The following is a 121,896-nucleotide window of genomic DNA, read 5'->3' on the forward strand; positions in this document are numbered from 1 at the left end:
AGTCTCATTAGAAATCAGCTTTACAGTGATTCAGCACAGATGCCACAATTTGATAAAACATGATAATGAAAAAAACAATTTTTGAAACAACAAACGGCATCTATAAATGTCTGTGTCTGCTACCTGACTGTCATGTGTTCCTTTAGTGTGCTCTTGATGTCATGTTGCAGCTTTAATTGAGTCTGTATTGTCTGTATCGACAGTAGGAATCAACCATTTGACCCAATGTTACTTATCCATTCTGAGCATGGCATTCATTCGAGGAACAAAAAAAAGAAAAGTAATGATTTGCTCACTATAAGCCTCTCGGTATTATCTTAGAAAATAAGGGAAATCTGACTGTGGTATCCTTAAATTGCATCCCAACGCTGTTCTTGGGGAAAACAGACATTAGAGTGTAAATTACTTTGTGAAGTTTCTCACATTTCCCCGCTGGCGGAGGATTAGGCTGCAGTGACGAATTCAGAAAGGATCAGTGATGTCGTGGATGGAAATCTGAGACTCGTCTGCTCCCTCCGTCTCCAAAACTTTTCATGTCCTCACTCTCTAAGGCAATGATGGATATTTCTCTTTTAAAGGAAAAGCAATTTAAGCGGAGAAAAATGAAAATTAAGCTGAAGTTTGTGCAAGAACAATGTTGTTTTGCTGTGTCTCGGGTGTGAGCGGGCACTGATGTATGGGGTGAAGAATCCACTTATATAACTAACTTTGGATAAAACACTTCCATTGGTTGGAAACGTTTAAATTAGCGCTAAAAAAAAGGCACATGAGCTCCAACACACATGCAATGCTCCTTATCCAGTTTATCAACTCTCGGGCTCAGTGCCAATTAGTTTACACCAGAGGATATTAATCTCATCCGTAGCACAGTGGGAAATCATAGACAGCACTATTATTCACCCGTCATGCGTTAATGTTAACTTCCTGCTGGGATCATTAAGGTTTCATCATGTTATCCAGGGCTATTTGCGACCTGTTGATGAACTTGCAATCTAATAACTGCTGATATCTGACGGGTCACGTCATTCGTGAACAGATGAGATGTGATGATGAAAGAGTGGGTGTAGAAGTAGATGCTAAGCTAAGGTACTTAAGTAGCCTGGGAGTTATTACTATAGTCTGTATTAACACAAAAGTGACTGGCGCTGACAAAGCGTGCATTTGGAGCCAGAGACTGCACAGTCCGGAAGAGCCATGGTATTGATGACACATCGCTTTAATCGTTTAAAATAAACCACACATTTAAACTAGCCATAAAAAGATCCCTCAGGTTTGTACAGCAGAACACATTCCTCTCACCGTTCCTCCTCTTATATAGTTTGGAGCACACAGCAGCAGGAGTAGGAGCTCCATTCATCAACAGAGCTGTTCATTTGATTTATTTTTATAAAATCAAATAACTCAAATAAACACAAAAAATATATATTATTTGATGTGAAATTTGATTTTATAGTTGAACCTATGTCCCATCTGTTTACATGGAGGAGGCGGGGTTTATGACAAGAAGTATAAATCAACCAATAAAACACTTTTTTTTTGGCTGAGCTGAATATTTTGGCTTCACTTGAGGTGGTGTTACGTTGTCACAAATTTCCCCCACGGGGATCAATAAAGTTTATCTTTATCTTTATCTTGTCCATTCTTTATTTACCATCTATGGTAAATACACAGGTGGTTCAATGTGTAGCATGGGGTTAGGGTTAGCACTAATTTCAGTTATTATCTTTATGCCCAGAACATTTTATAATATCAAAATACACATTTTAACTACACATCTGGCTTTAAATATAGTCACATCTGCATGCATGCACATGCACAGCTGGACTCATCAATTACATCCCATCGGCTTTTAGAGGATTAGAAACAAAATGCACGAGTGATTCATCACACTGATTGATTTATGGACAGAAAGTCGGAGTAGAATCAAAAAAAGATCCTTCAGCAGCTGATTGACTGATGACAAAGTGACGTCCAGCAACAGCAGCTACTCGGTTAAAGTCTGTTTGTATTTGTTCATGAATTCTGTCTGAAGATTTGAGGGCCTTCAGGTTCATTTGTTGAAATCTTCAGAGTGTACATGTGAGGAAAAGATAGAGATGATTGTGGTACCATAGAGAGCTTCCAGACAAAAAATAAGTGGGACAAGTAAGGTTATTATAACCCAATTAAATGAAAATGAGAGTAACATGAATACGGAACAAAGTCGATGAAAAAGTTTGTTTGTGACTTAATTTAGTTTGATCTCAAATTCTCAGCTTGGTTACGGCTCCACTTCAGAGAATATTTCAAGCAGTTGGCGTTCACACCTCTCTGTTCCCTCCATATGAAAACTCCATGGCAACCGCTCTCTGTTCACAATGAAAAAATATGTGTCTGATACAATATTAAAGTTTGTTTGCTTTAACACTTTTCCAAGTGTGTGTGATACGTCAAAACTTGATGAGAAGATGAAGATGAGTCATTTCCAAAGTTTTTTTTTTTTTCTGTTTCTGAAACAGAGCAAAGAAGAAATAAAAAAAACATTTAAAAAATCAATGAATAGATGATTAGCTTATCAAGTCCCATAAATAGATTTGGACTCCACTGTTTTCCAAATAACAGCAATAACACCGCCTCCTCCATAAGCAGAGAAGGAAATCAACATGCCTGAGAGTCCAGCACAAGCAGCTCGGCCGTACTGCACAGTGGTGTTTGGAGATAAATGCTCATTTCAACATGTGCAAACATGATGCTAAGCAGGTTTGACATGTCATCTATATTTTATCATGTTGGTTTTGTCATGGCTCACTATCTTCGCACTGGTTTTCCTGCATAGTAGTCAGATTGGTATGGGTTTAATCATTTCTAATGCTGAACCTCACGTCTGCACATTCCCATTGCCTGCAGGGACATATGGTGTTAATATCTCCAAAAAACTAAGATTGTCCACAGTCACTCATCTGTTTTTTGTTGGCTCTCAGCTAAGTCTGTCTGCCTGTCTGCCACTGAATATTGTCAGTATCATAGCACATCATTTACAAGACAATGTGTTCGAAAGCATACACATTTCATTGTTTCAGAGAATCATGCCAAAGCACACACGCTTATTTACCAGAGCTGAGGCCAATTTACAAAACCCTGCAGCTGGATACTGAGAATTCCCTCCAAAAGGCCAGTGTTTGCAATCTCAAATGTTTGTGAGAGTGGAAAGTGATGGTTTGTGTACGTGTTGACGAAAGAAAAGACACAATTATACACACAAGATAGCACACACACGGCGCAGCATGTTGAAGTGGGAAACTGGTATCATTAGTTTAGCATATTGCTGCTGTGTTTGAAGTGGCGGACTGCAGCCCAGGTTTGCTATCCCTCAAAAAAAAAAAAATCCCTGCTTGTGCAACATTGATGAGACGCAAGAAATGAACCCCGAGGAGAGTCTGTCACTGCATTGTGCTGATGCTTTCAACAAAGAAAACCCCCCTAAAAAAACACTTCCCTAACTGGACCCCCACTGTGTTCAACCACACATATTTGTGACGGATAACGCCCACAATCTGTTCTCTCAGACTCCCCTTACAGGACAGAGGAGAGATCAAATTGTTTAATCCTCACAAAAAAAAACTTCTTTTCACACTTCAAGCCTGTTCAGCAAAAAAGTGTTAATCAATGCGGCCGTCTTAAACTCTAATCCCTGGCACCACTTCACATCAGATGAAGGCAGCCATGATTTGCTCTGAATCAGCAGTTAGCCTCCTGCACAACCTTGGGACAGCAGTGGACCTGTGACCTTTATATCTCGCCATCCAAAATCTTAAACTGTGCGTTAAATCAGCAGCGAAGTTTGCTCAAGGGAAACTCTTTTTAGTCATTACAAATATGGCAATACATTTTGTAAATTTTTCACTTTCTTCAGGTGTTTGACAAGGCAACAAAAAAGACAGCTCACTGCTAGATTTGCTCTCAGCCACAGCCGACATCTTAATAATGGGAGAAGGGGATCATCGTTTGTTCTATATACATTTCCAGGCATTAAGAATGATGCTTGTGACATCAAATGGCAAAAGACCATGCATAATATTAAGAGAAGGGAATTTAAAAAATTGCTGTTTGAATGAAACATGAAAGGAGAATAAAATTATTGTGTATTATTTGTGCTTTTCGATCTATAATGTAGAACTACTCATAAAACCTGTAATGCTATCTCATGTCCGGCAAAAAAAGTTTAAAGTTTACTCAGGGGTTTGAGTATATGTAGCTCTGTTTGTGTGTCTCGGTGTACATACTGAAAGTGTGCAAATCTGAGTGTGTGAGAGATGGGTACCCTGCATCTCATTCTTAAACAGTATCATATGCAACATTTAAATAATAATTTTGCAGATATCAAATGTATCCCCAGCTAAATGTATATTTGAGAAATGGCTTACCAAAAAGAGTCAAACTCCCTGGGTTTGTTGTTCCCAGATTTTGGTTCACATGGATGGGATAGTGCTTCCTTCAGCTTATGTTTAAGTTTATGTTTCAAACATGTTTTAATTCACATTAATTACTCCCAGTCTGACGGTCAGCCCTGTCACAAAGAGGAAGACACATTGAATGAAGTGATAACCTATCAGCTCCGCTGCTGTAACTGAGCAGAGACGGACCAAACACGCATCTGGTGGAAGTTGGCCGTAAAGTGCGGCTTAAGCTGGACCTGCACTCCTTACCACTACCTTTTAAATTACATTCCTTGATCCTCAGTTGAACCTAAAGTAGTTTGTGTTGCTCCGTCATCTTAAGGAGCATCACAAAGCTCTAATATAGTCCAGATAAGATGCTCGCAAATCCATTCATTGTCTATGTGTTGTGCAAGAGTGTATCTGAGCCTCGCCAAGCTGAGCAAGGTCGGGGTTACGCACTGTGCGGAAGTTACAAATTTCACAACAGAGATGCAGCGCTCCTTGACGACACCTTGGTGCGTCCAATGGGAGGGAAGATCAACAGTGTCCTACTATCCTGAGCCCAATAGACCAGCTTTAAGCTCTACTGGGACATTGGCAAGAAAGCTCTAGTTTGGAAATACATATCCAACAGTTTGGGCGTACCAGGTGTGTTAGATTTGCTGCTTGTGAAGCAGTCGTTAAAGAGCTACAGCTCCTGAAATAGCCTACACACACATCTCCTCCTCTGCAGCAGAGTAAAGACCAGGACTACGAGGCAGAAAACTGAATTGTTAATGTAAGGTATTCCCTAACCCCCCAGGGTGATTGTTTTAATGTGTATATCCATGTTTATTATGTCTGTGTATTTTTGTTTAATGCTGTAGCTTTAGCAGTGAAGAAAAAAATACAAAACAACTTGTGTCTCATGCATTATAATATTTATTTTTATTTTTTATTCAATTTCAAAACAACTTTTACAATCCAAATGCGAACTTTGGACAACCAGTCGATTGATGAGGTTTTTCATTTTCTACAGGTGCATTGGTGCACTGATGCACCTTTTCTCTTGCGTGGATTTGTTGGTGATGCTTCATTGAGTTAAAGTGACGGAAACTCTTCCCACATTGGTCACAGGAGTAAGGCTTTTCTCCAGTGTGGATACGCTTGTGAGATTTTAAGGTGCCTGATTGTCTGAAACTCTTCCCACATTGGTCACAGGTGTAAGGCTTTTCACCAGTATGGATACATTGGTGACACTGCAAGTGTTGCAATCGATAGAAACTCTTCTCACATTGGTCACAGGAGTAAGGCTTTTCTCCAGTGTGGATACGCTTGTGACATTTTAAGTTGCCTGAGTCAATGAAACTCTTACGACATTGGTCACAGGAGTAAGGCTTTTCTCCAGTGTGGATACGCTTGTGAGATTTTAAGGTGCCTGATTGTTTGAAACTCTTCCCACATTGGTCACAGGAGTAAGGCTTTTCTCCAGTGTGGATACGCTTGTGAGATTTTAAAGTGCCTAATTGTCTGAAACTCTTCCCACATTGGTCACAGGTGTAAGGCTTTTCACCAGTGTGGATACATTGGTGACACTGCAAGTGTTGCAATTGACAGAAACTCTTCCCACATAGGTCACAGGTGTAAGGCTTTTCATCAGTGTGGATAAGCTTATGACGTTTTAAGGTGCCTGATCCAATGAAACTCTTCCCACATAGGTCACAGGTGTAAGGCTTTTCTCCAGTGTGGATAAGCTTGTGAGATTTTAAGGTGCCTGATTGTCTGAAACTCTTCCCACATTGGTCACAGGTGTAAGGCTTTTCTCCAGTGTGGATAAGCTTGTGAGATTTTAAGGTGCCTGATTGTCTGAAACTCTTCCCACATTGGTCACAGGTGTAAGGCTTTTCACCAGTATGGATACATTGGTGACACTGCAAGTGTTGCAATTGATAGAAACTCTTTCCGCATTGGTTGCAGGGAAAATATTTTTCTCTAGTCTTAACCGTGGATTGGTGGAGGCCTTCTCCGGTGTCGGGGGCTGATCCACATTGATCCAACCTTGCTGAAGGGTTGCCTGGGTTTTTGCTGACCTGCTCCTACAAAGCAACAACAAATAGACAGAGAAAGAGACAATCATAAGATTGCAATAGGATATCGTACACATATACAAGATAAGAAAAGTTTTGTCAATCCAAGTGAACATTGGTGGGGGTTTTTGTAAGGCCTACAATTTCTACAAAAAGAATAATGGAAAAGCATTCAGGATCCTAAACCATGGTAGCCTGTGGATCATCCTTAAGGATCTGAAGGAATACAAAAGTGAGTCCATGAAAAGAGTCTAGATTGACCACCTTTCCATTGGTCAGTCCGTCACAGATGAACGAAAAACCTCAGTCCAATAATAGCTTTTTCTTGTCTGCTGTTAAAGCTTCTTTTGGATTTATCTATGGTGTTTGGAGCCTTCACCCTTTAAGAAAAAACATTATGGGTAAAGTTCATGCATGGAGCCTGGCAGGTTTGTTTCTAAAGTCAGATGTACACTGTATGCTCAGTCCAATTTAGACCAGACTTTTGAATCTGACAAATTTTGAAGCCAGTACGGCTCAGTGCATCCTCGTCCATCAGCACCCACAGGCTGCATTTTCAGAGTGAAGCAGAGAGCAGTACCATCGGGCAACTGGGGTTGTGAGACTAAGATGTTCCCACAGTAATTACAGAATCATGCACAACAGCGCAATATAATACAATGTATGTGGTATTAAACTGGTACAAACCCAACAACAACCACACATATGGTCATTGTTCACAACCAAAGGAGTTGAAGAAGAGTGGACTTGGATTTGTCTCTCTTTTTTTGTTGTTGAGCTTTTACCATGGTAACCATTATGACATTGTGTTGATGTAGTCAAGTGAACTACGATCTAGCATCAAAACAGAGTATTTTATCATGAAAATTAACCGGATCTTCTAATGTTATTTCGGTGTGCTGTGTGGCAAATGAAAGCGGCCTGCTCTGGCATCCATCCGGAAAACATAGAAGCCTTGCGTATCTGCTGCAGAGGGCTCCAGACTACCTGAGATGGGACGGAGCTGAGACGCAGTGATGCCAATGGAAGCACACACATCAACTAAAGTGAAACCTATCCAAACAAGCAACTGGTGGAAATGATCAGTAAGTATTTAGAGACAATTAGACATGAGAGGCAGTACTGTAACTAACACTGTATTGGACAATTATTTTAGCTGAATGGTCAAAAAGTTCCAATTTCCTTTCTGCATCATTATTTTATTTTTATTTTGGATGCTTCTCTCATTAAGGGAAGAATGTGCAGTTTCTTGATCCAGTAGATGTCACAATTGAATTAAGCTCAAAACTGAAACAAACTGCTGTTTTTCACCTCCCCTATACTGAAGCCTCCGCTCTTCTCCAGCAACACACCTCTACTTTACTTCGTAAAAACCCTCCTTTCAGCCTCAGCATGAAGCAGTTAGTTTCAGCTGCTGTCTCTTTAAGGCCCCCCCTCCCCCCGTGCTCACTTACCTCTGATTGGCCAGCTCCCTGGAAGCCCTCCATGGGGAGAGAACGCTGCAGGGTTGCTAGGGGAGGACTGCGCCTGCGCTTGAAGAACAGCAAAGAAAGATGTCTCCGCCTGTCTACGTAGAGACTTGAAGAATCTTCTCTTGAACTCATTTCGCTGCTCCTTCTTCTCTTCTGCCAGATATTATTCTTTTGGAGAATCCACTCTAACATCAAATAAGGACAGAAAATCAGTAAAAAGCCCAATAATCCCAATAAAAACACACTTATTATAGTCTCGGCACAAAAAATTTACCCTTTCTTGGCAGAAAATGTGCTTAGGAAAAAGCACAAGAGAGGTAGCATCATTCAAGTTAAACATCTGCAATGCTAATGATATTAGCACAGATAAACAGGCTTTGTAACTCCATGCACTTTCAGCTTTTTATTATTTTAAGTAACTGTAGCTTACAAGTCAACAAACCTTTATTACTAATACAAAAATAAAGAAATTAAGCCGTTAAGTTTGGCTAAGTGAGTTATTCTTGTACTCGGTCAACAGGGTGAAACTTAAAACAGAACCCAAGTTAATAGTTTTATGTGTTTTTCTCCTGAAGCTAAACACTACTGAAGCTTTTTACTAACAACTAGACAAGGAACAGGTAAAGAGCTACTGTTTTCTTACCTTCAATATTTGAATGAAGTATGAGTTTCTTCTGAGGGCTGATGGACTTTTTTATCTCTTTGAAAAACAAGTTTTAGAGATGCACAAATGGTTTCCATGGCGACAAAGGCAAAATCCCAAGATTCAGATTCTTTTAGTGTTTTAAATATACACAACCTTGGAGCATTCTGTGAGTTACAACAGAATCAGGTTTGTGTCCAACCTTTGACTCCTTTCCCCTGTGTTATTCTCCATTTTCTCTCTCCCTGGTATTGGCTCGGTCCACTATCTCTCCAGTACAGACTTAAAAAAGCCGGCGAAAAAACTCAATGACAGAAATGGCTTGTATGGCTCGAAGCAGGACACAGTACACATGAAAAACACACTGCAGGTTGTTCTTCATGTGCATGTGTTTGTTATCAGTAAACATAAAGGGTCAGCATGTATTTTATTAGAATTACAAAGTGCTTGTGTGCACACACAAACAGTGGTTATAGCCGGCTGATCCAGCAGTGATCAGCTGAAGCCATCATGTCAAACGGATGTCACATGATGCTTCAAATGAAAGGACATCTGGTGTCTCTTCATTCCTTCTCTCTTTGGCTTCCTTTCCTTGCCCCTCTTCATGCATATCTTCATGTAAGGCAATAATTGCCGAGGCAGGAAGTCTAGTTAAGTGCCTCGGCCTTGGGAAGAAGCCCACAGGAATCACTGGGTTGTCAACCTGCCAGGACCCAAGGGACCAACCGGTGCCCAGGAGGCTTTACTCACAGGCTGCAGGGAGAGAGGCTTTGATGATAGTCCTCTTACATGAGCAACAGTTTACTTACTGCCTACATTATTTGTGAATGTGACAACTGTGCATTGAATTCTTTAAACTGATGACAATATGTCTTAAAGGGTTATCCTTGTGGCTTGTTATTGTTTGATAGAAGCTAATGCTGGCTGCTTGGAGGTCTATGTATAAATCTTATACTGGTGTCTGTAAAAACTCTCATATCACTTGATATTTGCTAGATTAATATTCAGAGTAAACATGTAATATACCTTCAGTGTCATAGTTTGAAGCACACGGCTGCTGACCAAGCTGGTATGTTTGAAATGTTAGGGATGAGAATGGGCTCTTTCAACCATGCTGTTCTCAATTAGAGTATTACTGTAGTTTGGTCACTACTACTATTTACATCATGTTGAAGTTTACTCCCTCTCTTCACTCAGCTGCTTGGAGTTAATATGTTGATATTCTTTAGATTAAAGTTTGTCCGTAGTCTTGTGCTATGAGGATTGTGATTAAGAGACGAACGTCGATGTGTGGAAAATGAGTGTTAATACTACCTTAGGCCCACCATGATTCTTCTCGTTATTTTTTCCCATCATGCAAACTGTGATCACACCTGACTGTCAGGAGCAAATCCAACATATGCTGCTGTCTGCTGTTAAAAATGCATCAGCCTGCTGCTCAGCAGAGACCGAGCATTAGTCTGACACTCATCACAAACAAGCTGTGATATATACAATCTGATACCAGCCTCCAATAACCAATTTTACTCACACACACTGTCACACAGCATGTCCTGTATACACATACATACTGGTGGCATATCCCATCTCTGCATCTCAGCTGAACTACCTGGGGACCTTCATTGGCCGCCTCATATATCACCCAGATAACAAAATACTTTGGGGGGCTGCCTATTCCACCGCCTGACAATGTCAATAACAAATGGAGCGTCTTCCTGTATCCAATTATAAATAATGTGGCATCTTTACAAGAAGATAAAGCATCTGGTTGTTATCATGCGATAGAGATCAATCAGAAACCATATTTAATATCCATCTCATCTCTTTCAGCTTCCTTCCAGCTGGGGCTGTCCTTTCTGTAGCTGGAGGTGGAGAATGGTGGAGGATAATCTAACAGCAGGAAGCAGGTAAGATAACTGCTCTGACCTTGGACAGGTAATCCTATAGATAGAGGCCTGGCCGGTGTGACCATCACACTCTCCTTTCTGCACCAGCGTGTCTGTACATGTGAACAAACTCAGTCAAATGATGTGTAATGAGTTCATCAGGGCTAACATGAAGGTTAACTGGAAGAAGTTTTACCACTGTTGAAAATCTGACTGTTCATCAACACCTTGAGTCTGATTGACCCGCAGATGGATGGACTCACAAAAACAATGTACAAATAGTGTATCATTTTGAACTTTGGCACAATACTGCTAAAAAACAAAAAATCAAACGTTATGGATGCCTGTGTGATACCATGGCAACAGAAAATGACCTACTGGGTACCCAACACTGTTTTATATAGTTATTTCTATTTCACCACCTGCACAGTAAATGTTCACTGAGACATAATTCCACTAGCTATTAATGGAGATGAAAAGCTAAATAAAAACAGTTTTCCTCAAATAACATGTATGGAGATTTTATGGGTGCAGGGGTGTGAAGCTCGCAGTCAAACGTCCACAGGTCGACACTTATAGAAAACATTTAGAGACCAGGTGACATCACCATCTCTGTGCTTTACTCTCCACCTGTTTAGAACAGACACTTATGTTAACAAGTGCATATTAATAAGATGCCTAAGGGACTTAATAAAACATACTTTCTTACTGGTGATAAAACAGTTAGCAGGTTGGCTGTGATGAAGGGCGGAGCAGAGAGAGAGAGAGAGAGAGAGGGAGGAGAATGAGAGCCACTTTAGCAGGAATCAAACTAAATCCTTCATGTGTGTGTGAAGGCGCTGATAAGTTGATGATGCTTATTTGGTTATTATTTGGTTTTTCGTTTATTTGAGTTTCCAGAACTCACGGATAAGTGAGTAATTTAGTTTAATGCTTTTTCTGTTGCTATGAGAGACGCACACAGACATGCATGTGCATTCCTATAAGTTTTGAGTTTAATGTCAGTAATGTGTGTTACTATGTGTGTCTTTATGTGTGGGTTTAGTTTGTATCGGCAGTCTTTTTGCAGCAGGTATGTATGAGAGTAGAGCTGGAACAGATCTGATCTAATGAATAGGAACTGCAATGCCGGGTTACTCACAACAACAACAACAACCACCACCACACCAATACCACCAGCACCACCACCACCACAATCAGCACCACAGCAACCACAATATAAAAAAACATAAAAAAAATTCTTAATCAGTATTGGTACATACTGTATGTATCGGAATCAGATGGGAACTGTAAAAAAGTGGATCGGTGCCTCTCTATATGAGAGATAAGTATTTATAGGTACACGTGATGTACATGTGCTGCAGCACAGAGGCACAGCGCCCAGTATACAGTACTGTGATGCTATCAGGTTCAGTGTAATAAAACGTAGTATGCAGAGAGCCTTATCAGGGCGTCATGGTAATTAGACACATACAGAGGATCAGCACAGAGGCTGTGGACTGAGGGGAACAATGGAGGGGGAAACCCAGAGTGGAAGCAGGAGACACATTAGAGTGTAGTATTAAGTGAAAATCCTTTCCCAGAGAACCATCTGGCAGCGGCTCTTTACGGAAACCTCATCCAGCATGACTTGAATAGATCTGTAACTGTTTTATGGGCTTTTTTTTTCTTTACTGAAGGGACTTCTGTGCTGAAAAGAAGTGGAAAAAAAGTGGCTGCTTGAATTTAGTGTGTGGCTTTTTTAAGCCTTTATCAGAGAGACGGGACGGTGGATAGAGTCAGAAATCAGGGAGAGAGAGAGAGAGAGTAGAGAATGACGGGAAAGGAGCAACAGTTCGGGTTTGAACCAGGGCCGCCTGCTCGGAGGACCACAGCATGCGTACGTAAGGTGTGAGCACTAACCACTGGGCCATTGGAGCCACCCGACTTTTTTTTTTAACTCTTTTTTTTTTTTTAAACTAATTAAGCCTAACAGTATTCAATCAAATGAAAAGACCCACTATCAGAGCAGCAACACATTTACATAAATCATTTGTCAAATTAAATAAACACAAATAATTAAGTATGGCTGCTTTTTTTATAGCTTATCAGGCGCTTTGTGTTCTTAGATTTTCTCAAAAGTTGATCAAAGAAAAATGTGGCTGCAAGACATCAGCACACATCACAAGAGGAAAAATGTTCTGAAACTCCTGTTAAAATCTTAATCTATTAGCTTCAACAGTCTGTTCTTTTTTTTTCTTATTAAATACAAATAAAAAACACGACAATAAGCAAATCACAAGGGGAAACATTGTTTGCGACTTTGTTTCAAATGTACCTTCAAACTCTTTCATGTTTGATCCAGTGCAGAGCGTCTGGTGAGTCATACTATTTGCCTTCGTCATATTACACTCTGCCGACTCTCCGGCTCAGAACAAAAGAACGGGGCACCTCAATTCCCAGCTCATATTTTTTTAAAGCAAAGCAATCAATAGATTCATAAAAGAGAGAGAGTGTGTAAGTTGCTCAGCTGTAAGAATCATACAAGTCGTGCAGAGTCTCGGAGGGATTTCTAGTGAGAAGTTTGAAAATCAAAGAAGAAGAATTGGAGAATTTATCTGACTTTGCCCGGTCATTTCCTGAACGTTCACCTTGACCACCGCTTTGAAAAGATGTTTTTAGATCCTGAGGGGCAGAAAAACAACCCTCCCCCCACCACCACCCTTTCCAGCCTCAACGCATCCCACAAGGTCGAACAGCAAAGTGTATATTCTCTGTTTCACAAAGATGAAAATCCTCCAGAGGGCAGTTAATCCAAGACCCGGGTGATGCCCCCCCCTGACCTTGAGCCTCTATTAAAGACCCATGAGGCCTGCTTTGTTAGCGTGCAGCGCGGAGACGCTCCACACTCACAGACGATACGGCGACCACGCCAAGGCGCTAAGTAAACAACATTTCTGCCCGGCTTAATGAGCCGTGACAAGCCATTGATCTCATGTTGAGCAAAACATCAATATTAGCTCATAGTGCAGACGGAGTGCAAGTGACATGGGTGTTTTAAAAAAAATTAAAAAAAGAAGAAGATGATCAGCAGTGGAATTTATTGTGATGGCCTTTGATATAACGAGGCCGTGAAACAATGAGCTGACTGATTCGATTCATGCAGATCAGGAGGGCTCAGTGTGTGTGTGTGTGTGTGTGTGTGTGTGTGTGTGTGTGTGTGTGTGTGTGTGTGTGTGTGTGTGTGTTCACAATGACACAGCAACAACAGCACGAGCTAAGGCTGCATCACGAAAAAGAATGTCATTGACATTGATAAATATTCAAATCCAAATCTATATTATTTTGGCATTTAAGGTTTTTCACAAGATGATCTCAGTTGAAAACAGAAACCTTTTGTTGCATTTTAACATAACCCTAACCCTCTTTGCACAGATGCGCAACAACATTTCATCTCTTAGGAGGATAAAATAAACAAAACAGAGAACAACAGGTTAAAAAGGAGTAAAAAACCCGAGGTGACAGAGCTTTTGCTGTGGCTGCTCCCAATCTGTGGAACAGTCTAACTGTTAATATAGGAACTGCTCAGTCTATCGAAAACTTCAAATCTTTGCTTAAAACTCGCCTCTTTGCTCTGGTTTTTAATACAATTTGAGCTTGACATTTTGACATTTTTATTCATGCACCTATTTATTGTGTTTTTATTGTGTTTCATTCTATTTGTTGTTTTTAAATTGTGTTTTTGTACAGCACTTTGGTCAATCAAGGTTGTTTTAAATGTGCTATAGAAATCAGATTGATTGATTGATAATCCATAGAGACAGTTATATTGCACTGGGCCTACTGTATATTGATCACAGTCATCATGGGTCTAATGCTTAACATAACATGTCAGGTATTGTGATGCGACCATGGCACCGAGCACATCACAATTCTAACGGTAAACTACTGTAAATACAGCATCGTGTAGGCATAGTTTGAGGTACTGAATTTATGTTTTTTAAGAAAAGTACCTCCGAAAATGAACATGTTTAGAGTGACAGCCGTCCAACGAGTAAGTGAGAATGTCAAAGCATAAGAGTCGGTCGATATCTAAACTTTGATTAAAGATGTGAATTCATTTCGTAGCACTTTTGATCAGATGTTGATCCTTTAGCACTGCTGGTGTGACCATGAGAACTGAGCTAACACGGATCAAAGTGTCAGAATGTGGTCGAATAGTTCAGTCCTTGTATCCCTCTCTACAAACATTTGGCCATGAATGATAAAAAAATAAAAAATAAAAACATGCTGAAGGATTTCTATTTTATTCTGCAGCATTTTAGAGCTGCACATTTACAGAAAATGTGAGAGAGAGAGAGAAGTACAAGAAGAAGATTAAATGTGCAGACCAAACTAAACATACAATAAATGGAACTGTCATTGTGTTCCTCACTTGGTGCTGCTGTTTGTTATTTCCTTGCCTCGCTCTCCATTCATTTCATCTTTTTTTCTGGAACCTTCTCAAAAAGGTTTTTTTAAAGGAACGGTGAAAATGGTGTCTTTCTATTTCCTCTTTTAGTAGCAAGAGTGCATGGTTCTTCTTCAGAACAGTCCCTCTCTGTCATGGCGGACGCAGAGCCTCAAAGACGAGAGGACACTGAGCATTTGGTGAATTAGTTGTTAGTTTGATGTGGAATAAAACTTTTGTTGTACCTAAATGGTTTATTTAGGGGCTTTTATGGCTTTGTTCTAAATACAGGAGTGGATCGAGGCAAGGGTCGAGGAGAGAGAGAGAGAGAGAGAGCGTGGGGCATGAAATGAGGGAGAGGAGCAACATGTCTGGTGTTGTGTTAACCTTAGTTTAAACAGACATCTGGATTCCAGTGCAGCTAAAAGTCTGATCATACGTGTCATATCTCCACCTCTACTTTAATGTGTCTCAAGTTGTTGGACAACAATAACCAGGACACACAGAGAGTGGCGTTATGACGCTTTCATTCCTTTCCAAATACCGTTTACCAACCAGAAGAAAAAGTCGCTCTAATGATTGATGGCTTCTGAAATTCGCTGCCCTGTGTTTACAGTGCCAATGGTGAGTTTGGAAGCGACCATTGGGTCAGGATAAGGTGTCAGATGGAGTAATTGTCCCGCTCCGTCGTTAAGTGTCTTGGGAGCAACACTTGGCCTCAGATGGACTCTTCCTCTGTATTAACGCTGTGAGAGTTAAACTATTAAAGAGCATCATCAGCGCTGGTTTTTCCAGAATGCTAATATGTGCAGCATGCTACTGTGGTTATATCAGAGTTCACCTGCACAACACAGCTACCATTAAAGCTAGTATATATTAAGAAATGGTTAACTTACTTTGGGCATACTGAGTAAAAAGCGCTAATCCCCAGAGGTTACTTTTTTATCTCCTTTCCTTCTCTTCACTTCCTTTAATCTTCTTCCCTATTCCCTTCTACCTATCTTTCTTTTACCTAAATGAAGAGGAGACGCCTGCGTTTCCTTTATGCTCCTCTGTGATGGTGAATGCTCTTTGACTTTGAATACAAATGCCACCTTCCATGAAAGCCTCTGCCAGGGATTATAACGAGGCATTTCTTACATTCACGCCTAGCAAAGGTCTTATGATATAAGAATAAGAGAGCGAAGAAGAACATATCTGTCTTTATACACTCAGAGTATCTTCACAGCTCTGCTCATACATTTCTTTTTCCACTTATTTGCTGGCTTAACGTGTGACATTCATCGCCCTCTTTCGAGAAAGCAACAAAAGGTTGCAGGATTTAAATTTTTGACTTTGTTGGTTTTGTATAAAGTGACACCTGCCCTATAGTGGGACACTGCGCCCTCGATTCAAGATGGGATAATGTTCTCCTGCAGTCCTGTTATGGATTACACGCGGCAGACATGTTGCTCTATTGTTGTTACACATCAATACCTGACGATTTTAAAAGAGCAGGCTTCCTCTATCTGGGAGAATCAGCGCAGATGATTAGAGACAACACTGCTGTGGATGTGTCCCATTAAAGCAAGCACACAAAGCGAGCAAATATTACCAACTAACTAAAAAAAATAAGTGTTTTTCAGTGCCTTAGAGCGCCATATTTTCAATGATTAGTATGCAGTGACCCTGATCCTTGTCTTTACCATGACTTCCAGCCAAACTCCCATCCACCAGGAACAAGAATCTGTGAGAACCCGTCTGCTTTAAGCAGCTGTGTGTGCTGAAGAGCGCTCTGTGTCCTTGCTCAAAGACGCCTTAACCACACAGCATTAACATCGCTGCAAACGTACTGCACAACGACCTTGAAGTGAAGGTATGCCGCTGTTTGAATTGGCTCAACTTCTCAGAACCCAGAGCCGTTTCATCCAATTACTTTTCATGCTGAAATGTCAGCTTACAGTTCTCCTGTGTCGAAAAAAAAGTTTGATGGAATAAATGTGAATGAAGGAGAGTGCCGACAAAAGATGAAATATTCATGGGTTGTAAGAGCGGATCGATCACTTGTGGAAGTGCCAAGTGCTGAAAGGGAAATGACAACGAGAGTGTAGGAGAGTCTGTGGTGGAAAATAAAAAAAACAAGGTGTGAAACATTATCAATGACCCTACAGATGTGGTGATATTTCTCCTTATAACATCAAAAAGTAACATTTGGCTTATGGTGACTCATTATGATTCCGTTCCTGTTTTAGACCCAAAGCCCTGCGATAATGAATCAAGACTGGGGGCATCCTGAATATGCTTTAATATTTCAATAATTTAATCTGCTGCCTTTTGGCACCGAACCCTAATGGCCTGTCTCGTAAAAATCTACACCCACAATTAAAGTCATTTAAAGCTCCAAAAGCCACCTCTGACCTTCACTTCAGTTAAAGGTTGATGTTAAAGACATCAGATTTACACAGTGAATAAAAACTAAATTATCCTCAAACTGTTTCCAGTGAGTGGACGGGGAGGGAAAGGGATGACTGATGGACAGGGAGGGGATAAATGATGCTGACAAATACTGGCAGAGCATATTCATAAAATCATGGGGATTGTCATCCAAAATGGCCGTCTGCAATTAATCACATTTGATCTTTCCTCTTGTGAAATAAAACTAACTACCAAAGTTAGACAAGAAGACAAGAAGACAAGGTGTGACTGTCTTGTGTTAAATATAACGCTACAACTAGACGGGACGTGTACAGACTTTTTGAACGGGAGGTCTTAGTTGGTCACTGACTTGGATCTGTATCTGGAAGGTGCGGCAGCGGAGAGCAGCCATGAGCAGCTGTACACACATCACAGGAGAACTACCAGATCACGCGGGAATAAAGAAAAAAAAATGTGCAAACAACATGTTGCTTTGTCTTTCTGGAGTTACTTTGTTGTTTGTTTGGTCTCTGTTTCGGAGTAATGTTGATGAAGTGATGAAAAAAAATACAATTGTGAGTCTCTATATTGTGTTTTATTTTGAAATTGACCAGACGCTCTGTGTATTTCCTTGTCTGACTTCTTCAGCTTGACCCATGCTTACTCCGTCGAAAATAGACTGGCAGATTATTTGAAACAGAGAGCGTAGTGGCGCTGCTGGAACGCTCTGGAGGCACCGAGGAGTATGTGGAAATTGGGGGTTACTCCTCGAGGTCAACTCCTAAATTATCAGCCTAACATGGAGCGCTGATGTTTTAGGTTAGAAAGCAGTGCCTTTATGAGCCTTCAAAGGAAAAAGTATGATCAGATACGTTAATGTTGGAGTAATATTTAGTTCTCTAGCAGTGCTAAGATTTGCAAATTGACTGAATTAATTTTTACTTTCAAAGAATTGTGAAAATGAAAACTAAATCAAAATGCACGGCAAGCAGATTCTGTCTCACTGACTTGGACTTTATTGTGTTGCTCACTAGACTCTTGTGCGTGACCAATTCAGGAGTTCTAGTTTCCGTGAGCTAAGACAGACAATGAATTAGATTTATCTACAATCTCGTACACACACTAACACACACACACAGATCAGTGAGTCAGCGTTTCATGTGTCTGATTATCTAAAACGTTGCTGTGAGAAAATGCCTACTTGGCACACAGCCTCGGTTGGTAATAATACCTGCTGCACTGATAAAATCTCTTCAGATTTACTATTTGGTTACACCAAAACACTGCACCAGGCTGCATGCGGGGAACAAAAAGAACTCTGGTGGAGAGGGAGGATAAGGGATGGAAGAAAAACAAAGACGGAGACTAAAAAACGAAAGAGAATGAAACGACATCCTGTGCTGGTTAAAGCCTGACATTATTCTGCCGCTGACTTTTTTATACTGACACAGCTTCGCTCTGCTCCTTCCTCCTCAGTCTTTATTAGTTAGCTCTTAAGTCAGGCTCTTAAAGCAAGGGGGAATTCACTTTCATTTCAAAGAGCATTACTGCGAGAAGACAGCTGGCTACGAGTCCTACCCAGGAGTCCTGCCTCCACGTCGGAGCATTAAAACACAAAAGTCTTAACACTTGATCCAGGGATTCAGAGGAAATAAAGCGGCCTGTGCTGGTTATCCCTCTTGGCTGTGCTGTGGATGTGCTTCAGCGTGCTGGGCAGATAATGGAATGAGCTGAGAGAAGTTATTGTACTGCTTTAATGAGGGGACCCGGAGAAAAAGGGGATGTGCTGGAGCATTTCAATGATCACCTCTGGATGGGTTTTGAAACTTCACCTGAGCTAACAGAGGTGTGTCTTTCGGCTCTTTCTCCCAAAAACAAAATCACTTTCCCCACCATTTTCCAGCCTTATTGCAGCCTATTGTACGGAATAATTGGTGGTCAAAAAGGGAGACATTTCTAGTCAGAAAAGCTGGCCTTCAACTTCTTACCCCCCCCCCCCCACACACACACACACACACACACACTTTGAACTCTACATATGGAAGTGTATATGAATGTTGTTTTAGTTCCAGCTCAAGCATTGAGGTGTTCAGGTTTCCTGGTTGTGCAAGTTTTTAAATTGTAAAGCTGGCAAGAGGTATGGAGAGTCATAATGCGTTTAAATGTTGTGCAAGAAAAGCTCTGTTCTGTCTTCTTTTGTGTCTTTGCATAGTAAATGTCACATGATAAAACCGAGGCTCTTTTAAAATGAAGCACGGGATGTAAAATGTTCTCCTGCACAGTTAATCAGCCTGGACCTCAGGTGCTCCGTGACATTTTGCTAAGTGTTCTTAAGTGCGACTGATTTATAGGGGTCAGCTGCAAGAGCACAAAGTAAACTTTAACGAGAAGTTATTCAATGGAAGTGTATCTGAGGTGATACAGTAGAAGAAACACTGTCTTGTCAGGTTTAAGGTCCCTCAATCAAAATATCCAAGACTTCTTTTTTTTTTCTCCTTAAATAATCTTACTTAATAATCAGAGTCTACATAGAAATGTGGTTACGTTGCATGCTAATTCATCCCCCCCTGCTGGTCATAATGTGTACATGTTTACCTGTTAAGTCATGGTTGTTTTCTCTATTTGGGTGTGTTTGGTTGGGGTGATTAGTGCAAGTCAACATAAGGCGGGTCGTAACAAATGTTGAATGTGTACCCAGGCGGGGTCTGGATTTTCCTCTTGTAAGGTCTTGGATTTGTTTAAGATTCATTTTATTGTCCCTGTGGGAAATTTGTCTTGGAGTTCACAGAGCTCTGATGCAGTAGCAAAATAACAAAATATGTCGGTCATTCGTCGGTAAAACACGTCAGTTAAATAATCATTAAATTCCATACAAGTGAATTACTAAAACCATAAATATGTAATAGTTAAGAAAAGTGATAACAGTGCAGGTACATCTACACATCTTCACACACACACTCACACCACCTCATACATGCACACATATACACACACATTACAGCTTAGGTACTGTTGAGGGCTTTGATGGACAAGGGAACAAAGGTATTTCTGAAACGGTTGTTCTTACCTAGGCGCCTTTCTAGTCTTCTGACTACTCAAAGCGCCTTTACACACCACCGACGAAGCAGGAAAAAGGAAGTCATGTTTGAAAAGTTTTTACACGAACCGCTGGCTTCACCAAATTCAGAGACAGTCGCACCATTCCCAGAGGAAACACATCATCTATCAGACGATAGACTGCTGATTGCTGATGGGTTCAGAGGTTGACTTTTTAGAAACTGACCTCCAGTGTATAGGTGATACTGTTTAAATCAATCTGAAATTCAAACAGTAACAGCCTCATGGTTTTTGCAGATGTGGACTCTTAAGCACAAACACATTGTTAGCTCATTGATGGCATATTCACGTATAATAAGTAACAACACCCAGAAAGGCTGCAGGAGATTATTTGAGATAAAAAAATAAATAAAAAACGTGATAGCTTGATCAATAAACTCAACTTCAAGACTGCACAGATCCTACGAAAGCATTCAAAGATACTTAAAGTACAATAACCAAAAAATACCTCAAGTAATGCAGAGGTAAAAAAAAAAAAAGGAGACGAGGAATTATAATGATCCTAGTGACTCAGCTTCGTCAGGACACAAATAAGCAATGTTAACACTCTGAAAGGCAATAAAAGCAGCAGTCGGAGCGACAGGAGGGAAAATGTATCTGACTGATCAGCTCTGATGACTGATACAATTAAACTGCTGAGGTTGTGGTTGTCTAAAAAAACGCCTGCGTCAGTGTCTCCCCGAGTGCTGCCGTATGAAGGCTAAACATCCTGAGACAGTGGGTGGTAACTGCGATACAAAGAGGAGGGGAGGATTCACAACAAAAACAGCATTGAGTCTTTGTTTTTACGACTGATCTAGGGCAAACAACAGGCATATGCAGGCAACACATTTTAACACACACACACACACACACACACATACACACACACACATACACACACACACACACACACACACTCAGCCTGCACTTTATGAAGGCATATAACCCCTATGAGCCAATTCTGGTAAAAATGGCCCACACCTCACGCTGTGCCATCCAGACGCCCACAGTGGAACGGGGGGAGGGTGACGGGTGTGTGAGTCACAGACGGCGCTTGCAGAGCTGGGTCAGGTTGTCCCCCAGTGGAGAAGCAGGGTGGGTGAGAGCCATTAGCCAGTAACTAGATCCACTACTGAGGCGTAGGACAGGAGGGGGAAGAACAAACCACTACTGCGTAATGAGACACCTTCATCCAGAACTGACACAGAGAGAGAGAGAGATAGGCTGAAACACATCAACAGCATCACAGTACACACACTAGTCAACTGAGAAATGGATGCAGCTACAAAATGCATAAATATACACACACAGAAATACACACAGAGTATTTGATTTCACCACTGACTTTGAATCAATTCAGAGCAGGGCATCCAAATGTTATGCTAAAGAAATCTCTGATGCTGCAAGTCATACTTGACTCAATAAATTTCCTTTTTTTTTTTTTAGATCACTGTTTAAAGTGCATCATCTGTAGTCGGGCTTCTTTTTAATCTTCTGATACTGAATGAGGTCAATGTGTACTGCTGTTGATGTTAAATGCTCAGAACTGATCTGGAAGCTTTTTTGATCGCAAGTGTTTATGCACTAGAAAAAAGTTAAATGGTAAAGATAATGGCAGATCTTAAAGGCTTTATATGTGATTTTTCACACTTAAATGTAATAGAAATCAAGTATATCCTCTGAAAATAACTCTGTGAGTCATGACTGTCTACAATGGGTGTAACACCCGAGTCCCAATGTCTCTGATGTTTTCAGAGTCCTATCTTCAGTTTGTTTACATCGCCCGGACGGCCGGCTGACTCCTCCCCTCACGTATAAAAGTTGTTTAATTGAGGGACTAGAGAAAAGAAGAATAACATACTGTACTCACTGCTTAACTGTGTTTCTAGATCACGCTCATTTCAGGGAAATTTACATGCAGTGTGAAGATACGAGCATAATAAAGATTGCTAGCATTAGCATGCTAATACAACAATGCACCGCAAGTTGTTTTGGTTTCATGCTGGTGCTCAAGGGCGACATCTGCTGGATGAAAAAAATATACATATAAAGCCTTTAAGTCTAAGAAACAGGCTGGATACTTCCATTTGAATATGTTTTTATATTTGCATATAAAGCCTTTAAAGGGCCTTTCTGTACACACAGGTCAGCACGCCTGTTTTGGTTTGTTCCCCTGAGCAGAGCCCATGTTGTTTAGACTGAGCTGTACAAGGAACCAAAACATTTATCTATTAGCTCTTTGCACCCAAAGTTCAAGACTCAGACCCCCCCTGCAGATCACAGTGGTGGAGCTGATCCGTGTAGAACCAATTGTGTAACAGCAGGTGGTGGAAATGATAATGATCACACACGGCAGGAACTCGTAATCGACAGTCAGTCATGTTCAACCCCTCGAGTGAGCTTCAGGGCAATGTTTCCACACCATTTGGTGTTTCCGTAAGCTTGAGTGGATCTCCACCTCCCCACTCGCTCTCGTTGTTTGGGTGTACGGGCGAGAAGTGTGAGTGTCACGATGTGTGTAGGAGCAGTCGGGAGATGGGACTGTCATATGAGCCTGGTGTTGAGTAAGCGCGGTAGAGTGGTTTCATCTCAGGCTCTATGTGTGCGTGTGTGTATGTGTGTATGTGTGTGTGTGTGTGTGTGTGTGTGTGTGTGTGTGTGTGAGAGAGAACAAGAAGAGTGAGGATGCATCTAGTTTCACTGTGAAGAAGCCAATATGATAGTTTAGGTTTTTCAGTCTTTCCACAGTGAAGAGTTTAGGTGAGCTTAATTAGGTGTCAGTGGTGCTGAGGAGGAGAACTGACTGCAGCACCAGCTGTGTTTATTCTCCACACAGCTCCTACACTAACTGTATGATAACTTTAAAGAAGCTAGCAAAAGATGCACACACTGGGTGTCTCTATGTGGGAGTTTTAGACTCTCACTGATGTTAGAACAACTCACAACAAAGTCAAAATTATTTATTTTTCCTCTCCCTCTCACCTCCTGCATGATCATGACGTCGTCACCCACACAATTTTTTCAAAAGTTTCAGCTTTTTCAAAGCATAAAAAAAAATGCATCTTCATGTTTTTAATCTAACATTTGTGTAAAGTTGTGTCATAATAAGCGTATTACTTTTTGAGTGGTCAAAACTATTTTCATGAGTGTGACACAGAAGGAAATCAATCAACCAAATCTCATGGGCTTCACTAAAAGAGTGTTTTGCGAGTGTTAAATTTGCACTCCACAAACAGAATAAAAATACATGAATGAGTCACTTGAACCCGACCTGACCCACAGAGTGCACTCCAATCCAAGTTTAACTAAAACTTTTGCTAATGGCAGTTCATCCCCAGCTCCTCACCATGCCTCTGCTGCTCTGTTTGACCTCGTCAAGCGTCTGATTGAAAGCTATCTAAATGGTCTAAATTGAGCGTGCATGAGCCAGCCCCCTCGCTGCATGCTGTTTGCACACCATCCTGTCTCACTAATTTTTTCATATTCTGGCTCAACCCTCACAGTAAGACGCAAAACTGAACCAGGCTGCATCTTAAATCATGCAGAAATGGATGTGACTGATCATAGGATGAGAAATGATGTGTAGATCTGTTGACCCGGGCGATGTCTGCATTTCTGGTGATCAACATGACACCACTCTTGTAGTTGTTCCCGCTCCTGTAATACAGCCGGTTCCCAGCCTGTTTACATATACACGCAAAGCCTAAATCAATTATATAAGAATCCAGATGGAGTGAGATATTATGTCATGACATCATGAATAATCCTTCTAATGTTGTTAGAAACAAAGAGATAACCACTTCTTACTCCATCCTTGTAAAAAAAAAGAAAGAAAAAAAGGTTCTTGACTTTCTTGTATGAGTGTGCTGTATTATTTCAAAATAAGACTGAATAAAAAGAATAAAGAAGTTAATTACATAATATTGGAAAAGACTGGAGTTGGATTTTTTTTCTGCATTATATGTTGTGGTATGAAATAACACAGGAAATAATACCAGATGCAAGCCTAGTGGTCAGCACGCACGCCACATGTTCGGAGGCTGGAGTCCTCCAAGCGGGCGGCCCAGGTTCAAATCCGACCTGTGGCTCCTTTCCTGCCTGTCATTCCCCACTCTCTCTCTCCCTGATTTCTGACTCTATCCACTGTCCTGTCTCTAAATAAAAGCATAAAAAGCCCAAAAATAAACCTGTAAAAAAAAAAAAAACAGTACTCCATTGGTTTTGAAGTATCAAAAAGAAAGTCAACATACAACTTTCTGCATGAGACATGAACAACTATCCATATTACCACACACATCGCATGCATCAAAAACCAACTAGCAATGCTCAATGTTCTGGATCTTAAAGCTCATGTAAAGTCACATTTTCATTCTGGTGAAACACGTTGTTTTCTGTCTGTCTTCATACAGTCAGACAATCATCATTTGTCTTCCCACAGTGAAGAGCAGCCATCCCAAATGACACCGGTCCAAGTGGATGTCTAATGAAGACAAAAACACTTTATTTTTCGGGAAACAGCCTTGTCTGGAAGGAATTACACCCATGTGTTGGTGAGTGTGTGAAAGAAGCAGGCCGACGCGGGGATGATCCAGGGCTCAAAGCCGAGGAGCAGAAAGTGCTTCTGAGGAGAATGAATAGTGACTGGCGCTCAGCCCAGTGGCAGCTTAATGACTTGCGGTCAGTTGACTCTGTCTCAATTAATCAGACTGCTCTTTCCCCCCACCCCCTTGTTTCCTTTTCTTTCCTTCCCTCTCCTCTTGGCTTTAATTTCTCACTGTGTCTCCAAACCCTGAGCTTTGTTCTCACCCTCTGTCTCTCTCTTCCATCTCTGCATATTGTTCCCCATTTATTCCCCCCATTGCCTTCTCCCTCCCTTTCCTGTATCATGAAGCTCCCCAGACTGGACAGTTTTAACTTGCTCCTCATCTCTGCATTAGTTTGAGACTGAAAGAATGAGGCCATTTTTTACGATCACCCTCTCATCATCTACGTTGCTGCCTGTCTCAGTCCGAGGGAAAAGGAAAGGCTTCAGAGTCCCGGAGAATTTGTTTTTTTTTGTGCACAAACGGAGACAAACATCGGTTGCTGTGGAGTCTGAAACAGGCTGTGAACCAAGATGAGGGAACAAACTCAAACCTGGTAACACAACTCGCCCAGACATGTTCCCTCCTGGAACACAGAGTACTAGTGTGTGTGCGTTTTCAAGTGGCAGCCCGGCTCTCCCACGTCAGTTGTTATCTACTTTTCCCGGAGGTCCCAGGGGGGTCTTGCCGGCTACCCAGGGTGGTCCTGACTGGCCTGACATTTGGAGGACTGGTCCTTGATGGCCTTCAGGGTTGTTCTGTGCCGCAGCAGTCACAGCTACTGTCCATCTCTGTTCTCCTCGCTCCCTCTTTTTTCTCTCAAGATTCAGTCCCTGGTTGTTTCACCTTTTTATCCTCTCGGTCCTGTCCTTTTCATCCCTCTTTCCCTACTCTCCCTTTTCTCTCCATCCAGTATCTTTTGTTTTCAGCTGCTGCCTCTCTCTCTCTCACACACGTTCTCTTTTTCCCGCTACATCCGCTCTCTCCCTCCCTCTTTGTCGGTGGGGTTACTGTGCTGGGCAAGACCGACCCTGAGGAGCCCGTCTGCCACGGCTCTTACATGTCGAGGGGCGAGAAAGGGAGGCAATAAGACCCCCCCCCCCCCCCCCCCCCCCCCCTCCCCCCGAAGACTCCTATATGCAGTCATGGGCGGTGGGTGAAACCAGAGGTCAAACCCTCCAGGAAGACTTTCGATGTAGCCGTGATGCAGGGTGACAGCTTTAGAGTAAGAGCATGCATTTAGTTTTTATATTTGTTCATGTTCATCAGAGTGCATTTTTACTAGGGTAAAAAAATAACATAAATTCACCACTTCCCAGGTTTCCCCTGTATTTCAAGGCCAGCTCATGGCCCCCTCTTGTCTGTTATTTCTCAAAGGAAACTCCTGATTTTAATGGCAAGCTTATTAAAAATAATCCATATGAATGCATCCATACATTTTGTATGTTTGTCTGAGGATGCCAAAGTTTCCAGATCATCAGAGAATCACATGACAGCCAACAGGTTCCGACATTGCGTTTTTAATATTTATTTTGGGGCATTTTGTGCATTTATGAGAGATAGGACAGTGGATAGAGTTGGAAATCAGGGAGAGCGCTCTAACCACTGCGCCACCAGTGCCCCAGATTGCTTTGGTTTTCAACACAATTTTTGGGGAATAATCCATTTATTTCATTTTACATCATCTCCTTACTATCAAATACGATTTGAAACTAAAAGGATGACACACTAACTCAAAGAGAACAAAAACCTTAGCGTACTATCAGTGCAAATCAAGCAATCAGAAATAACACGATGAAAACACATAAAAGATGAATGAAAACATAACAGACGAGGGATGCATTATTCTAACATCGATCCCTATAAAGTCAAGGTTACATGTCCTCCGTCCTGAAACAGATGATGTGTGGTGTGAGATCCGGTTTAGAATTGGATTGTAGGGCTCTTATACTAACAGTAAGTGCACTTCAAATGATGCAGAGGAAGAGGTTGGGATGATGGATGGTGCAGCAGCAAAGCAGAGTGTGTCAGAAGAGTATATTGAAATGTTTGAGGTTGTAAAGTCAGCAAGTAGCCAATTAGTTTGTGAATGAGCCACAATGTAGCAGCTGATCATCTACAGCACACTCGTCTGACAACTTTACAGCCTCTTGATGAAGCCAGCAGTTTGGCAACAAAGGACTTCCAGCCAAGACTTTTCTGTGTGTGGACGTTTAGAGGCAACGTCTGAGAGGGAATGGTATGCTGATTCAGATATCTGTTCAAAGACATTAATTGAGTTCATTAGATGGCTGTCTGTTCCAGGATTGTTTTTTTGTGGATTGCATTCCACTCTTTATGTCCTCCTCATGGACCGTTTCCCTGCACACAGCCATGCCTGATAAAGCGCAATGGAAGACGCTATCCAGACGACTGACAGAGATCAGAAAACTTGAAATACCTTCAGGTGTCTCGTCTACAGATTCTGCATGTTGTTCAAGATATATAAAAAAAATATTCAAATGGAAGTATCCAGCCTGTTTCTTAGACTTAAAGGCTTTATATGTATATTTTTTCATACAGCAGATGTCGCCCTTGAGCACCAGCATGAAACCAAAACAACTCGCGCTGCATTGTTGTGCTAGCGATCTTTATTATGCTCGTATCTTCACACTGCATGTAAATTTACCTGAAATGAGCGTGATCTAGAAACACAGTTAAGCAGTGAGTACAGTATGTTATTCTTCTTTTCTCTAGTCCCTCAATTAAACAACTTTTATACACGAGGGGAGGAGTCAGCCGGCCGTCCCGGCGATATAAACAAACTGAAGATAGGACTCTGAAAACTCTGAAAACAACACAGACAGTGGGACTCGGGTGTTACACCCATTGTAGACAGTCATGACTCACAGAGTTATTTTCAGAGGATATACTTGATTTCTATTACATTTAAATGTGACAAATCGCATATAAAGCCTTTAAGGAGCAAAAAGGAGTGCAACATGTAGAGGTAAGAGTAAAAGTTATAAGAAGAAAAAAGACTTTAAAAAGTAGATGCATGAAAACTCAAACTGAGTTCAGCAAAGTTGTAATTTGTCATTCCCCACCTCAGGAAATGAGTAAGCAATTTCTTCAAATTTAAATTACCGAGCATTAAGATATGGCGCCTTAAGAAAACACACAACCACTCAGTTGCCACTGGGACAAACTTTAGAGCTTAAATTGATGGCCGTCATCTGGCATGTCAAAGAAAACTGCCAAATTGTCATCGACTTAAGTGCCAATACCAGCAGCTATGCCGGTGGGAACAAAAAAAGAAACTCAGGCACAAAGAAAACAACTTTCTAAAGTGTTTCCAGCACAGGTCCCGTCTGTGCCTTAACAAGCAAAGAGGAGAAAGTCTTTACAAACAACTCACCAGCCCGTTTCCTTACAGCTCTTTAGCCCTCCCAGTGGTGTTTCTATCTGTAATTACTGACTCTATCTGATTCTAATCAGCAGCCTGAAAAGACAGATACCACATCCCCTTTTTAAGTCCTCCCACAAAGACCCGGGAAAGGTGCGAAGCGATATTTCTCTCAATTATCTAGTCAGGATCGACTGGCTTAGCGTTGAACTTCTCAGAGTGTGTTTGCCAATTTGCTGTGTCAATTAGATTTTCTCCTAGGTAAGTAATCAGACTCTGGGAGATGGCGCGAGAGAGAGAAAGATGAAGGGGAAAAGTAATTACAGCTTTTTGGGAGGTTTGCAGCTGCTCAGCGGTGCCTCTGAACCACCCCTGTCTTTTTTAATCACTTTTATTGGACTTCGCGGGGAGCCCCTGCCTCAGTAAGAAAAGAGATTAGACACAAACACTGATAATTGATACACATATGAAGAAACATACACGAGCGGTCGGCCGTATGTTTGTGCGCACACAGGCACAAATGAGAGAAAGCCGAGAAGACTGAGATTGATGACATCGTGTTTTGCCTCCGGTGTATTTCTGCACATTGCTGGAACCTGTATGACAGTACTATTGTGTTAGGAATGTTATAAAGCATTGGATTTCTCCTCCAAGCATATAATGGTAATGACTTCAGAGTAAAGAGACTGGGAAAGTTTGAATCTGAAAATCAGTTTTAATCTGAATAAAAATGTGACGCCAAGCAGGTGAAGATGTCAAGAGGGGAGTTTTAAAAATGGGTGGTTAATGTTTGGATGGACTGTTTTTTCCACTGACCTGCCTTTGTGCACAATTTGATAATAAATATGGAGACAGAGGTAGACAAAGCGAGAGAGAGAGCGAGAGAGAGAGCGAGAGAGAACGAGAGCAAGAGAGAGAGAGCGAGAGAGAGAGAGAGTTTAGTAGTGATAGGCTCACTCTGACACTTGGCCGTCCTGTCTGCCCTTGTCAAAGCCTGACACCTCCGTAATCCCCCCCTGCAGATCCCCCCCCAACCCACCACCACAACAACCCCCACCTCAGCTGGCCAAGGTTGGCGAGCAGACGAGCCTGTCACCCAGTCGGAGATCTGGGACCTGTCCAAGCCCCGTCCAGATGTAAGCACCAGAATCCACACACACACACACACACACTCCTGCTGTCTCGCAGGCTCGGCTCCCTCCTGAGACAAATCCTCACACAACACTACACGACTCCTGTGTGTTAATACTCAAACCACCAGAGTTTTATATCTGCCAGAGTGGCTCTAGAATGGCAGTCGTTTCGGCTGCTCTTATACTAATTGCAGGTAATTTTTGGAGTCAATTTAAAATGATAGAATAAATACGTATGAAGGGAATAGGCCTCAGAAATACATCAGGAGGACACAGAACTCAATGTGGAAATGGAACGTCCAGTAAGATCTAAATGCACATTGCATTATGTTTATCTGTATGTTCTTCTCTGGTCTTTTGTAATTTTGTCAAACTTCAGGTAGCATTTACAGAAAGGCAAATATTCTCATTACAGAGTCGTATAGCAGACTCTGTTTCTTTCCTCTGTCACTTCTGCACCGCGTCTTTAACGGCATTCTTTGCCTCTTGAGAACACCACAACATCAAGTGCAAGTTTGAAAGCGCTATAAAATGCACAATTAGAAGAAGTCTGAGAACGGCAAATACTGTAAATTGGGGTTTCTTCCAACGGAGGTATTACACTGGGAAATTTAAAACCATTTCAAATGTCTTCAAAAGTGCTAATACCTGTGCTAAATGTATCCAGAACTCCATTTAAGTTCAAACAAAATTACCCTCAATTTCATCTCCTAAAGCTCCGTCAGCTACCAGTACATTTTATACAGCTTAAAAAACCCACACAGCTTAAAGTGCCCATTACATTTCTCCAACACAGGTGCTGAGTACCAGAAATGTTTTGTAGGAAAACAACAGCACTGTGAGAGCAATATTTACCTCATTATCTGCACCAGTATCTCTTTTTTTTGTGTGTGACGGCGTTCTGTACATGCAGTTCTGCTTTAAAAAAAGTGTTTTTCCTGCCTCACACTAAGCAGCCTTCAAACTTCAAAAGTTCTGACGTGAACTCTTCAAGTTCCTCCACAGCCATATGGGCAGATGGGAGTGGGTGGTGTGCCCTTTGGATTTCATTTATTCTAGACATGCACACAGTCATCAGATGGATGTATCAGCCGTTCTCTCAGGTACAGATACATTTCTTAATATATTCATAGGACAATATTGTGAAGATCAGGCTGGAAATCTCTAAAGTGTTGCAGCAATCTGCTGCTGGAAGATGTAGAAAATCTCCCTCTGATATTACTGTAGGTATAAAGTGAAAAGTGACATCACATGAAACACAACATAAATCCCACATCTTGTGAAACAATGAGTTACTTCATTTCAAATCTGCATCTGTTGAAACCCTCGATATTTCTCCAACAGTCAGTGAAGCGGGGTGAGGATAAGCTTTTATTGTTTCTTAGTTTTTCTGTTCTTTCAACATAGAGACTTTAGGCCTGGAAACGTTTTTGTGTTCATCGGTTCGGTGCATGCAGTCACACGACGAATCACATGTTAGTAGAGATTGTTTTTGATTGTCCCTCACAGGGAGTTCTTAACACTAATTGGAACAAACTGTGACTTTAATGACTGTCTTTACAAAATAACTTGAGAACCCTAGACATACGCATCCAGGACTTTTTGTTGCTTTTTTCCTGTTGAACCAGATTCATTCTGAACCGTTACACCCCTGATAGATACTAAACACTACAACGGTGCAACGCTGGATAAGCTAGCTTCAAGTTAGCCTGACTATTGGTCTGTAAACAGAATTCAACAACAATAATCATCTGTTTGTTACTAAAACAGCTACACAGTTGTTTTAATATCATATGACAACATGTAAAACTTTTTACTGTAAGGTTCATTTTATTTTTATGCCTCTAGTTAGCTGCCTGCCGAGCTCCACCACTGGATAGTCTGAGAGCTTCAATGTTTTTTTGGGGGGCGGTTTAGTACAACCAGTGTTCTCCTGTATTACACATCTGGGCATTTCTCACATACACAAATTGCATCAAATAAATCTGAAATTTAGCATGTGTAGATTGAAAGTATGCGGTTTTGGACACAGGCCGAGTGTTAGCTGGAGCAAATGATTAGCAGCGGACTAAGAGGTGCAACAGGCTCACTTATTTTCCAACTGTTTTTTTTTTTTTTTTTTCTCATTTTCAAACTTGAATCTCGACTCAAAACTAACATTGACTAAAAGGGCCATCAATGTCACCAACAGAGTGAGAGCAAGGTTTCAAAACTCTTTTCTTTTACGTCCAAAAATGATTTTTTTATGTAATTTGATTGAGTTGGGTCAGAATCACAAGCAGAGCAGGATTTTGGTTTTATTGTCTTGCAGTCCCATAAGTATTCAGTTATACTCACTGTGGAAAGTCTCTGATCCAACAATCATTTCCCTGAAATCATGGCGGGGCACTGAGCCTTTATTACTGTCAACAACACAGCAGACCATAATCCTCACTTTAAATGAGAAATAGAATAGATAGAATAATAGAAAACATAGAAATAATCTGCTCTTCTAAGAAGGATGATTTATTTACACAAATCTGGGCTTGACTTGTAATTACTCTCCAGCTTTCAACTTGATGGTGTTTTGCTTTTTCACTTGTTTACCTATTAATGAAAAAACATGAATTTTCTAAGGGTTGTATAAGGGCTTATGAGATACTGAGACCACCGACTCAGATCTCTTTCTGTATCTGTCACTGTTTGGGGAGATTTTTGGTACGAAAAAATCTGTGTTTTTTTTTTATCTCACAAAATGATCACGTTTTCCTCTTAAAACATGCTCTTATTTAAATATGTACATAATATAATAAACCTCTTCAAATGTGAATTAACAGCAAACAGTCAATGAAAACTAACACTGCACATGGTTAGAGAAACCTGCAACCTGAGATGTGTTTAAGCAAAGGAGTGTCTTATTGAATAGGTGGTCTTTGAGTGTGCAGCACATAAACAGGCATCATAAACCTGTGCAGACGCACACACACACGCACAAACACACACTGACACACACACAATTTCAGCCAACCTAGAACACCTTCTCCTTATCAGACATTTCTTAATTAAAAGCCCGGCAAAAGCTTTTCCATTTATTCCTCTCCACAAAAGTGAAACTTCCCAAAGTAATCACTCAATAGCAATCACTTAATATCTCAGTGAGGTGTGTGTGTGTCAGTGTGTGTCAGTATATGTGTGTGTGTGTGTGTATCTCTTATTATCCTTCTGCAGGTCAGACTGAGTCTATGCCAGCAGACATTGAGGCATAAGGAAAAGACTCAACACCAAGGACAGGTCACAAGTCTATTAAAGTCATGAGCAGACAAAAGTTAAAGGGTACAGTCATGCTATCAGCTGTCTGAGGATGTATTAAACAGAGTGGATAGGACAGCACATGATGAATGTAAGGCTCTTTATAGTTAGAAGCTAACAGTCAGTTCAGACAGCAGTCCAAACTGTGTACTGAGAGCACAGCAGTGAGACACAGAGTGTGTGAAATCTGCCCGTGAAGGTTAGGCCAATACATCAACACACACACACACACTCACTGGGGGTCTGACGGGTCTCTGAGCACTTTCCTTTCAGTTTATTTTCCTTCCATTTCATTCCTCTTTCATCACCTTCCTCGGCACCTCTGTTGGCTGATGTGTGACCTGGCCTGCAGGAGTTTGGAAGTGACAGACTACAAGCTTGTCCCGTGTCAAAGTACACTGTGATGAGGGGGAAATAATGGTCCCGGAGTGACCATACCACACATACCCGGAGAAAGGGACAGAGGTACATGGTGGAAGTCAGTGGGGTATTTATTTGCCTTTGGCTATTACACTATTCTCTTCTCAATTAAATCTGTACAAGTTTAAATCTCAACTCCCATCGGAAATGTTTGGGCAATTTGTAGCTAAAAATGTTTTTTCAAATCAAATTGATGTTTTTTCTCTTTGAGACCTACACTGTGCAAACTATAATTATTCACTATTGTGCACAGTGCACTAAAAATAGCTTCCTTTTATGAAGTAACTGTTTGGTTAAACAACACAGATTACCCATAATATATCTGACCCCGGTCCTGTGTGGGCCAATGACAAACCGTATATCAATTTAGGGCACATTTAATGTAAAGACTGTTCAGAGGAGCGTCACTGAACCATGTTAAATGGTAAACAACCAAAATGGCTGCAGTTGATATGGAATCCACTTTTGTGTCCATTTTAAACTGGTGGATAGTTCAATTTACATCGAAATAGTCGAGCTACTACAGTAGTTCATGTTCTGCCAAACTTCTGTTGGTGCTCTGCCATCAAGTCTTTTTTTCTGTCAGTGCACTTTGACCCTCGGAAAGCAAAAAAATACTTTGAGATTTTGAAGTTATACTTCTTTTGAAACTGATTAAAAGAGAAAATAGTTCTGAATCAAAAAACACAAAATTAAGTATCTAACTTCACTTCACACCGGCCCTTCTTAATACTTCCAGCAGTTGAATTCTGGTGACGTTTGTTTGACAGCTGAACTTCTATCAGTTTTATTTGGGGTACTACTACTGACTTAATTAGGATCGGAGAGTTAGGACTGGCTTGCAGCAAAAATGGATTGTCAGTAATAACCTTTACTAATGGCTTCAGCAGCTACAGGAACCAACAGGCAAGCAAAAAACAGTAGGCTAGAGTCATTAGAGTCCTTGGTCAGGTCTGGGGGAAGATGGAAGGCAGGTTGGGACCAGGTAGGGGGGGTCAGGGAGCTAGTAGGTAAGTGTATCACAGTCATGAATGTGGCGACACAGAGAGTCTCTGAGCCACAGGGATCCACAGGTAAATACACAGGGGAGCTCACACTGCAGTGTAGTCTCAGGGGAGACGCCAAACAACCAGCAGGCGAGGCAGACAGAAACCAGTAATGAGGAGGCAGAAGGTGTGGTGAGGGAAAGAAGGCTGAGGGAATATCGGGGATTAAAGCAAGTCGGGCAGGGTCGGAAATCAGGGAATCAAGCTAAGAATAAGTTGAATGTGTTGGCAAAGAACAATCTGGCAAAGGGTGAGTGAAAAGGGGAGGCTTATATACTGGCTTAATGGCAGATTAGAGGCAGCTGTGTGCACAGGTGAGCAGAGTTAGTTAATGGGGTGGGCGTGGCAGACTGGCAGAGAAGGAAGAAAGGCAGGGTGAGAGGGAAACTGCTGAGAGGAGGCAGGTGAGCAAGAGAGCAGAAAACTGTGACAAAAAAGGAAAGCAGAAGGCCTATTATTGCAGTTTTGGGGGAGGAGACCAATTTAAAGATCAAGTTCAAAGAGTGTAGTGACTAGTGAGTATGACTTGGAACAATATAAAAGGTAAAACTAGCACTATGCTCCTGCATGAGGCCCAGTGCTTTTGAAAATCTGAAAGCATATGGCTCCTCTTTAAGTGTGCTGAAAGGAACAGCAGGTGAAACATTGGGCTCTCTAGACTCCATCAGAGAGGAAGACAGTACGGGTTGAATATTCATGATCATATTCATGACAGCATAAGGTATCCACTGGGATGTCAGAGGGGCAGGTCATGGCTGCCATCGCACTTAACTCACTGAGGATTCTGTTAGAAAGCGAGCCACCAGAGATTTCTGTAAAGGAACAAAAACTCTCTGAGCCCCCCCCCCCGTGTTGTGCCAGAGGTCAAAAGCTCTGTCGACCTCTGGCAGGTGGGAGGCTGCCGGGAGCCAAAGGCCAATCAGATCAATTCCACCTGGGGCCAGACAGGGGGTCAGAGGTTCTGTTTGTATAAGTGTGTTCATTGGTCGGTGTCGATACCAGGTCCCACACGTCGAGGGGCAGCGACTCATTATAAACCGCTCACATCGGCCCATTAGCTGTTTTGTATTCGCTTGTTAGCTTTCGATCAAGTCGGCTGTTTGTACTCTTCATAAAAAGGTTACGATGAATTTGTTTTTGTCCCGATGAATCCACTCTACCCCTCTGCATGAGTCAACACAACAGACTAATTGGTGCATTAAAACAGCCTGAAGCTTGAAATGAAGCGAGGCAGGGAGTACAGTCTCCGAGGTACACCGAGACTGGGCGAGAGAACAGAGCTGAAAAAAAGAAAGAAAGGGACAGAAGCAGCGATGATGAAGAACGACAACAAAAAAAAGAGGAGAAGAAAGGGAAGACAAACAACATGATTGGAGAACAAACTAGCAGAGAAGCCGTATGAAAGGCACAGCCGGCCTCCTTGCTTGTACAGAGATTTGTGTGAGAGCGTGTGTTGAATTTTTATTCTAGCGGCGCAGAGCGAGCGTCTGAGCCGGGATCAGACACCACAGAGAGAGACGAGGGGGAGGACAGAGCAGCGGTCGCAAGCAGACCTGGCAGGAACCTCGTGTCTCTGGAATACCAGACTCTCACACTGAGTCTTGTTTTGTTTGTCTGCATTTCTATTTTCATCCTCTGTTCATCGTCACAACAACAACACCCCGCTCTCTTTTCTCCACGGCCAAAAGAAACCCGGGCAGTATCCAGTCCTCCTCGTCTCACACTCCCTCTGTGGCCAACAGGGACTCTTTTCTTCTTCGCTCTCTGCATGATGCTTTCAGTTACTTTGTGTTGCTGACAAGAGGACAGATTGTGTTTCATAATGAAGCAGATCACTTCCATAATAAAGGCAGATCAGATGCATCAGCTGAAGTTGTGAAGTGCTGTCCTGTAGTATTCAGACTGTACCTAAACCCTAAACCTAACATGAATCTACTTTAATCTATCTAAAATTGAACTATGATAACATGAGACATTATTATTTTTGCAAAGAGAAAGGTTACACTTCCATCTTTTGTGTCATGTTGCGGTCATCATTACTAACAATACATGTGCTTCCACATGGCTCCAAAGTGGCATCCACAAATCTTTTTTATACTTGATCCTCAGAATCAGAATCAGAATCGGGTTTTATTGCCAAGTACGTTTACACATACAAGGAATTTGACTTGGTGTATTGGTGCTAAACAATTAACAAGGAAATAAAGCAGAACTAGCAACAACTTAAATAATACAGTATAAGAAGCTATTACAATATATAAAATAGAATTAAAAAATGTAAAATATAAAAAACACAAAAGGTTCAATGTAGGAGTTGTGCAGTGGACTATGAGAAAAAAATCTTGCAGTGTATGTAAGCTTGTAAGCTGAATAAAGCTTTACAATAGAAACACTGTAGAAGTGAGAGTCGTCATTATTTGATTATAATCATAATGCACATTTGTTTATGACGTGATAGTGTTACTTGACATCAGTGTAAAATGGGAAGCGGACACAATCTGGCTGCTGCAGGTCAGTGTGTAAATGATCCGGTTTAAAATTATCCAAAATAAGAAAGACAATCATAAACTCCAAAACATGAAACCTCTTGGTGGCACCGATAAAGGAATGATGCATTTCAAGAGAAGAAGAAAAAAAAAAAAAGGTTCTTAGTTAGCAAACATACCAGTGTAGGAATTGAATTTCAAAGATTTTCTCTGACACCATCTTTCCGTTTTCATGAGCAAAGTTCAAATAATTCCTGGTGTGTTCACAATCGTTTCATGTTCCTACAGGTAGAATTATATTAGCTCATAACGTGTCTCACTTGTCACTGTGTTTTTAGCCTGAGATGGCCTTTAAGACTCAGTTGTTAAGATATGAATCCTTCGAAAATGCATTTTAAAAAGGACCAGGTTGCTATTCCGACTACAAACCAGACCACAGGAACAGCGTTCAGGACAGACAGTACCAGATGGGTACAGGGATTGAATCCTGCAAAACTAGTGTTCCTCCTATCAGCTGTAGGCTACTTGATGAGTTAGCATGCTAACAGGTCGAATGAAGATGTAGTCATTAGCTTCAAAGCATATTGAATGGCTACATTTGGTTTTATGCCTTTGTAACTTAAATAAGAAAATATGTTAGCCGTGGCAGACTCAATCCTCCAGATTACAAATAGTATAACTAAAGAACACAAATCCTAAAGAGAAGTGTTTGACGTCATCCAGCGTCCGTTGACGCTTCTTTTAATGTGTCTGTCAGCAAGTCAGAGACGCCACATTAAGACTACAGAGAAAACGACTGTCACACATCACAGTGTGCTGTCAGGAAGTCTGATTCCACTTCCACTGATTTTCTGCTTGCCGTAGTGTGCAATCAGTTTATTTTCGCCCAAAATTGCCCTCTTCCGCTGACTTGGTTTTATTGTAATCAGGAGACAGACAATTGATTGGAAACATGATTGAGCTGTTAAATGTCACACAGTTCTTTCTATGCAGCATGATTACAATCTAGCACATTTGAGACAAAATAATACAGATATACAGCTCACAGTCAATTACCAAATTACCTTGTGAATGTATATTTTCTTTCACACAAACTACTGTTTTTTTCTTTTCCCAAAGTCAGTCATAAACCTTTCTAAAGTAGATCCTGTGTGAGCCGAGCACACCGCCTGCTTACTTTTCAACAAAAAGGACCCCAAAATCAGACAAAGTTTAGGGTTTTACATCCAACGTTTCTCCAGAAAAGCAGGAAAACAAAGAATTTCAAGATTACATAGCAGCCTCTGCCATCAGTGTGTGAATATGTAGATGTGACCTGCAGTGCTTTGAGTAGTCAGAAGACTGGAAAAGCGCTTTACAAGCTCAAGTCCATTTACCATTAAACGTAAGAACCCAAAGCTGTCAGTGAAATCTACTTGAGTCAGATATGTACAGTACACAGACCCTCATCTCGGACCCCTGAGGATGTCTAAGATGCCCGTTTGCGGACATCCAAACAGCTGGCCTCTCTGCTGTCTTCCAGCGTCTGGCATTCATCCTGCCTGAAACAGCTGGAGGGGGGGGGGGGGGGGGGCAGGCTGACAGTCAGACAGCAGAGATCAAACGTAAGTAAAGATGGAGGGACAGAGCCCATCTGTCAGCCTGAGCAGTCACTGTCGGTTCATACTGCTGTACAGTGGACAGAGAAAGTATCCAGATGTGTTACTTCAATTAAGAAGTAAGAAGTTTGTTTGTAAAGAGAAATGGACCTGGTGAACCAAAAGTTAAAGAAAATGTCCTTTACATATGAACGATCATACATTATATGAATGGTTAATTACAGACACAGTTACATATTGCTCCTTTAAATGTTTTAGTTTGAACTCTGAATTTAGTTTTTCACTTTGAATTGTGTTCTCTGTATTGTGTTTTAATAACTCGCCTCTTGACCATGTTACTGGCAAGAGTCGTTTAGTAGCTGGGCTTAAAATCAACAAGTGTTTATCACTGCTTACATCCACTTATTACAACCCAACAGAGACTGATTACTTAACGTTTCTAGTCTTTGATTTGCAACAAACTGCAATTAAGACTTACTACCACTGGTGCAGGTGAGTTTATGTGTATGTGATAATAAAGCCAGGCAGCCCTGCAGACTGATGGTGTGAGCTTAGCACCCTTTGTAGACCGTCTTCTAAGAGTGTTTCAGTGATGTCTTAATTATGTTTTGAATATGTGATTGTGTGTTTGGTTTTATGTTGCAGCTTCGCCTTCATGTGCCTTCATGCCTGAAAATTACCTCGTTGTCGTTTTCACTTTTCATACTCTATTTCTTTTGATGGGAGGGGAGTACAATAATTCCACATGGATGAGCTGAATGCAATTTGCATGAGTGATCCGTCTAAGTTTTGGGTATGCGTGTGTGTGTGTGTGTGTGTGTGTGTGTGTGTGTGATCTCTCGTGCTTCTGCCTCGTTCTGTGTTGGTGTGTGAGCAGTGGTTCTGTGGTGATCGGTGACTAAGTCGTGTGCAGCGGGGCGAGCTCAGAGGTGCACTGAGAGCTTCTTCATAAACAAAAAACTCCAAGTCAAACAAACAAAGACAATATGTCAATATGTTTTATAACAACATTGAGGAACAATTTGTCAGTTTGATTTGAGCTTTGTGAAATATGTGGTCGAGTTTGTCGGTTTGTTTGTTTGTTCTGAGACTTCAGAAGTGAAAATTAAACCCATTAAGGAGTGTTTTATATTCATCTTTGGTGAAATTGTTCTTCTCCTTTGCCAGGTTTTATTATTGCAAAAACTTATTTCCCATGCTGCACAGTGCTTTAACGTGCAGATTTATATGCACTCAGTGTCCTTATCTTACAGCTAATTATGGAAGAAGACTTCATGCCTTGTAGATGTCCATGACATTTCACTATTATTACTGATATGAAAGAGAGGCATGCATATGTATCACAGCATTAATGCCATCTGAGTGTAACTTTCTACCTTCATGCATGAAACAGTCATGACTCATCTAATCCCTGGTGTCTAAACTTTGCCTTTTGGAGGCTCAAATAACCCGTGTACTTTCAGATGACTTCATAGATGTATCAGTGGTTTTATGCATCTTTCAGGTGTGGATTTGATTCATTTCTTTGAGATAAATAAATAAATAAAAGAGACAGCACCAAATCCATCAGAGGCTCTTTGTCGTTTTTCATTACTTGCTATAATTAAAGAATTTACTGAAGGAATAATATAACATTTAAAAACATGGATTTGCAGCAGCTGGACATGTAAAGAGGTTTACTCAGAGGTGACTTGTCCATGTCTTGTACTCTGCTCTATTTGCACTTTGACTGTTTGCAGGTTGAACCACGTGTCACCTCACATGAAAAGATTTCGTTTTTATTGATGTGTTCGGAGAGTAAATGCATTTCTTTGCAGTCCCTCGCACACAGCACAGAGATGTCGTGTCCCTCGAACACGCCCGCTGAGATACTGCTGCTCTTTTCCTGCTATACCTTAATATCCGCCCTGCGCTCGTCCACCTGGCCCTGTCCGCTGTATCTGTGTCACATGGATGTATGACAGCCCTGAAGCTGTGCGCTGCCACCATCATGGGCCGCTCGACATCTTCATGTATTTATGACTCTATTAAAAAAGCTGCACAAGGACAAAGAGGTAGTGTGGTGTGTCCGCTCTCCCTTCCCCTATTTTCTCCTTTTCTCTCTCAGTCATTAGCTCTGATTTATGTAACCACACAATGACAAGAAGTAGATCAATGTATGGATAATATATAAACGAGTCTTTCGTTATATTTATATGGCATGAATGTTATTTATCACCATAACTGAATGATTGCAGGCTGGAAAAGTCTCCTCCTCACGCTACATTTAAATGAGTCGTCTTTGCATTTTCAATAAAGGTTTTCACTAAATGTATTACAATACATTTGTACTGTATGCTACGTGCGACACAATGCATACATTAGAGCACAGAATAATGTACCAGATGGTCCGTGCGCGCCTTTGTGTCTGCTTGATGTTAGCGAGGCTGACATGTGGCTGAATCAAAGAGGAGCCGAGGCTCAAAGAAGCTGATTAACCAACCGCGGCTCAGAAATTAGTGGAGAAGACGACCCTTTCAAACCAGAGCTCGTCTGAGTGAATAAAGGATCCTCATGACGACAAAGACTTGTCTCGCGGTTATGAAATCACAGCCCCTTACACATAAAAGACGACAAAAAGATGTCAGCGCATCTTTTGTGCGTCTTCTCCTCTTGGCATTCTGAGTTCAAATAGGCCCATTTCAGCCGCCAGCGTAATCATCTCCTCCACTCGACAAGGCAGAGGAGTCACTACAGAGCCTGTCATTACGTCCCTCCATCAGGCCGAAATGCTTAGAGGAAATAAAAACACTTCAACCTGCAGGGAAGTGGGCTGTCCACCAATCACACGGATGGCAGTTTGATCCTCACCTGTCCACATGTTGAAATGCCCCGAGGGAGGACACTGAACCTCAAATTTCACATAGCAGCAAAGTCAGCACCTTGAATGATCATTTCATACCAGGGGTATAACGGTGATAGGGATGGGCATTTACAGGCATCTAAATACCCAAGTACTTGCATTAGGTTGTGATGTGGTTAAACACCTAAATGATATTTCTATGATATGCAACTTTAACACCACTCACTGCGCTGCACGTTATCATCGTCTTTCATTTTGTTTTTAAAATGTGCTCTAGTCTTTGGAGTAATTTGTCCCTAAAGAGTTACCGTAGCCGACGTAAAGCGTGTATGTTGAATAAGAGTGCAGCCTTAGCTTGAGCAGTTACACGACTGTGTACCGTTCATTATTTTCTCAAGTACATGAAGTTATGCAAACCTAGAGAGCTCAGTTACACATGTAACGCTAATCAAGTTGAACTATTGTAGCTTATAACAACGCCTGCACGAGTAATGAAAACCTTACACGAGTAATAAGCAAGTAGCAACCTCCAGTGGTGAAAAAGGAAGCACCAGTTGCAAAAGGTTTCTGTCTTTTGCCAGGCCGTCGTTGTAAATAAGAATCTGTTCTTAATGACCTGCCTGGTTAAATAAAGGTCAAATAAAAAATAAATAAAAAACCAATGTGTAATTAGAAAATCCTGCAGTTCATCGAGTGTCCACTAGAGGCTGGCTGCAGAAGCACGGGAAAGTCATATACACACCACATTCCAAAATTCCTGTTTTTACAGCAAAAATGAAGATCTTTACAGCCTGGTTAAAAAAAGCCTATTGGTCTGATTAGTTATTGTCCTCATGGGCACACTGTACGGGGGTGAATATTTATTAAAACAACTCCCATTTGATTTCATGAAGGATACAAGATAAGCTGATTAGGAACCAGGCTGACCTGATTGACAGGTCGACGCGATGAAACAGTTTGTCAGGAGGCTAAAAACCCGCCTCAGCTCTCAGCCTGTCGTTAGGTCGACTGAAAGTTAGACTGAGAAAGGATCCATCATGGAGGCTGCCGCCGATGAGCCTCCACAGCCCCAACGATTACCTCATGTCCATCCATAAACCGTGTTTGTATTTGTTCAGTTCCAAACAGTGATCTTTCTTATTTATATCAATAATTATATTTAACTAACAGTTTCAACACTGACTTTAAAAGAGTAAATAAACAAATAGTGAGTAAAACGATGTAACTGCATCACATTGTTTCCAGATCATTATATTATTGACACATTCACGGCTCACATGTCAGAGAAGAACGATACGACTCCTCTTCTCAACGCTAGGCGCCCTCCACTGAAGAAAAACTCTGGAAAAAGAACAACTCGAGCTTCAGCGACAAATGAACAGAAAGTGACTGAATATTTCCCTCCAGACTTTTCAAACCCTTCAGAGCACTTTGTTAAAACAACTGTGAGGAGAGTATGGAGGTTACAGCAGTCTATATAGCATGCTCATTATGTTTTCTCTAAACAAAACCTCAAGCCACTTCTTGAGGCAAATTAGCGTCTAACTGGATGCAACAACTTTGTACCAAAACTTTAAAGACTTCAAACTTGGAAATGTGGCTGTCAGGCAGCACAGAAATACGCTGCAAAACAAAGGGCTATTATTATAAAAGAGTGCAGTAAAGTGTCACAGGGAGCGTGGTGAAACAGCTGCGTCGATCTCCTTCAAACACCACATCAAATAAAGAGAAAATTAAAAGATCTTTGTAGCTACAACGGCTCAAGCTGCACTGGAATCTCTCATCTTCATGAAACATATAGTCAACATTAGCATATCATGCTCCACAATAGCATTAAGGGATTACTGCTTAATCACTTGAGCATCTTAAGTCTTTTAGGCAACACATATATTTAGTCTTTTTTATGAATAGCCGCCATTGTCCCAGCCTATCAAACACAGTGATGTAGCTTCTTAAGTCTAAAAAAAGACAAGAGTGACCTCAATTAATAAGGCGTCAACACAATCATGGTATATAGAACAAAGAGGCCAGAGTGGATTTCACAAACAGATATCATCTGCTTCACGGACTTACTGTAAACTCACATCAAACAAACGCAAATCCCCCATTAGAGTTCACACTGATGAGACACTGTAGGAAAACATACTCACTCACACATATTCTCTGGAGAGCGCACAGAAGCTATTTAAAAAGCGGTGATAATGACTGCAGAACGCGTCACTGCTGTGGAAACTCATCACGGGACACACCGGAGAGGGAGCTGGCTTCAAAGCCCCCCAAAATATGAGACTACAAGGAATAAGAGGCTACACCAGCAGTGAGCAAAATACTAAACCGACACAAGTTTTTTTTTTTATTTAGCTTTCTCAGATAGTGTTTGAGGCGACATGCTTTAATCACCCAGAGGTTAATCTTTATTTACAGATTCTACAAACATGTCAATCTGTACTCGGGGGGGGGGGGGGGGGTACCAAAATGTATGTGTGTCCAGTTATGTGTCGGCAGGCTTTGGTGGATTCAGGAGAAACAGTCTGTCTGGACAGAAAAGCAGGCGGTGGAACATCACGGGCGCTAATGACATCCTGCCTCCCACAGGCGGTATTCTAACGATGATTTATTTATCTCTATATAGATTCCTGCATGCAAGTGCTGCTAACAATCCATTAGCTGATCAGACATTTCAACTTGAGCGACACATCTTCTCCACGCTTTGTCACAAAAGCTTATCGGTGTTTAGATTCCCCCGACTATCAGAAAGTTCCAGGAATGATCGAGCTGACCTCCATTCAACAAATACTTAAAGAAGTTGTTTTCTTCTCCTCGAGGACGACAGCTTGCATTTTTACTTTTTTATAAATCTGCATAATGATATTGTTATTTCTGCAAACTTCAGACCTGAAAATTGATAGTAAATCTGAATAAAATCAGGTTCTTAATTTCGGCTCAGATGATGATAGCGGTTAATTGTCCAAAGGTAATAAAAGGGGACATAAACCCTGTCCCATGTGATCGAATATCAATGACTAAACTTTTAGCTATGATATGTGCACATGCAATCATGCACACACATCATCTCTCTCACATGGACAAATGAATCCATTGATTGGCCTCCTTGTACTTAAACTTGTATTGATTTGTCTCAGCTGTCTGAAATTACCTCCAAGCTGCAAACACACAAATATTTTATGACCCAAATTATTTAAAAATGAAAAGTTTACCCATAGAGATCATGATCGACACTCAAGCAAAGCAGCTGTCACAGCCTCATATCCACACACACACACACAGACAAAAACACACACAGACACACACACACACACACACACACACACACACGTGCACACACACAGACAAAAACACACACAGACACACACAGAGAAACACACAAAGAGCTTGATCGCGGCATTGAGGCACACAATCCCCTCCAACGGCGTCTGTTGATACATGGCAGTACATCAATCTTTTGTGCCTCTCAGGTGTTACAAATACACACACAAACATACTCAAAATACTGAAGACACTCAGGAGGTAAACACACTCAAACACACACGTCAATGCCCCCCTGTGTACTGTCTGGCCCTGCTGGGACCGAGCCCTTGGTGGGGCCCAGCTGATGAAGGGAAAAAGAGGTTGATGAGCATGAACCACCTCAAGAAATCACCTGCTTTTCTCTCCATTTTACATTCCATTTGTGTCACTCTGCTCCTGTGATTCCCCCCCCCCCCCCCCCCCCCCCCGCACAGCTCCAGATGTGATGAATGAGTCACTTCCACCGTATGGCTATAGTCTTAAATCATATGCACCTTTTTCCAGCAGCAGCTGATGCAACCTTCTCCTACTTGAAGAGAGAATACGGCCTCCAAGGACACAATGGAAGTCTTTTCTCTTCATGTCAAAACACTGTGTGGGCTTGAACGTGCCTCCTTCATATTAACCAGCAGTGTCCCCAGGTTAAAGGCATGGAGTCCTTGGAAAGGTGCCGGTCAGACCCTACGGAGGGGGAAATGTGAGGAGCAGAGAGTGGTGTGAAGTGATTAGGTCTCTGTCCAAACGCCTCTGGCTGCACTATGACCGACTTCTGCCAAGGAGACAGAGGAGGAGGAGGAGGATGATGAGGAGGAGGAGGAGGCATTAGAGAGCAGGTAGATGATGGTAGTTAAATGTCAATTAGCATACATTTCTGAAGATGACATTGAAAAAGAGTCCCATTAAGAGGGATGCTTGTGTCAATCCCACAGAGTATTGAAGAGAGTGTGAGCTTTTGATTTTAAGGTTTTCTGGACCTGCATTAGACAACAAGCAAAGAACCTGACTCCTTTGTGATACTGTGTTTCTGAATAAGACTAACGCATACTTACATTAGTCCCTGAGGGGAAATTCAGTTTTTAACTCTGGTATTAGACATTCTCCACACAAAGGGTCAGGACTGATGCACATGCACAAACAGGATTCTATGGACATGCACTAATGGAGAGAGTGAGGAGTCTGCACATGAAGGAGTGCCCAAAGCAGACGGGGGTTTGGCAGTGCCAGGTACATCAACTGGCCAGAGAGGTTCCCAGACTTTGGTCCATACCAGGGCTTGAACTGGCGACCCGTTTCCAATTCAAGTCCCCACCAAGAGGCAACCTCCTGTGTTGAAAAATGAAGCCGATGCAGAAGTGCAAAATCCTGCAGTTTGTCGAGTGTCATCTTGAGGCTGGCTGCAGCCCCGGTAGTCACACACACACACATTCAGAAAAGCAGTTTTTACAGAAATTATCATGTTTACAGCCTGGTACAAAAAAACAGCCTGGGCACACATTTTTTATCCATAGTTAGACATATTGTCGCGATGAACTGTAATACATGAATCATCATTCTATATCTAGAATACTTGATATTAATTAATATTAATACTTGTATTAACTTCAGAATGAGTAAAAAGGCCAAAAACAGAAAATAGTTTGGCACAGTGAAACAAGAAGAAGACGAGGAGGAGGAGGAGTAAATTGGGGAAAGTTGTGGTCTCTCTTTCCTGATTAAGAAGTGCAGCAACTGGCAGTGGGAGGATGAGGTGGGAGCCAGAACACCCACAGTCAGCCCGTCTCCCACTCCCTCCCCAGGCTGCGTGCCAATCGATCCGCCTGCGAGCAACACTTCTCGAGGTTTGGGCGAGCGCACAAGAGGAGCGGGAACGCAGCCTAATCGAAGGGGCCAAATGAAAATGGAGAGGCGATAGAACGGAGGATTCTTTAGGAAACAGGAGCCTGGAGTGGACTGTGTGTGTGTAAAGTGTGATGGTGGAGAAAGAGCGAGGAGTGACATGAGGAAAAGAAAGAAACAAAGAGGGAGGAGACAGAGATCAATTGAACACATTAGTCTCGGACTAGATCAGCTCTCCTTCCTGGTAGAGAAGCACCAGACTTCTCCCATTTCCTCCTCTACGTCATCCTTTCCTTTATTTCTATTTCCCTCACTTTGCTCGACAGAACCTGCACCTGCAGTCCGACCGACAGATTAACTCAAGCTCACCTGGCTCTACAGAATGAAGCTATCAGCCCCTCAGTTCGAGATAGACCTTAATATTAACACATGTTTAGATTAATTTGAGGGAAAACAGTTATCAGTTGAGGAGGTTTAGGGATAGTTTGTGGGGACATTTTGGGGATTTTAGACCTCATCTATCGGAGTTGTAGTTTCTAAAAAGGTCAGCAGCTGTGACCATTGCTGATGCATTTTACATTGTATTGGGTGACTGGATATTCAGCCATATTTGAATCGACCTCCTGGAACATGTAGGGACTGCCTCATCCACTTTCTCCACTTTAAAATTCAGTGCGGCACACAACAAGGAATGTGTTTCAATGAGTCAGTTTACCATCAACATAAAGAGGACATCATATACCTTTCATTCTCATAGCAATAATTCCCTTTAAACACACACACTAAAGTATCGCTCATGTTTTTTTTGCTTTTTTAAACTCCCCAATGGAAACAAAGAAGCATGTCTCTAATATCACAAGCGTGTCTGCAGCTCAGCTCTCTGAGTCACCCGGACGTCGTCCTGAATGAAACCGCTCTCTGTAACAAAGAAAAGCCTCCCCCCCTCTTCAGCCAGGCCTCTGCCAATTACCCTCCACTGGCTGAATCATTAGAGTCATTTACCTACAAAGTGCTCTCTTCTCTGCTTTGAAGAGCCAAGCTGCTCAACCGTTCCCCCCCCCCCCCCCCCCCCCCCCCCCCGGTATCGGACCCTCGCGCTCAGATTTCGACCCGGTCGATATAAATGATCATCTTCTTTGGCTCTCCTATAGAAGCGGGCTCTGAACCTCTCAGGTGGAGTATTTGTAATACTCACAGGACCTGCAGTCTACGGACTACAACTTCTTTCTACCAATATACCAGCAGGAGTGAAAAAGGTTGCACAGTCACTCCGGCAGAGATTGTTTTTGTTTTTTTGTTGACTTTGACGTTAAGTGGGTAAGCTTTAAGCAGGAAATCGATTCATCCCACTTATCACAGACACACTCTTTGGATGGCCGGATTTGGCATCAATTAAAAGCTTTTCTCTTCAAAAACTGTCCAGTCCAAAAGGAGGAGTTTTACTCTGCAGCTTGTGTGAACATTTGTTTTCACTTCAGCTTTTTCCTTTTGATTTTGTCTAACTTAAACTTTAAGTAGTGAGAAGGTTTCCTCCAAGCTCATTTTAAAAGCACAGGTATGGTTTGTGGTTTTCCCTTTTTACTTAAAGTCCTGTTTAAACTGACACGCCCACTTTCATTACAAAACCGGTGCAGGTCAGAGTTTTCAGCACCAGCGTCCTGAGCGCTGAAACGCCCTCTGCGTCAGCTGTTATTTGTCGCTGTGCTCACAGCTTTAGATCTCAGCTGACAATAGTTCAACTTTTGGAAGATTACTACGCTCCTCCATTTCACTTCTGCTTCACCGACCAATCATAATCATAAAAGGGCGGAGCTTTTGATATCAACTTTGTTAAATAGCGGAGGAGACTTCTATCTGACTTGTTTTTGAATTTTGCATACTTTATTAATCCCAGAGAGAAATTCTGGTTTACACTCTGTTATTTAGAGGTATGCTTCTTACACACACAGGTCCGAATCACACACACATGCACAAACAGGACCTGTGGACATGCATTAGTGGAGAGATGTCAGAGTGAGGCTGCTACACAATGGGAGCACACCAGAGCGGTTCGGGGTTCAGTGCCTTGCTCAGGGGCACCTCGGCATTGCTCAGGTAGCGCCCTGGCACCTCTCCAGCTACCAGGACAACTTCCATATTTTGGTTTGTGCCGGGACATGAACAGGCGACCCTTCTGTTCCCGACCAAAGTCTCTACAGACTGAGCTACTGCCGCTGAAAATAGGTAAGAAATGTCTTCACTTACATTATGAATGGCTGTGTTAACATATTAGGATGCTTATATGTAGAACAGGATCAGTCGTACAGACAGAGGACAAAGATGGAGTGGTGGTGTTCAGCTGTACTGATAGAGTCATTTCAACCTGACGGGTTCCCCTCTGTCCCTTTGCCTCTCTCAGGTGCTCGTTGGACCACAGTGCTGCTCCTGTTGGCAGCAGCAGGTCTCCATCCATATTCAGTAGAGCTCCTCTCATGGGTGGGAGCAGCGTGCCAGGAGAGGAAAAGAAGAGAGGAGAGCGATGCCGTGCCTCAGAGGATGCCCGGTGTGTGGCTCCGATACTCAGAGTCTCTTTGAAAACTCCCACATCACACAGACCCTCACCCAGCCCCACAGTCAGAGGACACCACAGCAGAGTGAAGGCTGAAACAGATTTTTATGTGTTTCATTAATGCTCACTGGACTTCATATTTTCTGTTTACACTGCGAGGAGATTTAGACTGGAAGATTTGGTCACTGTAAATAATATGCATACCTGCACAGCTTCTCCATTGCACTTCTCTACATTTTATATTTTTATAATCTATTTTTTTTTTTTAAATTGCTTCTTATATCTGCAAAGTGGACGTGCGCACCAACCACTAAGCTACCGGCGCCCCTCCTTTCCTTTTTAAGAAAATGTTTAAGCCAAAAATACATATTTGGAATTGTAACACTGTAAAACTGTTTTTCCACTGTGTTGAATCATAATGGTTTGTTTACTGCTTTTTTTAACATATTCTTTTTTTATTGCTTATTTAAAAGATTTGGGATTGATTGATAAAGCTTAAAAGCGATGAAAGTGGTAGAACTACATACGTTTTCCACTTCATTCTAAACACCCTTTATGCACATGGACAGGTTAAAAATGGAGTCAGTTTATATTTGTTCATTTTAAAATGTTGAAATAAATGAATGAAAGGAAAAAGTTCCTGGTGTGAGTGAGTGAGTGAGTGAGTGTGTTGCTCTCTGTTTCTCTCTGCAATGTGTCTTGTGTTGTAGTTTAGTTTATGTGACATTTTAACTGACAACAGACTGCAGATGATTATAAGCTCAGTTTGGCACAATGCATCATATTGCAACATTTATCTTTGATATTGTACATCGTCCCTTTTACACCATAAACAAATTGAAAAAAAAAAAAACACACTCCACTAACATGCAGTGGTGGAGGACGGTGGTGTGTGTTTTTTCTATACATCCAGTTACATTTCAGAAGCAGTGAGGTGTTCAGGTGAGAGCTGTGAGCGCCCTCTAGTGTTTCAAACAAAACACATGAGCCACTGTAATAATCATAAAAAAAAAAAAGAAAAAGATTAATGAACACTTAATCACGGATGCCACCCTCAGAATCACACAGTGTGGGCGAGAGGACTAATTGCTGAGATAAAATAGATGAAGCAGTTATTCTCCGTACACCTGCCACCCCACCACATTATATATATATATATCTATTTTTATTTCAGTCTCGGGAGTCAAATTCAAACATGTGCTATGCAACAACTCAAAAGACAGCAGAGGCAGCGTCATGAGCACACATCCATCATGAGCAGAGGCAGCAAAGAAAGACAATAAAAGGAGACAGATGCAGGACTCCATCATCGAGAGCTGTCCGGATCAAACACGAGGATAAACCATCAAGCACTACAACTAGACAGTGTATGAGTCTTCCTCTTTTTACTACAGACCTGAACCACATCAACAAAAACACAAAACTAAAAGTCTCTTTATATGCTAACATGAACATGGTGCAGCTCTGTAAGGAAAAGAGTTTCGCATGCATTTGCAAAATTAGGAGCTGGGCTGCAGTTTACTGACAGGAGGGCTCTTTCACTTTTAGGCCAACAGGCCTCTGACCACATCGACCAAAAGCTAGAGCGAGCAGCTCCAATATGGCAAACAACGCCGTTTGACCAATGTCTCTAATACTACGTCCATGTTTTATACGGACAATGATGTGGATGTGTTTGAGCAAGTCAAAGGCAATAAAGTCTACTTCAACTCAAATCTTTTATTTTGCAAGAAAGAGCTTTTGCACCGTTTTGGAGACAGCAGCATAACCACCAGGAGAGGAACCAATTCTTCCCTTTGAGACTCTTTTTTTTTTTTCAAACGTGCACAGTCTCTATATAACTACATTACAGAATAAAAGGACTACACAAACACTTCCTGCACACAGCTCCTGAATGTGTCAGCATGATGCAGACATGCCTCTCTTCAGCCATGTTTGAAAATGAGTGTCATGCAGAAACTGCTTTGTTTTTTCATTTTTTTTTCTGTTGCTTCTGTGTTTCTTTGACACACAGCCAGCAAACACACACCTAATGGAACAAGCCTGTACTACACACATCTACACAGCGTTATAATTAGCTTGCGCATTTCTCTCTCTCGCTCTCTCTCCCCCCCGTGTTGATGGACTCACCTTGACAGCCCCATTAGCACACAGCTAAAAAACTGTGACTCTAAATTGGGAGGGGAAATGATTCCCTCCAGCTGTAATACACTCGGCCCTTTCACACCTACATTCGATAATGACACATTCTGACCACATCAACCTGATTTTCACACATTCTCACTTTTCTGTTCCCAGTTTGTTTTGCCATGCAGAGAAGGAAAAAACACAGAGCAGATATCAAAACAGTTTTGTGTTATTAAAGTGTGAAAATTCTCTATTAAAGGAATATCTCAAAAGAAAAAGGAGCAGGATACAGGAAAATAAAACTGAAGGATGCAAAATATCTTCTAATAACTGTGTAAGTGTGTGTGTGTGTGTATGTGTGTGTGTTTGATACTGAGCCAATTAAAAGTTGCTGATTGATCGGTGTGTTGGCGGAGCGCCTCAGGGGAAATACATTTTGAAGTGTCGATGCAGAACAATGACTCAAAGGAAAATTGATGTTCAATAACATGAATCTTTTTTGGTTATACAAACTGAGATTTTATCAATATTTGTATAAACCCTCCCATTGTTTTTCAAACTAAATTAAAATCAACTGATGCATTGATCAATACTAAATTTAAGTAAGTCAACATTTTTATTTCATGCGTTTTCCTCAAAGTTCAGTCTCATCTTGTCTACTTTTACTGAAATCTTACAATTTAATTATGTATGTATAATTGTTCTCTTATTTTTAATCTCATTAACAATTAACACATCTTTGATGTCTTACCAAAGATTAACGATACATTTTTAAATGAACTGAATGAATGTTTTTTTGAATTTTTTTGAATTATTTGAATGCCCATTTTGGAATTAAAGGTCCCATATTCAGCTTTTTCTGGTTTTATATGCTCTTTAGTGTGTTTTCCAAGTGTCCTGTGCATGTCTAGGCACATCTATGTGCAAAAATTCAAAGTCTGCCTAAACGCGGCTTCTCCTACATCCTCCTGTTAGCTGTAGCATTAGCTGCATGTAACGCTCGGTTCTAGCCCCCCTTGAAAAAAATTTGCCACTGTGACGTCTTGTCAGTGTGAGATCACTGATCTAAGTCCATTGGCTCGTTGTGGCAATCCTAGCAGCTCATGTTGCACGCCCATTAACTTCTGTAGCACGCCCACGATATGCCGTAGCCTGCGGTAGCACAGTAGTGCTAAGGTGCTAATGTTTTGGCTCCCCTCGGACGGAGCTAGTGGCTGCATTCCCAATATGGTAAAAGAGGCGGGACATTTCCGAAAACCGTGCTGAGCGACTGACCAATTACGGCAGAGCCGACAGGCCGACCAATCAGATCAGACTTGGCACATGTGGGGACTCTGAACGTGGGCACTTCAGAGCCTTAGAGAGAGAGTCAGAAGCAAGCCGGTGCATTGCATCCGATGCATATTGTGAACATACTTTAGTAGGTACATAGATTAAATATATGAACCCCAAAAAGGGCATAATATGGGCTCTTTAAGTCTAATATTTTATCTTATTGTCATATTTCAGAACTAGTACTTCTATATTATCATATTTTAACCCTGCATATAATTGAATAATTTCAATTAATTTTAACAAATTCTAGGGATCTTAATTAGAATTGGTGAGAGTTGTGAGGCTGTGTAATGTGTCTCTGTATCTGGACGTCTTCAGTGACAAATTGTTAAACAGAATAAAATTAAAGTAGGTAAGAACAGCCTGTGAATGAGTGTCTGCGGGTACAGTAAGACTCTGTGGTCAGGGACGTCAGACCACCAGATTCTTGTGTGCGTGCTGAGCTGATTACTTTCAGTAATTGTTCACTATTATTGACAGACCCAACACAATTCTCCATTTACTAACCGGTTCAGTGTTAAGTTGCTGTGGGTGGATTCACACAGCACCTTAGGGCTGTTCCTGAGATGTTCATTTCTTTTGGATCTTACCTCGACCACATTTTCATATTTAATCTTCTCTGTGATTGTTAAAGGTTTCTTCAACGTGTCTTTTTCCTTTCGTTATGATGCTTGTGATGTCTCGTTTGAAGCTCTTTGAATCGCCTCGTTGCTGAAACATGATGTATAAATAAACGTATCTTCCCTGAGCTGTTACATGACATATACTGTAGGACTAAAGCAGGTGAAACTATTATTTTCAAAAGTGGTCCCATCTCTTCATGTATGGTGTAAGAGCTTCTTACCTAAAAACGCAACATAAAGATTGCCCGTTACTGCGAGGTGTAAACGGGCTTTTAAGTAAACGTGTCACCTTGGTAGTTAATTCTAAGCTCTCCTCTAGTCAGGAAAGAAAAGATGCACTGACTGAAATGACTGTCCTGAGGCCTGTCTAAAAAACACTTTGAGTCAATTACGTTTGATAGACTACCCTCATCTAAAATGAGGCCAAACTTTTTTTTTTATCTTGCTGGTAAAATTAATGTTTATTGGTTAGAAAGACACCACTTTCAGTAGCTACTTAAGGTTTTATGAGTCTGCATCGTTATGTGCAGTAATGACTGCATTAGGACGGTGAACGGAGGTGCCATCACAGCTGTTTTCATTTCTGTCTTACTACTTTTTAATCTGGGGGGTAAACACAGGTTCGGATGGTTATCTTTAAATACTGTGAAATAAATATCAGGGTTGTGCAGGTTTCAAGCTCTTCCCCTTCACTAGTGAGTTAAACAAAGTATTATATCTTCGCTGTGTCATGCTCAAACCTCATTTTATTAAACTCAATTTAATTGGAGCAGCTCCTGGTGTGTGGACTCAGTACTTTTTCTGTGTTTGGATGATTTTTTTGTCCAGGACCCACTAAAACTTTCCCTGATGTGCGTGCCTTTTTGACATATTTTCATGCTCAAACCCACCACTAGCGGGCGCTGTAGCCACAGACTGGCGTTAGCTCTGATTAGTGAGTCTGCTCTCCCGGCTCTACCACCAGATGTAAACAAGCACAGTGAACAGACAGGGAAGTGCTGCGTGGTTTGGTAGTGTAGAAAACAGAGATTAAGATGTATGAAGGCTGTGTCCGGTTAAACTGGCAAACGACTGGAGAAATGCATTACCACATTTTGCACAGGCATGTGGATGTTAATCTGCAAGGAGGACCGACGACTGGCGGTGCTGGCGCTGCTACATTATCCACACTTGACAAACCAAATTACATCGTTCGCCCACTGACCATTTTGAATACATTATTCTTAATTTTGAATGTTTTCTGACTTTGAATTAGTCGGATAAAATTAATTTAGATTTCAATTTTAAAGACTAAGAAATTAGTCTGCAGGGAACATCACCAATAAATATAGACATTTAAGTATATTACAAAGCTGCTATCATATTCTGCATGAAAACACACAATCATACTTCCACTACAAATAGGTCTTCACATACCACACACACACACACACACACACACACACACACACACACACACACACACACACACACACACACACACACACGCGCAGCTTGGTGAGTGATAATTTATTTAGCGGCACACGAAATGAAAAAAAAAAGCTTTTATCATTTTCTCGCCCGCCTGTCTGAATCCAATCACTTCTCTTATTACCAGTAATAGGAAATTATGCAGATCAGCTGACCTTTCCCACAAGCCACTGCTTCAGGAGTCTCAGCCAACACGTGTGCAGATTGGACAGAGATTCACCAATAAACAAATAAATGAGCAATATGTGAGCAATCACACAGCCTCCATGTGTCTATCTGTGACTTTTTCTCACTACAGTTCTCCATCTGTTCGGCTGCATTAAATGCACAGTGTGTTTTATATTCAATGATCATGCATATGGTCATATGTTCATCCACTTTACTTTGGAGCTGGTCTATCTGCAGCTAATCTTGGACACCAAGGGGACCAGTATTAATAGCCTATTTTTTGTGTGCACATGTTGAACAACCTTATGTGGTTGCTATGTGGTTTTTTGATCATCTCATTTAATGTCTCTTTCATCCTAATTTACTGCTGACTCCTCTGTCCTCTAACAGGCTGCTGTGTGGTGAATGGGATCATAAACTGCTGTAGTTTTGCAGAAGTGGACTTGAGCTTGTAAAGTGCTTTTCTAGTCTTCTGAGTACTCAAAACGCTTTTACACCTCATGTCACGCCTACCCATTCACACACTGATTTATTTAGCATATTTATTGCTATGTACAGTCACTATCAGAAGTAAATAATGCCATTCATACACACGACTCTACCAACTGAGCCACAGCCAAATTCTATGATACGTTAAAACTTCTTTTCAAACTAGGCTACGTTTGAAATTACACATAGCTGGTGCAACCTGTGCAGGGGTCTAAAACAGTTTTCACATCTGCACTCCTGAAAATATCTAGATAATTTAGGACTGCTCCGGATATTCTCCGGACCTGACTGATCACTGACTCCAGTCACAGGATATAAACTCCACCACCCTCCTCTACAGGCTGGAGGTGAATCATTAGGATGATTTCCTGCTGCGTTTTAGCGTCAACTCACTCGTACTTGCTGCGGAAAAATACGAGGAGGCCGGCAGGAGAAACTGCAAGTGTGTCCTAGAAAAAAAGGTTAATTCATATCGGTTTTGAACTTTGTCAATGAAGTGTGAGTTAACCAACTGTAAATTAGGAGAACTTAAAGATGAGCAGAACTTGACAATTGAGAGAGAGAGAGAGAGAGAGAGAGAGAGAGAGAGAGAGAGAGAGAGAGAGCTCCCACCCATGTTCTCTTTTGTCTTGGTGTTTGTCCTCTCACAAAGCAGCTGAGACAGGCCCTGTCAGTTCAGGTAATAAGAGGTGATCGGTAGTGCTTCATCCAATTACAGTAAACTGGAAGGCATAGAGCAGCAGACAGAGGGGCTGTGGAAGAGAGAGAGACACAGAGGGAGAAGTAGAAAACTGGAAACACACTCAAGTGGCTCAGACGGCCTTTTGTACGACCTGCGTATGTATACACTGCTGCTACCGTTTTGTGTCCACCATGCAGTGTCTGTCCAGTGTGAATACTGTGTTTAACTAGCTACCCACTTAAGCCCTCCAGCTTTGTAGTGCTCAGGGTTCTGTGGCCTCTGCACCCACGGCCTATTAGCTCAGGTACAGGCCCCATCACCCGGCTCACCCATGCATGAGATAGGACCTCTGTAATACAAATTGTCTGCACTACTTAAAGCAGCTCCACCAGAGAGCAGACATGACAGCCTTTAATTGGCGCAGCCCTCAGTTTGGGACAGACTTCAGGGGGAGAGCAAGGCAGCAAGCCAACTGCACGGCCATGTAGGAGGGGAGAGGGGTGAGGGGAAAGGGGGTGAGGAATAAGCAAGTTAAAAGAGAGGGGAGGGGGGAAGAGAGGGAGTAGAGGAAGGGACAGGATGGGGAGAAGGATGAAAGAAAAGAGGTGACACAGATGACGGGAGGCGAAGAGGAGCAGCAGTGTGAAGGCGACAGAAGCTCATTTCCCACCGAATCACATTAACCGTTTTCACAGAGAAAAGTTTTCTCTCATTAACAGAAGCCAGGTGAGCAGGTTGTGATACATCGATGTGTGGTGCTGCTAAATGAATACCCAGGGACATGTTGCTCTTCTAACAGTCAGAGGATGCAGTCTAAAACACTTGCTTATTGTCTACAAAGCTTTTTGCAGGTCTGCTTCTTTCCTAACTTGTAATGAAGAGAGCAGAGGAACTTATAATCTTAGGCCCTGGGAACTTTTCTTACCGTCTGTTCAAAGGTCACAACTCAACTGAGGAAAACGGCGTTTATGTTTTGTTGCTCCCTTTGCTTTGAAAGAGCTGCTCTTATTGGATAAGAGCAGAGGATGTCAAAAGACTTAAAGGCGGCCCATGTGGATGCAAATGTTTTGCACTGATCCACCAGAGCCTTCATCACGTTAAAATAAATTAAACTTTTAAAAGTAATGTACATATAATTGGTTTTGCAGGTTCTGTCTTTAACAGAAGGAAGTGAGAGCACTCAGGAAATCTAAACCAGAGGAAACTTAATCCTGCTGCTGCTGTCCCTGTGATACCAGCTCAGAAAACAAGCACACCTGTAGTTCTCTGCAACCAACAGCAGGGGTCACTGTCGGCTTAGATTTTCTCTTTTTACAGGAGTCATGTGAGTTTATTCTTTTTTTTTTTTTTTCCACATTCAGTCATGAAGCCAAAAGAAGAAGTCATCTTCACATCGATTACAAAGGGCTTTGAGGAGAGTTTTGTCAATTCTTCAGTTCTTCATGGCCTTGAGCCTCTTGAAGCTTCAGTTCTGTGTGAAACATTGTTCTCCTTTCACGTCATCACACCACTACAGTCATCACTGATGCATAACTTCTGAACTCTAACCACGGACGAGAAATGTAGTGACGCTCACACCTTTATCGAACTCTTCATGCTGGAACTATTCTCATTCAGACTCTTCAAGACGTCAATGCTGTTGACTTTAAGATTACAAAGACAAGACTTCATCAGTGAAGGATGGTCAATAAGAGCCCTAAAATATTAAAACACTTCTGTCTTTGTTATATATGATATATATATAAAAAAAAAACTATATAACAGCAGCATCAAAAACCAAAAGAAGATTTCTGCCCTTTAGGAGGTGCAGACAACAATCCTCAGTGAGCCAGGCTGTAGCTTCTTCAATGCTCTCATATGTTATAATAACGGCACAAGTCAAACTTCAATTGCTGCGAGGTACACACAAATGCACACAGGTATTACATTACGTTGCAATCACAGTGAAGCATCAAATGATATCTCTGATTGTGTGAAAAACGGCCTTGGGTTGAAAAGACCTGAGAGGTTTTACTCCACAAACACTGTTTCATAGCAGAAAACAGATCTAGACATAAACACATCCACGTGTGCACACACACACACACACTGACTGTCCCCCACGTGCCGCCCCACCCACGCACCATCACTCCATCACTACACACAGCACAGAGAGAGAGAGACAGAGACAGAGAGAGAGGGAGAGAGAGAGAGAGCTCTGTAATCTCTTAATCCCTCCAGTGAGTATCAGGACGGTCGTGTCATGCAGATGAGAGGATCGAGCTGTTTTAGGAAAGGTGTGTGTGTCTATCTTGGACTAAATGGCCTTCAGATAAAGCAAAAGGAATGAAAGAAAAATGAGTCAAAGGCAACTTTATCTGTTTATTTTATTCACGTCTTCCTGTCCTTGCTGTCTGCGACCCTCACAGCTCGCACTGCCAGTCCCTGTTGCAGGTTTTTAAAACAAAAAAGGACTGTGGCTAAATGTAAGGACGAGTGAAGGCGCATGTGGAGCCTGATATAGAACGTCACCATTCACCTGTCAATCTTCAGCTTAGGTTTCAGGCATACGTTTGCTGAAAGATGGACAATATTTGTCAAAGGCACCGGGGAAAACAAATAAACAGTCCTATCGACCGTATTCACACAGAGGCCGTTTTCCGGTGACATCACGCTCAGGGTGCATGATTTTGTTTAAGCACTTTCCTTCAGACAAGTCTAAAAATTGCCAGGATCCCCATAAAGATTTTTTGTTTTAGGGTTAGAGGATGCAACAATTGGCGCCTTTATTCACCATGTTAACGGTAAGACCATGTACGTACCGTAAACATGATATTTTTGGCTAGCATAAAGTAACAATAAATAGCAACATCAATGCTACTGCTAATGAGGGAGTCAGCTTTTTACAATGTACCATTGTTGATTCACTAATGCCTGCACCAGTGATTCTCTGAGCATGAAGTCACATCAAAAATAAGCATGTCATTACATCTAATGGCCAGAGGAGGGCAGAGTTAATAAAAAATTGACTGTGTTAACAGATACCTCGATAGCAGTGAATCAGATGGTTCAATTAATAATTTACTCAAGTTAAAATGAAAGAGGAAACATTTATTAACTTCCATTACAGTAAATCTAATATGATACGTTTTTGGACAGTCTATTTCACTGCAGTCATAAAAACAGCTGTAAAAGCAAAAAGTGAAACCTGAACTTGGGAACTTTCTGCTGCCCCCTTCAGCAAAACAACAAACGACTAACATTTAAACTAAATAATGATTATGAGACTTTTGTGTTCACCGACTTCTGACCTCAGCAAGGAAATAAGAAAGAATCATTCAATGTTTCAGGAAGTTATCGATTTTCATCGTTCTATACCCACAAGTTTAATTTGAATCTTTAAAAAAATAACCATGATAACTCCGTGCTAAGATATCAATTTTGACACCTGTTTTTTTGACCTTTCAACCTTATGGATTGTGGAAGGAGAAGCGCAGTTTGCTGTTCCCTCTATTTTATTTTATGAAGATGTGTTTCACTAAAGTTGTTACCTTCTAGTCCAGAGCACCTGCAAAACATCAGGTTGTAAATATCATACAAGAGTTTAGATTTTTTACACTCAGGACCGCGATGGTAAATCTATTGTTACCGCAGCAAACATTCTCTGCCTCATAATATTTACTGTCGACCATTTTGCAGTTAACCGTCCGTCTGAATCCGTTAACCCTCTGTTGATTTCTGAATGCCATTAAATGTTTAGGATTGCTTCTTACCAGCAGACATGTTTGCAAAGTCAACATTTCTTCTACATCTGTAGGGCTTAAAAAGTAACCTCACTTTAATTCCTAGTAAGGACGTCAAAAAGTGACATGGCACCTCTCCAGCTAGCAGACCAACTTCCACATTATGGTCCCCATCAGGACTTGAACCGGCGACCCTCAGGTTCCCATCCCAAGTCCCGATGCCGCCCCAAAATGATATATATTCAGGAAATGGGAATAATTAATACCCATTTCCTACAATGTTTTTGATGAAAACCAACATGAACAGCATCAACTCTACAAGGTTTTGCTGTATGACAAACATCCTGACATTTTTTTTTTCTTTTTCCTGGGGGAAATTCGGCATTACACTCTGTTATTTATAGGGAAATGCTTCTCACACACATAGGCCCGAATCACACGCATGCACAAACAGGACCTGTGGACATTCATTGGTGGAGAGATGTCAGAGTGGGGCTGCTAACCATACTGCGTAACAGAGCAGTTGGGGGTTCTTGCCTTGATCAAGGGAACCTCGGCGGTGCTCTGGAGGTGCCCTGGCACCTCTCCAGCTACCAGACACACTTCCAGGATTGGACCCTCCGGTTCCCAACCCAAGTCCCTACGGACTGAGCTACTGCCACCCCGACATGTGGTTGCAGTGAGCACCCGATGGTCCTTTCACAGTTCACTTATTTCCATCAGGACACCAGCTTGAATAATGGAGAGCATCTTATTACCTCATTAAGTATTTCATTGCTTGGTCTTGCGGGGTCTGGACATATTTAGGGTTTTATTATTCCACGTTCACGCTCTGTAAGCAGATATCGCTCTGAGTGCCCCTCTTGTGGCAAGCTGCTTGGCAGGGTTGCGATGAGACCTCACCCCAAATCTTAGCTGGGGGCGATGAGATGCTAGAATAATAGAAGTCTCTTGCTTGTTTCGCTTTGTGCACTAAAATGTTTCGCTTAGCAGGATGCTTTATTTATGAAATGAGGGAACCTTACACCGTGGGCGGACTGTGGAGCGCCTCAGTCGGGGGAAGGCGAGGGGCAAATTTGAGGGGAGATGAAAAGGGATCTTCTTAAAGGTGAAAGAAATGGAACGTGGCCCAAAGCATTAAAACATGTCCATAAAGAAGAGCTAGCCTCCACACGTTCCCCCTGGTTATAATTGAACTAATCTCCCACATGATGCAGGGAAACATATTTAAATTTGATGAGTGTGTGTGTGTGTGTGTGTGAGGGAGGACTAATTCCTGGATGATCATTTCAAACTCAATTTGCCCACGTTCTTCCAAATATCCCATAACGAAGTAATTACATCTAATCAGTTGTGTAACACGGTGTAAATCTGCTTTGACTCGTTCGCTGCATTCAAATGAGGAAAACAATGTTTGTCTTGAGTTGTTAGAAAATGGAAACACGTGTTCACTGCAAACTATGAATGAGGTTCGACTGAACAAAACGAGCACAAGATGTCTCATGACACAATATTACAGCACACACAGAAATGAGCTGTGTGTGTGCATGTGTGTGTGTGTGTGTGTGTGTGTGTTTCTCTCTGTACACAGAAATCAAAGGGTCTTTGAGGCGGTGGAACTGCGTCTGCATCGAGGCCTTCGGTTCTGTAAGCCTGTTGTGTTGCCATGGAAACGCCTGTTGAACGAGGGTTGTATGAATCTTTCAGATACCCCCCCCCCCTTTTTTTTTTTCTTTTTTTTTTCTCCCTCTCCGACCACTTGGGATCTTTTCATAACACTCCCAACATACAAAACTTCCCGTTGGCAGCGAGAAGGAGAAAAATGGTCAAAGTGTCTTGACAGCTTATCAGAGCAGGGACTCGGTGTGTCAAACGCCGATTAAAACAAAAGCTACACACATGCAGTCGCCACATAACTGCAAAAGAGGCCAGGCCAACTGTATGCATGCTAAAAAGACGTTTGTTCACAGCTGAGGAGGCAGAAGCAGCTCAGACACAACCTTCTCCTCTTTCTTTTTCTATCTCTCTCTCGTGTCTGCGAGTGCCGGGTTAATAACTAGACTGTCCACAAATGTGCTCTGCTTTATCTTGTGTCCTTGTAGCAAGACAATAAAACCAGAATGTGCAGCTGACCAAATGATCTCTCAAAAGCGCTCTCTTATTGCTTTGCACTCTCCAATTATTAAGTTTATCATTTGGCTGGGTGAAACTTCAGCCCATGGAAAGATTAAATCCATCCCGAGTGGACTATTATTTGCAGTATCTTGAAGAAATGAAATTTTATGAGGGCTTGGAGAAGCTGGTTAGAGGTATTATTGTGAAGGGAATACAGACACAAATTCTAATCAATATTTCAGCTCTGACGGGGTTGAAGGTGGGAGAGTATGAAACAAACAGCGGTGGCTCCCAGGTTTTCATGAGGTGCAACGTAAGACCCTGCCAGTGCTGCCTGACACTTCGGGCTGTTGCACCTTTAGCATGAATGATTCATCCTCTTCAGCTGTTATGTGAGTTGGAGGGGAGACAAAATGTTCTGGCTCATCAGTGCTACATCCCAGCATGCTTTAGTAATGATGGTGTAATGACGCTGTGCTAGATTTTTAACAGGAGCCTTTATCCTGATCAAGCCCTCTTGTTCTCTTTCTTCTGACATCAGCTTATTTCTTTAAAAAGCACAAGTCTGGCTGCATAAAATCAGAAAATAAAAAGTATAAAAGTATCCAAAAAGGCAACTGGACTTGGTTTAAGGTCCTAAAAAAGTTTAACCTCTCCCAGTTAAATTCTAAACTGGTGGAGCATAAATCTCAGCCTCTGTCGATTATTAGCACGTTAATAATCAAAATGTTCAAATGGGAGTCGCTAGAACCAACACAGACATCCTTTTCTGCAATATTCTGATTTAAAATCATAACAGATATTATTACAGATGATTGAAGAATGTTGTTCATGTACAAATATGCAATCCTTTCACACTTAGACAAAACTTGAGCTACAGAAAAAGTCCCTGTGAGCAAGGGGTACGTGGTGGGGACGTTTACAACTTGCAGCTTGTTTACAGCTATAGACTGTATGTGACCGGTCGATCTCCATGCATTTAATGAGATCTGCGTCATTATATCCAATCTAATTGTTGACAGGATAATCGTAATCCAATCGAATCGTGAAACAATGAAAATGTAAAGCCCTGTTGTGCAGGAATTACGCTTTTTTGGAATTACTGTAAATGACTTTGTGCAAATGCATAAATATTTGTATGAAACAGAGTGCTAAGATTTTATCAGTGTTTATGTTTACAAATGTGTCTATGTTATATGTTAATCTGTACAAAACATGGACAAAGTCTCAGTTATGTCACATTTTAGGAGAGACAGAAATGAGCCTGGAAAGTTGACATCCCACAGTCAGAAAGAAGCAGCATGGTGTGTGATGTAAACTTGCATGTGCACACTGCACTATGGCACTGTTTCAATAATAGAAATCGTGCAGCCTTAAGCTACTGAGTCATGAGTTTGCACATATAGTTTCTTTCTACCACAGCCAACAGGAGCAGAGTCTTACAGCAGAGTTTGTGTAATGAGGGCTCTCTTATGTTGACAGTGCTGTGTTGGTTATACACGTTGTGCTATTTACTCCATTTTCCAGCAGCACATAGAAGCGTGGAGCAAAGAGCATGCAGAACTGCCAGTGAACAGCTGTGCATGAATATGTTCAGCTTTCTTTGACACAGAAAAAGTGGCATATTTCTTTCTTATTGCGAACAGTGTAATGACTGAGATGTGAGATTGCATCCTTTTAGAGACTCTGAAAGCTGCAAGGTCTTCAGAACGTTTTCAACTTTCTTCTTGGTTGAATATTTAAGACCTAAAGGCAGGTCCAGGTAGTTCTTCTACTCCGATCTCCTGACCTGCAGGGCTGACGAGCTTCACTTTCAGATGTTTTAAAGATGAAATGTGAGATGTTTACCAAAACCTCCAGCTCACCCAGCGCTGTGCCCTGCCCACCAGGCAGATCATTCGGGGAAACTCAATTTCCCTTTCATCAGAAAAAAGCCAGATTTCATTTAGTAGGACGACTGCAGTCAGTGGAGGAGACACTTGAAGATCAAACTCTGCTGCTAACAGCCTTTCCTCTTTGCTTTGGCGGGTTTTCATACTGCACTGCCTCAAGAGTTGTGGCATTTCAAAGTGGAAGACATCTGCTTGGGTTTCACAATACCAACGCTATTTCAGATTATTAAAGTAAAAAAAAGTTATTTCAAGTCATGGCTCTGATGTAAAGTCAATCAGGAACCAGATGACCAAAAGCTAACTGATTTACAAAGATGAAAATATAAGACTCCACACATGACAACAAATAATGATAGATTTGTTCCTAATGTGTGGAGAGCAATATGACCGAGACAGCTCACCACACACCAACAGATTCCTTCACCAACAACCAGACTCCCCGACTCTAAAAAAAGGAAATTCAATAAATCCTTTCAGAGTAAACATAGTTTGTAGTTTTTGGACAACTTTTCAAATTCAAGTAGCATCAAAGAAAAAACCTACGCCTAGTCGTGAAGACAGCATGAACATGTTGTGTGTACGTGGTGTTAAAATGTAATTAGCTGCGGTTGTCCTGCTTCCTTCTTCAGCCTGCTCGCTTCCCAATAGACTATCGTGGTAATCCACAGAGTTGGTGCTTGGCTGTCCTCGGGCTCCCCACAAACAGATTTCAGATTGTAAATGTTGAACATGTTTTCAAAATGAAATAGAGGCGGCCGCGACATTCTTTTGAGCAGATGGGATCACTCTTAACATACCTCAAACCACAGAGAAATGTGTCAGGATAAGCTAAAGCTACATGAAGAAATCTGGACTTTGTCGGGAGAGGACTTAAATCGGCTTGATATTCTTGCAGTGTGTACCCCGCTTTAGATTGACAAAGCAGGAACTGTTTTAATTTTACATACTTTAAAAAGTGTACATAAACATCAGACTGAGAAAATAAAACGAAAGTGGGAATAGTCAGAGTTCCTCTACAGCGGCCTGAAATCGTTTCCATCTGCACAATATCTCTTCCTCTCTCGCTCTCTCTCATCCTCTCCTACTTCAGTCACTAGGTGAACTTTAGACTGGAATCTTGGTTTTTTTTTTTCAAAGTGGAAGGGCAGCAGGATGTGTCAGGCACTACAAAACCACAGTATCAATTTCTCCAGAAATAAGAACACGCTTCCTTCAGCGAAAAACATCCTCGCTATTTCAAGTGTTTTAGGATGTGTACATTTTGGGTGCAAATGTGCAAATGATATCTAAATGTGACAATAATGTGACTTTTATTATCTGATGGCAGCTTATTGGACTGAATCATTTCTATAAAAAAGGTAATTCATTGTATCATTAGGTAATGAAAGCTTTCATCCTTCTCACTGTGCACCAGGCTCGCTTTCATTGCTAAATGCAGCGTGCATATAAAATGTGATGAACTTCTTTCCCTGCAGGAGAAAGCATCATGTACCGTCTGATAAAGCTGGATGTTTGTCTTTCCAGTGAAAGGCATGCTTTTCACCTCATGCTAGTGCATCACTGGTATAAATGTCAGTGTAGGAGGCTTCTTTGAATAGACCCATTAGCAATTACAACTCTACACTTTTCAAACTGACATGAAGCGTATGAGTAAGGGATATTTTCTTTGAAAACGAGCAGGCTGAGTACAAACTCAGAGCTCTTCTATGGAAGGATGACTGGACTGAAATCTTCTGTCACAACGATGTCAATCAAGAGAAAAAGATGGAAAAGATTCAGTCAGAATGTGAGACACTCTTTTGTCTGTCAAATCAAACGAAGTCCAAACAAAGACAGACCTGACCAGCCAGATTGCTGAAAGATGTTTTTGTGCAGCTGGATGTGTCACTTTCTTCATGAAAACAAACATTAAGAAAAACATGTTCAAATTCAGGTTGTTGATGGGGATGTAATTAGGCCTGTCAGTCTGTGGATTTAATGAGAATATGGAACATTTCTCTAACATCACATCTCTATAATCACAGACTGATACGCTCCTCCTGACACACAGATTGAATCTGTCAGCCAGGAACTGTTGTCAGCAAAGGACAGCTCTTATCCCCATATGTTTTCTGATTATTGGAACATCTGTACACCCATCTTTATTTTGAGTGCACATCAGTTTAAGTGTTTTGAAAGGAAGTTATAGACAAGGTATCAGATATCTGGAAGATAAAATACCCAACTAATGAGGTATTTTTACTTCACTGCAGCCTGCATGAGGGTCTGTTAGAACTGTCTGTTACAGGCCAGCCTTCACCTTTGAGGTAGATGGCCTCGAAGGTAACCTGTGCATGACTAGGGGTGTTGAAATCAACCGTTTACATGACGCATCGTGATGCAGATGTGAATGATTCTTCATCAATTAGGGTTGTTGTAATGAAGGAAGTCTCACCACACTTATTCAGGGTGGCTCAACAGCTTGGAATGCATTTTTTTTGCACCATCCTATTCTTTATTTATCAACAGATTTGTTTGTGAATCAGGGGGTTGGCAACTGTCCAGCGAGAGAGAGAGAGAGAGAGCTCATACGCTGCACATTGACAATATCAGGACCTCAATTGCATTCACAGATTTTCAAAACAAAACCGTGGGTACAGATTTGCAAACGGCTTTTTATCATTTTCATCTGTGCCACACGACAAAACTGTCGCTTTAAAGTTTTGCTTGCGATTCTGTTACCACAACAGACGAGCCTCGTTATCAGGACAGCAAAACCAAGAGGGTAGAATCACATCTGCGAGAGATGGGAGATCTCAGTTTTCACATTAAGTAAGTACTTAGACTGTCGTTATGTATCTGTAGCCAAATCGTACTGTACAGGTTTTTAAAAAACGCACTGTCGCGGTGATGACTGCTGATGACGTGAGGGCGCTTTGTTTCAGCACCGGGCGCTGTCCACTCTCTGCAGCCAAACTGTTCAGTGGCAAGAATGTTTGTGTCTGTCACTGATTGTTGGCGTTGTTGTTAAGAAAATATTTTTAAAAATTGAAAACTTCTGACAAACATGTAGCCTAGGCCTGTCCTGTGTGTACCTCAGGGTCAAACCTGTATGACATGTTTTAGAAGAAATCTTCTTTCTGACATTAGACTGACAGGATAAGTGGTTAAATTATAACTGACACACGCTAAGTGCTGACGCTAAAGAGAGCGATGGATGACACGGTGGAGGGGAGTGGAGAACGGAGCGGGCGTCATGATTGAGCTTGTGCTAAGCTCCTTTAGCGGGTCACTGGGTCAGCGAGACCAATGTTGGGTTAATGACTTTTTAGAAACCATTTAAGCTTGACATTATTTTCTAACATGCAGACTAAAGACTGCAGAGGGATTAATCAATGTCTTGACTGAACAGGGAGGTCAGACATCAAGGTCAACAACGTTTCTACAACCTTCTCCATGAGGCAGATTTCTGTTCAAGGACACTTCAGCAGGACATTAATCTGACTCATAGAGGAAAATTTGGTCTCCTTAATTATCATGCCGTCCTCATTCCACTAATACTCGGCTCACTTTAACACCAAGAAGTCGACTAAGTGAGCAGTGTATTACAATGTGCACCCCTTCTCTTACACGGACTTACGACAGATAGAAGAGGCGGGCGGGAGGAATTCAGAGAGCGAGAGACTCCCGAAGGAGACTCCAGCGTGAGCAGAAACTAAAATGTGAAGATGAATGAATTTCTCTAATTAAAGCCAATGATGGCTTATCATGATCACTATAAGCCGTCATCTGCAGACAGCAGGCCTAATGAGCTATTATCTCTGCACGTGCCAAACATCCAGAGACTGCAGCGGCCATGATTGTTTGTTCAGCGCTGCACGCCGTGCTCTTCAGTGGTGACAAAGCCCTCGTTTCCAATCCACGCCCCCCCGGAGGAGGCGTAATTGAAAACAAATACATAAACCGAACACATAAAAAAAAATAAAAAAAACGCCTGATGAATGAAAAGATATTCAGCTTCTCTGATTGGCTCCAAAAGGAATGGTTAATCAGATCTCTGAGTGGCCATGCACGGCCAGCTTCTCGGGGCAATAGTTCTTGTGATCATTAGTGACATCCTGGCATTTCTCCATCCAGACCTTGCACATGAAAAGAGACAGTGAAGCCTTGAAGACAGTTTTCAGTGTGTTACTCCCACAGAGATGGCCTCGTAAGAACATCACAGACATCGTTGGGCCCCCGTTTGATGGAGCTGGGACTGACTTCAAGCTTCATGAAATTTTATATTCTGACCTTAATTCCCCAAAAAACCTTACAAATTAACGATTTCCCATGTTCCTGTAGAAGAAAAGGAAAAAAAAGACCAAAAAGCAACCAGATGAGCGAGTGTGCCTGCAACAACACTCACACACCTGCATGATAATTCCACATCACTTGACCCTGTTATGTTTCTCAGCTTTTAGAAGAGAGAGATGTCAAAGCCTCAAACAGCACAGCGAGCATTTAACTAGCCTTCAGGCCCCAACCTGGTTTAAAGCCTCAGGGAATGCAAATGTGGCCGATGGCTGTGTGCGCTCAGAGCATATTTTCATGTTTTTGGAACAGCATTTGAATAGCAATAAGTTAAAAACAAACAACTTAATGTTTAAAAGTAGAAGAAGACAGGGACATCTCGAGGTAGTTCATAAATATTGCGGCAGTGATTTCAACACATTCATGTAAAACACAAACACCTCACAGCGGGGGATCACTACAGCGCACATGCTCAAAGAAATGAGGCTCAGATTTATCTGCACATCAATATATTACTTTGCATAATGTACAGAACTTCCCTGACGGACCTGCAGACGATGTTGTACTAGGCGTGAAACAACAATCCCATGTCTGATCCTCCTGTTTCATGAACATCACGGAGGCAGTTTAACAAACTCAAAAGGAGGTTTAGAGGTTTAGACGAAGAGTCTCACTGACTCAAAGTCTGTCGGTTTATTTTTACCATTCAAAGTGGAGCATCAGTGAACTGAACACAGACTGCCTCCTGTTTGTTTATTTGCAGCAACATCACCCTCCTGAAGCGTTCAAAGCACACCGTGCACTCTGTTCAAGGATGCAGACGCAGCATGGAGCTCAGATATCGACAACACTCAACGGGTCAACCTTACACATATAAACCTGAAAATGATCAGTCTCTGTCAGTATGAATTTTCATGAATTCATACATTTTGGTAACATCTAAGAGTAACTCTTCTCTTAGGTTGAAGCAGTAACCATAGCTGTGGAAAACTTCTCACAGCAGCAGAGTTAGATTTGGTTTGGAGCCGACTGTCTGTTGTAAGAGGTTTGCTGAGAATGAAATATGTCTGACATTTACGAGTCAAGCTGATGTCTTCTTTCCTGCCTTAAAGAGATGTACCAAAGTAGCCAAGAATTTGTAGGATGTACCTTCTAGCAGGATATAAGCAAGTCTGTCAACATAGAAACTTTGTCAGTACTTTGTCAGTTTGTGATTGTTAACAATTTGTGTTCTGTTGTAACTCTCTGACCTCGGCTGATTAAACTGTAATAATCCACAGTCTGTTTCGCGATTTCATCATTGAGTTTATACAGCAGCAACAACCCCAACCCGACAGCCTCCCTCTGAGGGCTGGACCATATTGGTCAAAATTGACATTAACAATCATTTTTCTTTCTGCGATACATTTTGTGATTTAAAAAAATATAACAATAACATATAGATGCAGTGTCAAATAAAACCTTCAGTTTTAGTTTTTTGGTGTTTTTATGTAGTTTTCTGATGTCCATTCTCGTACTTCCATCGCACACTGAGTCCAGCCCAACTCCGACACACACAGATGAAGGTAGAGACAACATGTGGAGAGAGAACAGGAGGAGCGACATGTTTCTTAGTAAACTTGACAAATAAACTTGTAGCTTGCTCTTGTGTTACTTATACGACATCAACCATTTCTTCTGTCTCTCATTTGAGCGCTAACTAAATATACAAGAGCAGTCGTTCATGTCACGGTTTATAACAGAGGGGTGAAAATGAAGAGAAACCCCACTTCTTCAGTCACCACTACTTAAAAGTAAATTGCATATTAACTATAGCTAACCTGACACATGATGAGTCATCACATTTTGAAGCTTAGGGCCACGCTGCTCCATTTGACGAGTTCTGACTGAGAATATGTTGTGTGGGTGATCGCTTGTTGTAATCTTTAACTGACACCGTCTTCTCTCAGATTTCATCAACTCACCTGAGGGGATGTTTCACAATGATTTCATGTCTGTTTGAGTAGCATCTCATCATCACGACTGCAGCATAGCACATTAATACGCAGCACCACTCTGATGCTGCGTTCAGGGCCGTGGGGTTTTATCAAAGTGTTTAGCAGTGTTCGTCTTGCATTTCGTTTTTCTTTCTGTACTCCGTATAGCAGCTGGATTCAGAAACACATCTTCACTAACTGACAGTGAAGTGTAATCTCAGTGAAACTCACAAACAGGAAGTGATCAGATTAATTTGGACATATACAGAAGAAAGAGTGATCATTACTCCCCTGAATAAAACAAGCAGTCAACACTGATTTAGAAAAATAGGTCATAGATAGAATCCCTGCTGTACAGAATCAGAGCTTCTTGGTTTTTCTGCATACTTAATTCTATTTTTTTTTTTTTTTAAAGGGGCCTGCATAACATCTCGCACTACAGCTGATTGTTTTTCTTTCCACATGGTGGCTGAGCTGGCAGTTTTGGATCCTTTAACATCATGGCTTTTAAGCTTCAAAGAGAGATGACAGCTAATCGTATCTTTACTTATTGTAGTTCTCATTCGGATCATTACTTTGACTTCTCTGTTGCTTAATTGTTACCAACTCTGAAGGAAAGAAAATGGTTGAGTAAAAGACTTCAAATGCAACCTCATGTGTGCATAAACAACTGTGGATATGATACATCATAACAGCAAAATCTGTTTGTTTTTCCTTTGCATGCATACAGAGAACAGAGGACGGGCCAGACTGTGAAGAAATCAAAGATAGGCTTTCAGATCACTGCTGCAGAGACTCTACACAGGACTATTTCTATCATCAGCTCCTGCTGTGCATGAATTGTTTTGTTTTTTCCACTTGCATGGGGTGGATGCCTGACTGGTAGCTCTACCATGCCGTGTTTGGCTCAGTCGTTTCCTCATTCATTAAAGTAAGGTCACTCTGGCAACCCAACACAGAGATGAGAAAACATGCAGGACATTTCTGTCCCCCACTTTCAATTTTAAGTCGTTAAATATCACCATCCTGCACAGTTTGGGCTTTTTAGAAGTGGATGATTATCCATTAAATAACCCGACATAACTGTAAAGGTTTACTGACAGTGATGGCTCAATCATCCATGTCAGACATCACAGACTGAACCCATGATTTACTCTTCATTGAAACATTATAATAATAATAACACTCATTTGTGTTATTTATAAATCTCAAATGTCTATTTTTTAAAGTGGGGTTAATGCCTCCATATTTTTTAGAAAACAATCAAACTTTAGGGCTTTACACTCTCTTTTCATCATTGAGCTCTGTGGGACGTCTGGATGTCTTTGTTCTACAAACAGGAAGCTGTTTTGGCGCCTTGAGGAGTTGGTTTGAGAGTCTCCCCTGGAGGAAAATACAGCAACACATTTATTTTCTGCGGCCGACTTTCAGGCTACAAACACTGCTGCGAGCTCTCCTCTGGACAACACTCAATCCGACAGAGAGAGAGAGAGGGGGAGAGGAGGGGGGGGGTGTTGGACGTCTGGGGGGGATGGATGAGCTTATGGACGGATGTGTGTGATGTGTGGAGTGAAGCTGTTTCACCTGAACCCCTCTGACAGCTGCAGCGAGCTGTCAGCCTGCAGCGCTGTGCACGGCGGGGTGAAGATGAAAACTCCGACAAAGTCTCGATAAATATCGCGTCATGGAACTTTCCTGATGTTTCTAAAAGTCAGAGAAAAGGATGCTTACTTGGGGAGTCATAGAGAAAGCAATAGAGATATCCATTGAGGGAAATACAACTTTATTACCCTGCAGCTGCACAACAGCATCTTCTCTCTGTTCCATTTATTTAAAGACACCCACGTAAGATCCAACGGGCCGATATCTTGTGAAAAACAGCCTTAATAAAACTTCCCAATGAGTTTCAGACCCATCATGAGCACTCTCACCAACGATATGACTACGTAAGAACAAAGCTTAAAAGTTTATGACATTTTTTTTTTCCTCTTTTGATTGAAACTGGGACTTTTTTTTTGGCTGAAAATCCCACTTAGCACCGCACTCGAGGGAAATGGAGAGGAATGAGCTTCAGGAGTTGTTGTTTGCACCCTGTGTGGATAAAGGATTACGGGCCGGGGGGGGGGGGGGGGGGGGGGGATGGAGCTCCTGAGGTGTGTCTGGAGGTGGGACGTGGAGCGGATGGAGAGGGGAGGCAAACTGGGTCAGAGAACAAAGGAATGGGGAGGTGTTTTATGAAAGTTGCAGATGTTGCTCATCTGCAGCGAGCGCTGTAAGATATTGAAGATCTGGCATTTTCTAAAATCTCTTCTATTAATAAAGCCTCTCTTAGGACGTTATCGCCGGCGTGCATGGCTGTGGTGATATGTCGTACACACAGACTGAAAACATTTCAGATCCTATCATGTAACATTTTACACCCTGTGATTATTTTTCACATCGACAGAGTATCTCAGACTGCGCCCTATTTTTTCCCTCTGGTGCCTCCAGCTCCCTCTTCTCCTGCTTATCTTGATTGGAGATAACTACAGGAAAAGTCTCATTTGTAGATCTCCAGCCTGTTCACCATGCATTAATCTCACTTGGTACTGTTACAGTGTGCTTCAGCTCCACTCTCACTATAACACAACGACTACGCGCACAAAGAGTCGAGAAGGACAGAGGGTAAAGAAAGAGGTTTTCATATTATTTAAAAAAAGAGCAGATATGAAAAAGTTCAGGTTCCAAACAGTTTCAAAGTGTGTTCAGCACACTCCTGAGGTCCCTGAATAATTGACTGGGTGTTTAAATAGCTGCTTGTTTCAGGTGGTGCCCCTCTGGGTGGCACAGACATCAAGGGCATGCTGATCGGACGCCGACACAGACACGCACAGGGGCAGCAGGGAGCTGATTTAATTGGTTGAATGAACTGAAATGCAATTTAACACATTCAAATCTTTTTTTCCCCTGATTTCCTTTTACGCCATTTACCTTTCACATCCATTCTGCGTCGTCTTCCTCTCCTGATTTCACTCGTCATGTTTCTCGTTCTTGCTGTTACTCCAGTTCTCTTCTAGCATTTTCCACACTCGCCCTCCTCTTTGAAATTTGCATTTTTCCTGTTTCCTGTCTTGTTTTCACCCTCGCATCTTTCTTTCATACTCTCGTCCCTGCTCTTTTTATTCATGCAGTTTCTCCACCTTTCTTCCCTAACACTAACCCTATCTGGTCTCTGTGTGACTACTTAGAAGTGATCTTTGATGTGCTGCTGTTGACAGTGCGCTGCAGCTAAGATAACTTACCTTGAACTACACATTAGCTTTGGGCTCTGCCTGTTCAAACTACACAATCAAGTTTACAGGAAGGCTGAATCTTTTTGCATTATTATTTTCTGTAATGGAATATTTATAGATGTAAAGCCGTTATAATTGAGATGATAAGGGCTCTTCATAGATATACTGACATCAATATATTTTTTTCTGATACGTGCTTTCTTTAAAAATTTTAGTGAACATATGCAGAAAAACAATCAGGTGGTTTATAGAAACAGTGTGTAGCATGTCCTGGACATGCAAAAAGGGGTGAATAACTTTACTATAGCTAACGGAAGCTCACCACCCATTAGTTAACTAGACTACTCTTTCCTATAACTATGTGAGAACTCGCTCCCTACCAGCCGCTAGTCTACTCTTTCCTAGTGGAAGGAGCTATGTAAAATGACTCCTCTAACACCCTTTGGAGGACAGATGAACAAGTTATAATCACAGCCCCAGGATTATCTGCCTAACATTCATTTCTAGAATAATTAGATTCAAGGATAACCCCTGATATAGGACTCTAGATTATCCCCCAGAGAGGGAATAACTGTGAACTCCCCTCGCTAGGATGTGAGGTGTGTATGAAGTGTGTAATATAAATCAGTAAGACAAGTGTGCCGTGGTGTGGCTGCTCAAAACTTACCTTCCGAGGTACACGGGGTCCTTAAGGGGAACTTCCAGTCTTTGTGGTGTAAATGATTTCAGTCAGAAAATGATTTCAAAAAGTTTCCGAAAATTTGTTAAAAAACTTCAAATGATATTCCAAATGCAAATACAAAACAGTAAAAGATATAAAAATGGAAAAGAAAAGCAAAACTCAAAGACCAAAGTCTAAACCTGTGAGTGTAGACACTTGAGGTTTTAAAAGATCTTGGCTCAGAGACTAAGTCCCAAAATGGGATTTCAAAAGTCAGAGTGACGTGGATTCGTTTAGCAAAGCAAAAAGGAACCTCGATCAGATTTTCTGCAGGGTTTTTATAGCCAAAAAGTCTCTCTTTTTTCAAGATCCTGTAACACCTCAACAATGCACGTTCGCAGAAACGTGATGCATCCACGTGATTGCATCCCAAGTTCATATACATAGGTAATACCAAGTTCATATGTGGTTTCAGCTCGAAGACCGTGAACCGAGCAGATACACAGAAGAGCTGATACTCAGAAACACTATACGCCTACGAGCTCCCATGTGGCCTTGCTTCAATGTATGGCACACTTATCTTGACCTCACAGGAGCGTAGGCACTACAAGTGTGTGTAAGTTTAACAGGAAATGTTGAAAGCAGAAAAAGGTTATGACTTTATGACCTATGTATTAAATGATGAAAGAATTAAATGATAATAAAAGGAAAAAACAAAAACAAATTGAACAATTGCATAACTCTTTCTGATCTTTCAACAAGTGTTATCACATCACACAGCACCCCTGACACATGGGCGTCTGCTGCACAACCTCTTACATGTTATTTGGGCGTACATGCTGACGGACTGCGGGCAAGAGAAATGTTGTATACATGCACGCCTCACTGGCTGCTGCTGGAGCGCCTCAAAATCTAGACGAGGAGGTTCATGATTTTCTATGCGGCCAGCTGCAGGTTTGATTAAAATCAGTCAAACAATCATTTTACTACAGCTCTAACACCTGTAGCTGTAGGATCGGTGAAAGTCATGGAAAAATAGAATTTGTGTTTTACTCAATTCAAAACTGCTTCCTCTTCGTTTTAGAAATCGTTCTAATCGAAACATGAATCTGGCTTCTATTGACAAAAAGATGAAATATTTGATTATTCATGGCGGTTATCAAAGGGAAAGTCGATGCAAATGAGAGACCTAAAAGAACAAGCTCAGAGCTGACATGCACGGTGACAGTTTGAGCGTTCATTATCCACACAGGATTCATCACTATCACATCAGTTAACCGTCTCAACCACAGTAATCTAGAGTTTTTTCCCACGCTCATGGTGGTCTCTATATCGGACTGCAAAATCTGATACCCGTCAGTCTCAAATTGATGCCACTCGTATGAGAGCTCTGTACACATTAGAGACACAAACAAACAAATCCCATCCTGATTTGATCTATTCATCACTTTGGATAATGGCTGATATAATGAGAGAAAACACAACAGTGGTTCTGACGTGCAGTCTGAAGTTTGAAGAGGCCCTACAGCTACAACAACGCTCCTTCTTGTCACAGAAGACTATTCGAAACGTCACAACAGGAGATAAGGCATCTAAATGGAAGAATTAAAGATTGAGCTTCAGTTTCAGGGTTCTCGTATTGTTCATGCCGGCTCACTGTCACGCTGGATAACAGGAGACCCTCGAGTAGAACAGAGCTCGTCTTAATGTTGTTCGTACTGTGACAGGCTGCTGTGGAGGAGACTGACTGCACAGTTTTTTAATGACACACAGATGGCGGGAATGACACAGTATTAATGAAACCATCGTGAGTTTGAGTTTTAACTTTTACATCTTTCATCTTTTAAAAAAAAAAAAAAGAGGCAAAAGTCAGCTAAAGAAACGTAGCTACAGTTTGATTGTGAAACTTTTCCATTCGTTCAGAGTTTACAGTCTGCAGTCAGTGTGCTGCAGCATGGTGTCATGAACAACCTCAGCTCATTCAGAAGAAATCAGAAGGAGCTGAGATTCAAAACTCACACTGATGTCAGCTTGAATAAAGTTGTATCGTATAGAAATATTTACTCTGCCTCTCTTCAAACATAAATAACATTCCCTATATTCCTACCCTCTCATCTACGAGGGGTTTACTTGGCTTAGCGGTTAATCGTCAGCCTCGATAGTCAGTGCCAGAAATGACTAGTCGATTCATTAATTTTGGCTTTTGATGCTGGTCAAATAAAAACTGAAAGTGCAACGCAGCCCCGAATTCTGGGGCATTCTGCATCGTGCCCCGTTTCTTTTGCCACAACATTACCGTCTTCATTTACTGAGGTCAGAGTGTACGAAATGGTCAAGTTACACTGAAAGCGCCCTCTGCTGGATCAAACTTAAAACTGTCTGGTCGATAGTGGACCAGTCCATTTATTTTGAATTCAAACGGCTCATTACGGTTTGAATATGAAAAGAAAAAGTGTACATTTCCATTAACTGTAATACTAATGAGCAAAACATCATTTTACAACATCTACCTGTACATATGCTTTTCACTTCAGTTTCCACTTTAAACTTTAACTTGTTTGTAAAACTTTGTTTTTAAAGGCTAAACTGGGATTGAGTTCTCCTCCAGGTTTGTTTGTGTGTGTGGTCTGTTCACACCTGTTACTTTGTGTTGGTATGTGCTCAGTCTGTTTACATGAGTGGGAGGAAGTAACTGAATTTGTGAGCTGCATGCAATTGTGTCGCCTTAATCTTCTCTTATTTCATGTTGCAGCAGTTGGTTAGTGTTATTGTTGCCGTCCATACCTCCTCCTCTTTTCAAACATATCCAGAGGAACTGTTTGCATGTCCATGACACCACACTGAGGACGTTTTGGACTTATATTCAGATATTACACAAGTCATGAGACACATTTACAAAAACATTATCAGCTGCATCTTGTCTTATTCTTTCTTGCACACACACACACACACACACACGCACACACACACACACACACACACACACAGAAAGTGAGAGAGAAGGATGGTGCAGACAGTGTCCTCTTAGATCATCCAGACATCAATGGCTTGTCATACAGCAGCCCCTTCAGTCAGCCCACTGAGGACGAGGAAGTCACAGAAGTATTTCCAGCAGCAGTCGAAGACAATGACACCGAGCCGTCCTCATAGAGAGCGAGGACATCAAACTCACACATAATGCACGTACACACACACCGTGTATACACACAGACACGGTGACTCAGTTTTTAAGTAGAAGGTCTCCCTTTAAGTTCACTCCTCACACTGCAAGATACACATTGCTGCACCCAGGCAGGAATAACAAGCACTGAGCAGAAGGTTCAGAGGAGAAGAAGAAGAAGATATTGTCTTATAGACAGCCAAAGGGGGGAAGGAGTTCCAGAAAAGTTCTCCCACCTTAAAAAATATATTTAAGAATGAAGATAACACCACAACATACAGAGGCTTCTGCAGCAAACACAAAGAAAAAATCTCTCTCTCTCTCTCTCTCTCTCTCTCTCTCTCTCTCTCCAAGTTGTGTTTTTTCAGCCTGTCGATGTTTCACTGAAGGTGACTGACTGAGATTTTCCAATGACAGCATGAGCATTAAATTCATCTGCTGAATCTTAACCGCCTTGAAAAAAGTGACGGTTAAAGAAAGGTCAGAGCTGCATGATGAGTGTGAACAAAAATATATAAGGCTTGGCTGCAACTACGATTATTTTCATCACTGTGCAGTAACTTAAGTGGTGTTAATCTTGAATATCATAAATACTAGTGGGATGAGTTGGATAGTCCTCGTCGCAGTGGCCGTGGGGTTAAAATTCCACCTGGGCCCTTTGCTGCATGTCATTCCACACTCTCTCCTCCCATCATTTCCTGTCTCTGTTCAACTGTTCCAATCCGATAAAGACAAAAAAGGGCCCAAAAAAGATCTTTTAAAAAAAGACAAAGAATAGCAGTAAATCATCAAATTGAAAAAATATGTAACAGACATTTTTTGGACATCAGAGCTTGAAGAGCGACTAAAATGATCAATCCATTATTTTAAAAGTTGCTGATTCATCGTCTTTAGATTAATAAAATGAATCGCTTGATCACTGCAGTTCAGTTGGGTTAGTAGACCATGAAGGCGTATTTTGGATGAACCTGATTAATACCAGCACACCTCATTAGGCAGATTGCGTCTGGACCATCATTTGACCCCGTTAAAGCCACGTCATCATAAAGCGTGTTGTTGTTACATCCAGTCACAGCCGTCTGCAGACACAGTTCTTTTATTGAGTATTGAGTGGACAGCACTCAGTAATCTCCTGTTTTTATTTTTATCTGACATATTTGTAGATAAGACTTTTTTTTGATGATGAGAATCATAAAAACAATCTCCGGCTGCTGTACAAAGCAAAAAAGGACAGAATGTCTCTGCTCTCCGATGATCCCACTGATCCTGTAATATGACACATCCAACCTCGTCCGACAAAGCCGATTGGTGCAGCCGCTGTGATAGCAATATGTGCTGCCAAACAAAACGCACATCAATAACCCCGGTGTCTCTCTTCAGCAGAGAAAACCGAAACCTTGAATCGCCTGATGTTATGAACAGACCTCTCTTATCTGACCTGCTTATTCACACACTATAGTTCTCTGTTTTTGTGTGCAGGTGCATCGCTTCATGTTTCAATTAACTCCATCATATGACACTGGAGAGTTATGAAAAGGCTATTTCTGTTTATGGCGAGCTGTTTTAACAACTTCAGATATGGTGACGCATAAAGCTAATTTTGATTTGAAATAAAAAAAATGAACCTTTAGAAGAAGATTGTGCATCAACATGCCCCTGTAATGTTTAAAAGGCTGCTTTGTCTAATAATAACTTCTTTAGACACTATAGGTGGTTAGCGCGTGTCTTTAGTCCTCACCACAGCAGCACAGTTTAACTCTTACACTTGGCACTCTGCTGCATGCCATCCCCCATAACCCCCCCCCCCCCCCTCCAAATGTTCCTGCCACTTCTTTCAGCAGTTCTCATCCAATAAAAGCTAAAGCACAAAATAATCACCCTCAATCATATATAACTTCTCTCTTTTTTTCCTTATTTCATTGCAAAAACTCTGATATTGTCACATATAGATAGTATATAGATAGTCCTTATATGGACAATTTACAGCAGAGAGAACTCCCATGATTCCCCGCCAGCCTCAACGTCATCTTTTGTTATTGTTTTGATTGAGATCCCCCCATGGCGGCGGATTTGACAAACTGTGCGTTTAAATCAACGATGTAAACTGTTCAATATCAAAACTTTGAAAGAGGAAACTTGTAGCAAGCACGTCGAAGTACAATGCAACACAAGCAGGAGAAATGAATAGTGTGAAAGTCAAAAAGGGCAAACGTGGAACATGATTTCATAAATCTGGAGGCTTATCACCTAACAAACACGTCCTGACTTAATCAGAGAGTCACAAAGGGTGTACGTCATTTGCAGCTGATAATGAGGCAGGTGGTGAAACACAGATTTGGGTCTATGAGTGCAATATTAATCATTCCCTCCATGTTAAAACAGTCCGATTCATGTGTCATTCAGCCTCACTCACACCAGACAAGTGTTCACATGATTGCATCAGGTTAAAAAAAAAAGTGAGAGTTAAACAGACAGGGGAGAGGAGCACGTGGTGAATGATAAAAGCACTGATGGGCAGAGTGTGTGAATGTTTACAGCTCTGTGTGTGTGTGTGTGTGTGTGTGTGTGTGTGTGTGTGTGTGTGTGTGTGTGTGTGTGTGTGTGTGTGTGTGTGTGTGTGTGTGTGCACATGAACAACTGCGGGTAAAATTAGGAATTAGAGCAGAGAGAGGAGAATGTCTGCGTTCAGTGTGGGTCAGCTCTCACTGCGCAGCCTCCCTCTCCCCCCTCTCCTCTGAGACTGCTATAAAAGAATATCTGATGTGGATGCAGAGTGAGAGACAGGCTGAGAGGACAAAAAGAATGCTCTATCACTGTGGCATTCACAGCCACTGGCTGTTCTTTTTTGTGCCAACAGTCTCAATAAATTCTATTCAAAACATACAGTTGTGCCTGCAGACTTCCAAGTGAGGGGGGGGGGGGGAAAGAGCGAGAAACTTAGAACAGCAAAGATTGGAGTTGGCATGTGATAAGGAGGAATTTGTTGCAGAGTTTATTCTGCAGATGTTGAGATTTTTCATTTTTAGAAATTTCTCACTCTTTAAATAGCTTCCAGCCCCTTTTTTTAAACAACTGACATAAACACGAGGAGAAAAAAAATGGCACTACATAAAGGTTTCACTGGCTCGAGGTGGGAACTCAGCACTCATACAGGCAGAGGAGGGAAAGTGTGAAACATACAAAGAGTAGGGGCGTCACAATTTAAACTTACAATATCGATGTCTGCTTTGATACCATGGCAACAAAAATACAACTCACAGCCATCCTATATCAGGTAATGTCTTATTTACCGACCACATCATGTTGAACTCTTACTATATCACAATTATCTTATCTGGGTTCAGTAACAAAACTTTGCCAATTGGTTTGTGCAATTTAGACAATTCTTTATCCTTTACTCAGAGTTAGGAAGGGTTTAGACGGTTTAAGTATTTGGTTAGTTAAGGTAAAAATAAGCTGAAGGGCATCTATTTTATGTCAACTTCTATTTTGGATTTAAAGATAATCCAGTGGCCCAAAGTGTCAAGGTTTCTTTGTCCTGAAAAACCAAAACCATCACGATATCATGTTTCTAAGGAGACTCAAAGTTCTTACCCTCACCTGCGTGCATGTGTATCCTCATGCAATTAACATAGACTCAGAAGTTAAAAAAAAAAGAAAGAGTTAATAGTAATCAAAAACTGTCCAGGGAACATTCAAGTTTCTCTTAAAGAATGTGCTTAAACAATGTGCCACAATTGATTCTGTCACAGAGTGGGATCTCTGATCGAGGAAAAGCCAGAAGAGCTGTGTTCAAGGATCTCAAGCTGTCTTCAGGCTCGGCTGGGATTAAAAAGTCATTAATGTTGGAGGAATGAGTCCTAGATGAGCTTTAAAATTCATCAGCTAAATGCTGAAATCTATTTCCTAAGGGACAGGTAACCAGTGAGGTGAAACCAGGATGTGTGAAATTAGAATTTCCATCTCTGATGACTGCTTTGTGAAGGTGAATGATCCACTCTGTTAAACATAAAGGTTCAGAGTCATTTTGTATACATTTGTCATGAAGCAGATTTTTTAAAACTTAACCACACAGACTGTTGATACAACGTGCTGTTCCATTTAGATCAGATTGAAACTCTGATCCAAAATGAGTCTAAGAACATCCCTGTGTTGCTTTTGAAAAGAGATGGCAGTTTCATGAAAGGACTAGAATAAATGTTGTAAATTAAACTCCTCGAAAAAAAAAAATGGTACAAAGTCACCCAGCCTGAGGCACTGTGATCTGCTGCTCTTTGTCATCAGTATTCTTGGATTGTGTTCATGAATTTAGTAAAGACTTCATGTCCGAGTGTAAAAGGAAAGGTAACTTGGTCGTGAGTACTTCAAAGAATCCTCACACAAAGTCTCATATTCAGCTGCGGCTCATTGAAGAAGAATGTGACGGCTGCTAATTTTGCTCGTGAATGCATCTGAAGTTTTGAATGGTCCTTGAAAAAATAACTGAACATTGTTGTAGCTGTAAACTTTTTTTAAAAGGGAGAAAGTGTCCTTCAAGTGACACAAAATCTAATTTAGGCTGTCAAGGACCTCCGCATTCTGTCATTATGTTTCAAATATAATCAGTCCTGCACGACTTCTATGATCCTTTTCCAGTAATACAGCCATTAAACGTACAATATGTTGAATTTTATGACAATGTTTACATTAAAATATCTGAATTATTAAAAATTGACTAAACCGAAGTTAGATATTTTTTTTTTGGTTGAGTACTTACATTACCTCAAATATTTCCAATAGTTATCAAAGCCAGAGAAATCCATAATTTAAAGTAGTAACGTGATGTGTCTTGTCGTGGCGGCCGCCATTACAGAGCCACCATGACAGACAGAATGTTTATCGTTTCCGTGGGAACACCAGATGTTACTTCAAAGACAAGGAAGCAGGAGCTGCTACTGAAAGCTGCCGTACTGTTGCTGTATGTGCTGCTGTGATATAAATGTCGATGTATGGAGGCTATGGTCCTCCAAGCGGGCGGCCCAGGTTCGAATCCCACCTGTGGCAATGTCATTCCCTACTCTCCCTGATTTCCAACTCTATCCACTGTCCTATCTCTCCATTAAAAAGGCACAAAAAGCCAAAAAATCAATCTTTAAAAAAAAAAAAATGTCGATGGATACATCATGGGTAAACAAATTATTTTCCTCAGGTTGGTTTCGCCGATTCATCTTCACTACGGTCAATGCGGGGTGGACTCAGAGGGTACTCCCATGATTCCCCACCAGCCTCGCTGTCATCTTTTGTTATTTCAGTCCTGATTAAGAGACCCCTGGTGGCAGAATCTACATGTTGAATCTTTAATTGGTCACTATCTCTGCACAGTCTGGCTCATGTATTTCTGCTCAGACAAATGAACAAGTGCAGCCACATCTGTGTCATGGTGTTATCTCATTTGTGGGATACATTCCGCTCCATTTGTCTCACACGGCACAGCTGCCTTAAATCCGAGTGTTGCCAAATCCTCCTCCCAGCCAGAGAAAGCCTGTGAGCCTCACAGATGAAGAGGGAGAGGCAGAGGTGTGTGGGGGAGAACAGGAAGGGAAAGGGGGTGAGTCAGCATGAAGGAAGAGGCCTTCAGGGGGGCAGAAGTGGCCTAGATGACTTTTTTCAAGTGGCATCACACTAATGATAGCCACTTAGTGTGTTGCGAAGGGGCAATATGGGATTTCCTTTAGAGGAGAGAAGTGGAAGTAGTACTCTGTTAGAAGTACAAAGGTTCTTTGTTCAGAAATTAATTATTTAAAGCATTTTGAATTTAATAAGCCGACGATTGTACGGCTTTGTTTGGACTGCAAACCTTTTTTTGGTGGCAAATTCAGATTGAACTACTTTCTGCGTAACAAGTTGTTTTCACTGACCGTCGGAGCAGAAGGGGGTCGGATCAGTCCACAGATTGGAGTTGTGTTGCTATGCATTTCTTTCACTATTATCTGAAAGATCACTTTTGTGGTTTGAAGTCATTTTGAGACTCTAAAGTTCATGTTGCTCCGAAGCGTCAGCCTCCAGCGATGACAAATGAAGCCAATAGGGAAGTGCAAAAAAAACTGCAGTTCCTCGAGCGTCCACTTGAGGCTGGCTGCAAAAGCCCCAGCAGCCCCATTAACACCCATGTTCACAGACTGGATGAATAAATGATTTTGGTCTGAATAGTTCCTGTCTTTCTGTGAGCACCATACCGTTTTTGAATGCATTTCATCTGTTTTGCATATGAAGGCTAAGAGTTATGTAAATTAGGGGCGTGGCTTAACTGAGAGGAGGCTTAAGGCCCGCTTCAGTGCCACCTGTTTCCCTACCACTGACTGAAAGTTAGGTTAAGAAAGCATTTTCAATATAACAACAGCCATCTTTGGGTGATGTCTGAGACTATTGGTGCATTCATGCGGTGTTGGACACATCGGAAAAACAAGTTTCCAAGTTGTAAAATGCACATGAACGTCTGCTGAAGTCGGAACAACAACTCGGAAAGAAATTTGGTGCCCGACTTGACGTCATGATCGTCATCACATGGGGGTAACAGAGACAAGTCGTAGAATCCACAATATTTGTTGCCGTTGTTACAACATACAGACTCTCCGAACTGAAATCACATGAACACACTGAAGTTGGAAGAACGACTTCCCAACTCGGAAACAGGGACCATCAGAGGAGCAACTGAACGCAGCATGAGTCCATGTTTAGTAAAGTATACGATTGCTCCTACATTACATAAAACCTGCTACAAGGAGTTCAGCAGTGAAACTTGATTATTAATGGAGCTGTTAAACCTCCATTTATCATTTATTTCCTGAATACACTATAACCACTGTTAGCAATGTACTGGAGCCTCTTTTATTAACACAGCAATCCATGCAGATTTACACTTAGTGTGATACAAAGAGGCACTTTGGGATTTCCTATAGGAGAGAGGCAAAATTATTTCTCTATGAGAAGTACTGAATAAAGGTTTTTTTTCTTCAGAACTAAATAATTCATCATCATATGAAATAAATTAGCTGCCACTTCTAAGGCCCGACTCACACTTTAAGCTCAAATGAGTTTTTCAGCATTTCCAGATTGTATCTGGATGGTTCTGGGGAAAAAAAGGACTTTTTCTCCATTTCATCTCACCGTGTCTGTTTGCTATGTGCTGGTGGTTACTGGTGACAACATTCAGAAATGTAAAAGAGCGCTGTGTTAGGTTACTGGATGTAACTCCAGTTCTATGAGTGACGGGCTCTGCTATTGGTTTGGTAACAAATAATGTTATTGAAATGATGCAGCTTTTCATATGACAGTCAGTTGTACTCAGAGCACTTTCTAAATAAAAAATAAATAAATAATAAAAAATGTAATGTGAAGTATAGGTCAACACAGTTTTCATGAATCAAACTGTGACTTTGGAAGTAAAATAAAAATAATAAAGCCTCCAGTCTATTCTCAAGCATCTAACCAAATTATAGCACCTGATATGGGTTATGTTTTCAGCAAGGGTAACGTGAAGTTAGTGTCCTTTCACACATTATTATTAAAGCAGTAAATGCTATAAACTAGTACATGAACACACGCACACACTCCAGCTCCTCTTGTCTCTCAGGATGGTGACATGGAGAGGGTGTCATTAAACACACCATCAACCTCAGAGACTTCCAACAACAGAGAGGCCTAGGGGCCAAGATACAGTGGAGCTTCTCCTCACTGTCAGTACTTGTTAGATCAATGAAAGTCAAGCTTGCATGCTTTTTTAAAATCAACAAACACACTTTGACTCATCAGCAGCTTCATGCCCCAACAAAAGAGTTTAATCAGTAAAATGCAATCTGCAGGGGCACACAGGAATATGCTCCATGCACACCAGTGAATCAGCATGCATCTGTTGGACACTCTCTGAGAAGTCATAAACCACCTGCTACGTTTTCAATCTAAAGCCTGAATAAACAGCGACACACACTGACACCTGCAAGTCACACACACTGACACAGACCGCTGACGAGCATAAAAAACATCGACCAGAGAGCCAGAGAGAATGTGGCACACACATTGCTCATTAAACCCCCCAAAAACAGCAGCGTGTGGTAACAGAGCAGCCTGTCCTACCTTTATCCTGGTGTGAACTCTTCTTCCTTCCATTAAATTGTCTTTTTAGTTAAAAAAAAAAAAAAAAAAAACGAGTTTAATGAGTCAGATTATTCGATTAATCAAGATATGTTTGTTCGTTTTTCTTCTTTTTCAAATGTGTTTTGGTTTCTGTGTTAAGTACGGTGGCCCTGAGGTCAACTGCACAAATATTTAACGCTTGCAAAAAATATTTTAACAAATGTCATAAACATTTCACTAAATGTAAAACGATTTCTTGAAATGCAAGTAAGCTTAATTTTTTTTTTAAACGTACAAATATCTCAGGAAACATCAGACAAACTTTTCTGTCCCTGAAATCCCAAAGATTTAAAAAAAAAAAAACTTTTTATATTTTTATTTCATTTATACTGCTAAAAGGAAACCCATTCAACTTCTGTGAAAAATGTTTCACCTTCTGCTAGAAAATATTTCACCTGCAAAACATATTTCACGTTCTGCCAAAAAATATATGAATTTGAATGTTGCATTACAGGCTACTTGTACTTTGGATCTATTTTTCTCAGAAGGTGAAATATTTTTTGCAGGTGAAGAAACATGCGTCAAAGGCTGTGTTAGAGATTGTACGTTAAAGAAACAGAAATCTGACAAACAGCCTGGTTGTCATCTCCTTTTTATCAGCAACTAATAATTCAAATAAAAAGTTAAAATCAACAGGGACATTAGGCCATATCTGAATGATATTCTTGATTGCACCTTATAGCCACTATTAGACAAAAGCTAACGTTGGGCTAGCATTCAGTCACTTACTACCCGACATCTTTTAATCGTGTTACATTAAACCTGTCTGACTTTCCTACACCCTGCAGGACATGACATGGGTAGAAGGACTCTGACTGGCTCGTGCTGTGATAAGAAAAGGCAATCAGCAGGAGGAAATAGCCTTGGCTCTCACTGTGGTTATGAGTTTCTCTCAGATCATAACTTCAGTGCTGTCTTTGATTAAAATGGACACATATAGGTTATGCGAATAATATGAATGGAAGGTTAATAAAAGGACCTTCAGACTGCAAAATAAGATGATCATGCTGTCACCTCCAGCTGACCCATCCATTAGTGCCTCAGACTGCAGGCTGTAAAAGTGTTGAACTCTTGAACTGCGGGGCTTTTTACGACACTAATCCTTGTATCATGTTATTTATGTCAGTTAAAGATTTAAACTGTGTTACATTATGGTTTCTGCTACAGTGAATACAGATTCTTTTTACATGTTTACACATACAGTACACACACAGTTGACGAGCAATGAGGCCTGAATGGACAACGGAGGTCACTGCTGCTTCATACAACACACGATGACACAAACCCTGCCGCCAACGTCTGCAGGTTTGTTTGACAGCCGGTCGGACTTCAGGTTGGTGGGACAACTTTGAAAATGAAATGGTCATTGCAGAGGAATGGCATTGATGAATTTGGATGCTCATGATGAAGATGTTTTTTAGAACGTAGCGTGTGTGGACTGGATAGTTGTTTTAAACCTCTGTTTTGAAAAATACCTGCCTACGTGTGGACTAGGCCTGAGAGGTATTGTCGTTGACTTCTGAACTGTGATTCCATTCATTGTATAATGTAACACTTGAAATTATTGCAGCTCGATATCTGAAGCTTGACGTACCTGCTGTGCTCTCCTTTAAACTACAATCACACAATCAAAGAAGAAGACTAGAGTTAAAAACCCTAAAGAAAACTATGGAACACACACTTTCTGCTTATTGTTTTAGATTGCTTCATTTTACTGTTATTTTAATGGTTTAATTGTCTATTCGTTAACCCTGTGGGTATAAATCCAGTGTCAGCATTTCACTCCCGACAGCCAAACTGTGCCTGGCTCTGCCCATACAAACATTATCAACAAGTTAAGTATCCAACGTTTGGCACAAGAAGGCTACACTGAGCCAAATCTCCACTGCTCCAAAATCTGTTCACTCAGAAATATTACAAGGTTACGCAACGATCCATCTTCCTGAATTTCATTTTTCTCCTGGCTACAGTCAAACCTCCACAGGTGCTGTTTACATTCATCTCAGAAAACTCTGGGCTCGTCCCAAAGCAATAAAAGCACTGAAGGTAGCAAAACAAAGCAAGAAAAAGATTTATGTAGGCACACCGGTGTATGGATGGCATGCAAACTGGCATTGGCTTGCTGTCACATGTGGTTTGACCGACAGCAGCTACATGAAGAAGAGGTGTAAGGACAAATTACATGAAAAAAATTATCTTTGAATATATGATTTTGGTTCAGTTCACAGCTTTGTCACATGCTTCTATTTCTCTTCAAAAGCTTCCAGGAAAGACAAGAAAAAAGACATAATTCACTTATTTTATGTGTAAATAAGTCATCACAAGTAGCATGCAGTGTAAACACATGAAGAATATGAATGCATTCCTGTAGTGGTTCTGCAGAGCTCAATATTAAATGTAGATTTAATATGCGGTGCAGAGCTGTTTGTCTGCCAGGCCAGAGCACTTTGTTTTTCACCCAGGGCATCATCACACAGGTCATGCATGTTAAGTGCCGCTGTGCTGCTGCGTTTTCAGGCTTTCTTGGCCAGTTTGATAAAAAATAATAATAATAAGCGTCTTGTTTTACCAGAGAAACTCAAAATGTTTCACCATCCATCTGAATGGTCCAAATTTGAAGAAATCATTTTTTTTGTAATGGTGCCTATGGGGGAAGGGCTTTTTTTTCAAGTAAACATAGGAAACAAAAGGTCAGAGAGAGAGAGAGAGAGAGAGAGAGAGAGAGAGAGAGAGAGAGAGAGAGAGAGGTGAACTTGACTGATCCCAAACTGGGAAATTGTGGAAAATTCTCCTAAGTAAAAGCATTAACCAGGACAATAACGCTGATCTTTAACAATCTGACATTAAAGTCTTTATATGTGATTTTTCACACTTAAATGTAATAGAAATCAAGTATATCCTCTGAAAATAACTCTGTGAGTCATGACTGTCTACAATGAGTGTAACACCCGAGTCCGACTGTCTGTGATGTTTTCAGAGTTTTCCGAGTCCTATCTTCAGTTTGTTTACATCGCCAGGACAGCCGGCCGGCTCATCCCCTCGTGTATAAAAGTTGTTTAATTGAGGGACTAGAGAAAAGAAGAATAACATACTGTACTCACTGCTTAACTGTGTTTCTAGATCACGCTCATTTCAAGTAAATTTACATGCAGTGTGAAGATACGAGCATAATAAAGATCACTAGCATTAGCATGCTAATACAACAATGCAGCGCAAGTTGTTTTGGTTTCATGCTGGTGCTCAAGGGCGACATCTGCTGGATCAAAAAAATCACATATAAAGCCTTTAAGTGAATATAAAGTCACATTAAGGTCCCAATACTACACACACGCAGACACACACACACACACACACACACTTACAAAAAATACATCTACTGTAGATCAGAGAGCTTAATCATGACAGAGACACTGAGTTCCTCTCACATCCAACTCACTAACAAACAGTTCTTTTCAGATTGAGCTGTAAACACAGCGTGGTCAAAAGAACGACTGAACAATACTTTAAAGAGAAAAAACAAAAAGGTCTGCATCCGTAAATGTGTTCTCTGCAAACTTTTCTGAAAGCCTCACTGCAGTCACATGATGATATTTTGCGGTAGGATCTTGATCTTTTACTCAGAATGTGAGAACTGGGATCTCAGATCACAGACCGGCCGCCTGTTTGTGATGACGTGGCGCTTACAGCCTCCCAAGCTGTGTGGTAAGTCTTGCATGAGTTATCATCAGACAGAGTCAGAGAGGTCTTGCATAGCTTGTCTAAGATTTTTGAAGCACTTTTCCGTTTTTTTCAGACTCTTTGGATTCTCAAAGTTTCCATCTGAGAGTCGGACTCCACAGGACGCCGTAACAAAGCCCCAACTGCTCCATGTCTCTTGGCCTCGAACCTGCTGAGCCACTTTTTCTTCCCAATTGTCCGGACAACATCTGGCAACCTTGCACCATCCAGAAGGCTCCGTCTCAATCGCCTCCCCAAACCCCTCACCCCCTTCAGGATCCTCAGAGTCCAGTGCCCAGCAGACGACCTATACCGCAGCTGGACCGCTCCGTCTCCCGCCGACTGCTTCTAATAAAAAAACTGACACATTTGGCAGACAGCACCCACAGTAATGATGTTATGAGACAGCAGCAGACCTTTAGAGAAGCAGTTAAGCGGGCATTTTTTTTGGCTGGATCGCAAGAAGCCAGCTGGGAATATTAAACAGGAACTAGTGTTAAATAGACCTATTTCCAAATGTCAATAAATGTTCACTGCACCGGTTATTGCCCTTATATTTTTTACATTTCCTCACAGATAGCACTGAATCTGAGGATGCTCTTTTACTACATTTGTGTATATCCATAATGCATGAGGTACTGATTGTTAGGTACATATACCAGTGAAAAGGAAACACACATAAGTTACCTGAATTGACTGAAATTCGATTGATGAATCCATCCTGTATGTGTGGTATTTAGTTACTATAATGCTTGTGCAGATTAATGTGTATCACACTAAAGTGGTGTTCCTACCACATCATAGTTCGTTCTCCAACTTCTCCTAATTCCTTCAGCAACACTTTGCACAACATCATTAAAGAAACATAGTTAAGGAGCAGGTTTCCCAGCTCATTAGAGATCAAATCAGACAATTCATTTGACATGATTTGTCTTACCTGAACCATTTGATTTGATCGCCACCGGAACAGAAACATCGTTCGGCTGCACTGAACAGAGCTGTGAGAACAGTGTCTCAAAAGAAAGTGTAAAAATAACATGACTACGTTGACTTTTCTATAACATGGGTGAGGAAACTTTCTGTACCCGGGGAAGCTGCTAAACATGAGACAACAATTATACGCTGATGACGACACAGCCTAATGTTCTACTGTTAACATCATCTGCAGTGACACACACTTTGCTTCTTGCTCGATCACTCTCTACTTTTTCTCTTCTTAGCTTCATCCGTCACTGTCCTCTTCCGTCTCTTCAGCCTCAGCGGTTGTATCAGACAGCAACAGGCCTGCTTACAAACTTTGATAATGCTATAGGCAACAGGGGCAATCTGTGACCATGCGGGAGAGACACTAATCTCACTGTTGAAAGTTGTTGCAACATCAGAGCGACTTTGAAACGACTTTTAAAGGTACTTTTTTTGGAAACGTTGCAAATTGCTGCTTTAAATCCCATTTTAAACAATAATTTCTAAGTTTAGACGCACAAGAACACACTCAGGGTTTCATTTGAACGGTTGCGATTGGTCACAGCTCGTCTAATTTTGGGACACAATGTTTCTCTCTCATCCTGTGTGTAACATACATCTAACACATTCTTCTAAACCTCAAACTTCTATATACATATCTCTCAGGGAGGGAATTTATCCCCCATCAAGGCTCAATTTCTTCATAGTGAGCTTATTTCTAAACCAATAGCCAATGCCTTTGACAAGTGAGTAAAATGGGGAGTAAATTAGACACTTATATTCAGTAAAAGAATGATCACATCAACAAAAACCTCATTTTAAAAATGTTCCTCATGAGTCGGTCAGCCTTAAGTCTATAGGCAGCATGATTGCATCTATGGTAGCTAATGTGCTTTGTTGAAATCAGCAGTTAGTGCAGCAGTCAGACTGTGGTGAGTCACATGATTGTGCCGGGTTATAACCAAATCAACGAATCAGTACAAGGACAAACAAGTGAATCAACACTGTAGTGCCCTCCGTCTCATGTGATTATTGATGTCGTCCTGAAGGCGGCTGGCTTCGCTGCTCATCATTCATGTCAGATTTATTTAAGAAGCATTACTCTGCCATCAATATTATTCATACAGCACATCAGTTTTTATCAGATGATTGCATATTCATGAGAGGTAATAAAGTGCATCACTCCTCAGAAACACGTAAACAACTCAAACAGCACCTATATCAGCTTCAAATGAGGCGTGCTGCAGATGTCTTCCTTGAAACCCTCGTGGGACACTCTGCTCTTACTTTTAAGGTTAATTGATTTTTTTTAGTTGTTTAATTTGAAGTGGGAGTTTGTTTGCCTGAACACAAAGCAAAAGATGAGGGCAGTGAGTCTCTCCAGGGTGCGCAGACGAAACCTCACATAACCCTCCAAACACTGGCCACTTATTAAAATATAAGACTTTAAACCTCTCTGCCATACGTATTATTTATCAGGGGCCTTTCTGTGAGAGCTGAGAGTATTTTATATTACCTTCAACAATGGAGGTGTGGAGAGGAGGCTCACTGAGGGATCTGAGCTTTTCAGTTTGAATCTGTTTCATTGATTTGTTTCTGATTTCCGTAAGAACTTTCACAGCACAGCATGAAAACATGCAAACAGAAATGCACATGTGCTAACTGTAGACTTGTAAAAAAAAAGATGGATAACATGAAAGCTCCTCAAAAAAATAAGTAAAACATCATCATCGCCCCCTCCTGACTGGTCGCAGTATAAGTCATAAACCCCGCCTCCTCCATGTTAACAGATGGGACATGATCCAAACTAGAAAATGAAACATATATATCCAATAATGTTTCTCAAACATGGTTTCAAATCCAGGTGTTTATTTTTCTGGGAAGTTCAGATAATATTTAAAAAATATTTGATGCTACAAAAAGAGAGTGCCATGTCATGATTGACAGCTCAGATGACAAATGTGGCTCCGTCTTTACCGGCAGAGCAGAGTAGAGCTGGAAGAGAAAGCGAGAGAGAGGAATTGCAACTAAAGCAAAATAACTACAGCCATTGAAAGTTCAATAACTGTGAATGTTTGCTACAGGCCAGCACAATAAGCTGTTCTGCTGTAGCCTGTGCTGGCATTGAGGGATCTTTGCCATCTTGTTGGTGAGTTCAATATGTTGTTTTTTTTTTGGCTATAGGCAGAAAGTTGTCAGTGCCACAGCACCAGCACAAGATGGCAACGATATTTTGGCACTACTTCATAGCAATGACAGGCGTTGTCCATCTTATTTTCAGTCATGGAGCTAACACACAAACTCTGACTCACTCGGAGCGTTGTGTCCAGGCCGTGGTGGCGGAGCATGTGGTGTTTGTGGCCATTCATTCCATATGGCATGCATGTCGATTACATAACGGCAACCTGTGAGCCACCATGTTTGTTTTTCATGCACGGAAAAAAAAAATCATTAAGAGCTGAGTGTTAAGAGGCCAAGGAGTGCGTAGTGGACCTTATTGCCCTCTTCCACATGATGCAATTCTCTCAGCCTTGAGAGCAACGTTGGATATTGCTCAGAACAAAGAGGAGGCTTTTTAGAATATAAAGATCGGAGCTGTTAAGAATGACGGAAATCCTTGAGGCGTGTGCACAATAAGTCCCCGATAAGGTAAATGCAAGGTGTTTGTCGGAAAGAAAAACAGATGTGAGATAAGTGAAGCTGCAAGTGAGAGAAATCCAGTACAACCTGTCTCTTGAGACAACATGTCTGGACACTGCGTCGTTGTCATTGAGCGCTGTGTCAATGTTCAAGCCATCACAAAGCTCGAGAGCAGCCGACACCTCTCCAGTAACCTTTTCCTCCCCCCCCTTTCTTTCAAGGTGAGAGCTTGAAGAGGGCGCTAACATTCCCAGAGACAGGCGCAGATTAAGTTCTTTTCAATTTGAATGGGATGATTTCCTCTGTTCAATGCCACTCCCCACATCAAAGGAGCTGGCAGGGTTTTCAACAAAGTCAATCAGGCCCTCTTTTATTTATTTTTTTTATTTTTTTTGTGAAGCCAGCTGTCCTACATTGAGTGTGAGAGCTGCATAAAAGGCTAATAATGATACCATGTGGAGAAATAATTGTCTAATTTCCCCTGGATGTGTCGTGCAGCACCACGGGTTGGAGGGGGGGCAAAGACTTCTGTGGTTTTTTTTGTTTTTTTTCTGGGCCGTATCCTCCTCTGCTGATTCATTTCAAAGGACTTATCATGAGTTGGATGGATGTCTGTGTTACAAAACCCTTTTTTAAATAGAGGCAAAAAACATCACACTTTTTGAGTCAAGCTCCGCTGCACATTTGGGAGAGACAATTATCTCCCCCCCAAAACTGTGTTTATTTCAGTGAGGACGTGGTCTATAATGTGTCGGCTGGTGACACAAACCGCTATGCAGACATTCAATATGGATAAACTGAGACTATAAATGAAGCTTGGCTCCTAAATGCAAGCATCTCTCATTTCTGCAAATGCGCCAAACCCCCAAAAGCAGCATTGAAAACTTAGGTTCAGAGTAGGTTCAGATGGTTGGATGGGTTTATTTTATGGGGGCGGCTGTGGCTCTGTTGGTACAGTGCTTGTTGTCTCTCAACTGGAAGGTCGAGGGTTCAATCCCTAGCTTCTGCAGCAACATGTCCGATGTGTTCTTGGGCAAGACACTTAAACCTAAATGTAGCATCAGTACTGTTTGTTGTTGTTGCTAAAACATTCAGACTTTCCAACCTGAAATAACGTGAAATCACTGAAGTCGGAAGAATGACTCCCCAAATGGGAAACTGGGACCATCCGAGGAGCACCTGAACGCAGCATAAGTCTCGATGTTTCTTCCCTTCTGTGTCAGTTCATCTCTCTACCTACTGTGACGTCTTACCTCCCAGAGTTTTCCTTAACGCATCATGTTGTGTCTTTTGATTTTGGACTTTATTTCTTGGAAACAGTAAGGTCTTCTTTTGCCTTTTTGTTCATTAAAATAAGTTTTCTGCTCGTGGGTCCTCCTCTTTGTTCTTCTTGATCACTCTTAAACGTCTGTTCAAAGAAGCCAATATAATCATTAGGTAGAAGAAAAAAAATTAACTTTATGAGGAAAGCATCTCTGCCCAGTGAAAAACAAATAAGCATGAATATAAATAATTAACAGATTATAGATAATTCAGGCACTTAAGGAATGAATCAGTAAAAAATAAAAATAAACACAGATCAGCATTCAAGCAGAGATTAGCAGCAGGCAGACGCCAAGACGTCGCCCTCTAGCAAATCAGCAGCAGACCATTACAGCAGCCTGCAGCATGTTGCCAAACACGCAAACACCGACGGAACAAAAACCAAACATCAGCTCATCCCCGGGTTTAGAGGACGTTAGGAGGCCTGCAGCTGAAATATGAAAGAGAGTGCAAACTGGATTAATGCCACTGACGTTGGCAGGAGATGTTGCTTTTTAAATAAAAACGAGCAGGGATACAGAATAGTTTGAATAAGAGCTTCACAGGTGATAAAAGAATAGACAGGTACAGGTTACATAAAGCGCTTTATTGCACTTCATGCATTCTGATATATACAACAAGTATAGTGTTTGATATGTGAATGCAGCTGCAACACTCAGTGAGTTAATTAGTACTTTTTCCTCCTCATGATCTCATTTACATCATGCTTCATGTCCCTTCTTCATGCATGTATTCTGTGTTATCTTTACACATTATGTACACCATAACGTCCTTTAACACAATGTGGTTTTTACCAATCCATGAGCTCTCCAGCTATTTGCATTACGTCTTTAAAGTACAACGGAAATATTAAATATTTCGATTTTAGATTCAGATTTTGATTAACTGAAGATGACCTCCACATTGTGAGAGATTTCAAAGCTGCAGATTCATTTGATTATAATATAAAGCTTTGATACGGGAACATACTTCATTATGTCCTTCACTGCAACACAGACTCAAAACAAAAAGAGACACATTCTAAGTTATGTTTAAGATGGGGCTCGTGGTTCGGTTTGGAGGACGTTAAACGACAGCATGTCTGACACTTTTCGAAATGTGTTTTGCTAGATGTGTCAGTGCGTCTGTGTTTAGGAGAGAAAGTGTGTGTGAAGTGTGTTCCATCAATTCAGTACATTTGAATGTGTGTGTGTGCACATGCATGCAAACTCTTTTCCAGAAACGTGACTGCATTGTGCGACAGCTTGCTTTGAGACACCTGACTCACACTTTTCATCTTTATTACACTTTATCACAGGGTGGAGAGGCTGAGGGGGGGCGTTAAAGCTGGCTGAAACCTTGTTCAGCCAGTATTTATTTTGTGTCCATGTACACTCACATTTACAAATATGTAATTATGTTGACTTTAGTCAAAGTTCTGTTGCATGACTCAAAATGAATTACCTGAGAATAATCAAATTATTTGGGGGTAGTAGCTCAATGTGTAGGGAGTTGAGTTGGAACAAAGAGGGTCGCCAATACAAGTCCTGGTGCACACCAAGTCTGGAAGTTGATCTGGTAGCTGGCACCCAACCCCCAACAGCTCGGGCGCTCTCTCATGTGCATCCCTCACTCTGACATCTCTAGGATCCTGTGCATGTGTGTATTTCAGTGTGTCTATGTGCATGACTCAACAACAGAGTGTAAAAGTATATAAGGATATATTTTAAAAAGTTATACTTCTTTGGGTGTAATGTAAGTAATGATTGCATCATGGGCGTGCCACAGAGACATTTTACTACCTTAATAGCTATATTATAGTGAGTCATTGCCACGTCCAGGAACTGCTCATAAATCAGGATGCTTGGAAGAGCTTGTGACCTTACCGGGATAATGAGAACAACTTTTTTTCCCCCCAGTCAGCTCTAAAAGCTGCTCGGAGCATGCAGAAAAGATGTACGACAGCCAGGAGGCTAATGTTACAGCGGTGAGTGACTTGGAGGTAGCTAACACCAGTGAGCGTGCTCTCACTATACCACATCGACCAGTGCTGTGGAGAGTATTGATTCAATATCCACATGCTGCTGGACTCAGACATGAGATGGAGGCCACTCAGGAGAAACAAAAATGTTGACGTGCTGCCAGTGCAGATCTTTTCTTCAGCACTGGAAGATGTTAGTTAGTGTGTGAGCATCAGCATATACAGTCCCCTAAGTATGTTTGATGTAAGAGGGTGCATGTTTCATGTGCTTACATGGATAAAGTGGTATGGAGCAGCCAGTGTCAAGTGGTAACCGTGTAGGGATGAGGAGGAGAACAGAAGAAGAGATGCTCAGCATTCAAGTCACTCTGACTACAGCTGAATGATCATCAGTCAAAATGCCATGCCATGAAGGGTGAGTGTGGCACCGCCGGAGTGTCTGATTCTTACTGCATCTCACTCAACAGGTAGGACTCCACAGTAGTGGAAAACCACAGTAGTGAGCGAGTGAGAGCGTGTGTACAGCATGGATTAGTCACTGTCAGGAACAGCTGGTGAGGAGAGCCACAAAGGCCAGGACGGTGTTGTTACATCACCAAGAACCTTAAAGTCCTTTGGGGACATCTTCAGGATACACAAAGGTGGAAGAGGAATAACTGTTCGGATTTAGAATCTCAGAGACTAAATGGAGCATGCTTAAAAATATATATACTAAATTGTTGGTGACATTAATTTAGCAAGTTTTGGTTCAATCCGGTCATTTCTCAAAGTAAGGCACAGTTCAAACTCCTCCCCTCCAAGCTCTGAACACCGAAAAAATAAGGACAGGGAGATTAAAGGCTTTATATACTATTTTTTCCATCCAGCAGATGTCGCCCTTGAGCACCAGCATGAAACCAAAACAACTCGCGCTGCATTGTTGTGTTAGCATGCTAATGCTAGCAATCTTTATTATGCTCGTATCTTCACACTGCATGTAAATTTACCTGAAATGAGCGTGATCTAGAAACACAGTTAAGCAGTGAGTACAGTATGTTATTCTTCTTTTCTCTAGTCCCTCAATTAAACAACTTTTATTCGCGAGGGGAGGAGTCAGCCGGCCGTCCCGGCGATGTAAACAAACTGAAGATAGGACTCTGAAAACATCACAGACAGTGGGACTCGGGTGTTACACCCATTGTAGACAGTCATGACTCACAGAGTTATTTTCAGAGGATATACTTGATTTCTATTACATTTAAGTGTGAAAAATCACATATAAAGCCTTTAACCGTGTTTTATGCACATTTCTATTCCTGTGTCTGTTCTGTGAGAGCATTGAAAACCGGAGTGAAATCATCACTAGGTTGTGGGTTCTGCTGTTTTTGACAGCATCATCCAAAGCTGTGAGGCAGCAGTTGCAGAGAGTTTGAATTTGTCATCTCTCTATCAGAAGGTTGGTGTTTTTGTTTCCCAGCTCATTGCATAAGTGTGGTCAATTCACCATCTAATAACACGAGTGTTTAATAATGTACTCACAATGAAACGCAGACCACTAAAATAAACACCCCAAAGACACACCACAGGGCTTCATGAATAGCTTCACTTATGAAACAGGGTAAACAAATCCCACATTTGTATTGCATTGTGTTACAGCATACCACAGTCTGTTTTTTCCAGACATCAGTGTAAACTTGGTGTCTCTGTTTTTTATGGACCAAAAACACTGATTGACTTGTGTAGAGTTCAAAGACAGCAGAGCTCTTAAACGTCATCATTTAGATGGGAAACTGAGTTTTAAGATGAGGAATTCAATCCCCACTGACTTCTTAACCCTCGCTGAAGGCGCTTAAAAAAAAGTAAAAGTTGCTTCACCCCGACGCTCACATGTTGCAACATGAAAGGGAAAAAAACTTTATCCCCATCAACTTTGAAGTGGAAGTTGTCATCTCCGCTCAAGTCTTCAGTAGTCCCACTTCACCTCTGCCAGCTCCTCACTCTTGGGGAGGGGGGGGGGAGTGGCGGGGGATCAGCTAAGGTAACCATGGTGATTGTCTGGTTCTTCACACCCTTGGGACTCATCATGTCAGAAAGTCGTCCTCCTTGGCGGTGACTTCAGCGGCCGTTTCCTGTCAGTGTGCCCATTGTACGCTGAGTGTGCATTAATGGCGGCTGACATTTCAGCTCTCAGGCCTGAGGACTGATAGGAGATGACGGCTGTGATGGGCACCGGGGTAATCCTGCACACAGTCTTAGAGACAACATCCCGCATGAGCCATCAATGTCCTGCCGCGTCCGCCTTTAAGCAAGACATCCTGAGGAAATAAAGATTGATGAGGCCGTTTTGGAAAAGGATGTCACAGGGTTTGATAGCAGCCACACGGAGCTCGACGTCAGACTTTGAAGCTTTTCATATTCTTCAAATCTTAGCAGGTGCCTGACACACGCCAGCTCCCCTGTCTTAGTTTGAAAAACAAGAAGGGAGATCCAAACAAAAGCTGCTGTGATAATCTGCACTGTCTGTCACCGTGGAAGAGCTAACGGCTTCATCAGACTCCGACAAACATTCGCCTGTAGACCTCTAAATATATAGGAAGAATAACATCAAATCATGACGCACTATAGATTTTCGGTGAATGTGTCTACAGAAGGAAATCTCTGTTTTCCACCCAAGTATTTGGTTTTCTCTCTTCTGCCTTATTTTGAAAGGAGATGGCTAAAAGAGTGTTTCCTTGGAAGTTTTGACATTTCCACATGAAATAGGATGTCTGTGTAAGATTTGTGACAGAGGAGCTGGATTTTAAATATGAGAAACATTTTGTCACATAGGGAAATGTTGCCTTATTGTGCCTCCAACTTTGGATGGATAGACTGCTCCCACTTTGACTGCAGCTGATACTTTGAGATATTGGAATAGACTCACCCATCTTTGGTGTATCATCTTCTCACTTTTCATTCATGTTACACTGTTTATATAATCTAATACTTATAGAAGAAGTCAAAAGCAGTCTAATAAAAAATAAAACTAGACATTAAAAAAATAAAGGCTCTATGGCTATGTTGCAATAACCTGGGATAAAAAGGTTATGGTGACATTGGTGCCATTTAGTTCTCTCTTTTCTATTTTCAACGTCAAATGAAGGTTAAAGGTCCAATCTGCGAGATATCTACTGAATTAAATGATAAAATGACCTTACTCTATGATCAGACATTAAGGAAACATGCTATGTTGAAGTGCTGGCTTCTCTGACAACAATGCAGCAGCCAGTATGTCCTCCTTCTAACTTTAGATTCTGCTCCTGAATGGTCTGGATTTGTTTGGACCAGAGAAGGTAGGCGGCTTTAAGGCTCGCACGGCCATTTAGGACACCCCGACAATGTAGAAACATGGTAAAACTAGGGGGAAATATTGGAAATGCTTTTGAAAAACTGTGATAGGTTAATTGGTAGAAAGGTTTTAAGACCGATGAAGAGCTGGCTAAACACTGAAGCTTCAGTGTCCACAACATGGCAACCTGTGCATGCGTGGAGGGGGCGGGGGAGACATTTCTCTTCAATGTTTTGAATTTGGACTGCAGTACCTGTTTTAAACGCTAGGTGTCAGAGTAACATAATGCTCCTTTAAATATGTATTATCTGTGAATTATCTTTAACTTGAACAAATTAACGTCTTGGCAACCAGGCCCAAAGTCACAGACAATGAAAACATGAAATATATTCAGTTCAGCATTCAGGAGTAAAGTTTCCTCAAAAGAGCCCCCCCTGTATGCCCCAATGGATAGAATTGAGAAAGCGTAGTCCAGGGTGCCCTTAGAGTTGATAAGATGTGATAAAGTAACCCCTAGGTTGCAGAACATTTTAATAATTTTTTTAGATCCACTTCAAGGTTCCCTTTGAGTGGAGGAATTGTGATAAAGTTCCCTCCGAGAGACCCTATCAGTAAATAAAAATGTATCATAAAGTGCCTTTCCTGGTGCTCTTTTAGTGGAGAAAACACATTCAGGCTGCCTTACACACAAGAAAAGGTCTGTTTGCCAAAAAGTGTGCAATAGGTGCCCATTTACTTCCTTTTGCCCGGGCCCCTCAGATATCTTGTGTCTGCCTCTGCAAAGAGCAGTGTGTGTAAATAGGAGAAGACAAAGGGAAATTGTCACACTATCACACTTCTCATTTAGACTGTGGATGTCAGTTAGATTTACTTCATCTTAAATGTTGACCATAGAGCAGGTGAGCCCTTTTGGAGGACATACAAACAGTAAACCTAAATATATTCACACTTCATGTATTGGTGCATTTGAGTCACAGAGACAGTTTTCAAAACGACACCAGGATATAAAAAGAGGCAACAATTGAAAACGCATTTGGAGTTCTAAGTTATGGGTCGTTCTTTAACCCATTTAAACGGGTCATAAAAAGTCAATGGGACGTACATAGCATAACTCTTGTCCGCTGGGAGTCCGTGATGACGTAGGCTGAAGCTGAATAACCGGAGCGCACGGATGATGAGTGGAAGCGCCAGTGCGCAACTTCCCATCATAATCTTTTGGAGCAGCATCGCTGTGTCTTTTCAGCTCCGCGCACTGACAATCCAACAAACCGAGACACAGGACGGGGGGAAACTGACGTCTCTGCAATCTTCTGAGGATTTTTAATCACAACATTTACAACTTTTTTTTTTGTACCCAGTAAGAGGAGATAACAAATTCTGATTTCATTCGACCCAGTTTTCACCTGCTGCGTATATGGTTTAGATTGATTGGTATATTTTACAAACTGGAGCGACCATGTGGTTAGTGGATGTGTGATTTGATGATTCTTCTTCTGCAGATTCTTTTCTTCTTTTGTTGAAGCACAGTCACAAGATAAACTTACTTTTCTGGTCTTTTTATGACACGTTGGATGCTAAAGATGTCCACAGTCGCTGCAGTTTATGGGTTGTTTTCGAAATAAGTTTATCTTATTATTTTACAGGACACTTAACAGGTTCAGTCGGTAGTTTGGGAGCATTTATTTTTCCTTTAAAACTTGGATTATTTGTAACCGGTCGGGATGCTGACTTTATTAGTCGGACTTTTGTACCTGGCCAGCGGACGCACGGTGCGGAGCCAGGATGCTACAGGTAGCCGTTTCGTCTGTAACGCCATCCCTCCGGGCGCGGAGCCGGGCTGCGGATACAATCCTTCCGGGAACCGCGTTCAGAGTAGCACCCCCGTGGAGGACGAGCTGCGGAACACGATCATCCAGCTCCGGGAGACCATCCTGCAGCAGAAGGAGACCATCGTGAGCCAGCAGGGGACCATCAAGGAGCTCAACTCCAAGCTGGCGCGCTGCGAGGCGGCGGCAGACGAGTCGACGCAGGGCAAGTCCCGGGGTCAGGGCTCTAGACGGAAGGAGCTCGGCAAGAACACCATGGGGGACCTGCCCCGGGACCCCGGCGAGACCATCGACCAGCTGGGCAAGACCATGCAGAGTCTGAAGGGTCGGCTGGAGAACTTGGAGGTAAGATGGCACAAATATACTGCTTGTGCGTAAAATCACCAATAAATCACTTTGGCTTTGTTCACTCCAACATTTTAAAATCAGCAATAAATACCTCCAATAACACACCCTAATGTAGTACATCTACATAGCTTAACATGCTGATCATAGTCTTCTAGCGCTGCAGGCAACCTGTCAGAGGAATCGTGAGATCAAAGGGTCAATGCGCATGTCACATCAAATGGGATATTAACCATTGAATATGGGTGTAATGATGTAACCCTCCTAATAAGAATCATCATTAAGGTATGAGCAACAAAAACATGTCGAAGGTGTTATCATACATGTGGCTCGGGGATTTCAGATGCAACCTTGAATAATTTATGAGTACTGTGTGTTTCACATGATGTTTTGTTTGCTGTCAGGAGACTCATTATTCACAGCAGCTCAACTAATTCATAGAGACTTCACCCTCATCAGAGAACTACAACCGTAAGACTGAATCAAGTACTTCATGGTGAAGTAGTTTGCTTATTTTTTCCTCTTGACCTGAGCTCTTTTGCATCTCAAACCAGCTCTTTGTTCACGCCCAGGAGACCTCACTTCTTCTTCTTATTCTGCTGTGTGCATTAATTGAAGCCGCTTCAGAGATCCCAGCTGATATCGAGGTCGCCCTATAATGAAATGCTTTACATACTCTAAAAGGTGGATGTAAGCCACGGCTTTATCGGCTTGTGTCATTATTTCTCCCCTCCTGACAGCCCCTGACTCCATCACTAAGCACAATACTGTTTATTTAAATTCAAGGTTATTTCTGTGTACTGTATGCTGCATTGCTGATCCATCCATATCTCCCCTCCCTCTCCCCCCCATTCACCCTCTCCCTCTCTCCTTGATTGGACGCTTTAATACCCTGATCAAATCAGGGTTTGCTGCAGCTGCGAGCGTACATATTCTGTTGCATTTTAATCACACATCTATTGATCTGCATCTTCTTAACATAATGATTATTGCATGAATGGTGTTGCATATGGCTCCCGCTGGAGCAAGACCCTCTCTCACTAATCAAAGCCATCTGCACAACTCAACAATTACATTCAGGACCTTGCAGCTGCTTGCATCGTCGGCCTTCAGCACCATGACTACTAGAGAGTGTCTTTAAGTGAGCTTTTCAGACTTTTGTCAGAAAATATGAATTCAACTCTGTGAACGTATCACAAAAAGTCTAAAACACAAAGTGAGGTTGAAGGCTTCAATAATGACCAGGTTAAGGCAGTTTGCATCACAGTTAAAACTCCACCTAGGTACAGTTGAAGCCCGTTTTATAAATAGAACATCCTCAGTCATGCCTTCAATGAAACCCGAGGTGATGTCACAGGTGACGCCCACCTAAAACATCCCGCCTAGTCATGGGTGCTTGGCAGGTCACCGATCAAATCCGGCCCACAGGGTCACACGGTCTTCATTTTGATATTGCTGTATCAAAAACAAATCTGGGTCTTTATGGAGACTGAACGCCTGGTTGAGTGCACGGGATTAACAGGATTAAATGTCTCTATCTATCTATCTATCTATCCATCCTTCTATCTATCTATCCATCTCTCTATCTATCTATCTATCTATCCATCCTTCTATCTATCTATCCATCCATCAATCCATCCTTCTATCTATCCATCCATCCATCCATCCTTCTATCCATCCATCCATCCATTTATCCATCTATCTATCCATCCATCATCCATCCATCCATTTATCCATCCATCCATCCATCCATTTATCCATCCATCCATCCATCCATTTATCCATCCATCCATCATCCATCCATCTATCTATCCATCCATCCATCCATCCATCTATCCATCCATCATCCATCCATCCATTTATCCATCCATCCATCCATTTATCCATCCATCATCCATCCATCTATCTATCCATCCATCATCCATCCATCCATTTATCCATCTGTCTATCATCCATCTATCCATCTATCTATTCTATTCTATTCTATTCTATTTTCTGCTCTATTCTCGCCTTCCAGCAGCAGAGTCTGCGTCTCCCCACCACCAATGTGTCAGCCGGGGGTGTCTCGGCCCTGGCCCCCCTGCCACCGGAGCTGAGGGATCTGCTGCGGCAGCGTCTGGGGGCGCTGGAGACGCAGCTCCTCCGGAAGGTGGCTGAGCTGGAGGAGGAGAAGAGCCAGCTCTACAACGAAACAGCGGCCCACCGCCAACGCACCGAGAACACACTCAATTCCCTGCTGGAGAGGATCACCGAGCTGGAGAAAAGTAAGTGAGACAACGGGTGCCGGGGAATTGTTGGCCAGAAATAATCCAGGACTGTTTTTCTTTCTCTTTTTTTTGTCGTCTAGATTTAACACTAATTAGTCAATCCCTGTGAACATTTCTGATGATGCAAGTGGAAACCTCGCAGCAAAGTGTTTTCTTAGAGCCATTCTCGGAGCAGCTCCTGATTTTGGAGGAAAAAAAAAAAAACAGGGCTTGGAAAGCAACACTGAATTCTTAATGACTTTAATAAATATTAGAGAGATGTCCTCACTCCGGGGGTATCACTTTGAAGATGGACGTCAAAATATTTCTGCCTTAAGGAAAATAATATTATCTCATCGCTCACTGGACATTTCCTGCAGACTCACGTCCCCGGAGCCTCAGTCGGCTGAGTCAGTGGCTGCTGGAGGTTTAACCAAAGTTAATTACTTCAAATTACAGAAGGTCAGCCAAACAGCACCCACATGTACGACAAGATGAGTCAATGTAAGCCTCGACAATAAGTGCTACCTTTTTCAGCTTTATTAAGTTGGATTCACGTCACCACGGTGCCAGAAGGGTGATGATTCAAGTCTCCAGTGATGTCTAAGGCTGGAGTTTTTTTGCGGTGGAGTTTTGTCAGCATGAAATATGAGGCTTTTCTCCGCCAATGAAAGCAAAGCAATGACTTAATAACATGTTCTGGTTGTACTCCTGCTCGGGGCTTACAACAAAGAGTGCTGGGATAGAGACCAGCACCCCCACAATCCTTAGAGGTTAGGAATTAAGCTTGTAGGAGAACAGCATGAATGAGGAGCTCAGAGTGTGTTGGAGAGGAACGTTCTTTATGAGAGACCCGTCATGGTCTTTCCTTTCTTTCCATGCTTCTACCTTAGCCCAGGTTGTAAACTTTCTATTTAGACAACAATTTCCACCTTAAAAAAGTAGCTTCAATATCCATTTAATAGTACAATAAATTCAACAGGGAGAATAGTGTCTCTCTCTCCCATGTCCACAGACCGCTCCTGTTAACTTCAACATCAGGCCCCGGCCAACTGGCATTTATGGCATTATTTCACACTCATTACTTTCTATTATAGTTAATATAATATAACAAAGAGTAAGGTCTTTACCTGCCTTTTGTAAAGTGTCTTGAAACAACATTTGTTATGAATTGGCGCTGTATAAGTAAAGATTGACTGATTGAATCCGAAGGCAGGGTGCTCATCCTTACAGATAGTTTTTACAATAGTTTGCCATGTAACGTTTGGCTGTATGGTTATGGGTGTCAGTCACAAGTTTTCATACAAATAAATAAGTAAATCCATCTTTTGCCAAAAAAGGTATTTCTTGGGGCGTAGATGGCCTAGCGATTAGGTCTCGCCCCATGTCCCCTAAGAGGTAGCCCGGGGTTCGAGTCCGACCTGTGGCTCCTTTCTCGCGTGTCATTCCCCGCTCTCTCCACTGAAATGGGGCAGTCAGGACAAAAAAAGTCAAACAAAAAGTTGTGGATCCTTGTGGATCTTTAACAACCTATAGACATCCTGGCAACAGTCAAATACTATACTTCACGCGCAAACTGTTTGCACTCAGCAGGCTGTAGCTGCTTGCAGAGTCATTAAAAACTTCTAGTATTACTGAACCTTGTCAGTCAACATGGTTCTTTGGCTTCTCACGATGTCTTTGCCCTCTGTTTGTCAACAAATGCACGTTATCGAAGAGGGGGAGGCGTACGAGCACTGTGTGTGTTTTTACGGCAGTGCGGTTGCACTTAGAGACCATCGATCGGCGCCAATGCGCACCAAACCAAATCCCTAATTAATGATACTTTGAGGCTTCATCATGAAATAAGGGATAGTGTGGTTTTAATAGTAGCTAAGATTTAAATACTCTGCTCAACAGAGATACAACTGTGGTTCAATCCCATTAAAAAATGTTTCTTTAGTCCAAACCCACTGCAAAGGAGTGTGTGTGTGTGTGTGTGTGTGTGTGTGTGTGTGTGTGTGTGTGTGTGTAGCTCCTATTCCTGTTTTATGATCTTTTTCTCTTTAAATTTTTCATTGAGCTATCCTCTCTCTGTCCGTCTGCCTTTTTTTTGATCATGCTTAATTTAGCATCCATGTTTACGCTGTCTCTGTATTCAGTAGCTTTAAAATATGAAAACTCGTGTAAGCTTTCTTCCACTGACCCACAAGCTGCAACAGCCACAGCTGAACCAGTATGAAACTTAACGACATAAAGTATTTCAATAATAATCAAAAAGGGTGTTGTGCTTTTAGCGATGCCAGCAGCGTTGCTTCAGGGATCCCCAGTTGGTCACTCTGGTCCTGACTGAAATATAACCGGGTTGCATTAGTTATCCTCCATCTCTTCATCCAACAAAATGAACAAGTAGTCCTTGAAATCTGTTCAACTATTGGATGGATTGCATGCAAATTGCTCCAGGCATCCATGTTCCCCAGAGGAAGATCTGTCATATCCAATGACCTCTCATTAAGCACAATCACTTTGTTGTAATATGTCTTACAGTATATGTTAAAATAGAAATACCTGATAAACTACTGACATCGCCATCAGCCTGAGCTTATCGGTTTTTAAGTCCTTTGAGCAACTGTCAGCGTGCTACAATAGTCATGATTCATTGTGTTGTTTCAATAAAAGTCAAATCCTGTCCATTTTGAAGTATGGCATTCAAAAAGCTGTATAGAAATGGCAGCATTCATTTAAGGGCCTGTGTCCATTAACAGCATTTTTTGCATCGCAGTGCCCACATCCTCAATAATCAGAACACTCCTTGTTGGTGATTTTAATGTTGCTAGGTTACCAAAGTTCTGTCATGTAACTTCCACTTCCCTCTGTGTAATGTTGAGTCTATATGCTTATTATTTGCTTTAATTTCAGGAAATATTATGAGGAGAATGGAGAGGTGTTGTATCCTGGCATTAGCCGCTGCTTCAGACCTGGAAATTGTTCTCTGTAAAAAATCAAGTCTGGGTGTCTGAGGTGAACTATGTAACGAAAAGGATTAGTTTCTCCTCTGCTATTATTGTTGACAAAAGGAAATGCAGCCCCTTTCTGCTATTGACACTGAGGGTTTTGTACAGGAAATTGGGCTGCGAATAATAAAAAATGCTTTGACAGGACTCAGGCCCCTACTTTCTCAATTTCGCAAAAGATAATTTGCACTCTGAGATGACTTTAGAAAAAGGAGCATTATGTAACTTTGACATGTAAGTGTTTAAAATGGGTTCTGCAGTCCGAATTCAAAACATTAGATAGAGCTGTCTCCCCTCGCCCCCTCTCTAGAGTCGACATGCATGCAGGTTGCCATTTTTCGGACAATGAAGCTTCAGTGTTTAGCCAGCTCTGCATCCGTCTTCAAACCTCTCTGATTTTTGCTGACTTTTTTTTAGGTCAGGTAGAATTAATTATCTGAAACAGTTCTCTTGACCACTTCCATCGCTGAAACATCTGTTGGTTTGTTGTTTTCATGAGAAACTGAGGGGCGTCCACAGCAGCTGTGTGGGGGTGCCTTAAAACCGCCTACCATCTCTGGTCCAAAAAAAACCCAAACCATTCAGGACCAGAATCTAAACTTAGAAGGGCGACATTTTAAAACATGCCTTGGTGCCGCAAAAACACCAAACCTGGACCATGTACCGCTTTGTAATTACCGATCCATTTCAAAACTACCTTTCCTTTCCAAAATACCAGAAAAGGTTGTTCTGCACAAACGTTTGCCTTATCTTCATCAGAATAACATCCTGGATACATTTCAGTCAGGTTTCAGGGTAGCTCTAATGAATCGGCCTCACTAAAAGTCCATAATGATCTCCTCCTCACAGTTAATTCAGGATACTGTGCTGTCCTGATTTCATTGGACTTGAGTGCCACATTGGATACTGTTGGTCATGCCATGCTAGTTGATCGCCTCCAGCTTGCGGTTGGTGTTGGAGGGGCCGCCTTGAATTGGTTCCTCTCCTATTTAAAAGAACAGAACATTCTCAGTCAGAGTCAGAGACGTGCTTGTTCTCTTAGCAGCAGTTAAAGGAAACATGCCTGATTTGCAGTTCTTCTTCAGCACATTTAGAAAGTTTGCTTCATGTATTTATTTGACATTTTACACAATAGGTGCTTAAACATCGTGTTAAACAACTCGTGTTGTTATGTCTTTGGTCTTATCATGGCACCTTGGATGTTCCTTATTGCAGAAGAATGACAGGATGACAGAGTGACTTCATATAAAAGCTCAAAGCTGAAAACAATTCAAATTTGATTTCAGAAGAACATTTTAACTTTGCTAGCGGCAATTTCTATCTTCCAAGATCTTTATTTTATTTCTGTTTTCATCTCCCTCAGGCAGTTTGATACACAGACTTTCTTAATTAAATCATAACTCAGCGAAGCTTTAACTTTATGTTCTCCTTATCTGTCAACAGGTAACAGTGCCTTCAAGTCACCTGAGGACTTCAAGGTGTCCCTCCCTCTTCGTACAAACTACCTGTACGGACGCATCAAGAAGAGCCTCCCAGAAATGTACGCGTTCACCGTCTGCATGTGGCTCAAGTCCAGTGCCAGTCCGGGCATAGGAACTCCGTTCTCTTATGGCGTGCCAGGCCAGGCCAACGAGATAGTCCTCATCGAGTGGGGGAACAACCCCATCGAGCTACTCGTCAATGATAAGGTGGGTACATTGTGAGAAACCTCTGCTTTGCTTAGACGGCTCTATAATGGGGGTCAGTAGGGCTTCTTCTTTCTTTACATATTTCTTTCTTTGTCAAAATGTTTTGCATTTTAGGGGCTGAAGGTGCTTGAACTGTATCCAAACTTTGCACATAAATTAGAATAGTGAAAGGTAAATGATGTATTGGTTTGCATATGACTGTTGCAGGAAAAACAACATAGGATTCCCAGTAGTATGTTTTACATGCATGAATGAATGTTGGTGGTCATGTGTCTAATTTGAAAACCTACAAAAGTCATCTTGTAGCTCAAAAGCAGTTCAGCCATTTAAATGTACATGGGTCCAACTAGGACCAAAATATCCACCCAAACTTGGTGGAAAGCGTATTGGAAAGACTTGGTTGATTAAATGGTTTTTCATATCTTGGCCTTGCTCTAAGGACTTGGCATACTCAGGGGCTGCCCTTAATATGACTAAGGATGCATCCTTCTGCCTATGTAGACCGCTGCCGCCTTACCCTTGCATCATAAAGCGCTGCTGTCATCTAGCAACAGGTAGGTAGCTGGCTAACTAACTAACATCACTAAACATCACTTAACTTTAAAGAAAATTTGAAGCTTCAAGCACCCTTTTCTTTTCATTTTGTAACATCTGTATTGCCAGCTTTTTGATTGAGTTGAAACCACTTTCTGCCTCTTGAGAGTCTGTCATTGGTGCCCAATGAATCTTGGGTTAGGTTTAGTCATGAAGGATGAACCCAATGGATCCTTCTTTGCCAAGGAAAAAAAGCAGCATTTGAAGGAGCCTTGAAAATGAAAGAGCCTTGTTGACGCAATTGCTCTTGAAATATGCGCTTTAAAGCAGTGAGTTCACAACTCGTCTAGCTTCGGGACCCACCACCAACTCGACTCAGATTTATTTACTGAAACATTGTGCAGTTTGGACCTCAGTTGGTTCAAATCATGTGGCAGAAGCAAGAAACTGAAGAAAACAAACATGTTTAAAAAGCGCTTCATAGAAGTTTTATTCCAGGCTCACAGTTGCGACCCATTGAAAATGGCTCCGCGACCCACCTCCGGGTCCCGACCCACCAGTTGAGAACCACTGCTTTAAAGGATGCAGCCCCTAAGGTGAAAGTCCAGTCTGTCCGAAATGTTACATGTTTGATGAGCCTGAGTCATTACAACCGCCCAAAGGTGCAAGAGGCCTGTTGAACGCCGTCATAATCTTTGATTATTCATTCTTTATTCATTGTCTGAATCGTGCTCTGGTTTTCTGAAGAGAGACAATGTTTTTGAGTCTGCAGCTCAGATTCATTTCTAAATGCCTGCATGGCCGCAATGTGGGCTGGATTGTTGCATAGATCAGCTAATTAAAGCAAAGACGGCATATGTTGCTATCCTAATATGTTCACGTCGGTCTGCTCTGTGGTGTGAAACACTACATGAACATCTGAGCACAAGAATGAAACGACTGGGAGCAGATCAACTGACCATCAGCGCTGAATTTTTAATTTTGCACCTTATAAACATTTCATATCATTGACCCACATTCCGCACACACCCAAGAATAACAGTAATTCATGGGAGAACTTATGCTGCCATGTGTGCTCGTTTGAACGCCTCTTCTTTGCTTTCTGCAGACACCATATTGCTTCACATCCACGCACATACTGCTCCACACCAACTGTGAGCTTTCAGTCAACTATCTTTCAGTTAACTCGACAGAAAACAAAGTCGTAGGAAACATACATGAATATTTTACCACATTTATCCTTAAAACGGAAATGAATTGTTGTAATTGTTATGCTGATTTAGGCTGTAATACCAGATTTTCCCCGTTATCCCCCAGCTCAGATGCTTCTGCAGCGGTGAAATGTTGGATTTGGATGATTTTTTTCATAATGTGTTGCAGCGCTGGAAAGGATTCTTTTCCCCCTCACTGTCTTGTTTACACTGGCTCTTATTGGCACAGGCAGCTCTCCTCACAGCTTTCCCTTCACCATGCATTATACATGTGTTCAAGTCAGACAGATGAGAGAGAGATGGTAGGGGAAAGGGATGCAAGAACGAGAGGAAAAAAAAAAGAGGGGAAAGGGTTTGGAAATAGAAACCGCAGAGCTTTGGAGGTGATAGAGAGCTGAGGAGAGAGAAAGATCACAATGATCCCGGGAAAAGGAAGTTATAATGTACAAGAGAAGGAGAAATTAAGGAGCAGAGCACAAGAGTGCGAGACAAGACTTGTTATTATTATTTCCACATGTGCAGCAACACATCCATGTGTTGAACTCATTCACAGTGATAACAGGGTCCACTGGGGCACATTGTTTATGCTGCTGATTTGGCTGCATAGTGAGCAGCAGGCTGAAAAGTATGCACTGCTACTTTCTCTGCAGTATTAAAAAGTGCAAGGTTATCTCCATTTCACATTTGTACCTGGATATGAAGAGCTAGAATTTCTATTGTCATGAAGTAAAATGATTCAGAAGGTCAGTCCTGTAGATGTGTCATGTGAATCCAAAAGTAAGAAAAAACATGTGTCTATTACATCTGCATTTCTTCAATCTAATGCGGCTGCCAGGAGTTTCATCTGTGATGGATTCAAAACCGTCTTGTACGGTATTAAAAATGACTTCTTTTGGCAAGCATGCTCATTTAGTCTGATGCGCATAAACAAGCGTAAACTGGACCACCATCCTCCAAATTTGAGAAGAATTCAAGGCAATTCTGTGCAGATTAATCAGGATTATTCCAGATTTAAACTAACACTACATTAGAGGACATGCATATGGTCGATGTGTCTTTCTTTGACGACATGCATGTCTCTCTTCATTGAAAGCAGATCATTTACAGACTTATCCCTTTATTTATGACCTTCTGAAATCATTTTACACCTCTCTGCAGAACCTTATCCACAGCCTATTAGAGCAGAAGAACAAAATGCCACATGAGATGACAGTACAGGCCTTTTTCACAGCAGACATTTGGACATTTCAGAGCAGGGGGAGACAAGTTAACTTCTGGTGAGACTTTAAGGGTGCTTGAGTGGTGCATGTTGGCTCAGTGGAACACAAAACTCAGTCTACATTCACACTGCAAGCTTTTTGATTTTTGCTCATTTTTTTTATTTGGCTGTTCACATTAGTTTTTAAATATGGCCTGTGTGAACTGATTGCATGTGCAAAAGAACAACAAAGACATCACATGCAGCACATGCAGCACAATGTGAAGGGAGACTTTTCATGATAGACCGAACTGATGATCTCAAACAGCCTGCAGAAGAACAAAGACCATGATCCCTCCCATCCTGTTGGAGCAGAACTATGATCAGTGACACCAAAGTTTTATGCATCCCAACCTGGCTGTTGTAGACCAAATCTGACTTGGTAAAAAAACAGATTGCATGTGACTTGTACTGTTTAAACTGTCATCAAAAGATCACGAGTCACACACGAGCAAGAAAAATGGGATTTGGGTCATTTTTGCATGCAGTGGAAAAAACATTTTTACAAAGTAATAAGTGTAAATTTGCACCTTAAAGGCTTTATGTGCGGATTTTGATCCAGCAGATGTCGCCCTTGAGCACCAGCATGAAACCAAAACAACTTGCGGTGCATTGTTGTGTTAGCATGCTAATGCTAGCGATTTTTAGTATGCTCGTATCTTCACACTGCATGTAAATTTACCTGAAATGAGCGTGATCTAGAAACACAGTTAAGCAGTGAGTACAGTATGTTATTCTTCTTTCTCTAGTCCCTCAATTAAACAACTTTTATACGCGAGGGGAGGAGTCGGCTGGCCGTCCGGGCGATGTAAACAAAGTGAAGATAGGACTCTGAAAACATCACAGATAGTGGGACTCGGGTGTTACACCCATTGTAGACAGTCATGACTCACAGAGTTATTTTCAGAGGATATACTTGATTTCTACATTTAAGTGTAGATAAAATATATATAAAGCCTTTAATGTTTTAAGAACAAGATCATAGAGGTTAAAAAGTAAAATGTTGTAGTATTTAAATAAAGGATGAGTAGTGTGTGCCTTGTGGATGTGGTGTTTTAAATATTAAGCTCTCTGTGTACAGAACCGTCACATATATTAAGCGCTGCAGAATATTCGACTAGAATTGTTTCGTTTTAGGATCCTGAATGTTTAAACAGTCAGCGAGGGCGCAGACTCTGCCGCTCTGAGAGACTTGATAATCAGTGATCCCCATCGTCCCGGTGGTTTAGATTAAGATGCCACCTGGAATCCTTAACCAGGTCAACTGTGAGTGTAATTAAAAGAGATTTGCATTTTATTTTCAGTGGCTCTTACAATGTTTTTTAGGATTATAAAGATGCGTAGCTGCAACTACTGTAAATCTGTATGCTCATGAGGAAAAGGCTAATGAGTTACTCCACAATCTCACGTGTCGCTCTGATCCTCAGAGGACTGTGATGTCACTGGCTGGTAAAGTAACTAGTTGTTTTTCTTTGATCCATGAACAAAGCAGGAAAGCATAAGAGGACACTGTTTTCGCTGTTAGCTACCCGTTCGCTTTGAAGGATTTTCTCTCCCTTGATGTCACCTGGGTAATCTACATTTTTATATGTTGTATCTGGAGAATTCTCTGAACAGGGCTGTCTCTTTGAAACCCCAACCCTTCTAATTGCTGTCCTTGTTTCTAACGTGTCGCAATTATTCTCAAACCTCTCAAACCCCGTCGCCCTTCCTCCCGTCTCCTTGCTCTTTGGCCTTCCTTCCTGAACATAATGTAACTCACCCTTTGCTGGCAAACTTCTTCCCCAGGTGGCCCAGCTTCCTCTGTCAGTGAGCGACGGGCGCTGGCATCACATCTGTATCACCTGGACGACCAGAGACGGCTTCTGGGAGGCGTACCAGGACGGAGAGCGTCTAGGTACCGGGGACAACCTGGCCCCCTGGCACCCAATTAAACCTGGAGGGGTGATCATCCTGGGCCAGGAGCAGGTGAGAGCATGAAAAGAAGCATAGGTGGTGGAGTGTGTGTGTGTGTGTGTGTGTGTGTGTGTGTGTGTGTGTGTGTGTGTGTGTTTTTCTCCCTGTGTGTAGTCTTCCCTGAGCGCAGTGCCTGAGGCGCAGAGCAGGGGAGCTGGGGAGAGGAGGCACTGAGGCTCCTCTCACGCTATCTCATCCCTTTCAATATTACCTCACCTCTTAACTGCACCTCTGAGCCTCGGGAGCCGTGTTAGCCGGTTATTCTAGCTGCTAGCTCCATGACAGCACATTGCATATTCGTCAGAAATGTACAGTGATGTACAAATGATGAATCTCCACAGAGAGCCATTAACTAAAGGAGGAATGTGTTGCCGCTCAGTTAAGGTGAGATTGCAGCATGTTGCACAATATTAGAGATTGCACATCACTTCGATATCTTAAGGTGGCAGAACGCTTCAAAAATGTTTTTGCAGTTTGCTGGAAGTCAAACAGAATTGCTCCATTTCAATAAAAGTATATTTTAGGTTTCCTTTGCAAGTAGAAGATTCAGTGAGGAACTGATATTTAGTGTTGATTTTACTGCCCTCTGTGGACAAAGTATCCCTTTGCTGATCTTGTCCCGTACATGTGTCCCTAATATTTAACATCATCTTTCTCTTATTAACAGTCAAACATATCACTCCCTGTAAATCTTTTCAGTGGAGAAATGTAACAAAGGCTGTTTCGTCTGACACCTTCCCACTGGAAGCAGTTAGAGACATTCAGAATATTAAAATAGAACTTTTGCACAATTCTCTTAAAGGTCCCATATTCTGCTTTTTCTGGTTTTATATGCTCTTTAGTGTGTTTTCCAAGTGTCCTGTGCATGTTTAGGCAAATCTATGTGCAAAAATTCAAAGTCCGCGGAAACGCGGCTTCTCCTACGTCCTCCTGTTAGCTGTAGCATTAGCTGCATGTAACGCTCAGTTCTAGCCCCCCTCGATAAAAATTTGTCAGTGTGAGATCACTGAGCTAAGCCCATTGGCTCGTTGTGGCAAGCCCAGCAGCTCATGTTGCACGCCCGTTAATTTCTGTAGCACGCCCACGATATGCCATAGCCTGCGGTAGCACAGTAGTGCTAAGGTGCTAATGTTTATGCTCCCCTCGGACGGAGCCAGTGGCTGCATTCCCAATATGGTAAAAGAGGCGGGACATTTCCGAGAACCGTGCTGAGCAACTGACCAATAACGACAGAGCGGATCGGCAGACCAATCAGAGCAGACTTGGCCCACGTGGGGTCTAACAGTGTGGGCACAGCAGAGTGTAGCTGACGGACTCAGAGCGTAGAGGGAGCAAGGAGGAGCAGTACATGAAAACAGACACTTTTTTCGGACTTTACCTATTGTGAACGTACAAAAGTAGATACATAGATTAAATATATGAACCCCAAAAAGGGCATAATATGGGCTCTTTAAACACTTTTAGCACACATTAAAATATATATTTTGCGACCTGGGTTACATACTTGATTCTGATTTGTTAGTTACGGCATTTAAAGGTCTGATATTTTCTTAGGATGTGGCGCTAATCTCAGACTCTGGAGGACTAATGCGGGGTACACAACAAGATAATCATGGAGATTCGAGGCTTAATTATAAATATTATATTGTCAGATTTTCCTGTGGTGTGAGTTAAGATTGATTTTACTTCCCTTTATCTGCTGGGAAGAACGTTGTGGTGCTATTGATTTCAAAAAGTGAATATTAAACAAGTTAATTATTTACGATCCGATATCCTGTAACATTTACAGTAATCTGGATTTTCAAATCATGTCTTACTCACCTTCAGCTCGAGCTACATGTTCAGCCCATGTTCAGACTGTCGGCATGACTTCATCATCATCGGAATTTTTCTTTTTAAATTTTCATTCTAAATTAGTCCAAAAACTATCATCACCAAATTCCCAAGGTTTGGTTACTTTAAAGTCCTGTTTGACCGCGTGAGATGATGTGAGATTTCCAGCTTTTAGTCAGGACTCTGGTTGTTGGTGAGTGCAATCTGTTCAGAGTGTGTTGTGCTGTTTTGGTCGTATCATTGCTCTTCAAACGCTACTGGAACAAAACCCCCATATATCTGTCTTTATGTGTCATCCTGTGTGGGGTCTCTCACTTTGTTTAGATTTGAAAGGAGTTCCTGTAATCATGTGAATCTGCAGAAAGAAATCCGGTAAATTAGATGTCTGTCTGTAAACTGTGAGGGAAGAAGAAAGAAAAGAAGGAGAGATTTTAAGATTCAAAAAGTGTAGGCTAAGACAAAGAAATGTGAAATACTGAAGATGGCACATGAAGTAAACAGTAAACAGAACACAGTTTGGGAAACGGTAGTGTTGAAATGACTCCAGCAGTGCGTGACAGAAAACTCAAACAGATTCATGCATCCTCTTCTTGTCTCACTGAAATTTTCAGTGAAATAAAAGTAATAACAGCCGGGTTAGCTCATTTTAGGAAAAGCTACAGAGTTAAACTTTGCTCAGGAGGCTGCAGCTGTGAGTCCATTTTTTATACACAAGAAATATAATTTGTTTTAAATCAACAGAATCCAGATCCATATTTTGAGTTCAATTCTTCAGTTTTTGGGTCCATGGCAGTGGAGATGGGTCCTGCTCACCCGGAAACTGGCTCACTATAGACCATGTTTGTGTTTGTACTGTTTGTACACTGTGATGACATGATGTTTGTGGGAGGAGCCAAACTGGTGGCAGAAAGTTAGCTAGCGGTAGCTTGTAGTTAATTCAGGTTTCCTGAGCGTCGGGTCAGTGGGTCAAAGATCCAACTAAATGGATTAAGTTACAGTGAGCAGCCATCTTTGTATAGCTTGTAGAGAAACCCAGCGTCTATACTTAAGCAAACCTCAAAGCATACAAATCTATTGCTATGTACAATTTTTCACTTTGCGGTCATCTCCAGGACATCAAATACAAAGATTTGTCAGATGGTTTTTGTGTTTTGAGGACGCAGCTATACAAGACGTGGGCTATCATAAGTCAAACAAATAGCGAACAGCACTTGTATTGCTGGGTGAATATTAACTCCTAACTTAATGTATGTAAGAACAATGTCAATCGCTTTATGTACTGCTTCTCCGTGTTTCTCTCCTCTTGTTTGCGCCGTTTTTCTACCACCACGATGCGCACGTTCAACTACTGCGACGTTTGCTTTTTGTTACTGACATCAAAGGTGTCAGTATTCATGTGTTTCAAAACCAGCTAAAATCTCACATGAGCTTAAAGTTACAAACTGTCCTTTTCTGTCTCTCTCTGCAGGACATAGTCGGCGGTCGTTTTGACGCCACCCAGGCCTTCGTGGGCGAGCTGAGCCAGTTCAACATGTGGGACCGGGTGCTGCGGCCCGTGGACATCGTGGGTCTGGCCAACTGCTCCGCGTACATGCCGGGCAACGTGGTACCCTGGATTGACGCTAATGTGGAAGTGTTCGGCGGTGCGAGTAAAGCCGCGCTGGAGATCTGTGAGGATCGTGCTTTTGACTCCTAAAGGATCTGATGTAAGAGATGTGTGTTTTCTGACTTTGTTGCTGCAGTGAAACCCCACAGGGAAGGGCATCAGTGCAACATTTCCACATATTAATGCACTGACTGCATAGACTCAATGTTTATTGGACTCATATGTTGATGTGTCAGTTTGAACCCCGAGGACGCTGCAGGAGACTTCAAATTAGTCCGCGCATCTGAAGAAACTATGCTGTTGCATCAGTCGGCTGTGTTGATGTGACCTCCTGTCATTCTGTGTTATCTTGTCAGTAGATCAGCTTTCATTTGACACCTCTTTGAAAAAAAAAAAAAAAAAAGAAGAAGAAGCTCTTTTTGGTTTGATTTCTGCTACTGACAATGCTGCACTGTATCCGTGGTGAATGTGAGCTGGAGCAAGCTTTGATGTGCTGAGGAACACTCTCTCTGCGTAACACGGGAGAGTACTACACGCTGTGAGCTCGCTGATGTTTAAAGAGCAATGAGGCACCGACCAAATGAGGTGGATGCTCCAAAGGTTCAAAGTGGACGAGAGCAAACCCGTGTGGAGGGTTATTTTTGAGACGTCCCACCGTGTCAGAATGTCTAAATTACATGCATGAGCTCGGTCAGTGAGAGTGAAAGTCAGTTTGAGAGTGACGGTGCATGCTTTCTGTCACTACACAGGGTGCATGTGGAGCGTCCAAACAAGCCAATGCAGCACTCTGACATTACATAAGTGTGTGTGTGTGTGTGTGTGTGTGTGTGTGTGTGTGTGTGTGTGTGTGTGTGTGTGTGTTCATGTGCGTATGGCTCATCTTGCGTGTAAAAAGATCAGAGATTATGAGAGAGAGAGAGGACATTTTCATTCTTGTCAATCTACGCTTAATACCTCTCTGCCCCTTGAGCAGCTGCCATGTCCCAAACAGCTTTATGGAACGGGCTGGCTCTGCTCAGGTTAATAGCGATGTCGGACAGCTGCCCGGGTACTGGCGTATAGACAAGAGCAGTGGGCCCGAGCCCAGAGCCCTGAGAGGGCAGGGACTGGAACTGACCTTCAAGGACAATCCTTAAATCCTCATCTGGGTAGTAATTATCTGTGCTCATGAGCGAGGGCAGCGGCTAGCAGCCGAAGCTAACTGTGTCATTATCGATTCATTTTTAAGACGTAGAGAGGATGCCAAATGGTAGCAGCTCTCTGTGGACGTTATGAATGTCGATGTTGGATGGACTTCGGTCTTAATTGCCTCTCACTGAACAAGAAGATTAGTTTTAATCAATGGATATATATTTGTTAAAAAAACAATGGGAACTAATGGATTTATTGTCACCGCTAAGTGAAAAAACTTGATGCTATTTGCAGCTTCATTTATGTTACTTCTTAATGTTGTGGCGGACATTTGTTTTTAAAGATTTTCTATTTGACAGACGGTAAAGTGCTGATATAAAGCATGGTGCTGCAGTCTCATAAGAAACAATATTGAAGAGGCAACAAAGACTTAAAAACTTTGGTTTCAACACTGAAGTTTCCTTTGCAGAATTTACTCACAGGTGAAAAAAGCTTGGATCGATGTTTTGAAAAATGCAGTTAAATTTAGAGTCGAAAAAAAAAATATGAATGCAGCAGGTAACAGGACAGCGCAGAATGTTTTAAAAATGAATAGGACTTGTTGGAAATGTTGCCAACATGTTTGTGATTGTTCCTCTTTTGAGTGTCTTTGTCAATGTTTCAATGTAAAACCAAGACAAGTCTTTTCTGTAGAAAGTGTTTTTTTTTCTTCTTTTTCTTGCTTTTTCTGCTTATGATTTTTGTCCATTAGCAGCACATTATGAACAAAAAGAAAAGCTTGTAGGAATGCTTTGTTGTTTTTTTTAATATAGTGAATGGCCTTCTTGTGAGAACTACACGTGCTTCTGCCTGTGGACAATGGTTTTTTTTTGTCACATTTTAAAGCACTGACGGCTCACTAGCAGCACAGACAAACGAGGGACTCGAGAAAAAGGACCAATGTGTTTTGCTATCTTTGTTTTTAAAGTCACCTCTCTGCCATGTGGTTGAATGTCCTTTTGCACCCAATAAAAGAAAAAGTGAACAAGTTGCCGAGGTGCGGAAACTCAATAATGTGAGAGGAAGGCTTAAACATATCATTGCACTGCATTAATGATGAAGTCAGGAGGGAGTGTAACCTTGTGTCCTAATCAGAAACCCATACTTTAACCTTTAACAGAGATAAACAAAGCTCATCATTTTGACATTTCTCCTCTCAGTATATCCCGGTCTGTTGTCGGAGTAGCGATTATACACATAGGATACGTCCTCTCATTTGGCCGGTGTAATGTTGTCAGCAGAGCAGAAATCCTCTGGACTGGCAGATGTCCAGGTGGAAATGAAAAAAAAACTGTCCATACGGATTATGGTCCCTGCTACAATGTAGGACACTGGGAGCTTTCTTCCTTCTCCACAATGCTTTATGCCTGTGTGTCGGTGACGCATCAGGAAGCCTGTTTTTTTGTATTTTATGGAACAACAATCTAAAGTCTACGATTGGGAACAATGTGAAATAAGCTCTATGTCGTGTTTTTAAGCATATTCTGTACCTCTGGTTTTCATTTTATCGCTACTGAGCATTCACAGAATCACAGCACATCCTGCTGTTCTTACATGAAGAATACAAATTAATTATTAACCAAAACATTTCATTAGGGTTTTCATAAATGATAGATACGTCAGTTTGTGTACAGAGCATTGTAGATCACTTTCAGAAGTCTGAGAACAAAAGACTACTGCACACATAATGACATTAATTCAATCTTATCCATGCTCAGATGAATCAAGAAACAGAGGAATTCATTTTCATTTTTGAAACAACAAAGCAGCTCTCGGAGACGATGCCTTCCATGAGAGAACTGCGCTAAAGTCAGCCTGAATCATTGACTGTATAAAGATGGACAACACATTAGGAAACCTCTTGTTGTACGATAGTGAAGCCAAAATGTTGCTGCCAACTTGTGCAGGTGAAGTCATGTGCAGTCAGAGTCCCAATAACCCATAAAGGAACCCGTCTGTCATCGTGTGATAAGATGATATATGCCTCTGGGAACGGATGACAATTTCTCAGTAATTCCAGTGAAGCCAGCGGTTAGCGTTCAACAACTTCCAGACAAGACTTCTTTTTCGATGTCACATTTACATCTGCAACGTAAAGTTTCCATTCCGCAGTATTATCCCAAAAAGAGATGATTTATTTGGAATTAACGGAAATTATATTTGCTGAAATTGCAAAATCCTGATGCACATTTGTCAAAGTAAAACTTAAAGCTTCTGTTTTTAAGAGGAAAAAACTTTTAAAATGTTTGTTGTTTGTTGAATGGAGGTCGTATCGATCACTTCTGATGCTTTTCAGGTAGTCGGGGAATCTAAACGCCGATTGGCTATCGTGACACAGCGTCAAGCAATGACCCTTGTGTTAGCGTTCATTGTGTTTCCTCTAAGCGTTCCTCCTCTACGCTGCTCATCTTTTAAACATGACTCTCTAAACATGACTCTGCAAACAGCGCAGCAGGAGCCTCATATGTCAACAGAGCTGTCAATCACGACCTTTTACCCCCTAGAAGAAGTGAACACTCACACATCAATCAGAATGATAAGAACTAACTTTAAATACAGAAACCATGATTGAGACTATTTTATTTGAGGTGTGTTCTGATGTTATTGTTCGTCCATTGTCCCATCTGTTAACATGGAGGAGGCGGGCTTTCTGGACTATATTGCAGCCAGTCGGCAGGGGGCTTCTGACATGTTTTGGCTTCACTTTTGGGGAGCTGTTTTATCGTCCTTATGTTTATACAGCCAATGGTTTAAACCCCTAAACGTCCTTTATATTCCTGAAACTAGAGAATGCAAGAGGAAGAGCAGCAAGATAAAATAAATCCAATTTATTTCAGCCCTGCCCCGGCCTCAGACAGGATTTTTAAAGAGCATTTCATTTATTGATTGCCTCTGAGATTTGAAGACAATTTCAACATAATATAACAAACAGTGCATGCAAAATAAACGTTAAGCACCGCCTTTAATCTAGGAGAACAATCCTGTGTGTCAGAGGAAGAGGAGGGTGTGTGTTTACCCATCGATGACTAATAATGTGCATCAGTAGCAAACTGATATCTGATGTCACATCGTACTTCCTGCTCGAATTGCACCCTTTATCCCTCAGGTTTGTCCAATACTTTTTTTTACAAGAGAAATTATCTTTCTGAAGGTGTCGCATGGAACTAATGAAACCTGACTGAGAGGGGAATTGAAGTGAAAATCATCTTCTTTTTGTGTCACGGATAAAATCTGTCTCTCTGACAGCGCTATGATTCAACAGGATAAACAATGTGTGTGAGTGCATGTGGGTGTGCGACAGAAAGCAACACTTTCTTGCTGTATCGGGTCTGAGGAGTAGATTTGTTCCAGTTATAGAGTTCTTTTTCTCTCACACAGCGTTGGAGTTTGAAAGGGAGATTTTCCAGCCAGTCGGATCCTGGAGGGTTCACCAAGGAGTGAACTCAGCAGCTACGGCAGATGTAATGACAACACTACATCACTAAAAAAACGAATTAACAATTCAGCGGTGATGCCTGGTTGTCCATTTATTCATTACACGTGACTCGGGTAGAGTAGTGACAGCCTATTTGGCGCATTTTTTATTAAAGCTTTCCTTCACACGCATACGCTTTTGTCTCAGGATCATCTGGGTTTTCAAACATTGCCCGAGGTTGTGAATAATAAGCAAAAACAAAAAAAACAACTCATAATTAAAATCAAATCTCACTCAGTGTATTGCCACTGGATACATGCACCGATCTGCAGGAGGCTGAGCAGTTTTGTAGGGGGGGAAAGGGGGTAGAATTAAAGTGCCATTCTGCTCCTAGCGTCCTCTGTCATACTTGGAGTCCCCGTGGAGCGCCAAAGAAGGAGCGCAGGAAAAAAAAAAAAAGACGACGACGTGTGAGAAAAACAAGTTTGGACAAGAAGAGACTGTAGGCTTGGTAATTAAAGCCTGATGGAAGAAGAGCCTGTGCAGAAGGCTGGACTCTCCGAGGCGTTTGAAAACTGCTGTTTTCTTGGATGTCACAGACTATTAGTGAGACCCAGAAACCCCCTTCAGCCTGTATCAGTAGCTTTATGAAATTATGCATCAAAAAATGTTATACTCTGTTCCCATCTGTGGTGCAGTCGAGCAGCCATTTTTTGAGCCAGACACAGAATCACTCTCTGTTTTTGTTAACTTCTCCAAAACAAAATTGTTAATTATAAGTAGAACACACTGAAGGCAGTTTAATGCACTCCTTTTAGGTGGGCGATGACACATTTTCTCTTCATAGCAAGAGGTTAAACATCTCTGCTTCACCTTTTCACACTGTTT

General features: G+C 41.6%; 2 protein-coding genes across 2 annotated transcripts; one reads left to right on the forward strand and one right to left on the reverse strand.

Annotated features, from left to right (window-relative positions):
- Positions 1-5,323: 5,323 nt before the first annotated feature.
- On the reverse strand, positions 5,324-84,990 carry LOC132954401 (zinc finger protein 239-like). The gene is made up of 2 exons (XM_061026957.1): positions 84,958-84,990; positions 5,324-6,493 (listed from the first exon to the last, which is right to left on the reverse strand). The coding sequence occupies exons 1-2, from the start codon at positions 84,988-84,990 to the stop codon at positions 5,375-5,377; spliced, it is 1,152 nt and encodes a 383-aa protein (XP_060882940.1). The 3' UTR covers positions 5,324-5,374.
- Positions 84,991-99,978: 14,988 nt separating this feature from the next.
- Positions 99,979-118,584, forward strand: nptx2a (neuronal pentraxin 2a). Its single transcript, XM_061065436.1, has 5 exons — positions 99,979-101,098; positions 103,116-103,362; positions 107,781-108,025; positions 112,817-112,996; positions 116,286-118,584. Exons 1-5 carry the CDS (start codon positions 100,649-100,651, stop codon positions 116,511-116,513), a joined length of 1,350 nt encoding a protein of 449 aa, XP_060921419.1. The 5' UTR covers positions 99,979-100,648; the 3' UTR covers positions 116,514-118,584.
- Positions 118,585-121,896: the final 3,312 nt, after the last annotated feature.

This window comes from Labrus mixtus, chromosome 20 (assembly GCF_963584025.1).
Source record: "Labrus mixtus chromosome 20, fLabMix1.1, whole genome shotgun sequence".
NCBI lineage: Eukaryota > Metazoa > Chordata > Actinopteri > Labriformes > Labridae > Labrus > Labrus mixtus.

Coding starts and splice junctions, on each gene's coding strand:
- LOC132954401 (XM_061026957.1), bottom strand. CDS start 84,990: ATGGAAGGAAGAAGAGTTCACACCAGGATAAAG. Junction 6,494..84,957: donor GAGTTCACACCAGGATAAAG/GTAGGACAGGCT, acceptor GTTGCTTTGTAG/GAGCAGGTCAGCAAAAACCC.
- nptx2a (XM_061065436.1), top strand. CDS start 100,649: ATGCTGACTTTATTAGTCGGACTTTTGTACCTGGCCAGCGGACGCACG. Junction 108,026..112,816: donor AGCTACTCGTCAATGATAAG/GTGGGTACATTG, acceptor CTTCTTCCCCAG/GTGGCCCAGCTTCCTCTGTC. Junction 112,997..116,285: donor TCATCCTGGGCCAGGAGCAG/GTGAGAGCATGA, acceptor CTCTCTCTGCAG/GACATAGTCGGCGGTCGTTT.